This window comes from Eulemur rufifrons, chromosome 2 (genome assembly GCF_041146395.1).
Source record: "Eulemur rufifrons isolate Redbay chromosome 2, OSU_ERuf_1, whole genome shotgun sequence".
NCBI classification, from domain to species: Eukaryota; Metazoa; Chordata; class Mammalia; order Primates; family Lemuridae; genus Eulemur; species Eulemur rufifrons.
Window position 1 is genome coordinate 11584084 of NC_090984.1, and position 133423 is coordinate 11717506.

General features: G+C 52.0%; 2 protein-coding genes across 12 annotated transcripts; both read left to right on the plus strand.

Annotated features, from left to right (window-relative positions):
- The first annotated feature begins 4800 nt into the window (after positions 1-4800).
- SMARCA4 (SWI/SNF related BAF chromatin remodeling complex subunit ATPase 4) lies at positions 4801-86767 on the plus strand. 7 transcript variants are annotated; one of them, XM_069478488.1, is made up of 35 exons: positions 5171-5561; positions 20289-20538; positions 21480-21612; positions 22364-22768; positions 23016-23114; positions 23823-24081; positions 25832-25958; positions 26507-26680; positions 28729-28902; positions 30152-30319; positions 30421-30471; positions 35317-35447; positions 35595-35652; positions 42433-42554; positions 44076-44226; positions 45299-45462; positions 50194-50260; positions 51565-51675; positions 53410-53652; positions 55243-55356; positions 56028-56135; positions 57137-57223; positions 57929-57975; positions 59762-59928; positions 62073-62236; positions 64307-64534; positions 64784-64882; positions 65140-65217; positions 65937-66155; positions 70891-71144; positions 83453-83561; positions 83953-84054; positions 84691-84823; positions 84966-85108; positions 85989-86767. In XM_069478488.1, the coding sequence occupies exons 2-35, from the start codon at positions 20317-20319 to the stop codon at positions 86019-86021; spliced, it is 4944 nt and encodes a 1647-aa protein (XP_069334589.1). In that variant the 5' UTR covers positions 5171-5561; positions 20289-20316; the 3' UTR covers positions 86022-86767. The 7 variants fall into 7 exon arrangements, with proteins under 7 accessions (XP_069334614.1, XP_069334589.1, XP_069334573.1 ...); XM_069478472.1 differs by having other exon boundaries at positions 65937-66154; positions 70881-71144; XM_069478480.1 differs by having other exon boundaries at positions 65937-66154; positions 70881-71144; positions 83456-83561.
- A 10637-nt stretch (positions 86768-97404) lies between these two features.
- Positions 97405-124609, plus strand: LDLR (low density lipoprotein receptor). Of its 5 annotated transcripts, none has more exons than XM_069478531.1 (18): positions 97405-97592; positions 104907-105029; positions 105642-105764; positions 106372-106758; positions 108067-108189; positions 110494-110616; positions 112361-112480; positions 112903-113028; positions 114297-114468; positions 114557-114784; positions 116442-116560; positions 116870-117009; positions 118472-118613; positions 118749-118901; positions 119673-119831; positions 122138-122209; positions 123660-123817; positions 124497-124609. In XM_069478531.1, exons 1-18 carry the CDS (start codon positions 97490-97492, stop codon positions 124530-124532), a joined length of 2607 nt encoding a protein of 868 aa, XP_069334632.1. In that variant the 5' UTR covers positions 97405-97489; the 3' UTR covers positions 124533-124609. The 5 variants fall into 5 exon arrangements, with proteins under 5 accessions (XP_069334632.1, XP_069334639.1, XP_069334646.1 ...); XM_069478538.1 differs by having other exon boundaries at positions 124503-124609; XM_069478545.1 differs by lacking the exon at positions 105642-105764.
- The last annotated feature ends 8814 nt before the right edge of the window (positions 124610-133423 follow it).

Genomic DNA, 133423 nt, shown 5'->3' on the forward strand with positions numbered 1-133423 from the left:
TTTTTTTTTTGAGACAGAGTCTCACTCTGTTGCCCAGGCTAGAGTGAGTGCCGTGGCGTCAGCCTAGCTCACAGCAACCTCAAACTCCTGGGGTTAAGTGATCCTACTGCCTCAGACTCCCAAGTAGCTGGGACTACAGGCATGCGCCACCATGCCCGGCTAATTTTTTGTATATATATGTTTAGTTGGCCAGATCATTTCTTTCTATTTTTAGTAGAGACGAGGTCTCGCTCTTGCTCAGGCTGGTCTCGAACTCCTGACCTCAAGCGATCCACCCGCCTCGGCCTCCCAGAGTGCTAGGATTACAGGCGTGAGCCACCGCGCCCGGCCCGCAATTTTTTTCAAATTTTTCAATCTGTGGTTGGTTGGCTCTCCAGATGTGTAACCCATGAGTATAGATGGCCAACTGTACATATAAAACCCACTGTTGGCTGGGCTTGGCGACTCATGCCTGTAATCCCAGCATTTTGGGAGGCAGAGGCAGAAGGATTGCTGGAAGCCAGGAGTTTGAGACCAGCCTGAGCAACAGCAAGACCCTGTCTCTACAAAAAATAGAAAAATTAGCTGGGCGTGGTGGCACACGCCTATAGTCCCAGCTACTCAGGAGGCTGAGGCAGGAGGATCACTTCAGCCCAGAAGTTTGATGCTGCAGTGAGCTGTGATGATGCCACTGCACTCCAGCCCAGGTGACATAGTGAGACCCTGTCTCAAAACAAACAAACAGAAACCCCAAAACCCAAGAAACAACCCATTTTTGATTACTCTTGATGGAGGCCCAATGTGTCATAATTCACACCTAGTACCTTAGAAGACCTTAATAAATTCAACTTAAAATAAAACATACTGTAGTTAGCGTAAAACACCTACAAAATTTCTGACAAGCGTGGGCAGTTAGGTTTCCATCTGTAGTTGGTGGAAGTGGCATCCTTTGGTATAAACATAACGTGACATGCTGGTTATTTTCTGAGTCGTGTTATGAATAAAACCACAGCTGCCTGCTAAAAGATATCTATCACCCTGGGTTTCTGACTTGGAAGGAATACTTCATGTTTTCTGCATCGTACATCCCACTGCTAGGTTTGGGGAAATCACTATCTTGTGAGGAACGTGTTTGAGGGCAATAGTTCATGTGTGATGAATAAATGCATGTTTGGTTAATAAATGATTTTTTTTTTTTTTTTTTTGAGACCGAGTCTTGCTCTCTTGCATGGGCTAGAGTGCCATGGTGTCAGCCTAGCTCACAGCAACCTCAAACTCCTGGGTTCAAGCAATCCTTCTGCCTCAGCCTCCCAAGTAGCTGGGATTACAGGCACATGCCACCACGCTCAGCAATTTTTTCCACTTTTAGTAGAGATGAGGTTGCACTCTTGCTCAGGCTGCTCTCCAGCTCCTGACCTCAAGTGATTCTCTTGCCTCAGCCTCCCAGAGTGCTAAGATTACAGGTGTGAGCCACCATGCTCGGCCATAATTGATTTCATGTTCCAAAGATCGGAAGATATTACTGAAAAAGTATCCACCTTACATTAGCAACTGAATGGGATGCAGTTTACATGTTCAATATAGTGAACTTGGGTGAGCATTTTATTTCAAGCTTTAATGTTGAGTCATAGAACGGAATCCATTTTCTGTGATGGTTTGTTTTATGTGTCAACTTGACTAGGTTACAGTGCCCAGTTGTTTGGTCAAGCATCAGCCTAAATATTGCTGTTGTGCAGGTATTTTTTCAGATGTGATTAACATTTAAATCAGTTGATGCTGAGTAAGGCAGATGAGCTTGCACGATGTGGGTGGGCTCTGCCCATTCAGTTCAAGGTCCTAAGAGCAAAGACTCAGTTTCCCAAAGAAGAATTTCTTAAGACTGCAACATAGAAATCCTGCCTGATTTTCTAGCTTACTGCCCTGTGGAATTCAGACTCAAGGCAGCAATATCAAGTCTTACCTGAATTTCCAGCCTGCTGGCTTGCCCTACAGATGAGGTTTTGAACTTGGCAGCCCCTGCAATCACATCAGTCAATTCCTTAAAATAAACCTCTAGGGCCAGGCACGGTGGCTGACGCCTGTAATCCTAGCACTTTGGGAGGCTGAGGGGGGAGGATTGCTTGAGCCCAGGAGTTCAAAGTTGCAGTGAGCTATGATTGTGTCACTGCACTCCAGCCTGGGCGACAGAGACTGTATCTCAAAAATAAATAAATAAGCCTCTATAACTATTTACCTATGTCCTGTTGATTCTGTTTGTCTAGCGAACCCTGGCTAACATATCCTTTGACTTAATGACATCACTAAAGAAGGCCACCATTCTCCAATATGAAAAATACAAGAAACTCCCTTATAATGTGGTGTCAGGTATACATACCACAATTTGTTTATGTGTTTATTTGTTAATGGCCATTAAGGCTGTTTCCACCTTTTGGCTATTGTGAATAGTGCAGCATCAATGAACATTTATTTACAAATATTTGCTTGAGTACCTGTTTTAAATTCATTTGGGTACACACCTAGGATGTGGATGGTTTTTTAAAGTCACAAGACTGGGAGCCAAAGGGATGCATGTAGATAGAGGATCAAGGTTCTGGGGAGATTCATTATTAAGAGGTCAGCATGCAGAAAAAGGAGGAAGCCACAAAGGAGACTAGGAAAGAGCAGTGAAGGGGATGGGAACAAATCAAGGAGAGTGGTGCCCTGGAAGCCTGAAGTGAGGAGATTGTTCTAAGGAGGGAAGTCAAGGAAAGTGAAGATGAGATCTGTTCACTGGGTTCAGCAGTAAGGAGCTCACTGTGACTTCAACAACAGTCATTTCAGTTGAGTAGGAAAGGCCTCAAAGGAGAAAGTTTAATGGAAATTAGAAAAGACCTAAATAAATGGAGAGATATACCATGTTCATGGACTGGAAGATTTCATATTATTAAGATGGTGATTTTGCTCAAGTTGATCTACTGATTCAGTGCAATCCCAATCAAAATCCCATCTTGTTTTTTGGTAGAAAATGACAAGCTGAGTCTAAAATTTACATAGAAATGCAAAGGACCTAGAGTAGACAAAACAATTTGAAAAAAGAACAAAGTTGGAGGACTACTTGATTTGAAGACTTATTATAAAATGACAGTAATCAAGGCAGTGTAGTCTTGGCATAAGGGCAGACGTATAGATTGATGAGCAGAATGGAGTCCAAAAACAGACCCACACTTAAACAGCCAATTGATTTTTGACAAAAGTTTCAAGGGAATTCAATGAGGAAGAGAACAGTCTAGAACAACTGGTGCTGGAACAACTGGATATCCCTGTGGAAAACAATGAACTTAATCCTTAGCTCATACCATATACAAAAATTAACTCCAAATGTATCACAGACCTAAATATAAGTGCTAAAAGGCATCAGGTCTGTTTAAACAGGGATTCCAATGCACAGACAACAATCACTGGTCTACAGGATTGTTCTCCACAGGCATCCTCTGTTTAAAACCAAAATAGGACGTTTGTTTTTAGAGATGGGGTCTTGCTGTGTTGCCCAGGCTGGACTTTAGCTCCTGGGCTCAAGTGATCCTCCTGCCTCAGCCTCTCCAGTAGCTGGCACTACAGGGTAGCCTCCCAAAGTCCTGGGGTTACAGACATGCGCCACCATGCCAGGCTCAGTCTATTTCTATAGTCTTAAAAAATATCTAGTACCTGGCGGAGGGAGGGGGTGCAGGGGAGTCCATGCTACATGCTGTGTATTCACTAGTGACTAAAATTGGCATTATCTTTGCCATTTAACTGAGGTGAGGAAGACAGATGATAGAGAGGCTACTCCAGAAATGTGCAGGAAGGGGAAAGGAAGCCGTGATCAAACAGGAGGCAAGGCTGAGGTTGTGAGTCAGCTGAGCCCTGGAAAATGAGGAAGAGCACGCATGAGAAGCAGGGGTGGGAACAGTTCAGGCTGAGAAACCACACGTGGTAGGACCTGACTTTGGGGAGCGCTTGTCCGGTTGGGGGAACGAAATATTTTAAAAACACAGAGAAGAGGCCAAGAGGCTCAGGGCCGTCACACTTAGAGCAAGGCTGTCCCGGAGACTGCTTTCCTGTCTGTACTCAAACATCGTCTTCGCAGCGAGGTTCCCTACGTGCTAAATTTAAAATTTTCCCAACCCTCTCCCCCCACCCCGCCAGGTCTCCTTCTCAGACACTGATTTTACTTATTAATCTTGCTTCTAGTCCCCCTCCCTCACTAGATCATGGGCTCCACGGCGGCTAGGCCACAGTAGCAGGTCAGTAAATACTGGCTAAGCGAATGAATGACACTCGGTAGGTTTTGGAGAAAAGGCGGCCAGGATCGGGCGCTGGACTGGCCCCGCCGACCCAGGGCAAAGATCAAAGCGGTTCCCAGGTCAGCCCCTGGCCCGCGGGCAAACTTTACCCAGTCCAGGCATAGCCTGCCCGTCTCCTGCCCCTACGCACGGCCCCGGGTATCCACTGCCGAGCCTTGAAGCCCTTTGGCCATCCCTTCCCCACAAACCCCACAGCCACCCCAATCCCATCCCCCAATTCCCCCGCCGCCGCCGCCGCCTCTGCAGTGGCGCCCGCTCTGCGCATGCTCGACGGCGTGAGGACGCATGGCGTGCAGGACGAAGATGCCCGTGCGCAGGCGCAAGGCCGTCGCAGACACATTGGGGAGGAGCGACGGCCGCGCGTGCTTAGCCTGGACCACGCCCACCGCGCCGGCGCCAGCGCGCGGGCAGCGGAAGGGCGGGCGGGTGCGCGCTCGAGGCCGGGCGGGCGACGGAAGCTGGAGAGACTGTCCGCGGGTAGGGGAGCGGCGAGTGCGCGCGCAGCGGGGGCGCGGGCGGCGTGTGTTGGGGGGGGCCCTAGCCTAGGAGGGCGGGAGCGCGCACGAGGCTTCCCCTAGCTCGGCGGCGGCGGCGGCTTCTTTGTTTCGTGAGGAGAGGCGAGACGCCCATTCTGCCCCCGGCCCCGCGCGGAGGGGCAGGAGCGGCGCCGGGAAGGCGACGGCGCCGGCGGCTCCCGGTAAGGAACGCGGGCCGCGGGGGGAGCGCGGCGCGGGGCTCGGGAGGACGGTTTGAATGGAGCCGTGGCGCCGAGGGGGGAGGGGGCCGCCGGCGCCTGGAGCGGGGCCGGGGTACGGTGGCGCCGGAGGGTCAAGAAGCTCGGCCGGCAGCCGCGCGCGCGCGCGCGCGGGCAAGGCCGTAGTGTAGCGAGGCCGCGGCGGCCACAGTGTCAGTGGGTCGGCGGGGTCTGGGCCCGGGCCGCGTGGAGGCCGCGCGTCCCCCGCGCACGCTCTCGCCGGGGTCGCCGGACAAAGCTCGGCCCCCCACCTCCCGAGGCGAGCCAGAGGTCCGGCCCCCAGTCGTCGGCCGAGTGGCCGGGGCTGCAACAATAGGCAGGCGTCGGGGCTTTTCTGGCTACGTTGTAACGGGTCCTCGCCTTTTTGGCGAGGCTGCAGTCGGGACTCAGTAGCAAAAACCCCAGCTATGTCCAGCGTCGCCCGGACACGAGCATTAGCAGCCCCCTTGGGTTAGCAGACCTAAAATTTTATTAAAAGTCGCCTCATTCCAGATTGTCAAGGAAAGGTAAATGATTCCCCCAATATCTTGCATTTAGTGACTTGAAATGTTTGACCCTAAGTGACGGGGGTGGGGGGGAAAGGGGGTCGGCGTCTAGTGGGGGAGGACGGAGGAAACTGCTATTGAAAGCATTGTTTTTCTTTTGCATCCTTTTCCCTGCTTCCCCAATCAATTGGTTTTCAGATTAAGGCTTTTATTTAAAACGCGGACATTTTAGGCGAGTGTTTTGTGCTGATCTTGAAGACCCCTATCTTTTTTTTTTCTTTTTGGTCAGTAACTCCTTGGGGAAAGTAGAATTGGAATAAGCAGGAGCGCCACTTTCCAGGAATTTGAAACAAGTTTTCAGTTTAGATTGACAGGCCGGATTCAAGTTTGATTCTTGGCGCTGTGAACCCCTTAGCTGTGTGACCTTAGGCAAGTAACTTAATCTCTCTGACTTTCATAATTTTCCTCGTTTGTGAAAGGGGTAATCTCACAAATGGAGATTGTGAGAGCCTGTAAAATGGTTCCTGGCTAATGGGAAGGACTATTGTTATTGTCTGGTCTAGTGTCCTTCTCTCTTCAGCAAATATTTGTTGCGTCCCTACTGGGTGTTGGATGGTTGGGGATTGGATGCCTCAGGTACCTCTCCAGTCCTGTGGGGGAACTGGTGGTAGATGTGGGGACAGACCCCTTTGGCCTGTCATTGAATCCTTACAACCTGCACTGTGAGGAGGACACAGTGCATGGGCAGGGGATCCATGGGAGGCAGAGATCAGGGAGGCTTAGGAAGAGAGGATGTGCAGGCTTTATTTTGACTTTGCCTGGCCTCCTTGGACCAGTCATTATTTCTGTCTGCCACACTTGCACATCGCCTTGGTCCTTTCCTGTGTAGCTTTCACACCCTAGTGCCATCAGAGCAGGGGCTATGTCTGCCTGCCTGGTTTGTTCCAGCATACTTTGGGCCTGGCACATAATAGGTGCTTAGTGAACATTTGTGGGATGAATGAGGAGGGTCCTTGGAAGGATCGTCTGTGTAAAGTGCTTGGTACAGGACTGGGAGTGGGTTGTAAGCCATACGTGTTAGTTGCTATTGTTGGGTTTTTTTGCTGTTGTTTTTGGGATGGAGTCTTGCTTTGTCGCCCAGGCTAGAGTGCAGTAGTATCATCATAGCTCACTGCAGCCTCGAGCTCCTGGGCTGAGGTGATCCTCCTGCCTCAGCCTGGATAATTTTTCTATTTTTGGTAGAGATGGGGTCTCACTCTTGCTCAGGCTGGTCTTGAACTCCTGGCCTCAAGTGATCTTCCTGCCTCAATCCTCCTGCCTCTGCCTCCCAAAGTGCTAGGATTACAGGTGTGAGCACCCGGCCTGTTGTTGGTTTTTGAACTTTCTAGGTCATTGTTTCCCCAAACCTCAGTTGCCCTCCCCCACCCCTTTGCCTCCATGGAGGGTGGCTTGGTGGTTAGTATGGGGTGATGGTGAGGAGTCCTCCCTTCTGGAATCAGAACCTCTAGATTCACACTCAGCTCTCTAAATTCTAGCTTGACCTCAAGCAAAGCACTTCCTAGGAGGGCTCCCCACTTGTGAAACAGGTAGGACAAGGATGCCACCTCAAATGGTTCTTGTGAGGGTTGAATGAGGTAACATGGGAAGTACTTAACACAGTGCTGCACCTGGCACCTAGTGCACTCTTGATTTGTTAGAGTTAAAATTGTTTATTTTATTCATTTGTATTTTTTGTAAATCAACTGTTTAAAAAACTAAAAACTTTATTTAGAGTCATCCTATATTCCAGGAACCCCAGGTTTGATGTGCTGGTTATATATATTTTTCTAATTTCCACTGAAATCAATGCATGGGTAATTAGGAAAGTATTAAGTGTCCCTGCATGTGCCATGTGAAATCATTTTGTGTCCAGCCCTTTAGATTTTTTTTTTTTTTTTTTTGAGACAGAGTCTCACTCTGTTGCCCTGGCTAGAGTGCCGTGGTGTCAGCCTACTCACAGCAACCTCAAACTCCTGGGCTTAAGCAATCCTACTGCCTCAGTCTCCTGAGTAGCTGGGACTACAGGCATGTGCCACCATGCCCGACTAATTTTTTTCTATATATATCTTTAGCTGTCCAAATCATTTCTTTCTATTTTTAGTAGAGACGGGGGTCTCGCTATTCTCAGGCTGGTCTTGAACTCCTGACCTCGAGCGATCCTCCCTCCTTGGCCTCCCAGAGTTTTAGGATTACAGGTGTGAGCCACCTCACCCGGCCCCTTTAGGAGATTTTTCATCTTGTAGGTTTTTGAACCGAGGTGGTGATGTCATCAGAGATGTGGTCCAGGGCAGTGCGGTGGTCTCCGAACTTTTTCTGTCAGTGAAGCACCCCAGCACATATGTGTATTTATTTACAAATTATTTGCGTACCATTGGCACTCCTTGTGGACTCTCAAAACATTGGGCAGTAACCCTGAACCAATTCCATGTCTTAGCCATTTATTAGACGTGGGAGAGGAGTAGGGACTAGTGGTTGGGGTGAAGGTCTGATGAGAACTTTGTACCAGTAAAGAAGCTGAGGTCCAGGGATATTTTTTTCCCCCCTGTGGCTCACAAGTCAACCGCCTGGTTTTGGCTTCTGGCTTTGTCACTTTACCTTCCCTTAATCATCAGGGGTGCCATGGCACAGAGGGGCCCATTCACATTGACTATAGGCAAAGCACAAGGTGAATGGCGCCCCCTGGAGTTGTGCAAGAAGTGACCCAGCCACTCATTCCCTATTTATATTGTGAACAGGCGTGCATTGAGTGCCTGCCATGAGCTGGGCACTGCTCGGGGAGCTGGGCATTCACTGGGGACCTGACAGACAAGGGCTCTGTTCTCATTAGCTCACATCCGGCTCCTGTCTGCAAAGGGCACAGTAATAGTACCCAGCTTGTGGGATTGTTACGAGAATGAAACAACCACCAAATGACAAAGGTGAAGTGCTTAGAACAGTGCTGGGCATGTGGTGCTAAACAATTAGCAGCTATTGTCATGTATTAAGATTGTTACAACATCCTGGGGGGGGGGTGACACAGATAATATATTTTTTCCTCCTGTAATGGTTCTATGTGTTTCCAAAGTGGGAGCAAAGGAATCAGTGTCTCCATTTTGTCTTCAATAGAGTCACGTGATGCTTAATGACTGGGATGTGTTCTGAGAAATTTGTCATTAGGTTATTTCATTGTTGCGTGAACTCCCACAGTGTACTTACACAAACCTAGGTGATGTAGCCTGCTGCACACCTGGGCTACAGTGTGTGGCCTTTTGTTCACAGACCACAAACCTGTCCAGCATGTTATTGTACTGAGTACCGTAGGCAGTTGTAACGCAATGGAATTTGTATATCCAGTCTTAGAGATGGTACAGTGAAAATACATGGGAACACTGTCCTGTATGCGGTCCATCGTTGACCAAAACACTATTATGGAAAATGATGTTTTGTAATTTCACCAGAAGACATTGTAAAGGGGAGGGTGTGTTTGGTGGCATGGCTTTTCAGAAATAGCAAATGTTCGTTTTCCTTGTCACACAGTTGCTCATAACTTATAGTATTGGAACACTCATGAGAGAGTTGAAGTTTTAAAAAAACAATCAGAGTGAAAGGGATGTGCTACACCTATGGAAGGGAACTACCACAGCTGCCGCCATACTGGGGGGACGTCTGAGAGGGAATGGGTCAGAATCCAGTCTGAGGCCAAGTTGAGCTGCAGTTGCCGCTGACCTCATAGGTGTCACCCCTAAGGAGAAGTGTTGGGTTCGTTAGTGTGACCAGTGATTTCTTGCACGGAGTGTTCTGTTAACTGCATGCTGATGTTTTGATTTTTCAGGATTTGATGGCATGTGCATCATGGCCTTGATCTTCTTCTTATATGGGAAAGGGCCATGAGGGAAGCACCAGGTGTAGCTGGGTTGCTGGGAGATCGTGATTTCCCTCCAGTTCCCTCAGGGAAGGGGGCTGTCTTTAGAAAACAGGTAAATGCTAGCAAGGTGTAAACCAGTCCTGGCCACTTCCTGTCTTTTAAGCACCAGACTAGTTTCTTTTTGTCTTTTGTTTTTGTTTTTGTTTTTTGTTTTTTTTTTTTTTTTGAGACAGGGTCTCGCTCTGTTGCCTGGGCTAGAGTGCAGTGGCATCATCACAGCTCACTGTAACCTTGAACCCCTGGGCTCCAGTGATCCTCCTGCCTCAGCCTCCCAAGCAGCTGGGACTACAGGAGTATGCCACCACACCCGGCTAAGTTTTTTATTATTTGTAGAGATAGGTTCTGGCTATTTTGCCCAGCCTGGTCTCGAACTCCTGGCTTCAAGTGATCCTCCCACCTTGGCCTTCCAAAGTGTTGGGATTACAGGCGTGAACTACCTGCCGGCTTCTCAGACTGGTTTCTAGAACTTCGATTTGGAACTTGGTTACCTTGCTAAAGGGGCATGTTTTCATTTTTGTGTGTGGACAATTGTCACTGGGAACAGTGTAAGTTTTGCTCTGTGTGAAATTCGCCAGCCGGGACTGTGGCAAAGCAGGTTGGGCCTTGGTTTTTTTTTTTTGTTGTTTGTTTGTTTGTTTGGAGACAGTCTTGCTCTGTTGCCTGGGCTAGAGTGCCATGGCGTCAGCCTAGCTCACAGCAACCTCAAACTCCTGGGCTTAAGCGATCCTCCTGCCTCAGCCTCCTGAGTAACTGGGACTATAGGCATGTGCCACCATTCTCAGCTAATTTTTTTCTATATATATTTTTAGCTGTCCAGATCATTTCTTTCTATTTTTAATAGAGATGGGGTCTCGCTCTTGCTCAGGCTGGTCTCGAACTCCTGACCTCGAGCGATCCTCCTGCCTCGGCCTCTCAGATGGGCCCTGTTTTTAATAGTGATGGATTTTAAAATGGCTCTTTGAGGTGGTTATTTTATATTTTGTTTTTGTAGAGACGGGGACTCACTGTGTTGCCTGGGCTGGCCTCGAACTCCTGGGCTCAAGCGATCCTCTCGCCTCAGCCTCCTGAGTAGCTGGGACTACAGGCGTGCACCACTGTGCCCGGCTTTTTGTAGTGTTTTAAGTTCTCCTTTCACTGGCAGGTCACGCCCCACTGGCTCAGGAAGCAGGTGGCTGGCATGACAGTTGCCTCCTGACTTGTTTCAGTGGGAAACTTGAGTGGGAGGCTCTGATGTGTGCCACCCAGTAAAGCGGCACAGTGGCTGGTCTCATTGTGCCCAGGGAGCTGTTGCTGGCCCTCATGATGGTCCCAATGGAGTTCCTGCACAGACAGATTGCAGGGGCACCGACGGGCCTTGCCCGCCTCCCTAGAACGTCTGGACATTCCTGCCTGTTGGAATAGTTCTCTTCCTTTCCCCCTGCTGCCTTTCCTTGACCTTCAAGGCTCCTGTCCTATACTGTTTTTTCTTCCTAATAGAGGTAGGATCTCACTCTGTCGCCCAGGCTAGAGTGCGGTGGTGTCATCATAGCTCTGCAGTCCGAAACTCCTGGGCTTAGATGATCCTCCTGCCTTAGCTTCCTCAAGGCCTGTGACCCGCCCCCATCTGCTGCCACTCCCCCGCCCTCTGAGGTATGATATGAAATATATTTGGTCTTTGCGTGTCTCTGTCTACACACATAAGAGTGATAGGACTGTCGTTGGTCACACCTGAGTTTATGCTTATGAGGTGAGTTAGGGTGGGGCTCCTAGATCGCTCAGGACGCGGCTGGTCACCAGGAAGACCAAGTGATTAGAGAGTGGCCTGCTCAGACAGGGCAGGGGAGCTCTGCGTGCCACCTCCCCCCAGACCTTCTGCTGTGTGTCTCTTCGACCCGGTGGTCCCTGAGTTGTATCCTTTGTAATACACCAGTAATAGTAAATAAAGTGCCTTCCTTAGTTCTGTGAACTGCTTTAGCACATTGGTCAAAACTGATGAGGGGTTGTGGGAACCCCTGTTTTGTATAGCTGGTTGGTCAGAAGTACCAGACGTTGGGCCATGCAGTTGGCTTCTGAAGGGGCAGCAGTTTTGTGGGACAGAGCTCTTAACTTGTAGGCTCTGGCGCCAACTCAGACTGGAGTTTGGAGAGTTGGGGAATTGCTTGGTGTGGGAAAAACCCACACATCTGGTCTGGGAAGTGTTCCGTGTTGTGAGAGTCTCGTAGGAGAAAACTTTGTTTTCCTGTGAGTTGGTGTCAGAGGTGACGTGTGAGTGCAGAGAAACAAAGTGTGTTCCCCACTCTTTGTTCCACCCACACTGGCTGACTTGCTGTGCCTGGGAATATGCCACACATACGTAGTTGCACCCCAGGGCCTTTGCACTTGCTGTTCTATTGCCCGGAGACCACCCAGGCCACACCACTCGGAGTGCCTCCCATCTGTTAACTCTGTGAACTCTGATGATTTTTTTATAGCACTTCACCCCCTGTGTCACATTGTGTCATGTTTATTTGCATGCTTGTGTCTGTTAACTCGGTTGTCTGCTCCACCAGGCAAGAACTTTGTTGTTCTCTGCTAGACACATGGCTTGGCACAGTCAGCTCTAGGCTGGTATTTGGGGAGTGGTCGTTAGTAAGTCCTCTGCTGGAGTGGCTGGAGGGCCTATCACGAGTGACACTGGGCAGGTATGGGTTCTGTGTCTCCGTGCCCACACTTGGCCTTTGTGAGCTCCTGTCATGGGGATTTCCCTCCTGCCTTTTCCACATGACGTCACTCATTGTGCTCAGGGTTGAGCATGCAGCAGGCAACACAACAGACCCAGCCTGGGTCATGACATCCATCCAGTGGGCCTTGATCAACCTTTTTTTTTTTTTTTCCCGTTATTTTGTATTTTTATTATTTAGAGACAAGGTCTTGCTGTGTTGCAAGCCTGCTGGAGTGCAGTGGTGTGATCATAGTTCACTGCTGCCTCGAACTCTTGGCCTTAAGCAATCCTCCCACCTCAGCCTTCTGAGTAGCTGGGACTACAGGCATGTACCACCGCACCCTTCTAATTTTTTTTTTTTTCTATTTTTGGTAGAGATAGGGTCTCGTTCTTGTTCAGGCTGGTCTTGAACTCCTGACCTCAAGCAATCCTCCCACCTTGGCCTTCCAGAATGCTAGGATTACAGGTATGAGCCACGGTGCCCGGCCCCAGCTAGGTTTTTATTTTTTAGCCTTTTCTTTTTGTAGAGATGGAGTCTTGCTATATTGCCCAGGATGGTCTCAAACTCTGACCTCAAGTGATCCTCCTGCATTTTGGCCTCCCAAAGTGCTGGGATTACAGGCATGAGCACAGCCCTTGGTCAGCCTTACGAAAAAGAAATATATATATATTATATATGTGTGTGTGTATGTATATACACACACACAGAGATATATATAGGCCATGATGTTTCACAGGGAGCATGGGTGAGGATGGATTTGTGAAACCTATTGCAGTTACTTGATGTGTTTGTGCTGGGTTACATTGTCACAGTGGATCATGGTCAAAAGTTTGAAAAATACTCATCTAATATGGTAGCGTTTTGGATCTTGCGCTGTAGATACCACATCTTCCTGCCAGATTGCAGAGAGCTCCCTTGGGGCAGGGAGCATCCTGGTTGTCTGTAGGTCCTTTGGTACCTTGTAGATGGATGGGTAGGTGCTCTTAAGTGGTTTTCAAGTGACTGTAAAAGGGAGGCAATCCCAGTAAAATGATGTTGTAATTCCTGGTGCTGAAAATACTACTTGGTAACAATTTGGCATGTCTACCTTGTATGTAGAACTGAGAAAACATTGTAATTTATCATCAGCCCCTGACTTTTTGGTTTCTGAAACATATTCCCTTTTGAATGTAGGGCAAGGTTTTGCTACTTAATTATATCGCAAGGAAAATGCCATAGAACCGTTAGCACTGGGGAGCACGGTCACTCTCAGGAATATGCCATTTCCACATCATCCCTAAGACCACAGATGCCTCACCTCGTTTGTAATTTCGGGGTTCATAAACAAGAGAGTCCCGGATCTGATGGGGAAGGTTTGCTTACAGACTGTTGGGGGGAAAGAAATCTCGTGTTGCAGTTCACATGTGATAAATGGGCTGGTTTTGCTGAAGCCGTCCTGCCTGAGCACCCTGTCATTACTTGACTCTGGAGTCGTATCTGCTAATCACATGTGTCTGGGGACAAATTTTCCCAAGCTCAGAGAACAAATCAGCAGATATCCTGGGGCCAAACTTAAATATCGTGCTGGATCTCAGGCAAGGTGGAAACTCCCCACCCCCCCATAATCCCAGCAAGCAGGTTTCTCTGGGGTCCCATCTGCCCTGCCTGGGGCTGGTCACCACAGCCCTTTTTTATTCCGAAGACAAAAGCTAAGAGTGGCTTGAAAGAAGAGACCAGACCTCTGATCTTCGAGTAGTCTGGCTCCACATTTGAACATCAACACATGTTTCTATTTTAGATGACAATTTTGGTGAAGCTGAAAGTAATGAAAATAATGCAGCCCTCGAGTCCTTTCATCTTTCTTTTTTATCGCCACAAAGGCACTTCCTGGGCATCTTTTCTGGGTATTTTGTTTCATGGGTATTTTTCTGACCTAGGTTATTTTTGCATAAAATTTTTTTTTTTTAAAGAATCTGAATAGAAAAGTAATAGATAGTTATTGTAAAGAAAATAAGCAAAAACAAAAAACGCCCGGCATCTGTGATACGTGAAGTGTAAATTCGCCATCACAGGGCTGTGCTGACAGCAGTTTGGTGCCTGTTTTCTTTGCCCTGGCGTCTGTGTGTGGAGTAACGTGTGTGTGTTGTTCTTCTTAGCAAAGTGGGGCTTGGGCCAAGCCCACCTTACTTTGTCACTACCTTGATTTGTTTTGGACCATCCTGCGTGTCCATGTGCACGCAGCTACCTCTTTTTTTTTTTTCCAACGGTGCCGAGACTTCGCCGCATGGATTGTGTGGGGGTTCTGATCACTGGGCAGTTGGGGTGCTTCTCAGAAAAATTGAGGCATTGTGGCCAAGTCATTTCCAGACCCTTTGGCCCTGGGCACCTGGGGGCCTGTTTTCATCTCGTGGCCTCCTAGGCAGGGACTGAATGTCTTAGCTTTCAGCCTTTAGGTTCTTGCCCAGAGTAAGTATTTTGACTTCCCATCATTCCTTCTGGATTCCCAGGCTGTATTCCCTCCTTGTGGCCCCAGAAGGACCTGTTCTATCCCAAGGGCCACACACGTCTGGATTTGGTTCCCTGACACATGCTGGCTGTTCTCAGCCCTGGGTCCCCTTGTCCTTCACTTTTCTTATCTGCTTCCCTGTGACCTGGTTTGCAATGGATTCCAGTGCTGCCTGAAGTTGCCCTTTTAGTGACTTGTCATAGAGGGCCTCATGCACAAATCCAGGTGGCACTGTGTAAGCCACCTGAAACCCTAGGGGCCTTAGAGATGACCTTGAGCACCTGAGGCATTTGGTGAAAGTGTCAGATTAGTTTCCTGTATGCATAGGGCAGGGATGTTTGGTGATGGGGAAGAAGGGTGGGTGGGGGGCGTTCCCTGCCCTCAGACCCCACCTTTCTTCTGAAATTCCTGGGCGAGCTTGTTGGGCCCTCCTGTGTCAGCATCTCACTGGAGCAAGGTAGCACCCGGCCCCACACCCTCTCCAGCTCCCAGCGAGGCCCGTGCCACCCCAGCCCCTCAGGAGGAACAGCTGGCCAGGAGCAGTTAGATGAGGGCTAGGAACACCACATTTGTGACAGTGGAGCCAGGAGGGAAAAGAAACGTTTGCAGCGGCCAGTTCTGTACGCATTGATTGCCTGGCTGTGCGTGTCACTGTGGACAGTGTGTCCTTGTTTGTACCTGGGGGCTGGGCTGCGCTTTAGCCAGGTGCTTCTGCCTCGTGCAGCCTCTGCTTCCCGAAAGGGGAAGCTAGTGTGTTGCCGACCACTGCTGGGCAGGGGCTTTCCTCGAGGCTCATGCTGGGGGTGGGGGGGTGGGGGTGGTGGCTACATTTAGGAAGCAAGCTCTCCAGAGTGGTCACTTGCTGCGTGACTCAGTTTACTCATCTCTGTGCAGGGAAAGGAGCCCTCCTTCCTGGCTTTGATGGGAGGATTTTGTGACCCTCCTAGTACAGTACCTGAGAAGCACTAAGCAACTGTTCAGTAAACCTGGTGGAGGAGAGAGGTTCCTTGAGGGAGGCATCAGGTAGCTTATTCAGTGCTGCCTGTAACCTCTGAGGGAGACACTGGTCTCTGCTCCGGCCCACAGAGGAGGAAACAGAGTCCCAGGGAGTTTATCCAGCAAAGCCACAGAGTCCATGCCGCTTTCTTCAGTATTAAACTGAGGACCACAGAGCCGCTCCCCTCTTCTCTCTCCACTGTGATGACGTAGGTCGGCCAGTGCTTGTTCAAGCACGGCAGTGCTCAGGATGGTTTTGCATAGTACCTGCACCATAACTCCGTGCATGTGTGAGCTTTCAGTCCAGAAGTGAGCTTGCTGACTGTGGCCCTGCGTACTTTCCCTTGTGACCATAGCCTTACACTTCAGAGGTGGCAGCTGTGGGAGGAGATACCATTTTTAAAGGCCTCTTGTGGCCGGGCATGGTGGCTCACACCTGTAATAATCCTAGCACTCTGGGAGGCTGAGGCAAGAGGCTCGCTTGAGCCCAGGAGTTCGAGACTAACCTGAGCAAGAGTGAGATCTACAAAAAATAGAAAAATTAGCTGAGTGTGATGATGCACGCCTGTAGTCCCAGCTATTCCAGAGCCTGAGGCAGGAGAACTTGAGCCCAGGAGCTGGAGGTTACAGTGAGGTATGATGACATCACTGCACTCCAGCCCAGGTAACAGAGTGAGACTCTGTCTCAAAAAAAAAAAAAACGTCTCGTGAAACCCTGTGCTTCTCAAAAGCAGACTTGCCACATTTGGGCATAAAATCTTTTTCGAGGCAGCGTTTTCAATGAACCTGTGTGTGTCATTGATGAAGTTGGCACTGCAGTGAGTCAAGGCCATTCCTGGAGGCCGTGACAGCATCCCCTGATCTGATGGGAAGAAGTTCTGACGTTAAGTGTAGCATATGATGAGCAGAGCTGTAATTTCAGTCACCTCCCAGTGTGTGCTCATTGGCCTGTCCGCCTTAGAGAGGGAGAAGATGATTTGCCCGAGATGGCCTGCGTTCTGTTTGCTGTCAGTTTTGGTTTGCTGGACTTAGAATGAAGACCCACATGTGAGGAAGAAGGTATCGGCCAGCAAATGACACAGTGTCTGTGAAGTATGTGGATTTCTTGTCCTTTTTCCTACCTCACTGCAGCTCTGTGGGCCTCAGAGAAGGACCGTGGGGGGAATGAAGGGCCCAGGGGGGAGTGCCAAGGAGCCAGCATCCTCTGCCCTGCCCTGGCCATCTCCCTCGTGCTCGGCTTCCCGTGTGTAGCGTGTGACTGCAGGTGCATCCTCCGCGCAGACAAACCCCCAGGCCAGAGGCTACAGACTCCAGGATCAGCATCTTAGTAAAGTTATCAAGGGGCACAGACTGCTGTCACGAGGCAGAGGCTGGGAGGCATCTCAGAATCCACCAGGATCCTGTTTCTGTTGCAGAATGTGCAACTATTCACATAGAGCAGAATCAGGCCACTTTTGCTTCTCCATGAATTTATCTCCTATTTATTTATTTAGAGACAGGGTCTCACTGTGTCGCCCAGGCTGGAGTACGGTAGCGTTGTCATAGCTCACTGCAGCCTCAAATTCTTGGGATCAAGTGATCCTCCTGCCTCAGCCTCCTGAGTAGCTGGGACTACAGGTACGCACCACCACACCGGGCTAATTTTTTAATTTTTTTGTAGAGTCTAGGTCTCGCCATGTTGCTCAGGCTGGTCTCAAACTCCTGGCCTCAAGCGATCCTCCTGTCTTGGGCTCCCAGAGTGCTGGGATTACAGGTGTGAGCCACCCTACCTGGCTGTTCAAATTTATTTTTTTTTTTAAAGTTTGGTTTTTCCTGAGCTCATTGGGTTTTGGATTTGTGGGGAAGGGATTGGTGAGCTGGAGACATGAGACACGACTTGTCCAGCACCCTTATCAGGTTTACCTGAGGTCTGGCACCAAGGCTCTTGAGCTTTAGGGGTAATCAGGGACACCCAGAGGTCAGAGAGACGTTTTCTCAATGTAGCACGTTCAGGGCCGGGCGCGGTGGCTCACGCCTGTAATCCTAGCACTCTGGGAGGCCGAGGTGGGCGGATCGTTTGAGCTCAGGAGTTCGAGACCAGCCTGAGCAAGAGCGAGACCCCATCTCTACTAAAAAAAAAAAAAAAAAAAAATGTAGCACGTTCAGGTTTGTTCACGCCAGGGCCTGTCATTTCAGGATGGGTGGAGTGCCAGCTCTGGCCCTGCCCTGCCGAGGGATCTGGTCCTCTGATTAGCCAGAAGCCTGGAATGAAGTAGTAGTTTTGAGTTTTTGATCTAATATCTGAGAAAATACCCCTATCTTCCAAATTTAAAAAGAAAAATTTTTTTTCTCAGGGATTAAAGATGTTCCTGTCCTTCCTACAGATTTATCCTCAGAACCAGAAGTACACAGGAGAGTTGAGGGGTAAAGAGATTCATTCCAAAAGGCCACAGAAACAAATCCTAAATTTGTGACATGCCCAACAAGAGAGGGGCTATTAGAAAACACAGAGGGCATCAGGACAAGGATGTGCAGTGGAGCCATTAGAATTTGTGTGTCAGAGACTGATAAAAATGGTCATAGGTGAGATTATGTGAAGGAACGCTTACCTAGGGTGTGCTGAGAAATTCCATGGAGAGAGAAAGGGGGTGGGGGGTGGAATAGCCTAGAACGGAGGTGGGGTCCCAGCGGCTGCGCGAGAGCAGCTCTGCACCCTGCGTGGCTGGGTACCTGGCCAGGCCTGCTCCATCCTCCAGGCCCTGCGGACCCTCAGGAGCCTCCCATCCTTCTCTCCTGCAGACATCCCACCCTGCTGGGAGGGGGCAGGAGACCAGGGTTTCTTCTTGCCCTCTGCAGGAGCAGCAAGTGCTTAGCCTCTGTGTCGGCTGGGATTTGGGTGATTTTAAGGTTCTGTATTCTTTTTGTGTTTCCCAGATATCAGCCATGAGATTCTATCACTCCATCATCAGGACAGAGGTTATTACATTAAAGAGAATGTTATCTAAGGCCCTGTCCTAGTCCATTTGGGCTGCTGTAACAGATTAGCTTAGACTGGTGGTTTGTAAACAACACACATTTATTCCTCACAGTTCTGGAGGCTGCGGAGTCCCAAGATCAAGGTGCCAGTAGATTCGGTGTGTGGTGTCTGGTGTGGGCCTGCTTCCTATAGACAGAGTCTTTTCACTGTGTCCTCATGTAGAGGAAGGGTGAGGGTCTCTCTTGGGTCTTTTTAATAAGTACACTAATTCCATTCATGAGGGCTCCGCCCAGTTGCCTACCAAAGACCCCACCTCCTAAATCCATGGCATTGGGAATTAGATTTTTAACATGAATTTTTTCTTTTTTTTTTTTCCTTTTTTGAGATAGTCTTGCTCTGTCACCTCAGCTAGAATGTAGTGGCATCATCATAGCTCACTGCAACCTCAAACTCCTGGGCTCAAGCGATCCTCCTGCCTCAGCCTCTCAAGTAGCTGGGACTACAGGTGCTCACCACCACGCCCAGCTAACTTTTTCTATTTTTTTGTAGAGACGGGGTCTCACTCTTGCTGAGGCTGGTCTCGAACTCCTGACCTCAAGCGATCCTCCTGCCTTGGCCTCCCAGAGTGCTAGGTTACAGACGTGAGCCACTGCGCCTGGCCTTAACATATGAATTTTAGTGGGGGACACAAACATTCAGACCGTAGGAGACCATATAACTATACAACAGAGTAAGGGTTACCTGAAATTTGAACACTTACTCTAGAAAGCATTTATAAAATTCATCAGTCCATGGACCTATTACAGCAGGCATAATTTACTAACATAATTGCATGTATTTTCTTAGATGAGTTTTGGATATTGTAGAGGCCCTGGGTCATAGTTCTGGGTATCAGTTTTTTTGCTTTGCAGCAATATTTGTCAAACTTGAGACATTTGAATATCCCTCTCGAAGTATTTGAGATATCAGAGTGCCATTATTTGTGTGATATTTCTCTTTAAATGACCCTACGTTTTAAACTTAAATTCCTTTATTTTATTTTGTTTTATTTTGTTTTTACATTTTTGTAGAGATAGGGTCTGACTATATTGCTCAGACTGGCCTGAAACTCCTGGGCTCAAGTGATCCTCCTGTCTCGGCCTCTCAAGGTGCTGGGATTACAGGTGTGAGCCACCGCGCCCTGCCTAATTCATTTATTTTAAAGGAAACTTGGTTTTACTGCCTTCAATGGAAAACCAGTGTCACTTGCCATAAGTGTTTGTTTTTATTGACTTTATGAAGTTCCAGTCTGAGGCTGAGAAGTCGTGGTGTCCTCTCTCTTTTTGTTAAATGAGAAGATCACGTATTGGAGCGGTGTGAAGGGTAGACTTGCACCTACCTTAGATGTTCTCTTTGCTGTGATTAGAAAGATGGCAAGAAAAGCTGAAGGCCCTGGCGAGGGAGTGTGACCCGTGTTTTTCCCTTGTCCCCACCTTCCTGAGTGGACTGTGATCTCGTTTGTGTGCCTGAGATTGATTACTTTTTCTGAGAGCAATTACAGAGAAAAGATTTCGGTGGCAGGGGTCAAAGGCATTGGCACCCCATTGCTGGGTGATTCTGATGTGACTGTGTGGTCTACTTTTACCGCCCCCGAGGTGCCTAGCCATTGGCCACAATCCCCAGACTGACCAGGACTTCCTTCCGGCAGGAGACCACTGTCCACAGCTCCTGTGAAGATGTCCACTCCAGACCCGCCCCTGGGCGGAACTCCTCGGCCAGGACCCTCCCCGGGCCCAGGCCCCTCGCCTGGAGCTATGCTGGGTCCTAGCCCGGGTCCCTCACCGGGCTCTGCCCACAGCATGATGGGGCCCAGCCCGGGGCCACCCTCAGCAGGACACCCCATCCAGACTCAGGGGCCTGGAGGGTACCCTCAGGACAACATGCACCAGATGCACAAGGTAGGGAGCCCCGTGCCCCGCGCCTGTGTCCCTTGCCACCCTCACTTCTGCCCTGTGGCCGCAGACAGCCTCTGGATGGAGAGCCAGAGGGGAAAGCCCTCTAGTCAAAGGTGACCTGGCTTGGCTCAGACATCACCCTGGAGCCCACCACTGTGAACACGGGGATCAGGCATGGAGGACCCCCAGCCTGCCCTGATCACACGGCCCAGCCCCCTGCCAGCCAGCAGCCGCACCACCATCTCCCACTCCCTTGCTCCGCATGGGGCATTGGGAACATCGATCTGAGGTTTTCTTTCATTAATAAAGAAAAGCCTCCAGACCCCTAAAGAAGGCTTAAGGCACATGGGCTCCTATATGTCCAGCTCACCTGTGTAGCTCGTGGAGCCGAGCAGTGGCCACCCTTTCTCCCCACTCAATGGGGTGCTCCAGGGCCTCCGTGACTGGTCTGGAGGCCAGGTGACAACTGAACTAGGAGCTGGGACAGGGTACTCTGATTTACAGTTCCTGAGAAGAGGGTCCTGCGATCTTCAGATTTGTGGTCAGTCTCCTGGTGGAGGTCAGCAGGGAGTCTGGGTCTCGGCGACACCTGCTCCCTGACCAGGGGCTGTCACGTTGTGTTCTTTCCCTGTGGGATTTTGGGTGTCTTGTGACATGGCCTCCCCCCACCTAGGTCCCTGGTCCAGTTGTCCCTCTGCCTCCAGACCACAGTCTCCTGGGTGGTCACCCTCCAGTGGGTGGCATTTATTTTGTGTGTTTGCCTTGATGCTGAAGGTGTTAGGACCAAGCCTTGGAGCCAAGCCATGTGGTTGTGTTGGCGTTTCAGTAGATGATGTGGTGGCATTTGGTGGCCGTTCTCAGTGACATTGAAGTTATCTTGGTGGTGCCGTCCCCTCCTCCTGTTCCCGCTTCCTGACCTGCCTTGTCCTTGCCCCCTGTCCTAGCCAATGGAGTCCATGCACGAGAAGGGCATGCCGGATGACCCTCGCTACAACCAGATGAAAGGCATGGGCATGCGGTCGGGGGGCCACGCGGGCATGGGGCCCCCACCCAGCCCCATGGACCAGCACTCCCAAGGTACAGTTCTGCGTCCCTTCTTGTCTTCTTTCTGCCGCACCCTGGGAGGTCCTGGGACCATTTTCCTTCTCAGGGCTCCCACAGATGGATTCAGGGGGGACCTAGACAGTTGAGCCAGGTGGGCAGCCCTGTCTCTGGTGGGCTTGGCTGCTGCTCCATTCTGGCCCTGTCATCTCAAGCAGCCCCAGGAGAGCAAGCGCTGGTGGGATGGCCCGGGGTTGGCAGGGTGGGTCCACTGGGGAGCAGCCGGTGCCACCCAGGAGCTTACTAGAAATGCACATTCTTAGGGCGAGGACTCTGCCTTCACAAGCCCTGCAGGTGGCCCTTCTATAGAGGGACAGTTGAGAAGTGAAGTGGTAGATGACTTGCCAGGCCCTTTGTGTCAGCAGGAGTGGGAAGCTCGGGCGCCACAGGGAATGGAAATGAGTGGAGGGGGCTTGGCCGCCCTGGGGATGTGCGCCCTGCCCATGCGCAGGCAGGGGGGCTGGCCCAGGGGGACCCAGATTTCGTGTAGTGGCTCTTGGCATCCACTAGCGGCACCATACTGAAACGTGGGCGACAGCAGGGGGACCATGGAGCCGCTGGGCCGAGGTGACTCAAGTGTGTGCCTACCGGGTGCTTCTTGTTTGATTCTCAAGAGTGAAGTCAGGGAAGGAGCTGGTGTAGGTGCATCAGAAAAGGTCACCGCCTCTGTCTTAAAAGTCACAGATGTGTGCTGTTGAGTGACCAAAGGGCTGGCCTTTCTCCACAGGTTACCCCTCACCCCTGGGTGGCTCCGAGCATGCCTCCAGTCCGGTTCCAGCCAGCGGCCCATCCTCGGGTCCCCAGATGTCGTCTGGGCCAGGAGGGGCCCCACTGGATGGCGCCGACCCCCAGGCATTGGGGCAGCAGAACCGGGGGCCGACCCCTTTTAACCAGAACCAGCTGCACCAGCTGAGAGCTCAGATCATGGCCTACAAGATGCTGGCCAGGGGGCAGCCCCTCCCCGACCACCTGCAGATGGCCGTGCAGGGAAAGCGGCCGATGCCTGGGATGCAGCAGCAGATGCCAACACTACCTCCACCCTCGGTGTCCGCAACTGGACCCGGTCCTGGCCCTGGCCCTGGCCCTGGCCCAGGTCCAGGACCAGCACCTCCAAATTACAGCAGGCCTCACGGTAAGGTCTGCCCGCCCACGTCCCCTCTTTGGGATTGCATGGGGCCTGCCCTGCACTTCTGGATACTCAGGCAGGCGGGTGGCTGTCCTGATAGATGCTATTTCTCCATCTCCCTTCCTCCCAGGCCCACACCCAGGGGCCCATTGATGAGTGTATCCCCTGGAGCCAGGGCTGCCTGTGGGCATAGGTGCAAGTGTGAACACAGGATGCATTTTAATCTCTCCTGTTGGTTTCTCACTGTGTGTAGGTATGGGAGGGCCCAACATGCCCCCACCAGGACCCTCAGGCGTGCCCCCAGGGATGCCAGGCCAGCCCCCCGGAGGGCCTCCCAAGCCCTGGCCTGAAGGTAAGTTCCCTTCTCTCTTGGTCATGCTCCTGACTCCCCATCATGAGCTTGGGCTGTGCAGGCCTCGAGAAGGGCCGAGTCAGAGAGAAAGAGACAGTCAGCCCGACCCAAAGCCAGTACTTTTCCTGTGGTCTTCTCTGGGTCTCCTCTGTCCCGGGTTAGTTTGCAAAGGCTTGGTTTTAGTTCCATCTCCTCTGATGGTGCGTGGCTTTCGCCCAGTCCCTGGCTCTCTGTGCACGTAGTTACTCAGGAAGAACCTCAGGCTCTCTGTATGTGAGGCGAGGCAGTGCATGGAAGGGGCTCGTTTGTGGCCTTGGAGCCTGAGATGTAGCGCTGGGCATTGAACAGTGAATCGCTTCACTTGGATTCAGTTGGAGCTGTAGGAGAGGGAAGATAGGAAAATGCTGCCCTGTGAGCCCCAGCACGGGACAAAGCCCAGGGCCGCCATGTGGCTGAGCGTCCCTTTCAGGCGGGCGACTTGGCTCAGTGGAGGGCGTGTGGGATGGGGCTGAGGCTGAGGTCTCCAGGAGGTTCCAGCCCTGAGGCAGGAGACCCCTGAGTGAGAGGCAGTGTGGCAGCTGCCTGAGAGGTGGGAGAGGGGAGAGGTTTTGCTGTCCCCAGGGCTGGAGGGACCCTGCGGGGTTTTCATTTCCACCCTGGAACAGGCCCAAGAGCTCAACACAGGCCCCACTGCTTGCCTCCCACCAGGGCCCATGGCGAATGCTGCTGCCCCCACCAGCACCCCTCAGAAGCTGATCCCCCCTCAGCCAACGGGCCGCCCTTCACCTGCGCCCCCCGCCGTCCCGCCCGCCGCCTCACCCGTGATGCCGCCCCAGACACAGTCCCCGGGGCAGCCAGCCCAGCCCGCCCCCATGGTGCCGCTGCACCAGAAGCAGAGCCGCATCACCCCCATCCAGAAGCCGAGGGGCCTTGACCCCGTGGAGATCCTGCAGGAGCGGGAGTACAGGTGAGCGGGCCGCCTTCCCGCCCCTGCCCCGCCTCCCCTCCTGGGTTTGCTGTGCGCCTCTCGGGGAAATTCTGTGTGTGCGCGTGCAGACCGGCACGGGAGCTCTGTTTCCCCAGCCGTACACGCCGTGCACACTGTTCCACTATAGCCACGGGTCTTAGAGATGGCCGCCTCTCTGGCCACAAAGCCCCTTCCTGTTCATTTCCCAGATGGCACAGTATTCTGTCTGGTGGCTTTCTGGTCAGCTGGGCCTCTGGCTCCATGACGTTGGGTCGTTTCTGATCTCTCCATTGAGATGATTCCATAGTAAATACACCTGCAGAGCTCTCAGGTTATACCTGTGTATGTGTGTTAGAATCAGACCCTGAAAGAGGCATTGTTGGGGTCCAAGGGATGTGCACTGGGAAATTTCATAGATTCTGCAAAACTGCCTTCCACAGAGATTGTAGGGACACATGCAAGAACAAAAGTGCCTATTTTTATGAAGAAACATAGGGTGTTCTCCAACTTTGGTTTTATCAGCACTCAAAAAAACAACCCGGCAAGCTTTGTGGTGGATCCTTGTCAAACATTGGTGGTCTGTTTCCCACACAGCAGTGTGAAATCTCTTTACAACTAACTTACATCTGTTCCTGGCTTAAAACATGCCTTTGGTTTCCCGTTATCTGCCCAGTAAATGTTCCTTTTCGTCTAGCCCTGCCCAACACTTGGTGCTCACCTACCTCACTCTCCTTGTTTCTGTTTATTTAACTAGTTAGGCTCACTCCTGCCCCAGGACCTTTGCACAAGCTGTGCGTGGCTTCTTCTGGTCATTCTGGCCTCATTGCCGAGGTTACCTTTCCCTGTCACCTCCAGCCCCTTCCTCAAAGCACTTACCACTCCTTGGAATTGCAGTAGATATTTAATTTTTTTTTGAGACAGTCTCACTCTGTTTCTTCTGCCAGAGTGCAGTAGGATCATCATAGCTCACTGCAACCTGAAACTCCTGGGCTCAAACTATTCTCCTGCCTCAGCCTCCTGAGTAGCTGGGACCATAGGCTCGTGCCATAATGCCTGGCTAATTTTTATATTTTTTGTACAGACATGGTCTCACTCTTGCTCAGGCTGGTCTGAACTCCTGGCCTCAAGCGATCCTCCCACCTCGGCCTCCCAGAGTGCTGGGATTATAGGCGTGAGCCACTGTGCCCTGCCTGGTATTTAATTTTTTACCTTCTTTCTGGGCTGTCTTCCTAGTGAGGCTGAGAGCAGATGGCCTTGTTAGTCTTGTTCAGTGCTGAGGCCCCACACCTGAAATGGTCCCTGGCACACAGTAGGTGGCCAGGAAGTACATGTGGAAAGACTGAGTAGGGGGTTGTCCCATGCAACCTTCAGACCGAGCCTGGGGGATTGCTCTGAGGTACACGGGCTAAGCAGATTCCCATACCGCGTGTCCCACCCATGCCAGCGCTGGGACGGATGAAGTGCTCACGCTACTGAAGTGTCATGAGCCAGCCACGGCCCATCAGGAATCTTGTGTGCTGTGTCCCTGAGGCCCGGTCCTAAGGAGCGTGATCCTCTGAGCTGCCTCCCTTGGCTCTGCGTTGCTGCCGGTGTCCTTTGAGGCATCACCTGTCTGGTGAACAGCGTCACCGTCCCTCGAGGGATGGCTTCATTCTTCTGCATTCCCAGCTTTAGAGCACAGGACCAGGTGGGCTCTGCACACAGACGACCCCTCTCACCCCCGGCCCTTCTACGTGTCTTTGCTCCCCAGGCTGCAGGCTCGCATCGCGCACCGAATTCAGGAACTTGAAAACCTTCCCGGGTCCCTGGCCGGGGATTTGCGAACCAAAGCGACCATTGAGCTCAAGGCCCTCAGGCTGCTGAACTTCCAGAGGCAGGTGGGCTCAGGCGCACGGCCATTGCTTTGGGAGAAGGGCCTTCTCGCAGTGCTGGGGCTTAGATTCCAAGAACTGCCTTGCCGGGCTGTTACTAAATGCAGATGGTGAAAAAGCGCCCATCCCAGGCCTTCACTCACTGCCCTGTCCTTCCTCTCTTGTCCTGCACAGGGGTGGGGACGTGGTGGGCTATTCACATGTTGAATAGTGTGGCCTTCCTTCCCTAAGGTGGCAGAAGCAGGAGTCACATGGGTTCATTTCTGAAGGTGCGATGCTTTTGAATGACCTGTAAGAAATTGTGAGGTTGAAGTGAGGCAGGCTGGAGGCCTGGGGTGTGAGAGGACCCAGCTTCTGGGTGTCCAGGAGCTGTCACCTTCTGCCGTGTGCTCACCTGGCCCATGAGCACCTCCCAGACACGTGGACTCGATGCTTAAGGCACTTACACAAAGGCTCCTTAGGAAGCAGGAAGCAGCAGTGCTCTGTGCAGCGTGCGATATGTCACTGCGGACGCCACAAAGCTGCACAGCACCAGCCTGTCTTCTTCCCTCCAGCTGCGCCAGGAGGTGGTGGTGTGCATGCGCAGGGACACAGCCCTGGAGACGGCCCTCAACGCCAAGGCCTACAAGCGCAGCAAGCGGCAGTCGCTGCGCGAGGCCCGCATCACCGAGAAGCTCGAGAAGCAGCAGAAGATCGAGCAGGAGCGCAAGCGCCGGCAGAAGCACCAGGTGCGTCCCCGCCGCCTGCCCCTCTCGCCGCCCGCCAAGTCCCGGCTCCCTCGCCACCATGGCGCTGTGTCTGTGTTGTTTCTAAACAGGCCGCTTGTCTCTCTTTTTTGTTGATTCTAGCAGTATTCTAGACACTGAGTATATGCCGGTGTCCAAAACCAAACAGTGGAGGAAACCCCACATGTGACACGTTGGGAAGGTGCTAGGTGTAAAGAAACTCAAGCTGGGATAGAGAATATGGAGCTGTTGTAGGCACGTGGCGGGGGGGGGGGGGGGGGTGGGGAGTTTTCTCTGGGGTGGTGACATCTGAGCAGAGGCCCAAGAGACTGGCCATGTGGGTATGTGGGCAAAGTGGGCAAACAGCTTTCCAGGCAGAGGGCACTGGAGTGTGCCTGTGTCTTCCATGGAAAGCAAGGATCTCGCTGCAGCCAGAGTGGCGGGGAGAGCTGGAGGTGACAGCAGGGCAGTGACAGGACCGGTCCTGCAGGGCCCTGTGGGCTGTGGGGAGGATTGGGCTTTTGCTCTGAGGCAGGTGGGAGCCATGGAGGGTTCCATGCAGAGAAGGGACAGAGGGAACTCAGACTTTTACAGGATAAATCAAGGAGACCAAAATCTCTAAATCTAAAGTCAAATAGGATTTGGGGATAATTCTGTTTCTTTTTTGGTCATTTATATTTTCCAAGCCTTTTCTACAATTTACATCTTTTTAAAATAATGTAGGAAAAAGTCAACACTCAGTGTTAACATTTTGGTATGTATCATTGCAGACTTTTTTCTTGTGTATATATATTAATGAAAAGTTAAATAAATAGCCTTTTTTTTTAAAACACATTGATCTGTTTGTAAATATTGTTGAAATATGATTTTTAAAAAATTTATTTTGATACATTTTTCCTTTTTTCAATACCTTCACTTGCCTTTTTGAGACAGCCTCACTTTGTCACCCAGGGTGGAGTGCAGTGGTGTGATCATATCTCAAACTCCTGGACTCAAGCGATCCTTCTGCCTCAGCCTCCTGAGTAGCTGGGACTAGAGGCATGTGCCACCACACGTGGCTTATTTTTCTATTTTCAGTAGAGACAGGGTCTTTTTTTTTTTTTTTTTTTTTTTTTTTTTTGAGACAGAGTCTTACTCTGTTGCCCAGGCTAGAGTGCCGTGGCATCAGCCTAGCTCACAGCAACCTCAAACTCCTGGGCTCAAGCGATCCTCCTGCCTCAGCCTCCCAAGTAGCTGGGACTACAGGCATGCGCCACCATGCCCGGCTAATTCTTTCTATATATATTTTTAGCTGTCCAACTAATTTCTTTCTATTTTTTTAGTAGAGACGGGGTCTCGCTCTTGCTCAGGCTGGTCTTGAACTCCTGAACTCAAGCGATCCGCCCGCCTTGGCCTCCCAGAGTGCTAGGATTATAGGCGTGAGCCACCGCGCCCGGCCTGAGACAGGGTCTTGCTGTTGCTCAGACTGGTCTTGAACTCCTGTGCTCAAGGAATCCTCCCCCCTCCGCCTCTCAGAGTGCTAGGATTACAGGCGTGAGACCATGCCCGGCCAGAGACATGATTTTTAATGTCTACATTGGATTCCATCTCATATGTCCAGTATCCAGAAATTTATGTCACTATTACCCTGTTTGGAGACATATAGTGTATTTTCTACTTTTCAAAATTAAAAATGACGCTGGGACGGGCTTTGTTAGCTTGGATTTTTTGGGTCCCATCTTGAATATTTCCTTAAAATAAATTCCTAGCAATGAACTAACTCGGTTGGAAGGAGTGTTTTTGAAATGTTTCATGTCTAGTGCGAGGCTGCGCCTGGCAAGGTCAGCTGCCCTGCACACTCACCTGGGTGCACAAGGGCCTTCCTCACCCCCAGGTTGCCAGCACTGAGTTTTCTCAACATGCAGAGAAAGCCGGAGCAGCATCCTTTTAGTACTTTGATTATATTCTCTTGTTTTTGAACAGGCTGCCTTTAAATCTTGCCTTGGGGGTGGGGGATGTTACAGTGACTTGTGCCGCATAGCCAGCCCTCTCTTTTGCGTGTGTCGCTGCAGGAATACCTCAATAGCATTCTTCAGCATGCCAAGGATTTCAAAGAATACCACAGATCGGTCACAGGCAAAATCCAGAAGCTCACCAAGGCGGTGGCCACGTACCACGCCAACACGGAGCGGGAACAGAAGAAAGAAAATGAAAGGATTGAGAAGGAGAGAATGCGGAGGCTCATGGTAAGGTTCTCACTGCTTGATTTCGGCCCTTTCCTGTGCGCACCGGATGTGGCACCAGGTGTTGGTCACCCAGGGTTATGCTAAGGCCTTGTGCGACTCGGAGTTGGAGGTGAGGTTGGGGAAGGAACAGGCTGGGATTTGGGAGTCAGAGTCCTAGGCTCAGACCTTTGGTCCATCTGACCATCAGAGTGACCCTGTGACCCCATACAGCTAGCTGGCCACTCTGTCTTCTCTGGGAAGTGGAAATGGTGTCCCCTCCCTGGGCTCCTGGGAGAGCCACAGATGGTACAATGCAGACTGCTCACCTCCCACACCAGAATAAATGTTTCTGATCCTTTATTCATGAATGAGTTGCTGATTGGACAGATAGTGACAGCCTGCTCTGTGCCAGGCACTGCTGTGTGTACAGGGGACATAGCCGGGAACTGGACACAATCCCTGCCCTTATGGGGCTGGTGCTTGCACTTGCGGGACAGGTACTCAAGTGAAACAAACAAGCTAGTTTGGGATGGTGACAAGTACAGTGAAGAGAAGAACACCTAGGCTGTGGGGGGAGGACGGGGTGCTCTGAAAAGGCCTTGGAACAGAGGCCCAAAGGGAGGGCATGACCAATGAATACAGAGATGGGGTAGCCCCAGGGAGAGAAGAACCTGGCAGACAGCCAAGTGCAAGGTACAGCAAGTGGCCTCGGGTGCCTGGGACACTGTGGTGCAAGGCAGGAGGTGAGGCCAGAAAGCTGGCCCAAGGGCAGATCATATGAGACCTTGCGGGCCATCGCAAGATTGGCTTTAATTCTGAGCGTGAGGGGCCATCCCAGGAGGGTTTCAGCTGCAGGGTGACGTGATCTCATTTATTCGTGGAGAGGTGGGAGGGGATTCCTACAGGAGTTTGTCAGAGTGATGTGGCTCAGACCAGGTCTAGAGAAGTGTTTGGATTTGGGGTGTGTTTGGTGGAGAGAGAGGATGGGACACACTCATGGCCTCTGGAAGTGGCTCCTGGCAGGACTATGTCTGCCTAGCGGGTGCTCTTGGAGTCTAGTATTCAGTGATAGTTACCAAGGGAGGAGTCATTGCTGTTCGAAAGGGTGATAGCACAGTGCGGGTGTGAGCTAAGCGCTCCCTAAATGTGCCTCTGGTCGTGGGTTAACAACAACCCGCTGTGGGACCGTGCTCCTGGGCTTGCCTGCGTCGGGGTGCTGACAGACGTGCATGTCTCGTGAACAAGTGCCATAACCCCCACGCTCTCGTAGGCTGAAGACGAGGAGGGCTACCGCAAGCTCATCGACCAGAAGAAGGATAAGCGCCTGGCCTACCTCTTGCAGCAGACGGACGAATACGTGGCTAACCTCACGGAGCTGGTGCGGCAACACAAGGCTGCCCAGGTCGCCAAGGAGAAGAAGAAGAAAAAGAAAAAGAAGGTGGGCTGGGGCCTGGCCGGGCTCGGTGGGAGCACCTGTCTTTGCATGGGTGGCCTCGGCCTGCCAGGGCAGGGCCTGACCGTGCCTCTCTTTCCTTCCAGAAGGCAGAAAACGCAGAGGGACAGACGCCTGCAATCGGGCCGGATGGTGAGGTGAGGAAGCAGGGGGTTCTTGTGGAAATGCAGGCCCAGCCCTGTGGCTCGGGTCTATACCATACTTTAAGCTTCTTTTCAAATTCCAAGCGCTCTGCATGATGAGGGTGAGAATCCCAGCGTGTCCCCTGACCCCCATCCTACCCCCTCCATCCCACACATCGAGTGTGTCTGCTTCCAGACCTTTCTCTGTGCATGTGCTGCATTATGTTTAAGTTTTTACTTTATCATAATTCCAGACGTACAGGGGAGATGCAAGAACAGTCTAGAGGCTTCCTGTGTAGCTTCACCCCAGATTCCCCATTTTCATGTGTATGTTTTTCCTGAACCCTTAGCAAGATGCAGACAAGACAGCCCTTACCTGCATGGATTTCAGCGTGCACTACCCAAGGACAAGGTCGTTGTCTTCTGTGCTGTACCACGATGATTGGTGCAGGAAGTGAACATAGATGCGATACTGTTGTCCAGTCTCCAGGCCTTTCTATTAAGGTTGTGCCAGTTGTCCCTCTGTGTCCATCACAGCAACAGAAACCCCCAGGTCACACCTAGTGGAGGTCCCTTTGGTCTGCTTTGATCTTCAACAGCTTCTCATTTTTCTTTGCCCTTTAAGACCTTGAACATTCTCTGAAGAGCATGGGCCAGATCTTTTGTCCAGTGGCCCTCAGTGTGGGTTTGTCTGATGTTTCCCTATGATTAGATTCAGGCTACGTGTTTTAGGCAGGAAGACCCCAGTGTGACCCTGTGTCCTCCATGTGTCACATTGGGAGTGTGTGGCGTAGGTTTGTGAAGTCACCAGTGACATTGACCTTGATCCCTTGGTGACTGCCAAGGGCACTCCACTGTAAAGTTACTGTTTTTCCGTTTTTTGTTTTTTGTTTTTTTTTTTTTGAGACAGAGTCTCACTCTGTTCCCTGGGCTAGAATGCCGTGGCGTCAGCCTAGCTCACAGCTACCTCAAACTCTTGGGCTCAAGCAATCCTGCTGCCTCAGCCTCCCGAGTAGCTGGGACTACAGGCGTGCGCCACCATGCCCGGTTAATCTTTTCTATATATTTTTAGTTATCCGGTTAATTTCTTTCTATTTTTTAGTAGAGACAGGGTCTCACTCTTGCTCAGGCATGTCTCAAACTCCTGACCTCGAGTGATCCTAGCCCCTCGGCCTCCCAGAGTGCTGGGATTACAGGCATGAGCCACTGTGCTCGGCCTGTTTTTCCTTTTGTAATCATTAAATACTTTGTGGGGAGAGACTCGAGACTATGTGGCTGTATTGTAACTCCTCAAAATTCCAGTGGTTTAGCATCCATTGGTTCTGTTTGCCTGTATCAGTTTTGGCTGTGATGGTTAGAAAATGGTGATTTTTAGTCCAATGTTCCTTCTGTATTGATTTAGTTGGCTTCCTATATTAGGAAAAGTTTTCTTTTCTTTCCTGTTTGGCCTGGTGTAGACTCACGGCTTCTTAATGTGCTTGAATGCATCATAATCCTTTACTGTTACTAATATTTGTTCTGGTTATTTAGTTTTGGCCAGTGGAAGCCCCTTCACATTGGCTCCTGTGTCCTTTTGATGTGTGCCTGCCATCCTTGGAGCACTTCCTTCCTTACCAGGCTCCTCTGTTTTTCCTGCCAAGCCCTAGAATGAGCCATTTCACCAAGGAGTCCTGGTTCTTTTTATTAGAGAGGATATTTAGAAACCAAGATCTGATACTGGGTGTGTTCATTGCTACTGGGCTGTCACTACTTCTAGGTGCTTGCAGCAGCCAGATGTAGGAAATAGATGTACGCACACATACACATTTGCATTGCTGTTTATATGTATTCAAAATCTTGAGGTCACACTGATGCCTCCCATTCTAATCCAACACTAGAGGGTTATTTCTATCCCTACCTGTTACATAATTCTAAAATCAGGATTAGCCACAATTTGTTTACTTATTTGTACGTTCTAGAATGCACAGAAGGTACATTCCAAATTGTTACCGTATACCCCTGTGAATACCCTCCTAGCCACAGTTTGGTGTCTGTACTAACCAGCCCCCTTGGAGAAGGCTTACTGTCCTGTGTGCCTGTCCCTTCCTCCTGTCACTGCGATTTGATACACTCATGTGGTAGAAAAATGTATAAAAAGATGGGGAAATAAAAAGCATTTTCAGTTGGGCGTGGTGGCTCATACCTATGTTCCTAGCACTCTGGGAGGCCGAGGCGGGAGGATCGTTTGAGCTCAGAAGTTCAAGACCAGCCTGAGGAAGAACAGACCCCATTTCTGCTAAAAATAGAAAAATTAGCCAGGTGTTGTGGCTCGTACCTGTAGTCCCAGCTACTCGGGAGGCTGAGGCAGGAGGATCGCTTGAGTCCAGGAGTTTGAGGCTGCAGTGAGCTATCATGATGCCACTGCACTGTAGCAGGGGCGACAGAGCGAGGCTCTGTCTCAATAAAACAAAGATAAAAATAAAAAGCATTTTCTATACCACTTCTTCTCAACCCTCTTGAGTCCTTCCAAGAGAGAAGCCGCAAGAACTGTTGCGGTGTTTGCTCTAGGACTATGTGTGTGTCACTGGATGTTTTGCTTTTCCTGCCTAGTGTCGTATCTCAGACGTCTTTCCAAGTTAGCTTTGATCCACTTACCTTGTTCTTTCTAAAGTCACCACAGTACAGATGGCCATTGCTTGCTTATTTGAATTTCTGTATTACTGAATTCTTGTAGAAAAAGTTTAGATGGGTACGTGAACCATGCTGTCTCCCAGGCATGCACATTGATCCTGGGTGTCTTCTCTCTACCCTTCTGGAAATCTTTATGGAACTGTTTGGTTCAGTCAATATATAGCTAGATGTTTTTCATTTAGTGGGTGGTTGGGCAACTTTCCATGTTAAGCCAATTCATTTTTTCATGTTGTGTATTCAAATTTAGTTCTCAGTCAAATTGGTAGCTATTTAGGTTGCTTCCAGAGATACCGCAGAGAGCAGCTCCTATGTGTCATGCCTGTTTAGCTCTTCCCCTATTGTTGGGTAGCTCAGTTGTTTCCTTGTGTCCTGCTGTGCGTGTTGTTGTGGTGAGCATCCTTGTACATCGTGTATTGGGCTGCCATTCCAAAATACTATCAACTGGGTGGCTTAAAAATTTCTTACAGTTTGGGGGCTGAGAGTCCAAGATCAAGGTGCCAGCTGGGCTGGTTCCTGGTGAGGACTGTCTTCCTGGCTTATTAATGGCTGCCATGATCACATGGTAGAGAGAGAGAGAGAGACTAGTGTCTTGTCTTTTGTTGTTGTTGTTGTTGTTTGAGACAGGGTCTCATATTGCCTAGGTTGGCCCCGAGCTCCTGGGCTCAGATGATCCTCTTGCCTCAGCCTCCCGAGTAGCTGGGATTCCCACTACAGGCATGAGCCGGTGCCACCACACCCAGCTTGGTGTCTCCTCTCATCAGGACACTAATTCCATTACGAGAGCCCCGCCCACGTGACCTCATCTATCCTTAATTACTGCCCAAAGGCCCTATCTCCAAATACTGACATTGTGGGTTAGGGTGTCAACATACAAATTTTGTAGGTACAAAATTCAGTGTATAGCAGATGCACGCTTTTTCCTATAGGCTGGATTCCCAGAAGTAAATGACTCTGGTAATTAACTCAAATACTTATTTCAAGTGATTTTATTTAAAATGGGATATTGAATTCTTTTTAGAATGTGTGCTGGCATTTTACTATAGTACAAAGCCTTCTGCCTAATGCCATTTGGAAGACTGAAGAAAAAATTCATATAGTGGAAGGATTGCTTGAGCCTGGGAGTTGGAGGCTGCTGTGAGCTATGATCGTGCCTGTGAATAGCCATTGCACTCCAGCCTGGACAACGTAGTGAGACCCTGTCTCCCAAAAAGGAAAAAAAGAGTAGGGGTGCCCAAGCCTTACCCCAGAACAGTTCGATCACAATACCTCTGCCCTGGTGGATCTCAGGGACGATGCAGGGTGGAAAGTCTCCGGTTGAGGCATCCTGCAGAGCCCATTCTTGGGGCAAGGGGTTGCTGCCACACTCCACAGCGCGCTACTCTGAGAGTGAGATTTTAGCCTGTGGAGTCTAAGATTGCAGCACTGTGTGGACAGCACAGCATTTTTGGAAGTAGGTATCCTAAGTTCCTGGGAGATGGAAACCAAGGTTTAAACCAAGAACTTCATCTTCTTCCCAGAGGTTTTCTCTAGGAAATGTGAAAGCACCAATTGAGGGGAGAGAGGGAATGTTCAACCAAATTTTATATCTCAGTAGGAGGAATTCCATATTTGTTGCTAAGAGGAAGTTATTTTATTTTTTAAATATTCCAGTTAACTATTTAACAAGAAAGAATGAGGACTCTCAATGAGGTCTGCAAATACAGTAGACGAGGGGAAAAAATCAACCGCCAGAAGAATGTGACCGGTAGAGCTGTCTGGGTAGAAAAGAGGGAAGGAACAGAAGTGACGAAGTCCTTGTTACTTCTGCATGGAATTGATCTGGAAGGATGTACGAGGGACCTAACGCCAGTGGATGCCTGGGAAGGGACAAACTGCCAGGCTGGGCGCAGGGGTAGGGAGAGAGCCCACACGTTGCTCTGTACAGCCTATTTGAAAATTAAAACGGATATGTCAGTTACCTCAAAGAAACAACTGTCATGTAGCCAGGACTGATGGATTTTATCTTTTTCGTGAATTACTGAATATACAGTTAACCCATTTTCACTACCACTGGCCATGCTTGTGTGCCGTTTTCTGGGCGTGTAGTTGGGCGGGCACTTCCCAAGTTGGCCGTGGTTAGCCCTGTTCTACCCTGGGTGCTTGGGTTGTGGAGACCCCAGAAGCTCAAGTCATGCGGGTAACTTTTTGCAGCCTCTGGACGAAACCAGCCAGATGAGTGACCTCCCTGTGAAAGTGATCCACGTGGAGAGTGGCAAGATCCTCACGGGTACAGACGCCCCCAAAGCAGGGCAGCTGGAGGCCTGGCTGGAGATGAACCCGGGGTGAGTTGGGCCTCGCGTTGCAGGTGCAGCTGGGATCTGGAGTAGCAGCTGGGGGTGATGTGGCTTGCATTTGGATACAGGCTGGCTTGCTAGGGACAGTGAGTCCTGCTGTTCTGAGCAGACTTAAGACCCTAACATTTCTTCTAGGTACGAGGTAGCTCCGAGATCTGATAGTGAAGAAAGTGGCTCAGAAGAGGAGGAAGAGGTAAGAGTCCGTTTCCTGCTTTTTCAAGGCTCTCAGTGCTCAGTAGCGGTGACTTCCCCCCCTGTGCATCCATCATGCTGGGCGCTGTGACCTTTTCCTGCTCTGGCTGAATGTCACGCAGAGCAGGGGGCAGCCCAGGTCCCAGGCCTCACTGGATTCGAAGCTTTAGAGCTGCGTTGTCCAGTGGGGCTGCTTCTAGCCGCACTTGACTATTTCCACTTTAAATTAAATCAATCAAATCAAATAAAGTTTAAAATCATTTCCTTGGTCACGTTAGCTGCACTTCCAAAGCTCAGCATCCCTCCTCCATGAATGGTCTGCTTCGTTTGTCCACTTCTGAACAGTTGTGTTTGTTGACTATGAGAATTTATTCACTTTCAATGTATTTATCCCTAGCCTCAAACCAGCTCCCTGTTCACTGACTTCTTTCTTTTGCTTTGTCTTGCTTTTACCCCTTCCAACTTGAGATTTGCCATTTTCCTCTTTGGGTTATCTGGAACCTACTTGGCGTAGTGCGTGAGGGGAAGCTCTAACTTTTTTTCTCCTCCCGGCAGCACTACATGATTGGCATCCTATTTCATCCATCCCCTTCCCATAGACTTGGGGTATTTGCAAAAGATAATTTTTCTGTCCACTGGAGTCTTTGAGTGCCCCTCCCTCATTCAGTTTATTTCTAACAGTCTAATGATATGTTGGCTGATAACATTTTGTTATTTTTTAACAGCTTTGTTTTGAGGTATAAGTCACATACCATCATATGCACGCATTGGAAGTACATAATTCAGTATTTTTTATATAGAGTTCTGTGATCATCACACACCAGCTTTGTCACCCCCCAATACTCCCTCCTGCCGATTTACGGTTGGTGCCTACACCCACCCCAGCCCCAGGGAACTCCTGATCTGCTTCCCATCTGTAGCTTTGCCATCTGTGGACATTTCCTAGCAATGGAGTCATAACATGTGGCCTTTTGCATGAGGTTTCTTTTTGTTTAGCACGTTTTTGAGGTTCTTCCCTGTTGTATGTTCCTTTTTTTTAGCTGAGTATTGTTACATTGCGTGGGTAGGACGCATTTTGTTTATCCATTCACCAATTGATGGACACTTGTGTTTCCATTTTTTGCTATTATCTATTATGAATAATGTTGCTGTGAACATTTGCAAACACGTCTGTGTGTGGACATGTGTTTGCACTTCTGTTAGGTGTGGCATTGCTAGGTCATACGGTAAGTTTATGTTTCTCTTTTTAAGTCACTGCCAAACGGTTTTCCAAAGTAGCTGTACCATTTCACAGGTTCTAGTTTCCCCATATTCTCACCAACACTGGGTATTGTCTGTCCTTTTGATGCAGCTGTTCTAGTGGGTGTGTAGTGGTATCTCATTGGGATTTTAACTTGCATTTTCCTAGTAACTCATGCTGTTGAACAGCTTTTCATGTACACATACATAGCGTGTGTGTATCTTTGGGGAAAATCTATTCACCTGTGTTGCCTATTTTTTAATTGAGTTGTCATTGAGTTGTTAACGTCCTTTATATATTTTAGATACACATCTTTGATCCAATGTATAATTTGGAAACATTCTCTTCCAGTGTGATAACCTTTTCATTTTCTTGATGGTTTCTTCTGAAATGTAAAAATGATTTAAAAAAATTATCATTTTTTTTGCTTTTATGGATTGTGATTTCAATGTTTTATTTAAGAGTTATTTGCCTAACCCAGGATCACAAAGCCTTTCTCCTATGTTTTCTTCTAGAAGTTTTATAGTGTAAACTCTTACATTGAGGGTCATATTTGAGTTGATTTTTGAGTGTAGTCTGAGGTAAGGGTTTAAGTTTATGTTTTGTGTATGAACATCCGATTTACCCAGCACCATTTGATAAAAGACAGTTTTCCCCTATTGATTATATTAGTGTTGATATCTTTGTGGAAGATGAATTGACTATAAATGAAAGGGTTTATTTCCGACTCAGTTTTGTTCTGTTGATCTGTATGTCTCCCGTTTGCTAGCAGCACGCTGTCTTTTTTGTAGTAAGTGTTGACAGCAGGTAGTGTTAGTTCTCTATGTTCTTTTGCAAACTTATTTTGGCTATTCTAGATCCTTTGCATTTTCATAAACATTTTAGGATCAGCTCATCAATTACTACAAAAAGGCGAGCTGGGATTTTGATTGGGATTGCATTGAATCTATAGATCAAATTGAGAAGACTTGCTATCTTAACTACATTGAGTCTTCTAACCCATGGATAGGGACTATCTTTCCATTTGTTTGGATCATCTTTAATTTCTTTTGGCAATGCTTTTTATTTTTCGTTGTACAGTTTTTGTACTTTTGTTAAATTTATGATTTTTCTATGCTATTGTGAATAGAATGGTCTTAGTTTTTGGATTGTTCGTTGCTATTACATAGAAATACAGTTGATGTTTGCATATTGATCTTGTGTCCTGCAAACTAGCTAAATTCATTTATTACTACTGATAGGTCTGCTAGGTGTTTTTGGTAAATTCGTAAGGATTTTCACACGCAGGATGATGTCATCTGTAAATAAAGAGTTTTACTTCTTTCTTTTCTATCTGTATGTCTTTCATTTCTTCTTCTGACCTTATTGCTCTAACTAGATCTTCCCGTACAATGTTGAATAAAAGTGGTGAGAGCCGGCTGGGTGCGGTGGCTCACGCCTATAATCCTAGCACTCCAGGAGGCAGAGGCGGGAGGCAGGTGTTTATGAAGTCTTTGTCTCTTGTGATATTTCTTGTTTTAAAGTCTGTTGTGTCTCACATTACTGTAGTCACTCCAGCTCTCTTATGGTTATTGTTGGCCTGGTGTATCTTCTTCCTATCTTTGCTTTAAACATATCTATTTCTTTGAATCTAAAAACAGCATAGCTGGATTTTGCTTTTTTATCTAGTATGACAGTGACTGGTCTTTGACTGACTTTCTGAAGACCATTCACATTTAATGTAATTTCTGATATGATTGGGTCTACATTTGCCATTTTTTTCTGTATGTCTCCTGCTTTTGTTCCTGTGTCTCTCCTTTACTGCCGCCTTTGTGTTAAAAAAAATTGTAGTGTGCTGTTGTATTTCTTCTGTAGATTTTTTAATTTTTACTATACTTTTTAAATTTCTTTGTAGCTGCTGTTGGGATTACAGTATGTGTTTTAATTTATCACAGTGTACATAGATTAATGCTAACCAAACTCTGGTAAAGTATAGAAATTTTCCTTGAATGTAGCTCCATTCCCTCCCGCTTTGTCTATACTGTTATTATTGTCACCTGTATTACCTCAATGTATGTTATAAGCCCTACAGTACAGTCTCATAATGCCTTATATATTCTTAGGACTTTTAAAGATGTTAGTAGAGAAAAATTAAGGGTAAAGATTTAGGTTATTAAGTACAAAATGTCCAATTTCCTTAAATACTAAATTTGGCAGTTGATATCTCTGATGTTTAACTTTGACACTTGTTTTATTTTAATTGTGAAGATACATCCTCAGTCTTCCAAACACACGTTTTGGCTTGTGATTATCTTTCAAATTTTTCTTTAAAGCAATTTTTGTGAAACCATGAGTAAGTCAAAAATTCATGTTATTTTCTAATATGAGTTCCATCATGTAACCAATACAGTGCAGACAGTTCAAAATATCAACAAAGCATTTGGGAAGGATGTGGCTAATGGACGCACAGGACGTCAAAGATTTGAGAAGTTCCGTTCTGGTGATTGTAATCTTGAAAATGAGCCACGTGGGCAACCTGAGACCAAGGTGGATAATGATGAGCTGAAAGCAGTAGTGGAAGTGAATCCATTTCGACCTATTACAACAATATTGGACCATTTGAAAGAAATGGGCAAGGTAAAGAAGCTGGATAGATGGGTACCACATGAATTAAACAAGTGTCAGATATCGCCTCACAACTTGCCTTTCTTTGCTGTCACGATATAAAGGCGAACCCTTTCTGTAGCATATTGTTACGTGTGATGAAAAACGGATTCTTTTTCACAATCGCAAGCATTTGGCACAATGGCTGGATAAAGATGAAGTGCTGAAACACAGTCCAAAACCAAATATTCATCAAAAAAAGCTAATGGTGTGTGTTTGGTGGTCCAGCGCTGGTATTATCCACTATAGCCTCATGAAACCTGGTCAATTGATGACAGTGGATGTCTCTTGCAACCAGTTGGACAAAATGAAGAGGATGCTTGGGATTAAGCAGCTGAGATTGATTAATAGAGACAGGCCAGTCCTCTTGGAAGACAGCGCTTGACCACAAGTCGCACAAACAATGCTGCTCAAACTACAGAGGCTGCACTTGGAAACTCTTTGTCATCCACTGTATTCACCAGACTTTGTACCAACTGACCACCACTTCTTCCAGGCTTTGGACCACTTCTTGCAAGGAATAATATTCAATTCTCAACAAGCTGTGGAAGATGTCTTTCATGACTTCATCACTACCTGCTCTCCAGGCTTCTTCGCTGTTGGCATAAATGAGCTACCATTAAGATGGCAAAACTGTGTCGATAGTTTAGGCGCACACTTTGATTAATTGTACTGCTTCTTGTTTGAGATATAATAAACTATACTTTTGATTCAAAATTGGACATTTCATATTTAATGACCTAAAATATATTTGTAGAGTCTCTACTACTGATCTACGTAGTTCCCATTTCCAGTGTTCTTTATTTTTTCCTGGGGACTCGAGAGATTTTCTGCTATCGTGTGTCCTTTTTCAGCTTGAAAGACTTAGTGTTTTTTCATGAGGTATGTCTGCTAGCAGCAAATTGTCTCAGTCTTTACATCCGGGAGTATATTTCTTTAGCCTTCATTTTGGAAGGATGGTTTAATTGGACATAGAATTTTTAGTTGACAGTGTTTTTTTCTTTCAGCGCTTTGAACTACTTGCCGATCTCATTTCAGATGAGAATTTAGCCACTAATCTTCTTGCTCACCTTTACTTGATGAGTCAGTTTTCTTCTGGCATCTCCCGTGCACATGTGCACCCTCAGCCTCAGCTAATGTGCCTTCCCCTCCCACGGCTGAGATCCTAACCTCCAACAGCAGCGTCGCCATGCGTGGGCGCTGCTCACTGCTACAGGTGACTAAGTAACCTCCTCCCACGTCCCTGCCAGGCCTTATGGCCTGCCCGCTCTGGCAGGACCTTCTTGTTGAGCAAGCTAGGAGGCAGGAGAGGCGGAAGTGCCCCCAAGGAAAAATGCTATGGACTCCCACTCTTCTTACCTGAAGTTCAGCAGTTTTTCAACATGTAACACTTCTCAGACTGTAGTATACCTTTGGTCAACTCTCAGATCTGTGAAATGGTCACTTTTGCAAATTTTGTTGAGTTTTAAAGTAGCTTTTTGGGGAGAGAATTTGCCGACCACTTGAATTTAGCCAGAAGTCCCACACTATTTTAATTCCAGGGTAAATCTGTACCAGCTGTGATTTTTTTTTTTTTTTTTTTTTGCCTAAAATGTTGGTGATATTATCACCTGTTTATTCCAAGTGATCTGTAAAATCATTTTTCGTGATCCAAGGGAAATTTCACTGGATTTTGATTGGAATTACCTAACAGATTTATTACAGATAATTTTTTAAAGCTTTGTACCAGTTCTGTTATAGATGTGGAAAATAATCCACTGTGGCATGTTGCATGATTTATACAGAAGTACAAAAATGGCTTAATATTGGGAAATGTACTCATGCGTATTTTATTAATATGTCCTGCAGAATCCCATTATCATCATCTCAGTAAATGCTGAAAGCTGTTTCACAAAACAACACTTAATTCACAACTTTATAGAAAACTCTCAGTAAACAAAAATGCCCGTTACCACAAGTATTAGACATATTTTAGATGTTCTAGCCATGTCATTAAAGCTGGAAGTAAATTAGCAGCAATGAATATCAAAAGTTGGCTGTAAAATGTTTTATACCTAGGAAATCCAAGAGAGTCAATTGAAAAATGGCTTTGGTAGGTTACACGAGGAATAGATGTGTAAGGATAGGAGGGATGTGGGGCCTATTTCTAATAGCAACAAAAGTACAAAATACCCTGAGATAAACTTAAAAAGAAGTGTCTGGAATCTGTGCTAGACAAACTAAAGATAACATACTCAGCAATTAAGAAGAAAATGTAGCTGGGTGCAGTAGCACGCGCCTGTAGCCCCAGCTACTTGGGATGCTGAAGTGGGAGGATTGCTTGAGCTCAGGAGTTCAGGCCTAGCCTGGGCAATATAGCAAGACCCTGTCTCTTAAAAAAATTTTTTTTTAATTTAAAAAAATGTGTAGGCCGGGCGTGGTGGCTCACGCCTGTAATCCTAGCACTCTGGGAGGCCGAGGTAGGCGGATCGTTTGAGCTCAGGAGTTCGAGACCAGCCTGAGCAAGAGCGAGACCCCATCTCTACTAAAAATAGAAAGAAATTATATGGACAGCTAAATATATATATAGAAAAAATTAGCCGGGCATGGTGGCGCATACCTGTAGTCCCAGCTACTCGGGAGGTTGAGGCAGGAGGATTGCTTAAGCCCAGGAGTTTGAGGTTGCTGTGAGCTAGGCTGACGCCACGGCACTCACGCTAGCCTGGGCAACAGAGTGAGACTCTGTCTCAAAAAAAAAAAAAACGTGTAAATACAAGGCATCACACATTTCGAGATAGGAAGAGGGGAGTGAGGGTTGTAAGAATATCACTTGCTTCTGAAATTATGTTCTCCCCTTGGGAGCCCGGTGCCCCATCTCTGTGGTAAGAACTCAGGTAACACGAGCTTGTCTCTCGGTAGGAGGAGGAGGAGGAGCAGCCTCAGCCAGCGCAGCCTCCCACCCTGCCAGTGGAGGAGAAGAAGAAGATTCCAGATCCAGACAGTGATGATGTCTCTGAGGTGGACGCGAGGCACATCATTGAGTAAGGGGTCCCGACACGCCCTGCTCCTCTGTCAGCCTCCTGTGAGGAGGGACTGGGGGAGTGTGGCTGGAAGCCCAGCCTGCCCCTAGATGGCATTCACCACTGTCCAGCCAGCAGCCACTGTGAGACCACAAACTGACCAGATTTGTTTGCTTCAAATTTTATTTATTTTTTATAGGCGTTTAGTATAGGCAATGCATTCACACGGTTCCTCACATGCTTACGAGGTACACTTGAGTGCACGACCTGAGTGTACGACAAGCTCCCTCCCTGTCCTGTTTCCCCCCTGGAGGAAACTTTCCAGCATCGTGTGTCATCTTTCAGAGACACTCTCTGCGCCAACAAGTAAAACTTGTACATTTTTTCTTGTCGTTTGCACATGTATATCTGGGGCATAATGTTGTGCACCTAGTTATTTTCACCGAACCTCCTCTCTCAGAGGCGACCCAATCCCGTGTCCATGCACAGGGAGCATCTGGTCCACAGCTGGCAGCGTTGCCTTGCGTTGCATTTTATTTTCTCATTTACAGAGTCTGTCCCTTGTTGGCAGACATTTAGGTTATTTCTCATCTTCATCTTGTAAACACATTACAGTTAACACATGAACTACATCATTGCTTCTGGTGAGGAATTAATGGATACTGTTTAAAAGAAAGGATTGAGGGTATTATATGCTGTGTAGATATGAAAGCATAGGATAGGATAAAATAGGGTACGTTGAAATTGACAGAAGAAACATACTAGGAAAAAACTCCACTAAGCTAAGAAAACACAGAGCCCACTGTGAATGACATATAAGGACATACAAAAAGCAGCTGCACACCTTCAGTCCCAGCACTTTGGGAGGCAGAGGAAGGAGGATCCCTTGAGGCCAGGAAGTAGAGACCAGCCTGGACAGCATAGCAAGACCCCAACTCAAAATTTTTTTGAAAAATTACCCAACATGATATGCACTTAAAGTCCCAGCTACTGAAAGAGGCTGAGGCAGGAGGATCGCTTGAGCCCAGGAGTTCAAGGTTGCCCATGAGCTCTGATGACACCACTGTACTCCAGCCTGGAGCACAGACACAGAGAAACCCAGTCTCTTTTAAGAAAACCAACAGCAAGCACCACATAAAATAAAATGAAAGCAGTTAGATTGCACATTAAATTCCCTCTTTAAAGGAAAGAGTTCAGATTAGATCACAAATCACCAAAGTGTAAGTGATTCTGGTTTGTGTGAAGGTGCTTGGTGTGTACTTATTTTCCCTTTAGGCTCATGAGCTCTCAGTAAAAGGGTGGGTTATATGATCAGCCTCTGGCTAGAAGCAGTCTCTTTATATGCTGTGAGAAGTGACAGCATTCCTCTTCCGTGACGGTGCCTGGCCTGGCCTCAGACTGTCCAGCTGCACTTCTGGGTGTCTTGCAGCTCTGGCCACAGGTCTCTGGGCAGAAAAAGTTACTCCACAGAGCTTGTGTCAGGAGTACATTGTCACAAATAGGAACATGTGTCCTCACCTGGCATTTCCATCTCACTCCCAGGAATGCCAAACAAGATGTTGATGACGAGTACGGTGTGTCCCAGGCCCTCGCGCGTGGCCTGCAGTCCTACTACGCTGTGGCCCATGCCGTCACCGAGAGAGTGGACAAGCAGTCGGCGCTTATGGTCAACGGTGTCCTCAAACAGTACCAGGTGAGGCAAGAGGGGGCAGGGAGGCCACCGCCACGTAGCAGCCTTGATAGAGTTGTTCGGGGAGGGGGAGTGCTGCACTTTGGCAGACCTGCGTTCTCCTTCCACTCTTTGTCTTTGAGCAACCTGCTCTTCACCTCTGAGCCTCAGTTTCCCCATCTCTAAAGCAGGGATGTGGTCTGGCAGGTTGGCTGCCAGAGGAAATGTAACTGCAGTTGTGTGCTGTGAGACAGTGAGTCTGGAAACGAGGTAGCAGGCTCTTTATGAGGGTGAAAAGACGATGGCTTTGAAGCTCTTCACAGAGCCTGGCTTGGCATAGTCATGACATGCAGCTGCTTGTGAGAGAAGTTCCCACTTCTGTGGCCCCACATCCTCAGTTCCTCTGAAAGGTCCCAGAAGGTCGCCAGTATGACTCCAGCCAAGAACGTGGCTCCCTGATTTCTGTATGGTCAAGAATCGAACTGTCAAACCTTCTGTGCCAATATCAGTTTCCAAAGAGGCAAATCCTGTGGGCCAGTGGAGCCTCCCAAGGCCAGTGTAATCAAAAGAATTAGAACTTGGCCCTTACTTACTTCCTCAATGTGTTATGAAAGTTACCAAATTTTCCTGAATAACATGGTTTATTCCATTTGAGAGCAGTCTTGTCTGTAGTGCCTGCATTTCAGAAAGTACCCACACTTTGGAAAGCCTTCCCTTCATTGTGAAGTGATGTTTAGGCCGAGGGTTCATCACTAAGTAGCCCAAGTGGTTTCCCAAATCCAAGTGTCACATGGTGTGGGCAGGTTTCTCCAGGTGTGCTACATGGGTGGTGTCAGGCAGTGACGGATAGACAAGGTAGCAGTTAGGAATTAACTCTTCAAATGTCCAGCAGACATAGAAATGTCATATACACGAGACTACGTCAAAAAGGATCAGGTTGGTTCAGAGCAAAATTCTCAGTGGTAACAGTGGCCTCGTGTGGGACGTGGCTCAGGCAGAACTCGTGCCTGGAGGTGACTGCGTCTCTGAAGCGCCAGGCACGCTCTCAAGTCCAGCCTGGGCTCCAGTCCTGCCATGGCCGCCTCTGTCCTTGCAGATCAAAGGCCTGGAGTGGCTGGTGTCCCTGTACAACAACAACCTGAACGGCATCCTGGCGGACGAGATGGGCCTGGGGAAGACCATCCAGACCATCGCGCTCATCACGTACCTCATGGAGCACAAGCGCATCAACGGCCCTTTCCTCATCATCGTACCTCTCTCGTGAGTGTGCCCGCCTCCTGTGTTAGTTTGCCGCAGTTCAGTACTACATTTTGGTGGCTTAAACGACAGAAATTTATTTTCCTGGAGGCCAGAAGTCTGAGAGCAAGGTGTGGGCAGGGTTGGTTCCCTCGGGGGTTTCTCTCGTTAGCTTGCAGACAGTCGCCTTCTCCCTGTGTCGTCACGTGGGACATCCCTCTGTGTGTTTCTGTGTCCTAATCTCTTCTCATGACAGTGCCACTCAACTTGGATTAGGCCCCATATGAATGACTTCGTTTTAACTTCATTACCTCTGCAAAGGCCTTGTCCCCAAAGACAGTCGTGTTCTGAGGAACTGGGTGTCAGGAAGGCACCCTGAGCCTTGGGCAGGCTAGAAGGGGCACGCAGTTGGCCTGTGCCAGTCTGCCTGTGGTCTCAATCCGTCATCCCAGTCAGGGCTGTTTTCCCAGGATGCCCTCCGTGTCCTCTTCCAGCCCCACAACCAGCAGAGTGCACACCTGGGAGTCGCAGGAGACGAAAGCCTCCCTCTAGAAGGGTAGGGAGGGGCTGTTTGAGGCTCCTTTGAATAAACACTGTTTCCACTCCCTCATCGAGCAGTGCCCTGCCAGGCCGGAGCCCTCGGCCACGTGCACAGGTGCTCAGGTGTGGCAGGGTCTGGGCTCCCCAGTGGCATCTGAGGAGGCTCTCTCACTCGCCACCTCTTGGCTCCACTGGCCTCTTCCAGCAGGCGGAGAGCCGGCGAGCCGCTCTGGGCACCCCTCTTCCAGCGCTGCACCTGCCCCAGGGTTTGAGCAGAAGCCCCATGGGCCGGTTCTCATTGGCCCCGCTCGGGTCACATGTCCAGCACCCAGCCAGTGACTGGCCCGGCCCTGGAGCACAGCCCCTGACCTCACCCAGGCGCTCTCGGGGACCTCCCAGGTCAGCAGTTCAGGTCAGGCTGGCCAGGAAAACGCTCCTGCACGCCAGATGGCTGGGCCCCTGGGCTCCACACCCCACAGGGTGGAGGCTGGCGTCAAAACTCTCCCGAATTTACCTTGGAGCCATTCCTGGTGTCCCCCTTGCTTTCCTCATGGCAGGGTGAAGTAGGCTGCCTTGGAGGAGCAGGTCCTCTGTTTCCTCAGTGCCACAGGCAGCCTCATCCGCCCCTCGGGGTCAGACCCAAGCTGCTCCCCTCATTCCCGCTGCGCCCGCCTGAGCTCCTGCTCCCGGCGTAGCCCCTGCCCTCCCCCCCTCCGGCCCCCCCAGGGTCAGTGGCTGCCACGCACAGCCCTCTCCAGTTCTCAGTCTCTCCTTTCATTTCGAACTTTCCAAACCTCCGTCACTACCAGAGCAGTGCTCCCCCAGGTGCTGTTCTGCAGCCTCGTGTGGTGGTTTTGTTTGGTTGGTTTTGGTTTTTAAATATTTATTTAATATTTTTCATTTTGAAATGATTTCAAACTTATAAAAGTTATAGAATTAGTGTAAAGAATTGCCTTGTACCCTTCACTGTCCTCCCAAATCTCATAACCAGTTATGGAAACCAGAAAAATAATATTGATTGAATGCAATTTCGCACTGACAGCCTTGTTCTGGTCCAGCATCCCAGATCCCACACTGCCTGTGGTAGCCGTGTCTGTGTGGCATGTGTGGGACAGTTCCCCAGTCCATCTTTGTCCTTCGCAAGTGTGCCCATGCCTGCCCCTGGTTCAAACAAGGTTGGTACCCATGGGAACCCTGGGAGGTGCTGCGACCACCTTGTTCAAGGTGCAAACAGCTGGGCACCGCCCACTTGAGACCCAGCTGGAGTGCAGTGGTGTCATTATTGCTCATTGCAACCTCAAACTCTTGGGCTCAAGAGATCCTCCTGCCACAGCCTCCCGAGTAACTGGGACTACAGGCATGCGCCACCATGCCCGGCTAATTTTTTCTATTTTTTTTTTAGTAGAGACGAAGTCTGGCTCTTGCTCAGGCTGGTCTCGAACTCCTGAGCTCAAACGATGCACCTGCCTCAGCCTCCCAGAGTGCTAGGATTACAGGCGTGAGCCACCGTGCCCGGCCTCAGCTAATTTTTCTATTTTTTGTAGAGACAGGGTCTTGCTCAGGCTTATCTTGAACTGGTGACCTCAAGCCATCCTCCCTTCCCACCTCCGCCTCCCAGAGCGCTAGGATTATAGGTGTGAGCCACCGCACCCAGCCTATGAGCTTGATACTTCTGAATCCTGTTGGGACATTTGGTAGACTGCCCCTCAGTGTGGGTTTGTCTGATGTGATCTCAGGAGTGGTGCTTGTAGTGTTCCGCAGCGGGATCTAGGAGACACTGAGATGCCTGGTCCCCAGGGAGGTTAACTTTTAACTTTGCTCTCTCAGTTAACGAGGTCCCTGCTGGGTTTCCCCGCTGCAAACCTAAGAGTTTTCCTGTGTAATTAATAAGTAGTAGCTCATGGGAAAGTACTTACACGCTACGTGAATATCCCATTTCTCTTCCTACTTTCCCGGATAGTTTTAGCATCGGTCTTCGTCCTTTTTCTGTTGCTATAAAGAAACACCTGAGGCGGAAAGGTTTATTTGGCTCACGCTTCCGCTGGCTGGAAGACCGGGCATCTGGTGAGGGCCTCAGGCTCCTTCCACCCAAGGGGGAAGGTGAAGGGGTACAGGCGTGTGCAGTGACCGCATGGCAAGAGGAGAAGCAAGGGAGGGGGGTGGGCCAGGCTCTTTTCAATGACAACTCTGAGGGGAATTAATAGAGCGAGAACTCATTCACTAAATGGGGACAGCACCAAGCCATTCATGAGGGATCCGCCGCATGACCCAAACACCTCCCACTAGGCCTCACCTCCAACACTGGGGATCACATTTCACCATGAAGGTTGGAGAGGACAAATACCCAAACTGTAGCGCCATCCATCCAAGGGGTCTTGCCTGCAAAGATCATTACACGGCAGTGGCCAAATACGTGGCCTTCTGCTTCCATCGTTACTTCCCTGGTGTCGGTTGGAATGCCACTGCCCGGAAGGGCGGTCTCCTCTTCCCCTTTGTTTGTGTAATTATTTATGTCAGGGTGGGCTCACAGATACCATCATTACTTATTTTGTTGCTTAAATTGTCCCAAGTATGACTTGAGGCCCTTCTAGATGGTTACTGTGTCCTTTCGACACGTCCCCGTTATTTTGTTGTGGTGGTGGTTCACTTTAGGATAGTTGTAGATTCATAGAAAGGTTGGGAAGCTAGTGCAGAGAACACCCGTGTGCCTCTCACCCAGTGTCCCCATAGTGTATTTGTCATGACTAAGAACCCCACATTGGCACATTACTGTTAACTAAATTCCCGACTTCACTCACTAGTTTTCCCCTAATGTCCGTTTTCTGTTCATGATCCCACGTTATATTTAGTTGTCACATCTCCTTTTAACCTCCTCTGGTCTGCGACAGTTTCCCAGACTCTCCGTAGTTTTGGTGACCTTGAGGTTTTGACTGGTGAGGCATTTTATAGGGCGCACCTCAAGTCTGGGTCTGATGTTTTTCTCATGGTTAGGCCGTGGAGATGGGTTTGGGGCAGGAAGACCACGTAGGTGCAGTGCCCTTCTCGTCACGCCACATCAAGGGCACATACCGTCAGCATGCCTTATCGCTGCTGATACTAACCGTGGCCACCTGGCTGAGGTCGTGTTTGTCACATGTCTGGGCTGGGCAGGTGCTCTTTAATTCCCTTTCGTGCTGCAGTCTTTGGGGAAAAGTCACTACGCTCAGCCCACACATAGGGTGGGGAGTTAAGCTTCACCTCCCTAAAGGGGAGTAGCTGCAGAAATTATCTGGAATTCTCCTTGGAAGATTTGTGTCTTTTCCCCCATTTATGAATGTATTCAGTCATTTATTTATATCAGTATGGACTCGTGGCTGTTTATTTTATACTTTGGGCCATTTGCCAACACCAGTTTATTGCTTTTGTTGCCTGACCATTCCGGCTTTGGCCACGGGGAGCCCTTTCAGTGGGTTCCTCTGGTCCTTTGACCCCCTGTCATTGTGGGGGTTTTTGAGGACGTCCTTGCTTTAGGCACCAAGAGATGCTCCTGGCTCATCTTGTCCATTTCCTGCCCCGCCCTGGAACCAGCGTTTCTCCAAGCAGCCCTGGCTTCCCTATGGCAGTGCTTTTGGAAACCAGACCAGGGTGCTGGACGTGCTTGTTTCTGGGGTGTCATTGTTTCTAGGTCCTCTCCGGGGGCAGCATTAGGAAATACATGTTCCCGTGCTAACCCTGCGTACACATACATCTGAGATGATTTCTGTGTCCCGTTATCTGTCCCTGTGTTAAGCCAAACGTTGTTCAAACTGCTCTGAACCTGGAGACCCGGCGCTGTGAGACTGTGTGTTTTCCCGGCAGCAAGCCACAGTGCACAGCGTGTTCTCACAGGGGCCCGTGACCCCATAGAGGTGGCAGAAGACTGGTCGTTGCAGTGCAGCTGCGAGGCACTGGCTGGGGTCCGTCCAGGCTCCTTCCCAGGCAGCAGCTCTCCTTGCGCCCACCGGCGCACCTGTGTGCCTGCTGCTCCACCTGGAGTTCCTTTCCCTCTTCGCCCAGAAGCCTGCTTGGGCCCTCTGAGGCAGGGCTCCCCCAGTCTTCACCAGCCTTCCCTTCCCCGCCCGGCTGCCCTTGGACACAGGTCCTCTGCCAGGTCCGAGGGCAGCCGGTGGCTGTCGGTTCCAGCAGTGGGCTCCCGATGGGAAGCTGGAGCTGACCCTCTCTTCTTTGTCCCGGCAGAACCCTGTCCAACTGGGCGTATGAATTCGACAAGTGGGCCCCGTCCGTGGTGAAGGTGTCCTACAAGGTAAGTCACGGCCCAAGGTGGTTTCCTCTAATTCGAAACAGGGCGTGGCATGGAGATACAGGTCGTAAAGAAAGAGAGGTCCCCTGCATTCGTGACCTGATGCCCTTGCGTGTGTTCATATCATGCACACAGGAGCACAGTATTACTGCAGGTTCAGGGTCACTTATTTGTATAGGGTGGTGAATGCTTGTTTTCAAAAATTAAGATACGGACTCGTTTGTGGAATATGGGGCATTAACACATTTATCAGAAGAATTCATTGTTCTCCCCTGAGCTTTGGTTAAACACCAATTCCTGGGCCAGGTGCAGTGGCTCATGCTTGTAATCCCATCACTCTGGGAGGCCGAGGTGAGAGGATCACTTGAGGCCAGGAGTTCAAGACCAGCCTGAGCAAGTGCAAAACGCTGTCTCAACAAAAAATAGAAAAATTAACCAGGCGTGGTGGCGTGCACGTGTAGTCAGGAGGTTGAGGCAGGAAGATCACTTGAGCCCAGGAGTTGGAGGCTGTAGTGAGCTATGATGACGCCACTGCACTCTAGCCTGGGTGACAGAGCAATACCCTGTCTCAAACAAACAAATTAATAAGCAAAAACTAAACACAGTATGTGGGGACTGTAACTGGGTCTCTTATCCTGGTGGGGAAACTGAGGAAGAGAGGGCCCACACAACCTATGAGTGTCCAAGCCAGGCTGCATCCCCAGCTGCGGACCGTCCTGGTCCCGGCTCTTCGCCCTCAGCCCTGTGGCGGAGAGTGGGGTCTAGGCAGAGAGGACAGCCTATCTGGGGGCCTGGACAGAAAGGGTGCTTAGCTGGTTAGAGGGGCTACTCATAGGTGATCCTGGAGAGAGTGCCGGTTTGCAGCCTGGGGCATAGAGTTGGAACTTGGGAGGTGCAGGGTAGATTTGCTAATTGGGGAGGAGGCAGGAGTGATCGTGGTGTCCATCACTCAACTGGTACCATCTTGGGAGGGGCCCTGGTTTCCAGTTTGGGAGTCTGAGATGGGGACCCAGGAAGAGGTGAGCCCGGTCGGCCACCAGGACTGCAGCAGATGGCGGTACAGGCAGCACTGTTCCCTAAGGGCCCAGGCTGCTGCTGGCCCGCACTCCTTTCTCCTCTCCCTGCTGATGGTGCTCTGTGTGACAAGGTTGGGGGACAGACCGTCAGCCTTACCCAGTGTCTTTCCATGTCATCTGTGGCAAGGGTGAGCCCTCTTCCCTTGTCACTGGGCAGCTGCGAGGGGTACCAGTGCCACTTGGCCACCCAGCCCCAGAGGCTGAGCTGTATGTGTCCTGTTTCCCTTGCAGGGCTCCCCGGCAGCAAGGCGGGCTTTCGTCCCCCAGCTCCGGAGCGGGAAGTTCAACGTCTTGCTGACAACATACGAGTACATCATTAAAGACAAGCACATCCTCGCCAAGGTATTGTGTCTTTATGCAAAACATACCAAGTCAGGGGTCATGGGCTATCGGGGACTGTCACTCCCTTATCAGAGTTGTCATGAGTGTCATACTGCCTGTCTTCTGCAGTGCTCCCTGCAAATAATTTCCCAGTGGTCAGCCGCACATGCGTAAAAAGACAGCTGCCCTGTGTGCGTGGAAAAGGCCCAGGTCAGAGTAACCTTGGACTCCCTCACTGCCTCCAGGCTGGCCTTGGGTCATGTCCAGAGGCTGGGGCTGTCCACACAGCTTGTGCACTAGCTCCTCTTGGGGCTTTTGCCCAAAGAGCCTCGCCACCCACGATGTCTTCTGACCCGCTGCAGTGTCCTTGTAGAGCCATGGCCAGGCCATCCAGGGTCATCCTGTCTCTAGACACCACTGCCTTTCCTCCCTGGGGGCCGTGCCTCCCGTACACCGATGAGGGGATGAGATTGAGCGTTTTGGGGAGCGACAGAGGGCAGAGCACTCTGACTGAGGTGCTTTGTGGCCTGTTGGCCTTGGGCTGCTGGGTTGGAGGCTTGGGATCCTCTTCAGGGCCATAACTGTGAAGGCAACTCCAGCTTGGCCTGCAGTGATTGCTGAGAATGTACTGTGACCCAGATATAAACCAGGCAGGGTCCCTTGCCTGCAGAACCTTAGTTTCGTGGTTTGAGGAGGGCTGGAGGCTACTCTATGTCCAGTGGGATGAATGGTGAATGGTGCGAGTTTGGGCCCAGGAATGGAAGAGAAATTTTCTAGGCGCCACACCTCTCAGTGCATGGTCACAGTGACAGTATTAGGGCTTTGTGTTGGGTACCTGCTGTGCTTCCCTGAGCCAACAGGTGAGGGAGTGAGTCCAGCCTGCAGACTCCTGCTCCAGGCCTGCACCTGGGTGCCCCTCTGCAGGCTCATCCCTCTGGCTTGACACAAAGCCAGGCCCACCCCATGCCCGAGTACGAGCCTCTGAAAACCCTGTGCTTACCTGGCGGTGACCTGATCAATATAAATGCTGTGCGATGCGGGGTGTTCCTTGTTCGAGGGGCCACTGTGCCCCTTCCCAACCAGCACAACTGTGTATGTACCAGGCGCATGGTGTGCTGCCTCCCTCAGACCTCACTGTGTCCCCACAAGGCCCATGGTCCCTGTCATGGTCATATGGAGACTCAAACTGAAATTTTAACCTGGGGCTCCTACCTATAGATGCACTAAGTGACTAGCTGTGTTCATCTGACATGTAGCCTCAAACCAGCAGGCTCTGGGGTGTGGCTGGGCCCCTGCTCCACACTCTGAACCCACCCACTCATCTGCCCTTAGATGCACAGCCTGCTCATTGGAAATGTCACCAACTCGGTCCCCTTGACACCCCCCAGTCCAAGGGGATGAATGCTCTTGTCAGCAAGATACATGTTCTGCCAAAACGTACTGGGAGTTTTTCTGTGCTTTACATTAGCGTATGGGAGTTTTACGGAAATCCAACATACTTTTCTGCAACTTGCTCTGTTCACCTGACAGACCTCATGGGCATGTCTCCCTGTGTGCGTGTCTATGTTGATCTCATGCTTGGTAGAGGCTGCTTTGTGTGGCTGTAACGCTGAGTCGGCCCCTTTTGGGGACTATGTCAGGCTGCACTCTCCACCTGGAGCCTTCCTGGCTGATGGGTGCGCAGTGGGAGATTCTCCCTCCACGCCAGGGCCGCCCCACTGCCTCCCCTCCCTCACCACCCACTCGGGCCCACAGATCCGTTGGAAGTACATGATCGTGGACGAAGGCCACCGCATGAAGAACCACCACTGCAAGCTGACGCAGGTGCTCAACACGCACTACGTGGCCCCCCGCCGCCTGCTGCTGACGGGCACGCCGCTGCAGAACAAGCTCCCCGAGCTCTGGGCGCTGCTCAACTTCCTGCTGCCCACCATCTTCAAGAGCTGCAGCACCTTTGAGCAGTGGTTCAACGCGCCCTTCGCCATGACCGGTGAGAAGGTGAGCGAGCCCGCCTGGCCCTGTGGCAGCAGCAGGGCCAGAGGCAGTGGACCTGAGTGACACCGTGCTGTCCACAGAGGAGCTGTGCCTGTGTTGACAGTTCTGGGCTCAGCTGGCGCTCTCTGGTCAGTGTGCACTGAGTGCCCACCATGGTGGGCAGGGCCTGTGCCACGTGCCAGGCGACAGTCCATGTCTGCACGGTGCCGGGCAGACATGGTAGTGTGACCTCCCAGGCACACTCGGGCTTCCCTAACTCTGCACTCCGGCATGGAGGGGACAGTTAGGAATAGGGTCCTGAGGCGGACACAGGACTAGGAGGGTGTGGAGAGTGCAGCTAGAGGTCCCCCGTGTCCTCTAATTCCCTTTAGGGGGTTCAGATTTCCCGCTAAGGGCATCTGGAAGCTTGGAAGTTTCCAGTTAAGGAAGCCATAGGGTCACGTTCTGTTTTACATTGTTTTCAGAGTGTTGTGGCCAGTGTGTCTTGATGGCCGTTGGGTGGCTCTGTCCGCCTGAGAGCCACACTGTGGCACAGCGGCTGTCAGGGGCCAGGTCTTCATTGTTGATGAGTGTCACTAAGCACCGAGCCTGAAGTCTGTCATGCTGTTGGAGTTTGAGACATGCTTATGGGGTGGGCTGTGTTTTCTGCTAAAGGGGGTTATGCAGGCAGAACTGCAGAGGTTCCCTGGGAGCGCCCCTGCCCCGGGCAGCCAGGCCGCCCCTCATTCCCACCTGCGAGGTTTTCCTTAGACACGTCCAGGGCAGTGGGGCCTCCACCATGTGTATGGAGGGGCCTCCGCTGGATTCATCCATAAGGTCCCCGCCCTTCCTGGCACCGGTCAAGGCACAGGCCCTTCTGAAGGAGAAACCGAAGCTTTGCCTGGAGTGTCATGGTAGAGGAGCCCCCCGTTCTCAGACCCCCAGGATCCCCATGCCAAGAGCCAGGAGCACATGCTGCAGTTCCGTCACTTTTGAGTCAAGCAGAAGTTCTGTTAAGAAACTCCCGGGGAAGTGGAAGAAAAGAAGTTCAGGCGTGCTCTTACTTTCCTCTGCTTTTTTAAAGAAATTTTAAAAACATGTTTTTTTAGCGGAGGAGCATGTACCATGGGAGAAACAGGTTCCTTTCACTCGGTCCCACCCGGGCTGAACGAGAAAGGTTTGGGGTTCCCAGTGCAGAGCTCTGCGGTGCAAACCCCGGCATGAGCCATGCATTTGTCATCCTGGCCCCTCCAGTGCCCTCCGGCTGCAGTGTGGCCCTGGTGGCGGTTCTGCGGACACACAGTTGGTGTGACTCTTGGAGAAGCTGCACAGTGTGCCGCCACCTTTCTCCCGGTGAGGTGCACAGAGCAGGGTGCCTCGGCGGCTGCGGTTCCGTGGCCCAGGAACTCCACGGAGGGAACAGATCCCAGAGTTTTCCTGAGGAAGAGGGTTCCCTGCTAGGCCCCAGAAAGCACAAAGCAGCCTGAAAACCCAGGCGTGCAGCACAAGGCGGCTCTAAGGGACCCTGTCTGCCCCCTTGCCACTTCCTGGCAAGACCCCTGCCTCCTTCTTTTGGAGGTAACGCTTGCTTTTCATGGCTTGGGGGCGTTGCAGGTGGACCTGAACGAGGAGGAGACCATCCTCATCATCCGGCGTCTCCACAAAGTGCTGCGGCCCTTCCTGCTCCGGCGGCTCAAGAAGGAGGTGGAGGCCCAGTTGCCCGAAAAGGTAATGGAGTTTTGTGCAGAGGCAGCCACGGTGCGGCCTCGTACCCATGGCTTTCCCCAGTGGTGGGTACACTCAAGTGACTCTCCCCAGGGTCCCCAACCTGGCCCTGCTCTATCCAGCTTGGGAGCTGGTGTCTGAGACCCACTGGGTCTCTAAAGCCAAGGGTGGGTTTATCAGGTTAGAGCATAAAACCCCACATCCTGTCGGTGGCCAGGCGCCTGGGCAGGTCCTCCCGGCCATGTCAGGAAGGGCCGTGGAGGCCGTGGCTGGGGTTGGGCCGCTTCCCACGCGGGATGGCCCTGGGTTCTCGTGGCTGCTGTGGCCTCGCCCTGGGGCCCAGCTGCAGTAGGGTCCATGGGACTCGGGGTCCCTGGGCACAGCTGCCCCTCTAATCACACTTGCCGTTTTCTTCCCGGGCGACCGTGGAAAGGCCTCTGGAAGGTGCCAAGTTGCCCTTCCTGGCCCAAGATCTGCCCTGGAGCTTCTCTCTTAGCCCACGTCTCCCCTCCATTCCCACCTGTGTGGCCTCCTCACCGTCACCCCCCTAATCAGAACTCACATCCTGGCCAGCAAGCCTCCTCCGGGGCTCAGGGATGAGGGTGCGTCGGGGTGAGGGGTGGTCAGGGCTTGGGCTGCCTGGGGCCCTGGTGAGCATTGCCCGTGCCCTGCAGGTGGAGTACGTCATCAAGTGTGACATGTCTGCGCTGCAGCGAGTGCTGTACCGGCACATGCAGGCCAAGGGCGTGCTGCTGACCGACGGCTCAGAGAAGGACAAGAAGGTGGGCCCCGGAGTCCCCTGTTCCCCACCCGAGTGTCAGGTGGGCGGGTCGGGGCCAGCCTGCACCAGGGCAGAGCACACACTCTCCAGCGGGCCGGGGCCTTTGCCTTCTTGGTGCTTATTGTTCTGGTTGAGGCCCAAGATGGTTGCGATCCCAAGGGCATCTGACTGGCCCTGGTGATGACAGCTAGTGGCCTATGTCAGGCTCACTTAACTCAGCTGCCGTCTGGCATCACCTTTGCCTGTGACGCGCTGGTTCTATCTCCGGTTGGTGGCAGGTGGCTCGCTGCTCAGCCCAGCAGGGCAAGAGCCTTCTAGCAAGCCCCACACTCCCTGCCAGGAAAGGGCCGCCTGCCAGCCGAGGCCACTGAGCCCCTTTCCCATGTTGGGTGAAAGCTGAGGGTCCCTGGCTTCACTGGGACTGACATCGTCTTCCCAGGGAATGCACCGGGTCCCTGATTCTGCCCAAATGCCTCGACCTTGGCCCAGCCTCCACGTTCCCCCCTCTGGACTTGTTTGGGCCCTTCTTTGTCTGACCTATTGCAGCAGCGTGTGTCCTGGGTTACTACCCAGCCCAAAGCACCCAACCACCCATCCCTGTCCCCTTCCTTCACCCTGTAGCTGGCGGGAGTGTCATAAGTCATCATACTCCTCCTGGCTGACACCCACTGGGGACTCCCCACAATGCCTGGGACGCAGCTGGCGTCACTCATATCTTCGCCAGTCTAATTTCTAGTCTGTCCCGCTGGGCCCTCCCCACCCCCACTGCCTGTCCTCTAGTGTACCTGGTGGTCTCTGCGTCCCCTGAGGCTCGATTTGTACCTCTGCGCCTCCAAACGTTGCCTTCTCCTCACTTCTGATTGCTGTGCTGCAGGCCACATACACCCCAAACCCAAGCTTCCCCATGTCCCCCCTTCAGCCACCTGCCCCATCCACCAGCCCGACCTCCACCCTGCCCCAGGGACAAGATCCCATTTGGGACCCTCTGATCTGCCCCTGCAGGGCAAAGGTGGCACCAAGACCCTGATGAACACCATCATGCAGCTGAGGAAGATCTGTAACCACCCCTACATGTTCCAGCACATCGAGGTGAGGGACGGCCCGGAGCCACCTGTCTGTGCTGAGCTCCCAGGCAGAGCTCGGTTGGATCTCCCTGACGAGTTTTTCCGAAATAATTTATCACATTTTGAATAGGCAGTGCCTGTGCATGTGTTTTCTGATTGGTTTTCCGTTTTCCGGTGCTTACTATAAAAAATCCCAACGGTATAAGGCAATATTTGAGAGAAACGAAAGTCCCTGAATGCCACCCTCAACAATCACCAGGCAAACATTTGGAGGGTCCTCTTTGGGGGCATGTCCCCACCAACCCCTCCCCAGTGGATCGTGCTGTGTTTGCCATTCGGCAAACTTTCCCGCAAGGAAGCGTGGGGTCAGCACCCTTTTGGGCCACAGTACGCTTTGAGAATCCGGATTCTTGCCTCTGTAGTTCCTGGCATGAAGGGTCCGGATCCTTCCAGACCCCCTTACACCCAAGAGACCCCTGGGGCTCCGTGACGGCACACTGAGAATGGTTGCAGCCCCGCGCTGTCCTCGTGTGCTCACGTAGGTGGTGAAGAACGTTACATAGCGACTTCCTTTCCTTCGTTGGAGGCGCACGAGGGAAGGGACGTCAGGGGACTAGAAATGTTGTGTGTGGCATCCGTGTCTGCCTCCAGCCCCCATGGGAGGGCTCTGTGCTCTGAACAGCCGAGGTCCAGTCCCGTCTGGCACCGACCGTCTCTCCTTCCGTTGCAGGAGTCCTTTTCCGAGCACTTGGGCTTCACCGGTGGCATCGTCCAAGGGTGAGTGGCTTCCTTGCTGGATGGGGAGGGCAGGCAGTTCACGTGGAGGTGGGTTTTTCTCTTTTTTGGGTGGCTTTATTGCTATTGTTACATTTGTTCAAAATTTCAAAGGCACAAAATTTAGAAAATGTAGAGGAATCCAGAGAAGAGAGTAAAAGTCCTCCGTGCTTGGAGACCTGGCCACCATTAACCCTGAGAAGCGGGATTCCTGAGGGAGGCCTGGTGTCCAAAGCCCTCTCTGCCGCCACCAGAATCTGTGACCCTTGACAACTTTCTCAACCTCTCTGAGCCTAAATTCTGTCCACTGATATAGAGATACTCTTTATACCACGTGGATGTGTTTTCTACAGCATTCTTTGTAAAGTGCAGCCCAGACTGCTATAAGCCCCTAATATTGGACATAGATTTTCACCATCGCAGAGATCCTTGCTAAAAACATTCCTAGAGCTAAAGCTGCCATTATTCCCCTGGGGTATTAAGCCGTTCGAAAGAGCAGGGGCAACTAATGAAAGGGCAAAAAGATCTTGGTGGGTCCCTCTTAGTTGGCTGGGCGAAGTGGCTCATGCCTGTAATCTCAACACTTCGGGAGGCTGAGGTGGGAGGATCATTTGAGGCCAGTAGTTCAAGACCAGCCAGGACAACATAGTGAGACCCTGTCTCTACACTAAATAAGAAAAAATCAGCCAGGCTTGGTGGTACACACAGGAGGATCACCTGAGCCCAGGAGTTCAAGGCTGCAGTGAGCTATGATCGTGTCACTGCACTCCAGCCTGGGTGACAGTGAGACCCTATCTCTAAACAAAATAATAATAATGAATAAAATAATTTTTTAAAAAAGAAAGGACAGGCCGGGCGCAGTGGCTCACGCCTGTAATCCTAGCACTCTGGGAGGCCGAGGCGGGAGGATTGCTCGAGGTCAGGAGTTCGAGACCAGCCTGAGCAAGAGGGAGACCCCGTCTCTACTAAAAATAGAAAGAAATGAGCTGGACAACTAAAAATATATGTAGGAGAAAAAAAAATTAGCTGGGCATGGTGGTGCATGCCTATAGTCCCAGCTACTTGGGAGGCTGAGGCAGGAGGATCGCTTGAGCCCAGGAGTCTGAGGTTCCTGTGAGCTAAGCTGATGCTGACGCCACGGCACTCTAGCCCAGGCAGCAGAGTGAGACTCTGTCTCAAAAACAAAAAAGAAAAAGAAAAGAAAACAAAGGACAAAAAGTTATTTTGATCACATTTTTTATACCAAGGCGCATAATGGGGTCCCACACCCCTGGGTTTGAGGCCTGGCTCTGGCATGTCACTAGCCATATCCCACTGTCCCTGCCAGCCTCAGTTTCCATATCTGTACACCAGGGGATGTTAGCTGGAGTGAATGAGAGAAGCTGGGGTGGCCCTTAGTCCCGAGTCTGGCAGGGCATAGGCACTCTCCACTGTGGCATTTGTTTCTGGAGCTTCATTATTGGGCAGGGGGACACGCCTGGCTTTTTGGGAGCTGCCCCCATGCAAGTGCTTTTAGTAGTCCCAGGGTAACTACTAATCACGCCTCTTTTGATACCCACAAGCGTCTGGGTTAGACGATAAGTGCGAGTCCACCCTGGTGATGTGCCCTTATTTTAGCTGAGCTGAAATGGCTTTGCTGAAACCTGGGAAGGGGTCTGCTTATGGAGCTACCTCTGTGCTTGAGCCTGACGCCCAGCCGGAGATGGGAGATGCACTTCCTCCTTTACCTTCCCGTAAGGTGCCAATTTTCACATTCTCTGCATTCTTCCCTCTCTCCTCCGCACGCCAGACTGGATCTGTACCGAGCCTCGGGTAAATTTGAGCTTCTCGACAGAATTCTTCCCAAACTCCGTGCAACCAACCATAAAGTGCTGCTGTTCTGCCAGATGACCTCTCTCATGACCATCATGGAAGATTATTTTGCATATCGTGGCTTTAAATACCTCAGGCTCGACGGTGAGTAGGAACCAGGGAGACGTTTGTTAAGGGACTTCTGGGGCTGCCACAGCTGCTCGCCGGTGTGCCCTCTCACGTGGGGCCAGGTGGGGCTGTGCACTCCAGTTCCAGTGGCCAGCGTGGGCCCAGTTGCACACTGAGCACCTCAGCTGTGGACATGTCATGTTTGGTTCAGAGGCTGGGTCTCCTGACCACCAAGCTGGTCTTTCCGCTGCAGTGCTGGGTCCCGTGGGGAAGAGGTGCCCTGCAGTGCTGTTTCAGTTGGAAGTGACAGAGACCAGTATCCCGTGGGCATAAGGAAAAAAGCTTTGATAGACTCACATAGCTGAAACCCCAGGTGTTGATCTTGCTTTAGGCACAGCTGGGTCCAGGTGCACAGATGGTGTTGGAGGCACTGGCCTCCCTCTTGGCTTCATCCTCAGGGTTCCCCTTCCCTGCTCAGTGTCCCGAGCAGAGATGTCACCTGTCCTGCCCCACAGAGGTCCCGGGCTGGCTCTCAGTTAGTTGTTGTGCACCACGTGTCACGAGTCAGGCCTGGAGCCAGAGTCAGACTCGGTGTCAGGCACTGAGCATGTGAAGCCGGCACTGCAGGTGCAGAGCAGCAGCTGCCTGGAGAGTGCTCAGTCCGACCCTGTATCCTCTGGTCCCTCATGGAAAAGTCGCCATGTGTGTTTCTACTTTCCCCCCAACCCCTCTGCTCAAGGGAGCCCAGGCAGGTAGATGCTGGGATAGCATGCAGTACATGTGGTCCCACACTTGCAATGGGTCAGGAAGGCCCCTAGCCCGAGAACGGGGTTCCCCTCCCTCTGTCAGCCTGAGGGCGTGCACAGGGCTTACTAGAAACATGAGCGTGGCAGCCACTGGGACAAACGAGACTCAGCAGGTTTCTCTTCCCCTACACGACTTCTCAGAGCCTTTGTCTGAGCTCTTGTGCAAGGTCTGTCTCGTGACAGGATGCCGCAGACTGCTGCACCCCTCGTTCCCGCAGTTTCTCAGACCGCGTACCTACGGCTGCTGGGCTGATGAGCCCCAGGGGAGAGCCCAGCTCCCACCCTCTCCAGCACCCAACTGGCTGCTCCATTGTTTCCTTCTCTCCATAATGCTCCACAGGGACGAGGACTTTGGTCACCTTGGCCAGAGCTGGCCCCCAGCACTAGGCATGGTCATGGCCGCAGGGCAGAAAATCTATTAAGGGAGGGAGGAAGGGAAGGAGCTCCATGGAATGTTCTGAGACTGGATCTGCCACTGTCAAAATGGCGAGTGTAGGGGCATAGGCTGGCATCTGGGGAGTCACGGCAGCCGGGGACATGTCTGGAGCCCAAGGGAGGGAAGGCGGGGGTGGATGCCCGGGCTGCAGCGGGCATCAGGCTTCGGCACTGTGCCGGGGCACATGTAGACCAGTGGCAAGAAGCGAACCACTTTTATTTAATCACCAAATGACTCTCCATTGCAAAGGGCACCTTTCATCTGAGCTGCCAGCAACCCAGGGAGCTCAGCTGCCTTTGACATTGTCAGTGCTGAGGGTCAGTGTCATGGGCTGTCCATGAAAGCCCCTCACCAGCTCCTCTGCTGGGGCCTTCTGGGGCGCAGGGGGCACTGATTTTGCTGGAAGGGAATCAGTCCCCAGTAGAAGTTTCCATGTTCTGCCGATAGAGGGTTGTCCTTGTGAACCACCAGAACCCACTGCAGTGGTGCTGGGGGCTGGTGTCAGCCCTCCAGCCAGAGGCTCGTTCCCTGTGACTCTCCCCGTCCTGAGCTCCCCTGCGTGTTTGGGGTGGAGGGGTTGGCAGCACCGGCTGCTATGTCTGTCACCCTGCCCCAGTGGAGCAGTGCGGGAAGAGAAGGGCAGTGCCAGGAGCGGTGGTCACAGCCAAGATGACAGTGTGAGTTACATGCTGGGCCCTGTGCTGGGCCCACTTTTATCCTGGGACAGGAGGAGTGGCATTCAGTAGTGACACACTAAATCCCAGTCACATGCTAATCATAGTCATGGCCTCAAGTTGAGCGTGCAGAGCTTTGGCTCATGTGACCCCTGGGGACACTGGTGGGCACTGGTCCTGCCATCAGAAGCAAGCGTTCCTCAGTGTCTCCTCCCCACCCCCCCGAGGTCACCCTGCTGACCCCGTGCTCCCCTGTGCCGTCAGGAACCACGAAGGCCGAGGACCGGGGCATGCTGCTGAAAACCTTCAACGAGCCCGGCTCCGAGTACTTCATCTTCCTGCTCAGCACGCGCGCCGGGGGACTCGGCCTGAACCTCCAGTCGGCCGACACTGTGATCATCTTCGACAGCGACTGGAATCCTCACCAGGTAAGAGCAGGCTGGTGCCCCAGGTGCGTGGAAGGGAGGGGGTGCCCACGAGGTGTCCTGAGTGTTTTCTGGCCTCCCTGACAGTCTGCTGCACCCCTGGAGCACACAGGAGCTGCACCCACACCTCAGGTCCCCAGGGAGGAGGACAGAGAGGCTGGATCCTCCTCTGTTTCTCCAGATTTAAAAAGAGCCTTCCCCTCTGACTGGGAAAGCAATGTATTCCACTGTTGCTTCTTGGAAGAAAATCCTGGAATTGGGTAAATGAGAAGAAAGTGGCAAAAGCCCTAGTCCTGCACACCACCGTGGTCAGCCCGTACGTGTGGTTCTGCCAGTGCACACACACCTGCGCTTTTGAAAACAAAATGTGGGGCGAACTCTATGTGCTTTGTTTCCTGCCTCTCCCTGGTACTTGACCACGTACCCCGTGTGCACCGTTGTGCCCATGGATACCGGGACATACTATTTCGTAGATAAACAACAGTTTTAAAACGAGCAGAACCTTTCCCAGTGTTTCATCATGCAAGTAATAAATTTTTATTATTTCTTAAACGTAAATACCAATGACACAAAGTCAAGAGTCCCCTTTTCCCTTCCATTCCAACCCCAGTGTCTTCCGTGCCTCTGCCTGTAGTAGTCTGTGTGCGGGCACGTGCCTGCTGAGATCGCCACGGATGCCGCGTGGCCTGGCACGCGCCTCTTTGTTTAGTCGTCGGTGTTGACCGCCTCTCCTCGAGAGTGCGCGTGTGAAGCTGCCCAGCCGTCTGATCGGCTGCCAGCTGTCCTGGCAGATGGCTGCCCCAGGATGTCCGCATTCAAGCCGCACTTGGCAGGCATCTGGCCTTTCTGTTTGTCAGCCTGCTTCCCAGCCCCTCGGGCACCTTCTTGGCCGTCTCTCGGAGCACTTGTGTGAGGCCCGGTCAGAAGTAGGGCTCCCTGGCCCACACGAGTGTCTGTCCCCTTCACGTTTTGGTGTTTTCTGCCAAAGTGGTTTCATTCCTGTTGATGGGTTCTGAACGTGCCCTCGCCAGCAGCCAGGGGGCACTGGCATTCGTTGATTACCTCTCAGTGCAGCCCGTCCAGTGGGTGAATGGCCTGGTGGTCACTAGTGTCCCTATGATCAGTCTGGGGTGTAGTTCCTACCCAGAACCCGACCCCAATGGCTAGCCAGTTTCTCAGGGTGGCTGGGCGTGTCTCCCCAGTCAGCGGGCAGGGCCCCTGTGGACCCTATTGTCCACCATGCTGTGAGGCCTCTGAGGCCACCACAGGGCCTGAGGGAGGTCACTGAGTGCTGGTCTTGCCAGGAACTGTGCTCACAGTGGATCTCAGTGGTAGACACAAGGCACCCAGGTATCTTACCAGGTATGGCCTCAGTTGACCCCCTTGGGTGCCAGTCTTGAGTTTAGGAGCATTGCTGGTCCCCAGCCTGTCCCGCAGCTCCTGGGCCTGCAGACGGGACTTCCGGGAAGTCTCCCAGGTTCTGCCTTAGAGATAACGATAAAAATACTCCCAGCACAGCCACAGGCTCCCGCTTTATTGGGAGCTGATTGCGCCAGTCACGCCCATGCTGCCGACATTTATTCACCCGTGTAATCCACACGATAGCCACGAGAGGCGCCCATGTCAGCAGAGTGAGTTCTGAGGCTCAGAGAGCTGAGGCTGGGCCTGGGTGCACAGCGAGGAACCGGCACGGCCTGCACCCAACCCAGGCGTCACCACGGCGCTGCCAGGTTTCCACCCTGGGCTGTCAATGGTGCTCGGCCGGGTATGGCCACGCTGAGGATGTGCAGCTGCCACAGCGGGCCTTGGAATAGAACCCCCTAGGGGTTTGGCACTTCCTTCCGGAACATCTGTCAGATCCCAGGAGGTAGAAAGTGCTGCTTCTGGCGGAAGGCAGTGAGCGCCTCTCAGTCCTCCAGGGACACGAGGCAGGCCAGGCTTCTGGCCTGTGCAGTGGCAGGTTGGGATGAGCACAATCTCCAGGGCTTGGTTGGCACACGCATCAGAAGGCCGCCTTCCCCCTTAAAGATCCACCGGGCTTGCATGGGACTGACCGGCCGTCTCTCCCCGCAGGACTTGCAAGCGCAGGACCGAGCCCACCGCATCGGGCAGCAGAATGAGGTGCGCGTGCTCCGCCTCTGCACAGTCAACAGCGTGGAGGAGAAGATCCTGGCCGCGGCCAAGTACAAGCTCAACGTGGACCAGAAGGTGATCCAGGCTGGCATGTTCGACCAGAAGTCGTCCAGCCACGAGCGGCGCGCCTTCCTGCAGGCCATCCTGGAGCACGAGGAGCAGGACGAGGTGAGCCCAGCGCCGGCCCCGACCCCTCCCCAGCGTGAGTGGTGGACGCATGAGCGGCTTTCATTTTTATTTTTTTACCTTTTTGCACTCTTATTTTTTTTGCATCCCTTTGGAGTAAAGGGAGTGTGGGCTGAAAGGAAAGAGGATGAGTACTTGCTTTTTCTTTGAAGTGGTTTTTTTTTTCTAAACTGCTGGTGAAAGACGCCGGATTGACAGCCCTGGAGACTGAAGTCCTCTATTTATCCACAGAGCAGACACTGCAGCACGGGCAGCGGCAGTGCCAGCTTCGCCCACACTGCCCCTCCGCCAGCGGGCGTCAACCCCGACTTGGAGGAGCCACCTCTAAAGGTGAGAGGGGTAGTTCAGTCTCCATGCCCATTCAATCCTCGGCTTCTCGGCTGACACGGCCAGCAAGGGCCCTGGTCCCACGGAGCGTGCGTGTGCGTGTGCGTGTGTGTGCCTCTCGCTGCTGTGTGGGTCCCCATCCACCGCAGCCGTGCCGGGACCGCCAGCTCATTCCCACGGACGCCGCCGCTCGCCTCCGAGCACGGCCACCGCCCACCCCAGCCCCTCCGCAGCGGAACTGACGGTTTGCAATCTTGTAGGAGGAAGACGAGGTGCCCGACGACGAGACCGTCAACCAGATGATCGCCCGGCACGAGGAGGAGTTCGATCTGTTCATGGTAAGCACATGTGGGCTCAGGCGCCCTCCATGCTGGTTCCACATGCAGAGCAGAAGGTCTCGGTGACCATGGTGGTGTCTGCAGCAGGTCATGGGGCTGGAGTCAGCTCTGGTGTGCCCCACCCTTTCATATCCAACCGACCCATCTTTAAGATCTGGCCTCGTAAGTGTGTCATAGGGAGGGGGGTGGCACACACACCCACACCATACTGTGTGTGTGCCTCAGACCCACATGTCCTATTGAGTCTGTGCTCATGGGCCTTGAGGGCTCTGCTCGCTTTCAGAAGGAGTTGACACTGCCCAAGGCCAGGGGGCTGCCAAGGGCCTCGGGCACAGACCCCCTTTTCCCCTGAGTGTGAATGCCATGATGACACAAAATTGGAAGGGGTCTCTCCTCCTGCAGGCACTGTGCCTCTACCACAGCTATGCCGTGGAGCTGCCACCCTTTCCAGCCTTCTGCCGGGCTCTGCGGCCCCTCTTCTGCATCTTCCCGTCGTTTACTGTTTTCTCTACCCTGCACCCCCACCCCCTGCCAGTCTGGGTCTTACCTAGCAGCCAGGCCTGGTCAGACACCCAAAAACCGAGGACTGCTATTTAACTCCCATGGCAGCACCAGTCCACACGGCCAGAGCCAGAGCCCTCCTGAGCCCCGGGTGTCCCCTGCTGCCCTGCCCTGTGCTGACACCTCTCTCCCTCTGTCCGCCTGCCCGGGCCCACCAGCGCATGGACCTGGACCGCAGGCGCGAGGAGGCCCGCAACCCCAAGCGGAAGCCGCGCCTGATGGAGGAGGACGAGCTCCCCTCGTGGATCATCAAGGATGACGCTGAGGTCGAGCGGCTGACCTGCGAGGAGGAGGAGGAGAAGATGTTCGGCCGTGGTTCCCGCCACCGCAAGGAGGTGGACTACAGCGACTCGCTGACCGAGAAGCAGTGGCTCAAGGTACATGCCAGAGAGGGCCGCCAGCTTCCGCACGCCGGCCGCAGGCGGGGCTGGGGAGCGCAGGGGCCGAGCCGCCAGGATGCGGGCTTCAGGCCACATCCTGAGAGCTTCCTTTCAGCTGTGCTGGGTTGGGCTTCGTCAACATTCGAGAGGCTTCTGACATGGGCCAGGGACGCTCAGGTCCTCCTGACTCCACTGCTGACCCCACGCAGTCCCCAAGCAGCTCAGAGCCCGCTGCTGGACATAGCCGGTCTTCCCAGTCAAGGGTTTACCTCTTCCTGAGGTTGGAAATCGTGTTGCCGATCTCAGCAAGGTGCTGGCTTCACAGTGCCTGTGAAGGGGGAAGCCACAATGACAAATTAGTGACTGACAGTTCCCCTTGCTAGGTAGCTGGGAGAGGGGCAGGCAGCCTCACTTTGGGCACGTCACCCCTGTGAGTGTTACCCTCCTTGCTCAGTTAGGTGGAAAGAAGCTGTGAGCTCCCCGCCCACCCCCTCGGGCCTCTGAGCCCAGCTGGCACTGCACAGGGCTCGCAGCTGCTTGTGGAGCTGACGTGAAGGCTCGTTCTCAGCAGGTGGCACCTGGCCCTGCAGCAGCAGCCGCTACAGATACTGAGTCAAAGCTGTGCGGTGCCCTGCGGGCCTCTGACTCAGCCTCCTCCCCCACCACAGCCCAGAGTGCACCGTGCCTGGTGCCCAGCACTGCAGCTATGGTGACAAATCAGACCTTGTCCTACCCCGGGGCTCTGAGTGCCGAGGTAATGATTCAGAATCCACCCCTAAAGTTGTGTCATAAAATTGTCCCCAGGCAACAATTCCGAGAAGGCAGGTGGCAGCTTTCGGCTGTACTGTGCTGAGTGCCACACCCAGGAATACACGATATGACCTTGCCCTTGCCCTTGCCCTTGCCCTTGCCAGTATGGCAGGCAACCCCGATCCCCTCTTGGGAGCTCAGAACACATCAGACATGTGAGCTTGCCCGCCGGGCTGTGCGTGAAAGGGGGCTGTTGAAACAAGCAGGAAACTGGTGGACGCTGCCGACAGGCCACCCCACCCCTGCCATCGGCCCCTTAGTACACAGAGTGCTCCAGGGCCAAGTAGATCTGTGCAGAGAGGGAATGTGGGCCCCTGCGGGAGTGTCACCAGGTCTGCATTTTTGAGGCAGTGGGAGCCTTTTAAACTTAAAATCAGCCCATATGCTGATGCTTTTTGCACATTTTTTTGAGAGACAATTTACATGCCATACAATTCGCCCCTTTAAGGTGTAGAACTCAGTAGTTTCTAGTGTATCCACGGAGTTGTGCAACCGTCACCACAGTCACCTTTAGAACATTTTCGTCACCCCCTGAAGAAGCCCTGCCCCATTTCCCCTCAGTTTGTTTATTCTTCCCCAGCCCCAGGCAGCTGCTCGTCTACTTTCCGTGTCTGTAGCTTTCCCTGTTCCAGACATTTCCCACCAGTGGAGTCATAATGTGTAATTCTTTAGCGTTGAGCTTTTGTCACGTAGCATAATCTTTTGGAGGATTGTCCGTATCATAGCACGTGTCAGTGCTTCATTCTTTTATCACATTGTGTGGATGTGACACACTAATGTCTTTCCATTGATTAGTTGGTGGACATTTGGGTTGTTTCCACTTATGGACTATCGTGAATGATGTTGCCATGAACATTTGTGTACATGGCTTTGTGTGGACACGTGTTCTGGTTTCTCTTGAGTGTGTACCTAGGAGTGGAATTGCTGAAACAAATGGTAGTTCTCTATTTAACCTTGTGAGGAACTGCCAGACCATTTCCCATAGTGGCGGCACCACTGGACGTTCCCACCAGCAGTGTGTAAGCGTTCCATGTTCTCCACGTCCTCCCGGGCACTTGCTGTTCTCTCAGCTGCCATCCAAGCAGGCACAGAGTGGGTCTCATTTTGGTTTTATTTGCATTTCCCTGATGGCTAATGGTGTTGAGTGTCTTCTCGTGTGCTTCTCGGCCATTTGTATACCTCCTGTAGAGAAATGTCCATTCATGTGGTAAGTCCATTATCAGACACATTAGTTGTAAATATCTCGTCCCGTTCTGTGGGTTCTCTTCACTTCCTTGGTGTCATCCTTTGAAACACGAAAAGTTTTTAATTGTACTTTATCTGTCTTTCTTTTTTACTTATGCTTTGGTTTCTTATCTAAGAAACCATTACCAAGCCAAATGTCACGAAGCTTTACCCCATGTTTTTTTCTAGGAGTTTTATGGTTTTAGCTCTTACATATAGATCCATGTAAGGTCCATTTTGAGTTGAGTTTTAAATGTGGTGTGAGGTAGGGCTCCAACCTCATTCCAGTTGTCCCAGCACCGTGTATGAAAGAGACTGCCCTTTATCCCACTGAGCACATCTTGCGTGTTATATTCAAATCTGGTTTTGAAAAATACAAAATAGGCACTGTGTGCAATACTGGTTGGCGTGTGATTGGAACCACTTTCTAAGCAACCACTCTGGTACCTTCCAAATGCTGCTGGCCCTTGGCCTGCTGGGCTGACCCCCTGTATTCTTTACGTGGGGCTGCCATAATGAATTACCATGACCTTGGCAGCTTCAGACAGCAGAAATATATTTTCTTACTGTTCCAGAAGCAGGAGTCTGAAATCGAGGTGCTGGCAGGGCTGTGTTCCCTCCGAAGGCCCAGGGGGAGGCTCCTTCTTTGGCTTTTCCAGCTTCTGGTGACCTAGGCGTCTCTTGGCTTCTGTCAGCATCACTCCAGTCTCTGCCGCCATCTTCACGTGGCCCTGTCCTCTGTGTCTCTCTGTGCTTCCCTTCCTGTCACCTGTGAACACACACTCGTTGGATTTAGGGCCCACCCTAATATAGGGTGATCTTATCTCAATCCTTGTCTAAGTACATCTGCAAAGACCCCGTTTCCAAGTCAGGTCGCATGAACTTGGTGGACACTGCTAAACCCACTCCTCTCCCGGGTTTGCAGTGGGGCTTTCTCTCGGTCCCTTCTGTTTGCTGCACACCCTCCGTGCTGTGCCTTTGGCCCAGATGCCTCACCCCTCTCATCTCCCAGCTCCCCACTGCCTCTGGGAAGCTCTCCCTGGCCCCTGACCAGGACAGGTCGGCTCCACCAGCCTCAGCCCCGCTCTCCCTCCTTGCTGACACACGACATGTTTTTCGCCATATCTATGGCTTGCTGCTGCCTGATTACTGTCTCCCTTCCACGGGGAGAAGGGACCTTGTCTGTTTCCAGTCACTGATGTGTCCTCAGCACTAGGCCCAGTGCCCAGCTCACTGGCACAGCCATAAGTGGGAAACGAATGACCAGCCTGTCCCTTTGGGTCCAGGCCCAACTCCTTGTTCTGATCCCAAGATCCCTTGGGAACCTGGCTTCCCTTTACTATGTTTTAGGGGTAAAATATGCAAGTGACTTATTGGCAATGAAAATTAATAAGTAGGGCTGCTCAGGAGGTTGAGGCAGGAGGATCACTTGAGCCCAGGTGTTTGAGACCAACCTGGACAACATAGCGAGACCCCATCTCAAAAAACAACAAGAAGAAAATTAATAAGTAGAGATTCTCTTAAAATTAACGGTGTTCATGTTCATGTCCTATACCTCAGCAGGTTTACCACAAGGAATCTATATCAAAGAAAGGCAGTTGTCAATAGTAGCATTACTTAGAATAGAAAGAAAAAAAGGAAATGACCTAAATGACCAAGAACAGGGGAGTTTAAATTAGGACACTTTGTGCCCTGAATCACTAAACAGACATAAAACAATTGTGTTGTAGAAAACAGCAGGAAAAAATATCCCTGGCCCAGTAAGCAGTGTGGTACGTGGGCTACAGTTCCAGCGTTGTTTGCAAATGTGCACGTGTGCGTCAAGGATGGGGAGAGTTCTGGAGGTGGATGGTGGCAATGGGTGCACAACACAGTGGCGCATAATGCCACCGAACTATACATTTAAAATTGGCTAACATGGCAAATCTTATATTATGTGCAACTTATCACAATTAAAAAAAAAAAACCCACCTATTTGAGAGGCTGACGTAAGAGGATCACTTAAGCTCAGGCGTTCAAGCCCAGCCTGGGCAACTTAGAGAGACCCTGTCTCTAAAAAAATAAATAATTTTTTTTAAATCTGAAAAAATATATTTGTGGGGAGTCTGGAGCAGAAGTATAATATCACCTCTGGGTGGCTGTCTGCACAGTGAGGTTTTTTTTTTTTTTTTTTTTTTTAGAGATAGGGTCTCCCTCTGTTGCCCAGGGCTAGAGTGCAGTGGCATGATCATAGCTCACTACAACCTCATATTCCTGGGCTCAAGCGATCCTCCTGCCTCAGCTACCCAAATAGCTGGGACTACAGGTGCACGTCACCATGCCCAGCTAATTTTTCTATTTTTTGTAGAGGTGGGGTCTTGCTCTTGCCCAGGCTGGTCTCGAACTCCTCACCTGAAGTGATCCCCCTGCCTTGGCCTTCCAAAGAGCTAGGATTACAGGTGTGAGCCACTGTGTCCCCCACAAGGGCATCATATTTTAAGGGCAGCCTTGGGTGGGTGGGGTGCCCACTGGGGACAGCGCTGGCCTGTCACTGTAGCTCAGCCCTCGTGTGTGTGGGGCCCCAAGTCAGCCACATTGAAAGGACACCAAGTGCTAGGGCCCTTCTCCCTGCCCCAGCCGGGCCCCTGGGTTTGCGTCGTGGCCTCTGCTTGTCGACCTGGGTTCTGGCTGTCCTATTTTACTACTATTGACCCTGAAGGCCATCGAGGAGGGCACGCTGGAGGAGATCGAAGAGGAGGTCCGGCAGAAGAAATCATCGAGGAAGCGCAAGCGGGACAGCGACGCCGGCTCCTCCACGCCGACCACCAGCACTCGCAGCCGCGACAAGGACGATGAGAGCAAGAAGCAGAAGAAGCGCGGGCGGCCGCCTGCCGAGAAGCTCTCCCCGAACCCGCCCAACCTCACCAAGAAGATGAAGAAGATCGTGGACGCCGTGATCAAGTACAAGGACAGGTAAGCGGAGGAGGTAGGCAGGTGCATCTGCGAGGGGCCTCCCCCGCTTCTGGGCTCAGGCCTGGGGGCTGGCGCTCGTTCAGTCCTTCACACACATGACTGAATTCTGTGTGTCCCTGCCCTGACCTCGCAGAACACACAGTCTGGAACAGGGAGGCACACGAGTGCTGTCAGCGGTGTTGAAAGGGAAAATAGCGCGTGGCAGGGAGGAGAGACGGGTGCAGGTCTCAGGGAAGGTGATGTTTGAGTGGAGCCCTGAGGAAGCCCTGAGGATGCTCCAGCACTGTGCCCTGGCGGGGTCTGGGACAGTGGAGCCTGAGGTGGACAGAGAAAGGCCGTACAGTTAGGAGCACTGATCACATGGCCAGGGGGATGGGGGCAGGGAGGTGGAGTGGCTAGAGCAGAGCAAGTGGCAATCTACTTCCGACCCCACGCCCTCCCAGTCTTCCTGTGCCATCACGGGTCACCCATGTGTTGAGAAGGACATAGTTTGCACTGCTGGGCTCACTGCAGGTTCTGGGGTCCCTGCCTTCTTGGACACGTGGCAAATACAAGCCAGCACATGGTTTCAGCTGTGGCTAGAGCCCAGCAGGGCATCACGTCCGTCTGTGGACCATGACTCACACTGAAATAAGAAGCAGCAAGTAGTGGTTCTTGGTGGCTCTCCCAGGAGATGTGTGCAGGTTCCGCCAGCCCAGGGCAGGTGTGCAGAGCCAAGCGGGAGGCGGCAGGGGGTGCGAGGCCTGCACCTGGCGGGGACTTGCTTCTGCTCCTCGGTGTCTCTTTCCACGTTCTGGTACCCACTGGCCAATATGACCTTCCCCATAACGAGCAGGTGGGTTGTGCAGTTGGTCATAAAGCAAAGCGTGGGAGAATTGTATCTGTCGGAGGGAAAAGTGCGGTGTGAGTCCTCGTGCATCAGTTGCGAAGAATCTTTACCAACAACACGAAGTTGTAGGGGGTGGTGATGGTTGTAGTGTGTAGATTAATGGGTTCAAATTGCCATTTAAAAAGGCTCTTTTATTATTGGAAAGAAACACATGTTGAAGTGAAAGGAGACATACTCAAGTTCAACTGCTAGATCTGAAAACGTAATGTGTGTCAGTTGAGAAAAGAACATTGACCCTGATTTGCAAACTTTACCTTCATAGCAAAGTCCACAAGGAGGAAAGTAAATGGATGACTTAAAATACAGAATAAAGTAGGGAACTTGGCTGGGCATAGTGGCTTACACCCATAATTTCAGCACTTAGTAAGGCTGAGGCATGAAGATCACTTGGGCCCAGGAGTTGGAGGCTGCAGTGAGCTACGATGATGCCACTGCACTCCAGCCTGGGTGACAGAGCAAGACCCAATCTCTAAAACCAAAATTACATTAAAGAAGGAATTTTTAAAAATCTAATGACAATGACAGACCCCCATGTTTTATTTCTAATAATATGCTTGCAAGGGAAACTGAAAATTACCAAAAGGAATAAGACCCCTCAAGGCCAGTGGGGAAGGGATGGGCTTGTCGGTAAGTCCTGCTGACCTTGTGGATACCCATGTGGAGACAGTGGGCCTTGACCCCACTTCACACCATGCTCATCTGTTCATTTTAAATGGATTATCGATATAAACACGTGAAACATGAAACCGTGCTTTAGAAGAAAGCGTGGGAGAAAGTTTTCGTGGCCTTGGAGTAGGCATAAATTTCTTCAGTAGGACCCCAAAACCACTGACCAGTAACGATTGCTGAATTAGACTTCAGTGAAATTATGCACATCTGGTCATCTGTCACAGTACACCCTCTGGAAGACGCTGGCAACTGCTATCAGAGATTGGGAAAAGACAGCCCAGTTTAAAGATGCACAAAAGGCAGGGACAGACACCTCCCTAGAGAGGACATCTGATGACCAAACAGCATGGGGAAAGGTGCTCATGGTCATTGCGTTGCCATCTAACATCAAGGAAATGCACATGAAAATGGGAGTGAGATGCCCCACACTCTCACCAAGATGGCCAAGATGCCTTTACGTGTCGCTGAGGACGTGGAGCAGGCAGACCTTACTCCCCGCTTGCATGAGGGCACAGCTCTCTGGCAGTATCTTCGAAAGCTCAGCCTACGCATACCCTCTGACTTAGTGACCGCGGCCCTTGTTGTGTCACCAGGAGAGCTGAGTGCGTGTGTCCACATGTACAAACACGCCTATAGCAATTTTGGTCCTAATCTCCCAAAACAGCAGTCAGCCCAGTGTCCGTCTGCAGGGGAATGGATTAACAGTGGCCCAGTCACACAAGGGGAATTCTGATCGCCGTGGAAACAGACGTACCACTGCTACCTGGAAGAATCCTAGGTTTTGCTGAGTGAAGGAAGCCCGACGCTAAAGGGCGCCTGCTTTGAGTTACATGAGGGTCAGAAGCTGACCCACAGTGGGGGGTGTCCAACAGTCGTTACCTCAGATGGGGAATTAACAGGAAAGCTGTGTGAGGGGCCTTCTGGAAAACTGGGAGTATTCTCTCTGCAGATCTGGGTGTGTGCATGAAAACATCACCAAGGTGTACACACTTGATATATGTGTGCTTTCCTATATTGCATTATACCTCAGTTTAAAAAAAGAAAAAGGCTGGATACAGTGGCTCATGCCTGTAATCCCAGCACTTTGGGAGGCTGAGGCAGGAGGGTCACTTGAGGCCAAGAGTTTGAGGTTACAGGGAGCTAGGATCACGCCACTGCATTCCAGTCTGAGCAACAGAGTGAGACTCTGTCTCTAAAAAACAAACCAAACAACCTCACGTCATGTTCTTCTGGTGGATGAGTTCACAGACCTGGGAGCTGTCCGTTAGACTGAACAAACGTTCACAGTTGAGGCAGCTGCATCTACTCACTCACTGCAGCATGGTTGGCTGGTGGTCGCACAAGAGACCAAGCAGGACACATCAGCTCAGGAATGATAGTCACGTTTCTCTGATCGGAAAGCTGCCTCATTTGCCAAATCATTTCGTAGTTGATGTTTGGATACAAGATTGGCATATGAGATGGATATTTCTGACATTCTTCGCTGAATGGGAAACTAAGGAAAACAACACGATACAACCTGGTATAAGGTTCGGGAACAGTCCACAAGACACACCCTCCGCTTCAGTAATTCTCTAGGATTCTGGAACTCACTGGAAGCCATCACTCTCTTGGTTCCAGTTTATTACAGTGAAGGACTAAAGATTAAACTCAGCCGAGGGACGACATGGCCAGGGCAGCGCCCAGCACATTTCTGGGGCACAGCTTCCGTTTGTTCCCTCCCCGTGGAGTTGCAGACAGAGCCGACTTTCCCTGACAACTTTGAGACCGTACACAGCACCGCCAGCATAGAAGCCCTGGTGTCCAGTTTTTACTGGAACTTGGTCACTGTGTCTCCAGCCCCTCTGCAGGCCTAGATGAAACTGCATGACACAAAGCCCCCATCTCTGCCCCGAATCACCTCCTTAGACTCTCTGGCCCCAAGGTCTCCAGGTAAACAAAGATACCTTGTCAGATACGACATTTCAGGGGTTTAGAGATCACCTCCCTGGAGCCCAAGGCCAGACTGCATTTGGGACAGAGTTACATTCTTTACACCTGTGTCAGATACCTGGAAAGTTCCAAACGACCGACTGCCACGGCAGGTGGCGCTCACGAGTCATGCCCGGCCCCTCAGCCTGGCTCAGCCGCGCCACACCAGAAGGAGCTTGAATGTAATAAAATGACACATAGCATAATGGTTCACTTTTTATCTCAGCTTTAAATAGTTCTTTCCAGAAGAGAAAGTGAAACGTAAAAAAAAAAAATCTTTTTTTTTAGATTTTCTTTTAAATTTGCTTTCTAGAGCCCTAGAATTCATTGAGCTCTGTAATTGAGTCAAACACAGAGCCCAAAGAGAAGATGAATTGTTAATAACCAAGTTCTTCATGGACGCCAAAGAATGATTAGGAGATGTTGCTGACATTTGGATCAAGGGTCAGAGGCCTGCCTCGCCAAGCAGGACCGTGTGCTGCTACTCCTGTCCCCAGGGACCCTAAGTGGGAGCCAGATTGTCCCTCGATGGGGGACACCAGAAGAGAGAAGTGGTTCTGCCAGGCACCTGCTGCCGTGTCGGGGCCAGACGCTTGTGGAGAAGCAGGGTCACCCTTCCCATCACTGGAATCTCTTTCAGATGGTTTATTTTGAGATTTTTCTGCCTTCCCCCACCTCCAGCTTTTTTGGGTTTTGGTTTTATTTTTGAGACAGGGTCTTGCTCTGTCACCCAGGCTGGAGTGCTGTGGTGCAATCATAGCTCATTGCAGCCTCGAACTCCTGGGCTCAAGCAATCCTCCTGCCTCAACCTCCTGAGTAACTGGTACTACAGGCTCACTCCACTACGCCTAGCTAATTTTTAAATTTTTTGTGGCGATATGGGGGTCTCACTGTGTTGCCCAGGCTGGTCTCGAACTGCTGGCCTTAAGTGATCCTCCCGCCTTGGCCTCCCAAAGTGCTGGGATTACAGGCGTGAGCCACCTCGCCTACCCACAGGTTATGTTATTATCAGTGGACATGTGTTTGATATTACCTTTGTGTTTGTGTCATCGTATGTATACAGTTGTCTTGTTTGGAAAGCCCTTGCTTTGCATTCAGATTCACAGCCGCTGTACCCATCCTCCCAAGGCCTGTTGTTGCTGTGTGGGTGACATTCCCTGGAGTGTCATAGTGCCCACCCGTTGTAGCCTGAGCCCTTTCCATTGTATGCACGGGGCCCAGTGAGAAGTACTTCCTGCTGTGGGGCCACCATGGAAAAGCTGGGAGCATGGTCTGGGCCCATGTGAGCGGCGCCGACCTGGGTGGTGCAGGGGCAGCGGGTGGCTGGGCAGGAAGTGCCGTATAAGCAGAGCAGGAAGAACGAGCAGGGCCCGCCAGGACAGGAGGAAGAACGAGTGTCTCCGGCAGAGAGGCGGCATGTGCAGAGGCCTGGAGACCAGGGGGCGTTGTTATCCCAGGACCTGAGGAGGCCGGGGGACTTGGAGGGGCCATGCCAGCTCCAAGGGCCTTCCAGGGGCCCCAGACCACAAACCTGCCCGTGGCCCGGAAATCTCAAACCACATTGAGGAACCTGTCCAGAATTGAAACCAGAGTGAAGAAATTAATTTGCATGTAGGAGTTTTAGGTCGGGTTGGAACTTGTCCCGGGGCCGTGTGTGCTGCCAGTTGGTGCCTTTGTCCCTGGGAAGAAATCAGCAGCTGGTGGCCGAGGCACTCGGGCCCGGTTGAGTTTGTGGAGGGTTCAGAGAAGCACAGCTGCTAGACGGCACTGCCTGTGCAGACAGGCGGCAGAAGAAGCCCCATGGAAGCCCCGCTGGCCGCTGGCTCACCCGCCACAGCCACAGGCCAGAGCTGCTGCTGCAGTAAAGACCATGCGTTCATGGGTCAGTGGTGTTGAACCTGAACTTGATGATTGTGCTGAGGCCGTATTAGCATCCCTGTTGTTAGGAGACACATGGTGATAGTTTCAGGGCTGCAGGGCAGGATGTCTGCAGTTTACACTCAGACAGCTCAGAAAGATGATGTCGTCTCCACACTGCCCAGGCTGAGCCTCGCCAGGGCTCTGGGCCCCACTGGGTGGGCCCTATAGGGGCTTGAGTGTCATAGAGATCAGAGTTCCACACCTGGAAACTGTGCCTCAGTTTCCAAGCTTGCAACACAGCAGTGGAAGTCCTGTGGTGGAGACATTCACACAGCAAAAAGAACTCAGGCAGCTGGGTTAGAATAGTCGGACCGTTGAAATTAGAAGTCCATGTTTAACGTAAAAGCTTAGGCCAGGACAGGTACAGACTGAAGCACGAGTGTCTGGAGTCAGGAGCAGGAGGCCTGGGGTGAGCATCTGGCTCCTCACCCCCTGCCCCGGTGCCCCTGCAGGCCTTTGGTTTCCAGAGGGTCCCTGTACCCCCTTGTGTCCTGGTGTCAGGATCCTGCCACTTCTGGGGGGACTTGAGGCAGCCTCTGACTCAGAGCCCCTCAGTACTCCAGGAGCTGCCATAGTGACAACAGGGACACTAACCCTGATTCAGAAGAGCACGCCGCACGCTTCCCAAGCCGCCCTTCACGACTCCTGCAGAAGGTGGCCTTGACCTTGTGACTGACTCCACTTGCCTCTGGCCTCGGTGACCTGGGGGAGCCTGGGCTCGCTTTGCCTTTCATCGGCATCTCCTCCCCGGTGCTGAGAAATGTCCTTGTCATTGCCGCATACCTTTGGTTTCGGCGCTCTGTTTTTGTTGTGTGGAAGCACAGTCGATGCCACACCCAGATTGTAATCCAGCTCGAGCGTTACGCCCTGCTCGGTGTCCCACCTCTAGAGCAAGGGCAAAATCAAACTAAGTGGGTTCCGAACTTGGGATACACGGACAGGCATCAGGGTTTCTTAAAACTTGAATTTGGATTTTATTGTTTAAGTATATTAAACCTATAAGAAGAAAAGATGCCCCCAGATGTGGTGTTTGTCTCCTTAGAATCCATCAGCTTATTAGAAATATTGGCACTTTGGAAACTTCCAGCATCATAGCCTGCAGCACAGCCCCGCCCGCCGCCTGTGTCTTTACTGGAAGCCTGTGCTGAGCTCAGAGGGAGGCGGCTTCAGACCATCTTCGTTGCCCAGTTCACTAGTGAGTTTCATTTCGTCGTCCTCGTGCATGAGTCAGAGTGTTTCCTACATCACACAGATACAGATCCAATCCACTCTCCCGTAGGGGTAGACACTCGGCAGGTGGAGGCTTGTTTTTCTCTCATGATAATACTTGACTTTGTACTGTGTGAAAAAATTGAACCTAGAAAATAAGTTTGGGCCAGGTGTGGTGGCTCACACCTATTATCCTAGCACTCTGGGAGGCCGAGGCGGGAGGATTGCTTGAGGTCAGGAGTTCAAGACCAGCCTGAGCAATAGCGAGACCCTGTCTCTACTAACAATAGAAGAATTAGCCAGGTGTGATGGTGTGTGGTGGTGCATGCCTGTAGTCCCAGCTACTTGGGAGGCTGAGGCAGGAGGATCATTTGAGCCCAGGAGTTAGAGACTGCAGTGAGCTATGGTGACACCACTGCACTTTAGCCAGGGCAACAGAGTGAGACTTCATCTCTTCAAAAAAATTTGTTTTAAAAGGAAGGCAAGACCAGGTGCACTGGCTCACGCCTGTAATCCTAGCACTCTGGGAGGCCGAGGCGGGAGGATCGCTTGAGGTCAGGAGTTGGAGACCAGCCTGAGCAATAGCGAGACCCCGTCTCTACTAAAAATAGAAAGAAATGATTTAGACGTGCTCGAGTCCTGCCTGCCACAACTTCCTGTGTGTCCTCAGGCAGCTCTCATAACCTATCTGGTTCCTCAGTCTGTTAAGAAGATACGGGTGAATATCTCTTGGGGGCTGATGGCTCCTGTCCTTTTCAAGGGGCTGTTGGTCTCTTACAGTTCTCTTTGTTCCTTCTCCTCATGTCATTTTGTTTTAAGGACAAACCCAATTATATACTTGAAGGGACAGGTCAGTTGGGACTTTTCAGCTCTGTACTTCACACCCACTCAGGCAGAAGGGAGGAGGGATTATTTTGGCTTGGAGGCTGTGGAGGGATTGTCAGCAGCCCCTGGCAGACTCACTCTTTGGAACCAGAGCCTTCCTGCCACCTCTCCCCTTCCCCCATACAGTTTTGTCCGGCCATGGCTACCATGGCCCTGGGCTTCATCCTCAAGGCCTCACAGTCCGAGAGGACAGAGGACTCTGCTTTGCCCACTCCTGGTAGAAAGTCCAGGGGAAGGGCTCTGATTGGCTGACTTGGTCCCGCCTGAGTCACTGGCCTTGCCCTGGGGGCGGGAATTAGGGTTTGATGACAGGCAGTCCCCACCAGAACCCCCGAGTTACTATGGAACTGGGCACGTGCCACAGGGAGGCAGTCACTGTGTGGGCAGGTTAAATGTTAAAGGTCCCCGCCAAGGCTGCTTGGGCACCAAGGAGAAGGTCCCCCACCCACATGGGCAAACTTGTCGCCACCAAAGTTCAGTGAGAAACTCTCAGTGGGGTAGACTCGGGAGGGAGAGGGGGCTCCTGGCAGGGCCTTGGTCGGGCTGATCCCCTGCTGTAGATCATGTCCCTTTCCAGTGACGGGGACAGGGTTGCCAGTGAGGTAGAGGGGATCCCTGCTCCAGGCATTGACGTGTAGAGGCAGCGTAGTAGCAGCGGTGACGTTGTTGTCATAGTCGTGTTGTTTCCAAACCAAGCCGGGAGGCATTAGGGCCGCGGGGGTCGCTTCCTCCCTTTGTGTGTGAGTTGGCTTCACGGGCCGGTCAGCACGGCCTCGGATTCTTCTGGGACCCTTCACCTTTGCTCCTGTTGCCGCCATCGGCAGCCCTCCGAGATGGATTTCCGGGCAGGTCTGTGCCTGCGGCGCGCGTCTCCCAGAGGCAGGAGGCTGACGTGAGCCCCTGGCGTGCGCTCCGTGCGGGGCCCCTGGGCATTGCTGCTGGATCTTTGCTGGGACGGGTGGTGTGTAAAGGACTGCTCAGAGTGGTCCAGTGAGGTCCCTCAGGCTGCCGTGGTGACACCCGGTGTGAACTCCTGCTCTGTGACCCTGAAACTTCCAGCCTAAGCCACCGTCATCCATCTCCTCCTTCATTTGGCAAATGTTGATCTTACGCCTGCTGTGCACCGGCTTTGTCCTGGATGCCACTGGTGGGGCAGCGAGTGACCAGGCCCCTGGAGGACGGCTCCTCGGGCAAGCAGCCTCACTGCTGATAATGGAAAAGGGGGAAACAGCGAAGCTTCTGGAAGGAGACAGAGTCCCTCCTAAGAGACCTGAGGGTAGGCAAGGGTTTCTTTAACAGGACAGAAGCACCAGGTGTAAAAGGAGATATTGGTACATTGGACTAAGGGAAAACTAAAGATCCGTTCATCAGAGGACACCGTTAAGGACACACAGACAAGCTGTGGACAGGGGAGGTGTTTGCAATAAATGACAAGGGACTCCCCGGGGGAAGTGAACAAAGGATGGGAACAGGCACTGCGTGGAGGAGGCCAGTGAACCCCCAACAGGCTTGAAACAGTGGTCGGTCTCGTTGCTCAGCAGGAAGTGAGAGTTACAGCCGTGGAGACTCGGGCGGTGAGGCAGAGGACAGCTCGTCTGCGGGAGCGCAGGCCACTCGGTGTCTCCCACAGCCGAGCACTGCCCCTCCCGGACCAGTTCCCCAAAGAACTGCATACCAAACACTTGGGCACGAGCGTCCACAGACTGCAGCTTCCTAACATCCAGCGCGGACACAGCCCCGGCGCGGCAGCAGGAGCTGGACACATTGGCTGGCACGTGCCCACCACGGAGCACCTACTGCACTCGGCGGCAGGGACAGCGATGAGGGAGGGGGCCGGCCAGGCAGGGGGCTCCCCTGTGTGATTCCGTGACACCACGTTCAAGAACCGGCCAAGCTCAGCCAGGGCCGGAGCCCAGGATGGCCTTGGGGGGTTAGAACTGAGTGGAGAGCGTAGGAGCCTGTCATCGTCTCTGCGGATTTATGCCTTGGCGTTAGAGTGTGGCCCTGAGGGTCAGAGAACTGGAGGAGGTGGTGGCCTTTGCACTGAGGTGAGGGCGGTGCCAGCTTTCCCTGGGGGAGCAGGCCTTTCTCGGGCCTTGAGGTGGCCGTGGGAGGAAGAGCTAGGGGTGCCCATCTCAGGGAGGACCCTGGGTTTTATTCCTCATGAGGGGGTGGCTGTGATATGTCCCCCTGTAGTTCAGAGCTGTGGCAGGCCGGCGAACGACCAGGGAGGCTTTTGGCACCTCACCTGCAACACCCCCGGGGGCGGGCACTGGGGCCTCTCCAGGGACTCCCCAGGGTTCAGGAGGGCATCTCAGCACTACGGCCACTAAAGGCGTATGGCAGCAGCTCCCCAAGAGGTCCCTTTTGGTCCTGGTACCCCGTCCCTCCCCGACGTGTGTCCACACTCACGTCTCTGCACCAGGGAAGGGTCCTCAGACCACTGACTGAGGGCCTTTATTCCTCAAGGACATAATTCTCCCAGAGGTCTGCACCGTTAGTGGGCCACACAGTGAACTGAGTGGATCACAGCTGGCATTTCTAAAAAGTGAAACAGAATCGAAAATCGCAAAGCATGTCGCAGTTCGTAAGAGAGACTTTTGCATCGGGGAACTTCTGCTGCTTGTGCCTGTGTCTGTGTGTCCTGGATCAGAGAGTAAAATGTAGCCTTTGCTGTGCGTTAGGGTCAGCTGTAAGGTGACGTTGCCATCAGAGGAGGGTGCTCTTTGCTTAGAGAAATGTCATAGAGGGGAGAACAGGACATGCGGGCTTAGGACAGGGAGGGACGCAGGCCTCAGCTCTGTCTGAGCCGCAGGACTGACGTTTCCAGAGCAAAGGAGAGTCACGTCTTTCTCCCAGGCTCCAGGTCTTACCCAACGCAGGACAGTAAGCGTTTGCTGTGTGTTGTCACTTTTCTGCACTGTAAACTGGGTTTACCAATTCCGATTGCCTGTGGCCAAACCAGCCCCCAGCCTGCTCCCCACGAGAGAAGGGCAGCCTGTGTGCCTGGGACCAGGGGACCCACACACGGGGCCACAAACATCCTGGCAGGAGAGCAGGAGGTGGCACTTCTGGGCATAACACCAAGGCACCCATGTACCCCAGGCAGGGACAGAAAGGCCGGGAAGGCAGAGGCAGAGCCTGTCCTGGCCGGGCAGGGTGTGCTGGGACTTCCATCTGGCTCCCTTCCTCGGAACAACTGGCGTAACACTGGCACTCGCTTCAGAGTTTGTGGCGGGGAAAGTGTGCCTGGCCGTTGCCTGGCCCAGCTCGAGGGTAGGATGAACCAGATGATGGCTGCCAGGGGGAGGATTCTGTGGGTCTGCATCTTGGGAGGCTCCGGTGTTGGGGGCCGGGTCAGGGCCTTCATGAGACACAGAAACACCCAAATGAGGAAAAGGCCCCCAGAATCCCAGCTGTGCATGGCCTTGAGGAGGACATCAGGGAACCAGGAACCTCCAGTGAGAGCTGGGAAACCACCTTGTCGTCACTGCCATCTTTGAGGACAGTAAACAGAGATGAGAATGGGGTGTGCTCAGGACCCCCAGACGGACGGCAGACAGCGGGATGGGGTAGGTGGGTTGCTCTCCCCTCTGGAATTTTCTTGAGAGAAGGCTGTCGGGACCTGAGCAGGCTCGGCTCAGCGGCAGCACCAAGAAAACCAATGGACCATCTCTGAGAAGTGAGGCTGTGTGTGCCAGTGAGTACAAAAGACGACGTGGGGACAGCACTGTGGTCAGCGTGTGGCGCTGCTGGCTGTCCCCAGGTTCTGACACTGGAAAGCTCAATTGTGGAGCAGCCAAAAGGAGCCAGGCCCACGTGGCAGCTTTTCGGCAGAAGGACCCGGATGACCATAACCAGGGTGTGGCCAAGCCCACATTGGACTTGACTCCCCTGTTACAGCAGGGCCCCTGGACCGGCCAGCCGGGGACACTGGTTCTTCAGGCCAGAATGAGGGTGACCAAGACAGAAAGAGAAGCTACAAGTGAAATTTATTTTCTCCCTTCGTCCCCGTTGGTTCCCGTTGGCCGTTCGGTGATTCAGGCACCTCCTCTCTCCCTCCTTCCCTCCCTCCTTGGGACTGTTCCCCTGGCTGGGCCCTTCCTCTGGGGCTTCCAGGGCCGCCAGCCCCAGAAGCAAGGTCAGCTCCTGTCCTGCCCACCCCTTCCCCCACACGACCTGATAGCAGCCAAGAGACAGGTGCTCGAGGCCCAGTCGCATCTCATGGCCACTGGCTCTTCCTGTCTCTGCTCCTGTGGGGGAACAAGTGCTTCTCAGTGGAAAGGCCTAGAAGACAACTGTCACCTGCCTTTAGCCTCCTGCGAGGAGGCATCTGTCCTCGGGGTCTCATCAAATTCTCTGAAGGTCACAGGACACACAGCACACTTGTGGGAAGTGGGATCTCTCCCTGGAAACATCTGTGTGAATGTTCCAGCTGCCAGCAGGCTCACTTTCGCATCTTGTTTAATAACCACAGTCTGTGGGGCGCTCGAGCATGTTCGACACTGTGCCAAGGACACACCGCATTTCCTCCAGGGCAGGGGGAGTTTAGATAAGTCACCGCTAAGCACACCCAGGCGTGTGGTTGCCTCTTGGGGACGTCCCAGAAGCCACAAGAGAGCACTTGGGCGAGAAATAACTTCAAACTTCTTTTCCTCTGTGTCCTCAAACAGTAGGGGTCCTGCCAGGCTGCTGGGCAGGGGCGGGGCTCCCCGGGGCGGGCAGCCGGGCCTGGGGGTGACGCTGGCTGTGTCCTGCCCTGCAGCAGCAGTGGACGGCAGCTCAGCGAGGTGTTCATCCAGCTGCCCTCACGCAAGGAGCTGCCCGAGTACTACGAGCTCATCCGCAAGCCTGTGGACTTCAAGAAGATAAAGGTAACCCCACGTCGTGTGCGGGTACCCCCATCCGAGAGTCGTGGTGTGAGGAGGGGAGGATGGGGACTGCCTGGGTGGGACCTCAGGCCACTGGTTAGGGTCCCAGTCGTGGGCTTTTGGGGCTCTTTGTGTCTGTAGGGGTCCCAGCAGCCCAGATGGGGGAGAGTGCCGTGAGGGTGGCAGCAGGCAGCTGGTACCGGGGGCTCTTTGAGGGTGCTCACAGCCCTGGGCCTCAGATGAGCGATTGTCATTCCCAGCGAGCTGGGCTTTGAGCTTATACAGAGGAGGCCAGGGGTGTGGCCGCGTCCTCACAGGCAGCAGCAGGGTCCCGGGGCACCTGGGGCAGGTAGGGCGGGGCCCTGAGTAAGGCCCGCTCCTCCCGCCCCCTCAGGAGCGCATCCGCAACCACAAGTACCGCAGCCTCGGCGACCTGGAGAAGGACGTCATGTTGCTGTGCCAGAACGCGCAGACCTTCAACCTCGAGGGCTCCCTGGTAAGACGCCCACCGGGGCTGGGCCCGGGGACCCCACAGCCGGGCGGACCCGCACGCCCGTGGGTCCCTTCTGATGAGTTGACAAAACGTTCCCGCCGCTTGGAACGTGTTACTGATTACAGAAGCAATGCACATTTATTGCACCAAGTAAAGACGACACAGTAGAGGAAGTGGCCTCAGACCCCTCGGTCGAGTGGCCCTGGAAGCATCCGGGTGTGTGTTCTGGAATTGTATTTTAAATGCCCCAGGCAGGGTGCGATTTTTAAAGCAGTCCTGTGGTTGTGTCCTTTCCTGTGATGAAATTGACACACGCACATCTTTGACTTGAGGGAGTTTTCCTCAGTGTGTTCGGGGACAATTGCCTTCCAGAAAGGGGATTTTGCTCTGACAAGTTTAGGGGAAATGCTATGGGTGTTCTCTGGGATTCCGAAAAGGTAGGGAGGTACCTGCAGCCAGTCCCAACCCAGCGGTCCAGAGCATTCCAGAAGCCTGGTGCTCTCCATGCAGCCCTGGGAGAGGGCCCTCCGCCCCGGGTGGGCTGAAGCCCAGGTCTCAGGAGGCTGTGCCGGGCGGGACGGGCGGGTGAGCAGCCCTGCGGTCGGGCCACCGCCTCGAGCCCCTCGTGTCTCCACCCAGATCTATGAAGACTCCATCGTGCTGCAGTCGGTCTTCACCAGCGTGAGGCAGAAGATAGAGAAGGAGGATGACAGTGAAGGCGAGGAGAGCGAGGAGGAGGAGGAGGGCGAGGAGGAAGGCTCCGAGTCTGAGTGTGAGTCCTGGGGAGGGTGAGTGGGCAGGGTGAGGGTTGGGAGTTGGGGTTCATGCCCACCCGAGGGACTCCTAGGCCCCCAACGTGGGGGCGCTGTGGTTCCAGAGCTCACGTTTCTGTCCCCCTCGTCCCGGCCCTCCAGCGCGCTCCGTCAAAGTGAAGATCAAGCTGGGCCGGAAGGAGAAGGCACAGGACCGGCTGAAGGGGGGCCGGCGGCGGCCGAGCCGAGGGTCCCGGGCTAAGCCGGTCGTGAGCGATGATGACAGCGAGGAGGAGCAGGAAGAGGTGAGGCCCCTGTGAGTGGCAGCGGGGGAAACTGAGGCTTGGCCTCATGTGGCTTGCCCTGGCTCACACAGCCAGTACCTCACAGAGCTGCCACTCGAGCCCAAGTCTGTGTGACCCTGGAGCTGGCACCCTTAGAGCCAGTGGGCGTCTGGGTGCTGGACGGGGACATGCAAGGCCTCTGGCCACAGCCAGCAGGGCAGCCCTGTCCCTGCCACCACCCAGGACACCAGGACTCCTGTGCCCAGGCAGGAGGGCCGGGTCTTTGTAGAGGGCAGGGGGTGGGAGACATGCCAGACAGTCCCCATCCCCTTGCTGGTGTCCTCGCACCCAGATGACACACACCGTGCCCTAGGCCACTGCTCTCCTGCACAGGCCACATTGGAGGGACCACATCCAGACAGCACCAGGGGGTTCAAAACAAAAATGAAAACAAGCCGGGTGTGCTGGTATGCGCCTGTCGTCCCAGCTACTTGGGAGACTGAGGCAGGAGGATCACGTGAGTTGGAGGCTACAGTAAGGTGTGATCGGACCACTGCACTCCAGCCTGGGTGACAGAGCAAAACTCTGTCTTTAAAAAAAAAAAAATTTAAATGGAAGAGCAAAGATCTTTCATGGCCAGAAAGAGCCAAGGTGGTGTTGAAGCCACAGGTCAGGGGCCCAGGGCGGGCACACAGCATGGGACAGCAGGAGGCCCAGGGCAACCCCCAGGTCCCAGAAGAGCCACGTGTGGGCGCAGGCGCCAGTCCTCAGGAGGAAAATGAAGTCGGTGGGGCGCAGCCACGGCAAGAGGGCTCCTGTCGCCTGTGTTGGGGCTTCATTAAACAAGTGTGGCCCCTGGCAAGGGACTCTGACTCACATCTCTCCTCTTGTCCCCTCTCAGGACCGCTCAGGAAGTGGCAGCGAGGAAGACTGAGCCCCGACATTCCAGTCTCGACCCCGAGCCCTCGTTCCAGAGCCGAGACGGTGTAGCTCTTAGCAGTAACGGGTAGCAGCAGGTGTAGTTTCAGACTTGGGGTAAAACTGTATAAACAAACAAGAATCTTCCATATTTATACGGCAGAGAAGATGTAGGACTGTCTGTCTGGCCCTGTCCCGGCCTCAGTAGCGTCTGTAACAGCATTAACTGTTTTAAAGAGAGAGCGAGAGAATTCTGAGTTGGGGAACACACGATACCTGTTTTTCTTTTCCTTTCCTGGCAGTCCTTTTGCAGCCGCAGTTTGGAATCACTGTAGTTGAAGCCGTGGATGCATGTGTGTAGCCGTCCACTCCTCGTACTGTATTTTATCGGACAGGTCAGACTCGCCGGGGGCCCGGCGGGGCTATGTCAGTGTCACTGGATGTCAAACAGTAATAAATTAAACCAACAACAAAACTCCATCTGCCGGCGGACTCATTCCTGCCTTCCGGGGCTCCCCCCACCTGCACCAGGTCTCGGGGGCCCATTTCACAGAGTGGGATGCCGAGGCCCCAGCAGAGGGAAAGACCGTGTGCTGCGGCAGGTCTCCGGCATTTGCTCAGCCAGGCTCTGTCGTGCAGGGACCGGGTGGTCGGTCCCTTCCCTGCCCCAGCCAAGACTAGGTCAGGGGAGACTGTCATGTAAATGGGCAGGTGCCACACGAGCACCTGGGGCCGTGTGCAGAGAGCACTGGGCATGGTGGGCACTCGGGGGCCACGGGGGGCTGCCATGTCCAGAAATCACCTTGGGTTCTTCCCTGTCATTTTTGTCTCTCATAAAGATCTGTTATTATTGAGTTATTGTCATCATGTTTGACCTTAATTCTTCAAATGTGGTTTCTTTAGTCCTTTGAGCCTATTTATTTGTTTTTATTTGTTTATTTCTTTTTTGAGAGATGGGGTCTCGCTCTGTCGCCCAGGCTGGAGTGCAGTGGCGCAATCATAGCTAACTACAGCCTCGAACTCCTGGGCTCAAGTGATCCTCCTCCCTCAGCCTCCCAAAGTGCTGGGATTACAGGCATGAGCCACCGCACCCAGCCTTGAATAAACGCTTCTTGATTTGACGAATACCTTTGATCCATCCTAGAGTGCTGAAATGGTTGCTTTAGACAACTCTGTTAGCTTTAATGTTGCTTTTAGGGAGAGGAGTTGCCAAGATTCCCTGCTCCATCATTTTGGAAGGCCGCGTTAATGATCAGCTCACCAAACCCATAATGTCATCGTATTCAGGATGCAGCCAATTTAAAAACAAGTCCCTCAAGGGCAGAAGAAAAGTACACGTGGAACTTGAGTACGGCAAAAGTATGTGTATGATGGTATAATTTGTTCACAAATGGCAGCAAAACCCAAGATACTGTTGACTTAAATTAGATGTGAGATATTATTACTTCATGTCTCTCATGTCAGAGTCTGGAGTTGGTGCCTCACAGGATCAGAAACCAGCTCTGTCGTGGTTTCACTGTGCACCACCACTATGTCCAATTGCCTCATGGCCTGAGGTGGCTGCAGTGGCTCCATCTATCCAGTCCACATTCCAGCTGTCAGTAAGGAGATAAAGGGGCAGGAGAAAGGGAGGGAACTGACAATCACTCTCTCATGTGCCTGTTAACCAGAATTTAGTCAAATGACCACACCTAGCTGCAAGAGAAGCCTGTGCCCGTGGCCCCAGCCGAAGTCGTGGGTTCTGTTGGGGAAGGAGGGAGCCCTGTGGTAGGAGGCACACTGAGAAAGGGGGCTCATGGAGTCAGCAGGTGGGGTAAGTGGTTGTGAGCTCACTGCCTCCCGAAAGGGTTATCGCTAGTTCCCAGATGAGCAGACTGAGTCACAGAGAAAGGAAGCATTTGCCACCCAACCAGCCCTGGCCCTCCGTCCCTGCTCACCTTCCTGCCACATCGGTGGTGGGGGGTTTGAATCCTGGCCTTGCCCCTTCCAGGCTGTGTGACCTTAGGCCACTGTCTGCACCTCCCGGAGCCCACTAGGAGGTGTCTGCTTTCGTCAGGCATTTCTATATTTCCCACCGTAACAGGTAAAACAAAAATAATTTTTAACAGAAAATGAAGGGACCCAACAAAGCGTTTTCAGCTGAGTGTCTGTATGTGCAAAGCCAGCTGTCAGGGGGACACAGGGACACATGGGCTGTGGTTGGGGGAGTGGGTGGAGCTCCAGGCCCATCTGGCCCACTTCTCCCACATTGACCTTGGCCTCAGGGCCTGGAACCAGGTTGATCCTCATGTGGACAGTGGCTTCGAACCAGGGCCCTCCAGCAGACAGGATTCCTGGTGACACTGCTGGCCACCACCCCTCCTGACCTTGGCTCTCCACCTGGCCATCTGGGTGGTCCTGCAGTCTGTCTCTGCACTGCTGCTCAGCGTCCTTCCCCCTAGTTTCTCCCACAAGGCTGAGGGCTGGGGGACTTCAATCCCATTTCCGATGACACAGTGGGGCTCAGAGAGGTCAGGCCACTTGCCTAGAGCCACACAGATCTGAACCCAGGCCTGGGAAACACAAGAGTCCTCAGGGGTAGCGCCTGCTCTGGGGTCTAGAGCAGGAGCCCTGGGTCTGAAAGGTCGAAATGGCCCCCTGGAAAGGGTGGTGGGGCGAGGAGTGGGGGGCAGGTCTCTGTGTCCTCGGGAAGGCATGGAAGTTCTCTGGAAGACGGGTGAGCAGGACATTAAGACAGGAATGCCAGGTGGTCAGGGCATGATGGGAGGCCATGGAGTCCCCCTGACACAGCCTGGACTGGGAGAAGACATCATATGTGGCAGAGGGCCACATTATCTCCCATCCCTCATGCTCTCCTAGAGTCTGGCCACTCCCCCACCAAGTCATGGAATCTACTCTTCCTTCCCTTGTGTTTCACTGGGCTTGGGCTCACTGGTAACCAACAGAGTGCAATGGAACTGGCACTGTGTGACTGCTAAGGGTGGGTCACAAAGCTCCATAGCTTCCGCCTTGCCTGCTGGAACACCCTTGAATCACCAGCGGCCTGTAGGCTGCCATTTTGTGAGGAAGCCCAACCAAGCCCATGCTGTAACACCACGTGAGGTGAAAGAGATGGCTGGGTGGCCCCCACCTGCTCCAGCCCTAGCCCTCAGCTGTCACCACCGCTTCAGAGACCCTTAGCCCAAACCGCCCAGCGGAGCCCTCCCCACATTCCTGACCCACAGACACCATGAGAGGTAATAAACCTATTGTGGTTTTAAGTCACTAAGCTGTCAGGGTGATTTATTATGCAGTGACAGTAACTGGAATATCACAAAGTTTCTCAAGTGACACAGATCTAACTAAACAAACATGGAACAATCTTTAGAACATTGTGGAGGATAAAATATTAATAGCAAGCCACCCACTGAAATGTCCAGCAAGATGACATTTTGGGTACACACATGGGATCCCGGATATTTGCTCTGAATGGAATCAGTTCTACATCAACATTTAGAAAACTGTGTGTCAAGACATACCCTAAACACATGACACCCAGCACTGCTGTTACCCCTGGCAGTAGGGGAGGGGAGGTTGGCATTGTGCGCTTCCCCAAACTGGTGAAGTCCTCATCACCTGTCCCTTTGTCCCTTTTAAGAACCACTTCTTGATTCCTCACCAGTGTTTAAATCAATGGAATAGTTAGTTTCTAGTTTCTGGCACGGATTTCTACTGCAATAAGAAAGTTATGTTCTGGAGCATCAGTATGAATGAGCCCAACCCCTCAGGATCCAGCCACATCTGATCCTGCTTCTGGGTCAGGTGGCCACTGGCTCCCAAGCACTGCAAGTCAGCTGCCATCGGTTTCTCATGTCACACTGGTTGCAGTGGCATGTGCCTGTAGTCCCAGCTACTTGGGAGGCTGGGGCAGGAAGATCGCTCCAGCCCAGGAGTTTAAGGCCAGCCTGGGCAACAGAGTGAGACCCTATCTTATCTACAAAAGAAAAAAAAAAAGACTTAAAAATATTTATGCCCAACTGGGCATGGTGGCATGTGCCTATAATCCCAGCTACTTGAGAAGCCAAAGTGGGAGTAGCTCTTGAACCCTGGAATTCGAGTCCAGCCTGGGCAACATAGCCAGACCCCATCTCTTAATGAAAAATTTTTTATCTTAGGAATTTCTCTCAAAGAAATCATTAGAGGGTGGGGGTGGGTGGGAAAAAAATCATTAGAGATACAAAGATATGTAACTGGGATGTTCATTTCACTGTTCTGGGTGGGAATGACAGCGCCCAACAATAAGAAGTTGCCTGCTAAGTTTCATCCATAAATAATTAGCAGCCATTAATCGTCACATTGTGAGCATGAGAAAAGGCTTATATATGACAAAAAGGGGCAAAACAGGCCACTAAATGGTGTCAGTCAATAAAATCCCAGTAAAATCTGTAGTTCATTGTATTCTACTACTGTTGGTTTCCTAGTTTTAATAACATGCTATATTCATGTAAGATGTGATCTACCATTGGGGGAAGCTGGGGGAAGGGTACACAGGACCTCTCTGTACTACTTTTGCAACTTCTTGTGAGCTATAATTATTTCAAAATGAGAAGTAAAAAGTGATATCAGTCAGAACAGGCTGGTTATATGCTGCTATAACAAACATCCCCATCATCTGAGTCATTCAGAGGACAAAGATTGATTTTTTTTCACACGTGACCAGTGTGCATAATGTAGTCATTCAAGCATTTGGAAATACGGACATTCTACCTTGAAATGTGCCTTTACGGTGGCCAGTGTAGGAAAAGTAGTTGATGCACCATTCAGTAGTACTCAGAGCTTCTCCCTGGAGAACATCTGCCTAATGTTCTTGGCCTGGTCAAATCATATGACAACCACGACTAACTTCACTTGGGAGCAGAGAAGTGCAGTCCTTTTGTGCTTAGAAGGACAGGTTTAGTGACCACCACACTGTGTATACAAAATCATCCCAATTCATAAAAATCTGCATATTATCCATACATATGCATAGAAATCTGTAAGGAATAAAATATAAAGTGATGATCTTAAGTTGACTGCAGGTATCTTGCTTTCTTCTCAGTAAGTTTTCTACTTGCTAAGCTTTTTTTACCTGAAACTGCATGCTATAATCAAAAATAATGACAAAAATAGACAATATGTAGACCAACCTCAGAAAAATGTTCCAAATAGGAGATTGGGAGGCTGAGAATACTGAGGAAGTGGCTCCAGTGGCCTGTCTAGGCCTAAACCTAGATGATTGGTCACCTCGGTTCAGTTTAGTCTAATAGACATTTTACCAAGCAGGATTCTTGTTGCTAAACAGCACAAAGCAGGTTGGGTGGTTTCAGAATCAAAAAGACAACAGGTGCCTGATCCACAGCCTGGTTCTAGAGTCAGTCTTGGCTGTGAGGCTACAACTGGCCAAGAGCAGGTCACGTCCCCGTGCCCGTGATCTGGTGCAAGGGATTCTGGGAAAGTGAGTATCTGGCCCTTTGTCTGTCTAACATGGGAGGCTGTGGATTCCTACACTGAACAGACAAGAAATACATACAGTTAAGAAGTGGGAGGGGCCGGGTGGCTCACGCCTGTAATCCTAGCACTCTGGGAGGCTGAGGCGGGAGGATTGCTTTTAAGGTCAGGAGTTCAAGACCAGCCTGAGCAAGAGTGAGACCCCGTCTCTACTAAAAATAGAAAGAAATTAGCCAGATAACTAAAAATATACATAGAAAAAATTAGCCGGGCATGGTGGCGCATGCCTGTAGTCTCAGCTACTTAGGAGGCTGAGGCAGGAGGATCGCTTGAGCCCAGAAGTTTGAGGTTGCTGTGAGCTAGGCTGATGCCACTGCACTCTAGCCTGGGCAACAGAACGAGACTCTGCCTCAAAAAAAAAAATAAAATAAATGAAAAAATGAAAAAAAAAAAGTGGGTGGAACAGAGCTTCAGGAAGATCTTACAGCTAGGTCTGAGCCCCAAATGGGGCTAAACCACAGGGAGATGCCACCTCACACTCATTAGGGTGGCCGCCATTCAAAACAAGGCAAAACAAAGTAACAAACAGAAATAACAAGTGTTGGGGAGGATGCGGGAGATCGGGAGCCTCCTGCTGTGTTGGTGGGACTGTGCAGTGGTGCAGCCACTATGGAAAACAGTATGGCAATCCCTTGAAGAAAAAATTAATCCCTGAGATTTACGCATCTCGGCTAAAAAAATAGTAAAAAATAAAACAGTAAATAAACATAGAATTACCATATGATCCAGCAATTTCACTTCTGAGGATATGCTCAAAAGAACTGAAAGCAGAGACTCAAAGAGGTATTTGCACACCCGTGTTCATAACAGCAGAATTCACAACAGCCAAGAGGTGAAAAAACAACTCAAATGTCCACGGATGGGTGGATGGATAAACAGAAGGGGGTTCATCCATTCAATGGAATATGATTCAGCCTTAGAGAGGAAGGAAATTCTGACAGATGCTCCGACATGGATGGACCTTGAGGACGTGATGCTAAGCGAGCTAAGCCAGTCACAAAATGATATATACATGATTCCACTTACGTGAGGTCCTTAGAGTCGTCACATGCACAGAGACGGAAAGTAGAATGGTGGGTGCCAGGGGCTAGAGAGGGGACGGGGAGTGAGTGTTTCATGGGGACAGAGCTACATTTGGGAAGATGAGAAAGTTCTGGAGATGGAGGCCCGTGATGGTTGCACAACAGTGTGAATATACTTAGTGCGAATGAACTATAGGCGTAAAAAGGATTAAGATGCTAAATTTTATGTTATGGGTATTTTACCACAATTAAAAATAAGTAAACAGATTTTTTTTTATTAAAAACAAAAAGAGGGGGGAAGGTGGTGGGAAAAAAAAAAAAAAAAAAAAACATAAAAAGAAAGAGGCCAGGCGCGGTGGCTCACGCCTGTAATCCTACCACTCTGGGAGGCCAAGGTGGGAGGACCGCTCGAGGTCAGGAGTTTGAGACCAGCCTGAGCCAGAGCGAGACCCCATCTCTATTTAAAAATGAAGAAGGAGGAGGAGGAGGAGGAGGAGGAGGAGGAGGAGGAGGAAGAGGAGGAAGAGGAGGAGGAGAAGGAAGAAGAAGAAAGGAAAAAGGAGAGTGCTCTAATTGCAGGCACCTAGCCGTGTCCAGAGCACCCTGAGACAAGAGGTGATGTCTCTTCCCCAACCTAAGACCGCGAGTTCCAGTCAATTCGAGAGGACAGAGCCCGGGTTCCAGGCAGGTCTGCACCAGCCCTATGGGGCAGAGAGAACAGGCAGGAGGTTTGGGGGCCCCTGCAGGGATTTCTGACTGGCTTGTTCTTCTTGGATTTCGCAGGGTTCCTGGCAGCAGGGTAAGGTCAGGCAGCCTGAAAGGGAGATGAGTGAGGCTGTGTCACCCTTGACACTGAGCCCCGGGGGTTGAGGCTCTCCACTGCTGACGCAGAGAAACCCCGGAAGCCAAGGTCAGCCAGGTGGCTTGGGCGAGCATGCTTTCTTCTCTTTCCTTTCCTTTTTCCTTCCTTCCTTCCTTCCCTTCCTCCCTTCCTTCCTTCTTTGTTTCATTTTGTCCTTTCTAATTGCGAAATACACATAATATAAAATGTACCATCTTAACCATCTCTCAGGGCACAGCTCAGCGGCATCAAGCACATCCACAGCGCTGTGCGGCCACCACCACCCTCCACCTCAGAGCTCTCTCATCTTCCCAAACTGAAACGCCGTCCCCTTTAAACACTAACTCACCGTCCCCTTCCCCAGCCCCTGGTGCCCTCCATTCTACTTTCTGTCTCTACGAATGTGAGGACTCTAGGGACCTTGAGTAAGTAGAATCACGCTGTGTTTGTCCTCTTGTGACTGGCTTGGTTCACTGCTTAATCACACTAGGAATACATGACCATGACATCCTTGTAAAGAAGTCTAATGTCACAGGAGGCGGACCAGACCAGGACCCAAGGCTGCATAAATCCCAAGGTTGTCACCACTTGCGACCTGGATAAGTCTTGACTGGGCTGGAGTCCTGGACTGTGACACATCTTCCCTCTTGCTGACGTCTTTCTCTCAACCTTGGTTCTTCCAGCCACACCAATGCCAGATAATGTAGATACAGTCCGTTCCCGGCTGATGTGCAGCCGATGTGCCCATCACTGGGAGATAAGCCTGGCTCTGCTGTTCCTGGAAGGCCCCACGGCTCGGGCCTTTGTAGACCAAGAGTAGACGCTTGGTCAGTGGGAGCCCCATGGAGTCTCAGCCAAACTAGAAATAGCAGCTGACCATTCCTCCTGCCTCCTGCCTCGGCCTCCCAAAGAGCTGGGATTACAGGCCTGAGCCACTGCACCCAGCCGCTTCTTACTCATTTAACCCTAACTACCGCTGTACTTTATTTGTAGGTACTGGGGGAGCTACAAGCTGTGGTGTCTGCCCTCACCCAGGTATGAGCATTTTGTGGAGTATATTAGTGACCACTGAGCCAAGGCAGTTTCCTCTTTTCTTTTTGTTCCTTTTTTTTTTTTTTTGAGACAGAGTCTCGCTCTGTTGCCCAGGCTAGAGTGCAGTAGCGTCAGCCTAGCTCACAGCAACCTCAAACTCCTGGGCTCAAGCGATCCTCCTGCCTCAGCCTCCCGAGTAGCTGGGACTACAGGCATGCGCCACCATGCCTGGCTAATTTTTTCTATATGTTTTTAGTTGTCTGGCTAATTTCTTTCTATTTTTAGTAGAGACGGGGTCTCGCTCTTGCTCAGGCTGGTCTCAAACTCCTGACCTGGAGCGATCCTCCCACCTCGGCCTCCCAGAGTGCTAGGATTACAGGCGTGAGCCACTGCGCCGGTCCGCAGGTTCTTAATTGTACCCAGTGGAAAGCATGAGGCCTCTGTGGTTCCTCACCCTTTCTCTGCTGACTGCTGAGTGAAAAGCCAGCCCACAGCTGGGTTGGCTCACCTCTGCGGAAAGGCCGAGCTGGTTTGGGTGGGGACCTATTCTGCTCTGAACGTCCTGGTGCATTAGAGAGGTGGAAACCAGGAGAAGGTGGACAGGCCTGCTGTCCATTAGAATGAAGAAGAAAAACCAGCCAGGTGCAGTGGCCCACGCCTGTAGTCCCAGCTACTCGGGAGGCCGAAGCAGGAGGATGGCTTGAGCCTGGGAGTTCAAGGCTGCAGTGAGCTATGATGATGCCACTGCAGGGACTTTCCAATAAAGCAGTTGCACTCAGCGGAGGATTATTTACTGAGAGCCTACCAGGAAGGAGGCAGGAATAGACAGGTCTTCCCTAAAGGGATTAAAAAAGCCAGGATGCCATTGTAACACAAAAGCAGCCAAAGACAAAAGCAAACCCATATATGGCATTTATTATGCACCGAGTGTGACTCTAATCATTTTTTTCTTTCTTTATTTCTTTTTTTTTTTGAGACAGAGTCTCACTCTGTAGCCCAGCTAGAGTGCGTGGCGTCAGCCTAGCTCACAGCAACCTCAGACTCCTGGGCTCAAGCGATCTTCCTGCCTCGGCCTCCCAGAGTGCTAGGATTACAGGCGTGAGCCATGGCACCCAGCCTCTAATTATTTTATATATATTAACTTACTTAATCTTCCCGAGAATCTTATGAGCTAGAAAATAGAAGCTCCAAGAAATAGAAATAGAAAACTTAAACATTGTGGCTCTGTCCTCAGGGCCATATGTGACCTTGGCCATGCGTGGCAGGGAGAGAGGAGGCCTTGAGATTTCCACAGGGAGGTCACAGGCTTGGGCAAAGCTGTCCTGGAACCTTGGCCGGGTCTCAGCAGGAATGCACTTTTCAGAGCTTTTGTGGCATTTTTCCAGGGCAGCTCTGGGGACAATTTAAACCAAGTCCCCTCTGGGAAGAGTCCCTTCCTGGTAACTCTTTCTAGCCCTGTTGGGGAGCAAGTGTTACCACCAGGTGGGTAAGAAGAGAGCTGTTCACATAATACAAACTGAGCTTTTTACAGTCTGTAATTTTTCTAAGGCAAAATCAAACTCAGTGATGCTGATTTATTTTTTTCTCTGTAGCAGGTGATTGCTAATTATATTTGACCTTGACACTGAACCTTTTCTGCCTTTTCTCCTGGGTTTGCCTATAGACCTGCTGAGACATTAGCAGTCCCTCCCAAATTCAGTTTGCAAAACCCCAGAGAACTCCAGCTCGTTTCTGGGGGAACCCTCTAAGGCTACAGATCTTTTGTGGGGTTCAGGCAAGTCTCTCACATGTACCTTTTTGGCAAGGGGCCTCTGACTACCCCATGAACCCCAAAAGAGACTCCTTGACTCTAAAAGTCTGTCTCCAACAGCTCTCTGCGGTTTAGGCATTCAAGTTCAACTGTGAAAGCCCTGTTTTGTTTTGATTCTTTGCTTGGAGAAGAGAAAGCCACCGTTCTGTTTGTTCAACTGTTCCTAAAAGGATAAATCAATATTTATGACCCAATACTCTAGGTATAGGGTCAATTGATTTTTGAGATGTTTTTGCTTATAATTCATCCAACTGCTGGATCCCACAAAACAAAATAATTTTTTTATGGCTGTACTTTTCGTGACAATTTTATTTAAATTCCTCAGTCACCACTGTTTATAAGGCAATTTAGAATAACCATGTAAAAACAATATACAACTAAAAACGAAGCTAAAAATCTATATACGATTCCTAGAAAGGAATAAGGCAATCTAGGGCCGGGCGCGGTGGCTCACGCCTGTAATCCTAGCACTCTGGGAGGCCGAGGCGGGTGGATTGCTCAAGGTCAGGAGTTCGAGACCAGCCTGAGCGAGACCCCGTCTCTACTAAAAATAGAAAGACATTATATGGACAACTAAAAATCTATATAGAAAAAATTAGCCGGGCATAGTGGCGCATGCCTGTAGTCCCAGCTACTTGGGAGGCTGAGGCAGTAGGATCGCTTAAGCCCAGGAGTCTGAGGTTGCTGTGAGCTAAGCTGACGCCACGGCACTCACTCTAGCCTGGGCAACAAAGTGAGACTCTGTCTCAACAAAAAAAAAAAAAAAAAAAAAGGCAATCTAGAAGGGAGGGGGGAGGAAGTTTCCAATATTTCTATTTTTTCTTTTGAGGCAGAAAGGAGATTGTCATTAGGCGATGTGAAAGGACAGTTGGTACCCTTCGGGAACCTAACAGAAACATAGCAGTTAAATGTTGAGAAATTTCACGGGGATCTTTCAGGAGACTCACTTCCAATTTTTAGGGGGAGGTCAGCTCCTCACCTCAAGACCCAAGTACAACAAATTAAGTCCACTGCCTATGGAGCCGCTTTGGAAGGACTGGAATCCGAGCCAGGACTTCACGGGTTAAAAAGCAGATGTCACATCGGCCGTTCGAAACTCCTCCTCTCCCAGTGAGGTGAAGACATTTGAAAATCACCCCACTGCAAACTCCTCCCCTCGCTGGAAACCTCACATTGAAATGCTGCAAATGACTAGGGCGCCCCGTGCAGTCGCGGGAAGCCTGAGTTTCCAGCGCAGACACTAAGGGGTCGTGATGTGGCTCGGGACGTTGCGAGCGGAGGCTGCCACCATGGGGTCCGGGGGCTGGAGGCTGCGCTGGACCGTCGCCCTGCTCCTCGCCGCGGCGGGGGCTGCAGGTAAGGCTTGCTCCAGGCTCCCGCGCGCGCCCCTTGGGAATTTAGATTGCCGGCCGGGGGAGCGGAAAGGTCAAATTAATCTCTCCCTCCTTGGGAGACTTGTAGGAAAATGGCACGAGGTCTTTCCCAAATAGCTAGAGGGAGCGTGGGGGTTGGAAGGAGTAGGAAACGGGGCGCCGCTGTCCCCCCAAGTCTCCGCGGGTTAAAGGACTCCCTTCTTTTTCCTCAGAGCGGGGTACCGGGACCTCCAGTCCTAAAAAGAGGGACCCCCCTTCAAATCTGTCATTCTAGAAGCAAGAGCGACTCGAGGCCCGGTTTCCCAGCTTGGAGGGCGGGTCCCCACGGGCAAGGGTTACCGCGGCGGCCGGATCAACTTTGTGCACTTCGGAGGGCGCCGCTGCCACTCTAGGCCGGGCGCAGCGTCGCGTCTGCCTGGCGGGCGCCGCGCCTGGGACCACCTCCTCCCGCCACGCCCCCGCCCTGCGGCCACGCCCCCCAGCTCCCATTGTGCGCCGGGCGAACAGGCGAGTCTCGGGCCACTCCCCTCGTCCAATGGCAGGCGGCGGAAGCGGAGGCGCGCGCGGGGCGAGGCGGGGCCTGCGCCGGGCGGGGCGGGGCCAGCTCCGGGAGGGGCGGGGCCTGCGCGGAAGTCGCGGCACTCAGCGATCTGGGCGAGGCGGCCGCGGGGGAGCTCTGGTGCCCCTCGGGGGTTCCTGTCACAAGGGCGGCGACACGTCCGGGACCCTGCGTCAGCTTCCACGAACGTAGACGAGGCGCCCACCGGGTGCCCGGGTCTCCTCGGCAAAGGCCCCGGTTTCCGCCGCGCTCTGTGTAGAGACCTCTGTCCCCCCTGGTCCTCGGAGCCACCCCTCGCGCCGCCCGCCCTTGTCAAGTTCACCGACGTGCCCAGGCCGTCCTCAAGGCCTCGGTGCTTCCCGAGGCTGAAACGTCGCTTTGGCATCTCTCCTGGTCCCTCCTTGGTCGAGACCCTCAGCCAGGGTGGGGCAGGGACCCAAAGACAGGAGGGATGGGCCCTCAGATGGCCTTGTTTGTTCAGAGACTCTAAATGGGTTCGGTTGAGCTGCCCACGTGGCTAGTTTTTGTTTTGGAGAGGTGGGTTCGGATTTAGATGTCTACAAGAGGCCAGTTGGCGCATGATCCTGGGTTACTGCTTTCTTAGATGGCTTTAAATTAGCTGGGGAGTGGCAGCCAGCTCTGCCCTGGACAAGAGTTAAAAAGCCCCTTTCGTCCTCAGAACCAGCTCAGCCCTTAAAAGGATTTGGATTGCCTATTGCACAGAATTGCAGGAAGTTTTTGTTTTTGTTTTTAATTCATTTATTGGCAGGAGATTGGCTTTGAGTGGAGGGAGAACTTTGAACTCTCTTGGAATCTGTAACATGTCAGTTTCCTCTGGGAGGCCAGGAAGGGAGGGTGCAGAGAAATAGAACCATTATTATTGCAATAATGCGGTCACCCAGTTGTATAAACCCCAGAGGGCATGGCTTGGTTGAGAAGTACTACATTAACTTGTATTTCACTCACTCATCAACTCCTTCCCTAAGAGAAGGTGTTGCAAGTGAAGTCTTGAGCAAGACGTTGTTAGTTTAGTATCTTCTCACTGAATGGCTGGAAAGCTGATGTTTTCTTCTGTTCTCAAAGATACTCCGAGCCCTGATGTCTTCCCCAGACTTCTGAGAGCTCCTTGATGAATGTTTACAGCAGCTTTAGCTGCACCAGCTTGCTTTGGAGCCGGCTTCAAGGCATTTATCCTGGGGAATTTCTTGTCTGTTTCCTCTAGGAAGTCCTAGTTGGAATCTGAAACTGCACACGCCTTCACCCCCTAGCCAGATAAAAATCAGTAAACAGTGGTATGTGGATTGTCAAACATGTCACGGGCTCACCCACATTTAGAAAAAGTAGATCAGTTGGGTTGCGAGTTGTGGGAAAAAAAAGATAGCGAGAGCTTTGTTGAGACCAAAAATCTGTAAGGTTATGTTCTTCATTCCTGCTCTTATCTGTAGAATTCTTCCCTTGATAGGACCCAATTCTAGGTGCTTCTCTTGCTCTGTGCTTTGATGTCCCCTTTGCATTCCACATCAAGTACACTAATAGCATCTACATTCTGCCCTGCTGTCAAGGAAATGGCCTTTTGTTGCTAAGAGACTGCAGAAGTATTAATATTAATAACTAACCAGCAGCAATGGCATCTTGCTACCCCTCCCAAAAGGAACAGGCAACATAATCTACCACTGAGTTCACCCTGGGGAAACTATATGCCCAGTTTCGAAAGGGGCAATGATCCATTGATTTCTAATTCATTTTCGGCTGAGTCCATTTTCTCCAGTCAGGGGATTTTCTTTTTTTAAGGAAATGATTCTAGCTACAATGTTGATTTCCCAATGTAGCAATTCCCATCAGTAGCATGGGAAAGAAAACATAGAAAGCATCTACCACCTCATTTGTGTGTTGGGGAAAAAGCAGAAATGTGTGTTCTCCTTTTCTGTTTCGATAACCTTGTTCCTGACCTGTCATTCGTGACACGAGAGAAATCGGAGGGTTTGGAGTTGATAGCGGGTTTTTTTTGTTTGTTTGTTTGTTTGTTTTTTGAGAGGGGCACAATGTGTATGTAATTTTAAGCAACTGCAGCACAAGGGGACATGAGGATCGAGGGGACATGAGGATCGAGGGGACATGAGGATCGCCGCCCTGATTTGCTTTGGCCGAAATGCAAATGATCTAATGTGAAAAACCCAAGCCTTGCTCGAAAGAACAAGAAAAATGTGTGGTTTCTTTGGGCTGTGGTGTTTGCGAGAGGACTAGTTCTGACCCCTTGCTCAGGTTGTGCTGTGGGGACACCCCTGAGCTGCTGTCACTTGGCATACTTTGTCCCCACTTGCCCAGCTGTGGGGGCTTCTTTTGCAGGCGAATGCTGTCTGGCTACGCTTGTAACAATAAAATCTACTTTTTAAATACCGTCTGGAGGGTTGGTCGGCTGTGAGATCGCCTGTCCTAACAGAAATAGGTAATGGTGGGGTCTTGCTGTTGGTGTGGTCTTGAACATATTTCTATAGATTCCCCGAGAGGCAGTGTAGAAAGGTGGCTTTAAGTGGCTCTCCAAGTCTTTTAACTAGAATGACTTGGGGGAACTGACTTAACCCTTCTAGGCCTCAGTTTCTTGATCTGTAAAATGGGGCAAAATAGCATTCTCCACTTCCCAGAAAGAGTGTTGTGAGAATTAAAGAACAGAACCAAAAAAAGGGGCCCCGCCCAGATCCTCACATAATAAATAAACATCAGCTTACAAACAGACACTCAGGTGACATATCCATCCAGTGGAATCCCACTCAGCAATAAGAAGGGACAAACAGTTGATACACGCGTTGCTACCTCTGGCTGGCACATGCCTGGAGAATTATAGCCAAGGAAGGCTCAGCGCTGGGGAGGGGTTTTTAAATTCTTTGTCCTTGTTTAAAGGGTCTTCAGCTGTTATTAACATTTCTAGACTTTCCAGTGGTGAATTTCCTTGGTAAGACAGGCCCTTGTGCAAACAAAGGTTGGGAGAAAAGAGCAATGGATTAGTGGTCACCAAAATTGTGGTCACCCAGTGGGGTGATAGAAGCTCCTCCCTCGAGATATTTATTGCCAACACCACCCCTTGCCTGGACTTCCCTTTTATTTATTCTGAGTTGCCTGGAATCCCAATTGCTTTGTATCCGCCCCCTGTGTCAGCAGCGAGAAGTGAGTCATTTCCTCCTTTGAGCAAGATCCCAATTCAGGGATGAGTCAGTGGGGTGTGGGGGATATTGCTGGAGCACCTCCGAGGGGGACATCCTGTCCTGTACAGATCAGTAGCTGGGCAATAGAATCACCAGGGTCTGTGACCACAGCACATCCCAAAGCTCAAGTCAGTTGCTTCTCTCTTCCCTTTCTGTCTTTGACCCATTCTCCTTGTCACCTGGGTTCCCAACTGTGTGGCCACCTCTGGGACATGGCCTCCTTGTAATTCACAGTTACCAAGTTGTTGATTGTTCTAAATCTTCTCTATATTTCTCCATGTTTACCGTCTCCATCCTTGTTTGCCCCTCCACCAACCGCCCCCCTGCCTTTCCTAGCCGGTCCCTACCCTCTGGCAGGGGCATTGGACTTGAACTTGGAAGACCCAAACTTTCTTTCCTTTTTTTTTTTCTTATCTATTTTTTAGAGATGGAGTCTCAATTTGTCTCCCAGATGCAGTGGTAGGATTATAGCTCAAATTCCTGGGCTCAAGTGATCCTTATGCCTCAGACTCCTGAGTAGCTGGGACTACAGACGCATGTGCCACCATGCCCGGCTAATTTTTCTATTTTTTGTAGAGACAAGGTCTCACTCTTGCTCAGGGTGGTCTTGAACTCCTGACCTTAAGCAATCCTCCCACCTCGGCCTCCCAAAGTGCTCGAATTACAGGCAGGAGCCACCGCGCTCTGCCCTTAGTCTATATCCTAACGAGGGGTAGTTCCATGGGTGTAGACATTTACCAAAACTTACCTAACTATTCACTTTCTATCTGTTCATTTTATAGTATGTCAGTTACATCCCAATTTAAAAAGAAAAGAGGTGGGAGGATTGCTAGAGGCCAGGAGTCTGAGACCAGCCTGGACTACACAGCAAGACCCCATCTCTCAAAAAAAAGTTTATTTTAAAAATTGGGCCGGGGCCGGGCGCGGTGGCTCACGCCTGTAATCCTAGCACTCTGGGAGGCCGAGGCGGGTGGATTGCTCAAGGTCAGGAGTTCGAGACCAGCCTGAGCGAGACCCCGTCTCTACTAAAAATGGAAAGACATTATATGGACAACTAAAAATCTATATAGAAAAAATTAGCCGGGCATAGTGGCGCATGCCTGTAGTCCCAGCTACTCGGGAGGCTGAGGCAGTAGGATCGCTTAAGCCGAGGAGTCTGAGGTTGCTGTGAGCTAAGCTGACGCCAAGGCACTCACTCTAGCCTGGGCAACAAAGTGAGACTCTGTCTCAACAAAAAAAAAAAAATAAAAAAAAAAATAAATAAATAAAAAAAAAAATAAATAAATAAAATAAAAATTGGGCCGGGCGAGGTGGCTCACGCCTGTAATCCTAGCACTCTGGGAGGCCGAGGCGGGTGGATTGCTCAAGGTCAGGAGTTCGAGACCAGCCTGAGCAAGAGCGAGACCCCATCTCTACTAAAAATAGAAAGAAATTATATGGACAACTAAAATATATATAGAAAAAAATTAGCCGGGCATGGTGGTGCATGCCTGTAGTCCCAACTACTTGGGAGGCTGAGACAGGAGGATCCCTTGAGCCCAGGAGTTTGAGGTTGCTGTGAGCTAGGCTGACGCCACGGCACTCACTCTAGCCAGGGCAACAAAGTGAGACTCTGTCTCAAAAAAAAAAAAAAAAAAAAAATTGGCTGGGTGTGGTGGCCCACGCCTGCCTGTAATCAGAAGGCGCAGGCAGGAAGGTCGTTTGAGCCCACGAGTTCAAGGTTACAGTGAGCTACTGCTCTGTAACCCAGGTGACAGAGACAAAACAAAACAAAAAAGGATATAGAATAGTTCTAACCCCCTAGAAGGTTTCTTTGTGCCCCTTTCCTGTTTAATCACACCCCCCCACACACATACACCAGGGACATCTACTAGTCTGATTTCTGTCATTTTACATTAGTTTTGCCTGTACTAGAACTTCACATAAATGCCACTGTAGTATGTACAAACTACAATATATGTGGCAATAGAAGCCAGAAACAATATGTTTCAGAGATTCGCCTGTGGCAGTGTATATGAACTGCTTGTCCCTTCTGGTTGCTGAGTAGTATTCCGTGGAATGGATATGTCACCTGTGTGCCCACTTGCAAGCTGATATTTATTTATTATCTCAGGATCTGGGCTGTTCTTTAATTCTCACAACACTCTCTAGGAAGTAGAGACTGCTATTCTGCCGCAGTTTACAGATCAGGAAAATGGGTTCCAGAAGGATTAATTCAGTTGCCCATGTCATTCTAGTTAAATGGCGTGGAAAGCCACTGAAAGCCAGGACTGTCGGTCTAACCCCCTTTCCACACTGCCGCTCAGGGAGTCTACACAGACGTGCTTTGTGAACCATCAAAATAGAAACGGATGAAGGGCCAGACGTTTTGTCCATGGATCCCTGTAGCAGAAATGTCAAGTCCAAGGGCTCCCTCTGGCCATGCATATTTGAAAGTTCAGATAAATACGCAGATACTCTTAAGTACAGCCTCCAAAGCATAAAAACATACACAGACACACACATACATATATACAAATAAATAAACAAACAGAACGATCTTGGCCCAGCACAGTAGCTCATGACTATAATCCTAGCACTTTGAGAGGCCGAGGTGGGAGTATTGCTTGGGGCCAGGAGTTCGAGACCAGCCTGAGCAAGAGTGAGACCCGGTCTCTACAAAAAGTAGAAGAATTAGCTGGGTGTGCTGGTGAGCACCTGTAGTCCCAGCTACTCTGGAGGCTGAGGCAGGAGGATCGCTTGAACCCAGGAGTTTGAGGTTGCTGTGACCTATGATGACACCATTGCACTCTCGCCCCGGCACAGTGAACCCCTGTCCAAAAACAAACAAATAAATATCTAAAATGCAATATAGTCAATAGCATTTTGATCTCTTTTCCAAGATGTGAAAATTATACATTTTAGGAAATTTTCCAAACACTTACTTTGTTCTCATTTTTACCGCATAATCCAAGTCTTTGTTTTCCTAGAAGAAGTTTTCTCTTATTATATCTTTTGTTAATGTTTCTGTCCCGTTTCTTTTCATCTGATATATTCAGATACACAGTTACCTTCACTGCCGGATCTGTGTTCCCCAGCTTCTATATTTACAATTTCTTACAATTCTTTATCTCTTTCTACCTATTGGAGAAAAATCCTCAAGTTTTCTTCCACCTTAATGATTTCGCTGTGTCAATTTTCCTCACGACTGTTTTCAGTACAGGTTTTTAATACACCAAGTAATTTTCATTTCTCTGTTCATGTGCATGGAAATTCTAATATTTTGTTCCCCAGTGGGTCCATACTTTGGAACCAACAGCATCATGTCAAAGTCTTTGTTGCTAATTCCCTCTTTTGGGTTTATTCTTTGCACCCTCCATTATACTTTAGGGTTCATGAATATTCATTTGCCGTGCGTGTTTAATTTCCCGGGATTCCGGCTGTTCTTGGTAGAATCACATTTCCGGTTTGTTCTTCAGTGGGCAGGAGAGCGACACGAGGCATGGCCGGTGTCTGATCTGCCACTCAGGAGTCCCCTTCCCTTTTCCCTCTGTCTCAGTGGAAGACACATGTGAGAGGAACGAGTTCCGGTGTCAAGACGGGAAATGCATCTCCTACAAGTGGGTGTGTGACGGCAGCGCGGAGTGCGCAGATGGCTCTGATGAGTTCCAAGAGACCTGCAGTGAGTCCCCTGTGGGCCCAAAGCACCTCCTAACATTATTATTATTGTCATTATTATTTTAATCCTAACCCTTTTTGATGATGGTGGCTGGAATGAATTGGGATGTGGGGAGAGGCGACATTATTGGAATTTTCCTTAAAGCCATTAAATGGCTCTTTTTTTTTTCAATTGAGGTGAAGCTCACCTAATATGAAATCAACCAGCTCAGTGGCATTAATGCGTTTACTCACAGTGCTATGTGGCCACCACCTCTCTCTCGTTCCAAAACCTTTGCTTCACCTGACATCTCATTTTTAACACGCTTCATTAAGTTTCCTTTGTTTTGACCCATAAAGGGTGGCGTTGGCTGAGTGTGGTGGCTCAAACCTATAATCCCAGCCACTAGGGAGTGTGAGGAGGGAGGATCACCTGAGCCCAGAAGATCGAGACCAGCCTGGGCAACATAGCAAGACCCCTTCTCTTTAAAAAAAATACATAATAATTAATTTTCTATTTTAAAGGGTGGGATTGAGATTCTCTTACATGTTCTGGGGTTTTCCTTGGCAACGATGGGACTAGCGAGACCAGCTACTCTTCCGTTTCAGTGAAGCCTCAATCTTGTTTCTCCCATAGTGTCGGTCACCTGCAAATCGGTGGACTTCAGCTGCGGGGGCCGTGTCAACCGCTGCATCCCTCAGTCGTGGAGGTGCGACGGCCAAGCAGACTGTGAGAACGGCTCGGATGAGCAGGACTGCCGTGAGTATCGCCTGGGAGCCGCACCCCCCGGGGCCGCATCTGTGTGGCCTGGCCCAGCCTGTGCCAATGAGCCCGCTGGGGTTTGGGGGGTGGTCAGAGGAGCGGCGTGTTGGCCACTGCTCAGAAGACGGGCTCCATCTCTTGGCAGCTTGGTACGAGCACCAATGTGATGCTCAAAGGAAATGTTCATTGGAGCATCCCGGATTCGGGATGTTCAACCAGGGAGGATAACGCAAATGTCCCCAAATCCTGAAGGCTTCTGGTCCAAGCATTTCGGGTGAGGGGTGCTCGACCTGTAATAATGACAGCAATGTTGTAGGTGGCGCTGCCGTCTCAAGGGACCCAGTTCCAGGGCTTCCCACCTAGTAATTCGCCAGTCCTCGCAGCCACGCCGGGAGGTGTGTGCAGATGAGGACACCGGGCCGCAGAGAGGGCAGCGGCTCAGAGTCCAGGCCCTGAAAGCCCCCCGGCCTGTGCCTGCAAGGGTCTGCCACACTGGGGCCCGGCCTCGCTGGGCACAGCGTCCCTGCGTGTAGAGTGGGCCGGTATCCGGGGGCAGGAGGAGATCTAAGGTGACAGGGCGGTGTCTTCCCTTCTGTCCCCACAGCCCCCAAGACGTGCTCTCATGACGAGTTCCACTGTCACGATGGCAAGTGCATCGCCCAGCAGTTCGTCTGCGACTCGGACCGGGACTGCCTGGACGGCTCGGACGAGGCCTCGTGCCCCGTGACCACCTGCAGCCCCGCGAACTTCCGGTGCAACGACTCCACCTGCATCCCTGAGCTGTGGGCCTGTGACGGCGACCCTGACTGCAAGGATGGCTCCGATGAGTGGCCGCAGCGCTGCGGGGGCCGCGACACATCCGCCCCCCAAGGCGGCAACGGCCCCTGCTCTGCCCACGAATTCCACTGTCGCAGCGGCGAGTGCATCCACAGCAGCTGGCGCTGTGACGGCGGCCCCGACTGCAAGGACAAGTCCGACGAGGAGAACTGCGGTACGGGCAGGGAGTGGGGTCTCCTCATCTGTCCCCAGGTTCCCCCAGGTGTGGGACAGGCGGCACCTTTGGATGGCTAAACAATTTCAAATCACTTGCCAAGACGGTTGGTCCCACATTGTGTTTCCTTCAATCTGAGGATCACACGGAGGAGAATGCAAAGTCCCCAAAGCACCTTTTAATGACCAGTCTCATTTTGATAATGGAAAGGAGGTATGAGCTGCAGTATATTTTTGTTTTTGTTTTTTGAGGCTGGGGTCTTGCTATGTTGCCCAGCCTGCTCTCTAAATCCTACGATGAAACGATCCTCAAACCATCCTCCCACTTCAGCTTCCCAAGTGGCTGGGACTACAGGCGTGAGCCACCACACCTGGCCAGCCTACAGTATTATTGGCCCAGAAAGGACCCTGGGCCTGCCTGGTGACGTCCGAGGTCCCCCTGCTGTAGAAAGAAGCAACGGCACTGACCTTTGCAGGCTCTGATTAGAGTCTGGTGCCACCCGGTAGAGCTTTCTGCGGAAGTGGGTATGTCCCACTGCTGCCACTGTGCGGAACAGGAGCCGCCGGCCCATGTGGCCATCAAGTTGTTAAAGTGTGGCACTTGAGGTCAGGAGTTTGAGACCAGCCTGAGTAAGAGCGAGACCCCGTCTCTACTAAAAATAGAAAAATTAGCCAGGCGTCATGGCACCTGCCTGTAGTCACAGCTACTCGGGAGGCTGAGGCAGGAGGATCACTGGAGCCAGGAGTTTGAGGTCGCTGTGCGCTACGATGACGCCACTGCCCTCTAGCCAGAGCGACAGACCAAAAGAAATCTAAGAAAACCTTCATGGTCGTGTTAGGGTCTTTGCATTTGGGGGTGCTTTATTTTTTTTCTTCCTTCCCATTTTTAACACTTTGAGCTGCGATTTTAATAATAATTTCCCTAGGCTCGAAAGTACACTGGAAAAGAAAAATCTTCTAAAACCTATATTTGAAATGCATGTTAATCTGTGTTACAGTGGAGAATACAAAGAACGGTGGATCTGGGAGCTTCCCCCATAGGGGGAGGAAGGTCGCCACTTTCCTTCTCACCCGCTGCAAGAAGCAGCACGTACTTCTTCAAGCTCGGAGGATGAGCCATTGTCTTCTACTTTTCTGGTGGCTGGGGAGTGCGTTTCATCTGTAAATGTCCCTGGTCCACAAGGCAGCCCCTGAGGCATGAGGCAGCCCGCTCCTCTTCCCATACTGGGAAATCACTGCTGCACAAGTGCAAGGTCTATTTCTGTGGTCGCCTGTCCTTGAGAAAATGACCACACTCTGTCTTTTCCAGCTGTGGCCACCTGTCGCCCTGACGAATTCCAGTGCTCGGACGGGACCTGTATACACGGCAGCCGGCAGTGTGACCGGGAGTACGACTGCAAGGACATGAGCGATGAACTTGGCTGTATCAACGGTGAGCTCTGGCCGCCTGGTTTCCCCCCTGCCATTGTCAGCGCCTTGCTGTTCGCAAATGTTCCGCAGAGTCAGAGGGTGCTTCCCAGGGCAGCTCCGCTCCAGCTGGGGGGTCCTTGGGCAATTTACAAAAACCCCTCTGAGCCTCACTTCTGCTTATCTGAAAAATTGCATAACGATAGCTCCACTTTCAGGACTGTGAGGTTCCTTAAGGTCGCTGTGTGCAGAGCTGGTGTCTTTGAGCTCATAGCTGTACACGCGATGCACTTCCACGCAAAGCACGGAATTCCCAATGTAGCAGCGACACTCCTGGGCATGTACTCAGGAGACAGTTGTACCCACGCAGCGGAGACTGGCTTTGAGCCAGTTGCTGTCAGCTAGGCTGATGCCACAGCACGCTAGCCCAGGAAACAGAGCAAGACTCTGCTCAAAAAAAAAAAAAAACTCCTGGGCTCAAGTGATCCTCCTACCTCAACCTCCCTAGTAGCTGGGACTACAGGCACGAGCCTGAAGTTGATGTCTAGGTTGATTTTTCTGCCGAGCAAGGCCTATTGGATCTGTCAGCTTTTTAATGAATTTCATGTTTTAAGAAATGTGTATGTCCCACCTACACTCAAGCATCAATCAAAAACACAAAATTAAAAAAAAAAAAAGGTAAATAGGCCGGCTGCGGTGGCTCACGCCTGTAATCCTAGCACTCTGGGAGGCCGAGGTGGGAGGATCACTTGAGGACAGGAGTTTCAGACCAGCCTGAGCAAGAGCAAGACTCCATCTCTACTGAAAATAGAAAAATTAGCCAGGCATCATGGCACGTGCCTGTGGTCCCAGGTAGTCTGGAGGCTGAGGCAGGAGGATCACTGGAGCTCAGGAGTTTGAGGTTGCAGTGAGCTAGGGTGATGCCAGGCACTCTAGCCTGAGCAACACAGCGAGACTCTTGTCTCAAAAAATAAAAAGCCTTGGCCGGGCGCGGTGGCTCACGCCTGTAATCCTAGCACTCTGGGAGGCCGAGGTGGGCGGATCCTTTGAGCTCAGGAGTTCGAGACCAGCCTGAGCAAGAGCGAGACCCCACCTCTACTAAAAATAGAAAGAAATTATATGGACAGCTAAAAATATATATAGAAAAAATTAGCCGGGCATGGTGGCGCATGCCTGTAGTCCCAGCTACTCGGGAGGCTGAGACAGGAGGATCGCTTGAGCTCAGGAGTTTGAGGTTGCTGTGAGCTAGGCTGACGCCACGGCACTCACTCTAGCCTGGGCAACAGAGTGAGACTCTGTCTCAAAAAAAAAAAAAAAAAAAAAAAAAAAAAAAATAAAAAAAAATAAAAAGCCTTAAATAATTACTTAAATAATATTTAATAATAAATTAATAGAAATTAATACAAATTTAAATAATATTCCATTGCATGGATGGATCGCATTTTGTTTATATGGACACTTGGGCCGTTTCCACCTCTTCACTATTGTGAACCATGCTGCTATGAACATAGGAGTAAGTTGTGGTGTAGTGACATCATGGAATATTGTACGGCCAGGAAATGAAGTGACAGCCACCAGCAGCAACAAAGGCAAACCTCATAACCTTAGTACTGAGAGCCAGAAGCCAAGCTGTATGAGATTACCAGAAAAATGAGCAAAATTAAACAATATATTGTTCATTAACACGTTTGATAAAACTATTGATTAAAAAAATAAAAGAGCTGGACATGGTGGCATGTGTCTATAGTCCCAGCTACTCTGGAAGCCAAGGAGGGAGGATCACTTGAGGCCAGGAGTTCAAGACCAGCCTGGACAACATAGCAAGACCCCGTCTCTAAACACAATTGAAAAGAAAAAACTGAAGAAAAAAAAGAAAGAAAATGGTAAACCTAGAATTCAAGATTATGGTTACCTCTGTGGGTAGCAGAATTTGTTAGGAAAAGTCCCCTCTAATAGTCAAGGTTAGGAGTCTGCAGTGTTTTACCATAAAGGGCCAGATAGGAAATAGTCTCGGCTTTTGGTGGTGTAACAGCAGCCACAGACCCCATGTAAATGAATGGCTGTGGCTGTGTGCCAATAAAACTTTATTGAAATAAACAAATAGTGCCCTGCTGTGGCTCTGGAAGGCAGGGCGCAGTTTCCCAACCCCTGCTCCAGATGACATTCGAATTCTTAAGCTGATTGGCGGGTTCTCGGGTGTTAAATACTCATTATACTTTAGTAATGAGTCCATTTGCACGTATTCCTGTGTGAATGGACTCTCACATTAGAGTGCTAAGCACACTGCTGCGGCTCAGGCAAACCTGACCCTCCTGTGTGGCTCTCACAGTGACGCTTTGCGAAGGGCCCAACAAGTTCAAGTGCCACAGCGGCGAATGCATCACTCTGGACAAAGTGTGCAACTCGATCAGGGACTGCCGGGACTGGTCGGACGAGCCCATCAAGGAGTGCGGTGAGCCTCAGGGGGTAGCAGCTTGCAGACAGGAGGGGAGCGAGGCGTGATTGCAGTGGGGCTTTGTGGACGCTACCTGCCCACGCCCCCGAGCAGAGGACATTTTGGCTCTGGTACAAGACAGATGTGCGGAGCGGTGGGGGTTGGGGATAAGTGGCTTCATTTCTGACCCTCGGTTTTCACATCCATCAAATGGGCTGGTGTTTGCGCACACATCCTAGAGCTGTGGGGAATTGACCAAGGAATGTGAGGCTTATAAAGTGTCCGGCTGCAGTCTGACCCACAGTGGTGACTGTTCAAGAGGTATTTTGTTCGGAGACTTCCTCCTAAAAAAATAAATTCTAAAATATGTGAATTCTTTTCCGTGGGTTCCTGTTTCTATCCTGAGAGGTTTTTCATTTTACCCATCCCTCCAGGTGGTGGGTAAAGAAAGACCCTATTAGGATTAGCTGTATAGTGTAGAGTTGGGGGCTCAAATTTTCTCTGTCAAGAACCAGAGAGAGGCCGGGCGCGGTGGCTCACGCCTGTAATCCTAGCACTCTGGGAGGCCGAGGCGGGTGGATCGCTCGAGGTCAGGAGTTCGAGACCAGCCTGAGCAAGAGCGAGACCCCGTCTCTACTAAAAATAGAAAGACAGTATATGGACAACTAAAAATCTATATAGAAAAAAAAAATTAGCCGGGCATAGTAGCGCATGCCTGTAGTCCCCCAGCTACTCGGGAGGCTGAGGCAGTAGGATCGCTTAAGCCGAGGAGTCTGAGGTTGCTGTGAGCTAAGCTGACGCCACGGCACTCACTCTAGCCTGGGCAACAAAGTGAGACTCTGTCTCAACAAAAAAAAAAAAAAGAACCAGAGAGAGCTGGGCACAGTGACTCACACCTGTAATAGTAGCACTTTGGGAGGCCGAGGCAGGAGGATCATTTGAGGTGAGAAGTTTGAGACCAGCCTGGGCAACATAGCGAGACCCTAATCTCTATAAAAAAAAATTTTTTTTAATTAACCTGGCATGGTGGCCGTGCCTGTAGTCCCAGCTATTCCAGAGGCTGAGGTACGGGGATCGCTTAAATTCAGGAGTTCAAAGCTGCCAACAGAGCCAGACCTCATTTGTTAATACAAATAATAAAATAAAACAAAGAACCAAAGACAAAATATTTTGGACTCTGGGCCATAAGCTGTCTGGTGAACTACAGACAGAACGCAAACCCATGCAGGTGGCGGTGCTCCCAGAAAGTTTTGTTTATGGACACTGACACTGGAATTTCATACAACTTTTCCGAGTCCTGGGATATGATTCTTCTTTGGATTTTAATTTTTCTTGTCACCTATTTAAAACTGGCAAAATCATTCTCAGCTTGGAGGCTGTAACACAACAGTTGTCAGCCTGGTGTTGGCCCAGGGGTAGCAACAGCGAGAGGGTAGATTCCAGAGCCAAACGCCCTGGGTTCAAGTTCTAAGGGTGTGATCTTGGGCAAGTCATTGAACTTGGCCAGGCCTCAGTTCCCCAGCTGCATAGCAGCTACTTTTAGGGTTTTGGGGAGGATTTCACGTGTTAATATTAATGTATATAATATATCTGTAGTAAGTGGCAGGTGGTTGGTTTTTGTCATTGTCGTTATAAACTTTATTTTATATATATATATTTTTAAATTGTGGTTGGGAAAAAGATGGTGAAATTGCACAGGGTGGCGGGGAAGGGGCACCTGGGAGCCTGAGGGTGACCCGTCTGCGTCCCCTGCCCGGCACAGGCACCAACGAGTGCTTGGACAGCAACGGAGGCTGCTCCCACATCTGCAACGACCTCAAGATCGGCTACGAGTGTCTGTGTCCCGCCGGCTACCGGCTGGTGGACCCGCGGCGATGCGAAGGTGACTCCCTAGCAGGGCCAAGCCTCCGGCCCCTCCCGCTGCCCTTCCTGCCATGGCGCCCAAACTCCCCGTGCCTCGATTTCCCCATCTGTTCAGTGGGCATGAAAACATTGCCCCCTCTACAGGGGGCGGTTCACGAGACGTCACAGAACATGTAGCCCAGGCCTGATCTCCAAAGAGCACTTGGCCCGTCGGAGATTCTTGCCTTTGGGATTAATAATGAAGAAATCTCGGCTGATGCAGCTTCGCTCTCTTAGCTGGGCGACTGAGGTGTATGGGGAGGGCAGGGCCATTGTTGAGGATGACGCCTGGCCGTTCCCTTGACTATGTCCCCTGATGCTGTGGGAGGCGTTGGCTTTGGCCTGGGTCCATTAGCTCCGCCCTGGGTAAAGTCCACCCCAAGCGTCTTTCTCTGTCTCCAGATATTGACGAGTGTCAGGACCCCGACACCTGCAGCCAGCTCTGCGTGAACCTGGAGGGGGGCTACAAATGCGAGTGTCAGGACGGCTTCCAGCTAGACCCCCGCACCAAGGCCTGCAAGGCGGCAGGTGAGTGCCGGGAGGTGACGGGAGGTGCTGGCCTTGCCCCTCGCCAGCCAGCAAGGTGGGGAATTTCGTCACCTGAACTTTCTCCCGAGGAGTTCCCAGCCCTAGGAGTTCCCAGCCCTGCCGTGGGGCGGAGACAGGGAGCAGCCTTCCTGTCTGGGACAATCTAGCCAGTGACGTCAGGCAGCAAAAGCTGGAAAGCCATTGCCCCAGCCGTCCACACCCCGCCTAGCTGGAACGTAACACCAAGGGAAGCAAATCTACTCAAAACAGAGACCAAAATAGAACAATAGCTCAGCATGAAACAAAATTGTGGAAATAGTTGAATTTCTTTTCCACCGTGAAGGTTGGGTCACAACTGCAACCATGTACTGATTTTTAGACTCCCCTAGGTCAGGGGGTCCTGTGTTTCCAGAGGCGTGACTGTCACCGTGGAGTTGTGAGGAGGTGGGAGGATCGCTTGAAGTCAGGAGTTCGAGACCAGCTTGAGCAAGAGTGAGACCCCGTCTCTACAAAATATAGAAAAATTAGCCGGGCATGGTGGCACGTGTCTGTAGTCCCAGCTACTCAGGAGGCTGAGGCAGGAGGATCGCTTGAGCCCAGGAGTTTGAGGCTGCAGTGAGCTGCGATGATGCCATTGCATTCTACCCAAGCGACAGAGCAAGACTCTGTCTCAAAAAACAAAAACAAGATTGTTACTTATAGATCCAAGAGGAAGGGCTGTGCCAGGCCTTGGGGGCCCCTCGGCGAAACACCTGGGTTGACCTGGAGGCGAAGAGAAGGGGAGTGTAGACAGGAGCCTTTACTGTGCTTGCCTCAGGAAGGGTTGGGTGACACAGGGAAGCAGGCTTAGCATCGGCCGGCATGAATCATTCTAGCAGGCTGTGGGGACATGGGGCTGTCCCTGGTCATCTGGTACCTGGCCCTGGGGTGATCAGGGTAGAAGGATAAGTGGCCTGGAGTCTGACGGCCCAATAGAGGAGGTGACAGGGATGTGGGCTGATCACATTGCAGATGAGGCGAGACTTTACTATCTCTACGCATTGGCCAGCCCTGGCAGGGACTGTCCCTCCAGGATCAGCAAGTCCCCAGGTATCAAAGCCTCCGAATCACACGGCTAATATACCAGCAAGTGTTCGGCCCACCCTCCCCGTTCTCCTGGGAGTCTCCTCGGGCTCAGCCACCGCCCACTGCAGGGCAGGGAGATAGGTGAGCTCGGCCCCACCAAGGGGTCCCTTCCGCTGCCCTGACTGCCCTTCCTGCGTCCCCAGGATCCATTGCCTACCTCTTCTTCACCAACCGCCACGAGGTGCGCAAGATGACGCTGGACAGGAGTGAGTACACCAGCCTCATCCCCAACCTGAAGAACGTGGTGGCTCTGGACACGGAGGTGGCCAGCAACAGAATCTACTGGTCCGACCTGTCCCAGAGGAAGATCTACAGGTGAGCAGCAGCCCCGCACGCGGCCCCGGCACCCAGGTGACACGATGGCCACCGGCCCGAATCTCACACTCTCCCGCCCCTGCCCTAGCACCCAGATTGACGGCGCCCACGGCTTCTCCTCCCACGACACCGTCATCAGCGGAGACCTCCAGGCCCCCGACGGGCTGGCTGTGGACTGGATCCACGGCAACATCTACTGGACCGACTCCGTCCCGGGCACCGTCTCTGTGGCTGACACCAAGGGCGTGAAGAGGAAAACGCTATTCAAGGAGATGGGCTCCAAGCCCAGGGCCATCGTGGTGGACCCTGTTCACGGGTGCGTGTTTGCGACGAGGAGGGGTGGAGAAGGCACGGGGGGCGCAGGGACGGGGCTAAGAGCCTATTAGGACTTGGGGGGATGTCTGGGCCTCAGGCAGACTGAGCGAGGTGCGGCTGTCCTGAGCTGCAGGGAAGAGCTGGCGTCAGACGCACTGTGTCAGGGCAGGAGTGGCAGCCTGGAGCGGAGGCTCTGGGGGCCGGATCCTCCCAGTGCCTGTGATGGCCCCTCGGACGGAAGCGGACCTTGTGGGAAAACTTCAAAACTAGGCCACGCATGGCGGTGCCTGTCTGTAATCCCAGCACTTTGGGAGACTGAGGCAGGAGGATCGCTTGAGGCCAAGAATTTGAGACCCCATCTCTACAAAAAACCTTAAAAGGCCAAGCAGAGTGGCACGCACCTGTAGTCCCAGCTACTCGGGAGGCTGAGGCAGGAGGATCACTTGAGCCCAGGAGTTGGAGGCTGCAGTGAGCTATGATCACACCACTGCACTCCAGCCTGGGCAACAGAGCGAGACCTTGTCTCTTAAAAAAAAAAAAAGAAAGAAAATTAGAATACTAATTTCAGTGAGTATCAGAATTTAATGTGAATCATACGTTACACTTTTTTTTTTTTTGAGTTAGGGTCTCACTCTGTCGGCCTGGGCAGAGTGCCGTAGCGTCATTGTAGCTCACTTCAACCTCGAACTCCTGGGCTCAAGTGATCCTCCTGCCCCAGCCTCCCGAGTCCCTGGGACTATAGGTGTGCGCCACCATGCGCTGCTAAGTTTTAGTAGAGTCGGGGTGTCATTCTTGCTCAGGCTGGTCTCGAAGTCCTGACCTCAAGTGATCCTCCCGCCTCGGCCTCCCAGAGTGTTAGGATTACAGGCGTGAACCGCCGCGCCCGGCCATACGTTACAAATTGAATGAGAAATGAAAATACAAATGTAATTAGTATTTTGCGGCAGGGTCCCCAGGCCACAGACAGGATAGGATTGGAGAGAGATAAAAATACCAAGGTCCTCCATTGAGTTAGTCTAGTTTTGGGGGAGCCTTCGTGTGTGAACCTTGGGGACAGGACGGGGAGAGAAGGTGTCACCCAGCTGGAGCCCAGGCGGGCATCGTGGCTGATTCAGCAGCTCTGGGCTGGCGACACCACCGCCCGCGTCCGCTGGCAGGAACATCAGCCCCGCACCTGCCCTGTGTACTCTGTACCTGTTGGGCCACGTCTGCCACGCTGGAGACGTGAAAGGTGGAATTGCACAAGTTCACGGGGCCACGGGCAGCCTGGGACGCCGTCTGTGCTGGCAACAGCAGTCTGGGGGGGTCTGGTGTCGGGGAGAGAACGCTGGAGAAGGCGCAGGGGGCCGCCTTCTCGTGGTGTCCGGCAGTTCCGAGAAGGCTGCGTAGGGAGGAGAGGCTCATTTCGATGGAACAGAACCCGTGAGGGGACCTGGGCCCCGGGCAGGGCCCCCCTGAGTAAGACAAACGCTTGCTGGTGTCAGGGAGCATCGGATGGGGTGACACGTGGCACACAACTGCCAGCTCAGAGTGCCCAAGCAGGGGCTGTTTTCCTGCGTCTGGGCCTGGCTGTTGTAGGCCGAATTCACTCCCCCTCGCTGGTGGCCGAATCCCCCCTCGACGGCCAGCTCATGTCTGCTCTGCCTGTCCCCCTCCAGCTTCATGTACTGGACCGACTGGGGAAGCCCTGCTAAGATCAAGAAAGGGGGCCTGAACGGCGTGGATGTGTACTCGCTGGTGACAGAAGGCATCCAGTGGCCCAACGGCATCACCCTGGGTATGTCCGAGGGACGGCCGTCCCCGCCGGGGTTGGCCACGCTCTGCAGGACAAGGGGCTCCTGAACAAGCCCTGGGGTCGTTCTAACCTGCAACTCCCCCCCTGCCCCGCAGAGAGGGCGTCACAGGGGAGGAGTGAGAGGGTGGGGCAGGTGCCACACGCCACGCCGTGCGGTGCAGGCTCACACGTGACCACAGCTGATTTTCTGGATGCTTCTCTGCTGGGGAAACAGAGCAGCCAGCCCTAAAAGGCCCCTCTGGCAATCTGGCATCAGCACGTGACCTCTTGTCATCCACCTGTGGATTCTAGATCTTTCCAGCGGCCGCCTCTACTGGGTCGACTCCAAACTGCACTCCATCTCCAGCGTCGATGTCAACGGTGGCAACCGGAAGACGGTCTTGGAGGACGAGAAGAGACTGGCCCATCCCTTCTCCCTGGCCATTTTTGAGGTGAGACTTGGGCGCTTGAGTGAATTCGACACTGACTGTTGTGCATTAAGAGCAACTTACGTACGAGGCACTAGCGCTCGGGTGGCAGTTGACACACCTTGTCCCCTTCATTCAAGGCACGATGAGCGCAGAGAACTGCTCCTGTCTAGGAAGAGGTCTTAGACCTGGAATTATTCGTGTTTTCTTTCTTTTCCCCAAAAGAATTTTGAAAGGCCTAAAATAGGGGTTCTCAACTGGAGGCAATCTTGCCACATGGGGGACGTTGGGCAATTTTGGTTATCAAAGCTTGGTGGCGGATACTATTGGCATCTAGGGGGTAGAGGCCAGAGATGCTGCTAAACACCCTCGACAATCCCAGCACTCTGGGAGGCCGAGGTGGCAGGATCGCTTGAGGTCAGGAGTTCGAGACCAGCCTGAGCAAGAGCGAGACCCTGTCACTACTAAAAAGATAAAAATTAGCCGGGCGTCGTGGTGTGCACCTGTAGTCCCAGCTACTCCAGGAAGCTGAGGCAGGAGGATCGCTTGAGCCCAGGAGTTGGAGGTTGCTGTGAGCTAGGCTGATGCCACTGCACTCTAGTCCAGGTGACAGAGCAAGACTATCTCAAAAAAGAAAAAACCCAAAATACCCTCAACAAAACATTAGCAGCCCAAACAGAGCCACAGCGGGGAAACCTCACGCTAAGGAAACGGTGCAGTATTTACACACCCATGTTCACAGCAGCATTAGTTACATCAGCCAAAAGGTAGGAGCAACCTAAGTGTCCATCCACGGGTGGGTAAACACACTGCGGTCCATCCACACAATGGAATATTATTTAAATTTATGTTAATTTGTCATTTAAGTAATATTCCGTAGAACGGAACATTATTCAGCCTTAAAAAGGAAGGAAATTCTGACACTGGCTACAACATGGATGAAACTTGAGGACATTATACTCTGTGCCACAAGCCAGACACCAAAGGACAAACAATGTGTGATTCCACCCATAGGAGGTCCCTAGAGTTGTCACATTCACAGAGACAGAGAGTAGCATGGTGGGTGCCAGGGGCTGGAGGAAGGGACGGGGAGTGAGTGTTTCATGGGGACAGAGTGTCCGTTTGGGAAGATGAGAAAGTTCTGGAGACGGGGGTTGGTGAGGGCTGCACAACAGTGTGAATGTGCTTAACGCCGCTGACGTGTGCACCTAAAAACAGTTTTGATGTCTGGGCGCGGTGGCTCACGCCTGTCATCCCAGCACTTTGGGAGGCTGAAGCAGGAGGATCACTTGAGGCCAAGAGTTCAAGACCAGCCTGGGCAACATAGCAACATTCTCCATCTCTACAGAAAAGAAGGGCGGGGTTACGACTACATTTGACGTCACGTGTATTTCACCACAGTGAAACACTAATAGTGGCAGAGACCATGGTCTGTGTCTTTCCTCAGTAGCTAATGCGATCTGTCATCTTTCTCAACGCCCCGTAGGACAAAGTGTTTTGGACGGACATCATCAATGAAGCTATTTTCAGTGCCAACCGCCTCACAGGCTCGGACATTAATTTGGTGGCCGAGAACCTGTTGTCCCCAGAGGACATGGTCCTCTTTCACAACCTCACGCAGCCGAGAGGTAAGGATGGGTTGGCCCTCTCCCCCACTCCCTACCTTGAGACTGCCTCATGGGTACTCTGGAATTTTCCAGAATGTTCTGGAATTTTCTGGGCTATCTCATTCTAATCCTGACTCCTTGCTCTTTCCACCCCAGGGGTGAACTGGTGTGAGAGGTCCACACTCCACAATGGTGGCTGCCAGTACCTGTGTCTCCCGGCCCCACAGATCAACCCACGCTCACCCAAGTTCACCTGCGCCTGCCCCGACGGCATGCTGCTAGCCAAGGACATGAGGAGCTGCCTCACAGGTGGGGCACAGACCTTGCTTCTGCCCCTGCCAAGCCTCTCTTTGCTCATCCGTGAAATGTGTCCCTCGAGGTCATGAGGACTTCGCCTTGCTCGAATGCCGGGCGCATCAGCACAGTGCTGGACGTTTAGACCCAGGATCCTGCTCCCCACCCCACCCCGAGGAGGCGGTCTCCTTCCTGACAGGGGCAGAGACAGAGGAAATAGACCCCATTCTTGAGGATTCTTCTTAACCTCTCAGAAAGTCTCAAATTGAGGCCAACAGGTCTGGAACATCTTTTTTTTTTTTTTTTTCTCCCTTTCTTTTTTTCTGTTTTTAAGACAAAGTCCTGCTCTGTCACCCAGGCTGCAGTGCAGTGGTGTGATCACAGCCCACTGCAGCCTCCAACTCCTGGGCTCAGGTGATCCTCCTGCCTCAGCCTCCTGAGTGGCTAGGACTATAGGCACACACCACCACACCTGGCTAATTTTTGTATTTTTTGTAGAGACGGGTCTTGTTATGTTGTCCAGGCTGGACTCGAGCTCCTGGCCTCAAGTGATCCTCCTGCCTCAGCCTCCCAAAGTGCTGGGATGACAGGCTAGAGCCACCACGCCCAGCCAAGAACACCTTCTTAACACTTGCAAATCTCTCTTTTGAACAACAAATGACAACAGGATCATAGCGTGGATATCCGTGGACATTGATTTTCAGTTATTTCTTGGCAGCCGACAGACAGCCCTTGCTTCGGACTTGTCTTTGGGGGCACTCAGAAAACATTTGTTTATTCTTTCAGAGGCTCAGCCCATACTGACCACCCAGGGGACCTCCAGGGTCAGCTCTCCAGCCGTGGGGCCAAAGCACACGGCCACCCGGCCTGCTCCTGGCACCTCCCAGACACCCGTGGCCGTTTCTGGGCTCACCACTGCAGAGACGGTGACGATGTCATTCCAAGGTAAAGGTTGGGCCCTCCCTGGCTGGGCCCTTCAGGGGCTACGAGACGGAGCGTGGATGGAGGTCCGGCCCCCTTGCTGACTGTCCGACCTGGGCTGTGTGTTTCTCAATCCCGTTTCCCTGCCTATGCAATGGGCCGAATGACAGTGTTCCACCTCCTGGGGACCAAGGCTGCTAAATCGTGCGAAGGGCCTGAACCCTCGAGGCCGCTGGTCCTCGGTGTTGGCCAGGCGCAGGTTCCCAGGTGCCTGAAATTGTATCAAAGCCCATTCTCTGCCTCATTTTTAGGACTAGGGTGAGGTGAGAGAGGCATTCTTTAAGCCACATCATTTGACAGGGGCCCCCCAAGACTCAGGAAGCCTATACAATTTTTTTAATTTTATTTTTTAGAGACAGGGTCTCACTCTGTCACCCAGGCTGGAGTGCAGCGGTATCATCAGAGCTCACTGCAGCCTCGAACTCCTGGGCTCAAGCGATCCTCACGCCTCAGCCTCCCAATGTGGTGGGATTAGAGGCATGAGCCATTGCACCCAGCCTCCGGGAAAATTCTAATGCAATATTTTTATTAAAAAAATCAAATCCGACAGGCACTGTGGCTGGAGCCTGTAGTCCCAGCTACTCAGGAAGTGGAGGCAGGAGGATCCCTTGAGCCCAAGAGTATGAAATTATAGTGAACAATGATGGCGCCACTTTAGGTGAGCCCAGGTGACAGATCAGGACCCTGTCTCTTAAAAATAAATAAATAAAATCATCAGGTACTGCCCAGGGGCTGGCCAAGCGTGTTTTGCAAAGAAAGTTTTACCAGATCCAGGGTTCCAAAGAGGCTGGATCATTGCAAGTGTAGGCTCAGATACTATCTTTCTTGGAAAATTTTGATATTTTTGTTCACTGTAGGATTTTTGCATTCACTTTGATTTTTAAAGATAGTGCCTTAAAATATTTCTGGAATCTTGAGATCAGTTCCTCAGTTTGTCCACCAGAGGGCACCAAACTCAGCATTTGCCGCCAGGAAGTGAAGCCCTCCTGGAGGTTTCTAGCAAGGGGAAAAAAGAACGCATCAGCAAATTTCAGACAATTTTTTTTTTTTTTTTTCAGAGTAGCTGCAGCTTTTGTTCAGCCCTGAGCGAGATAAAACAGGAATTGATGTAGATGAGGGAGGCGAGAAAGCGTTTTGCTTAGGGGCGAGGGGTTTACTGCTGGGAAAACCATGTCACAGATGGGCCACCCGGGGGCTTCTCAAGTTTGGCAAAGGAGCCCTCTGAACCGGGAAAGGTTCCGAAGGGTCCCTCTGTTGCCCTAAGTTGTTTTTATCTCAAGATTTCTTAAATATGCACAAATGTGCAACGGGTCTACACGCATTATGTGCATGTACGGCAGTCAAATGAAAACCCAGCTGGATTGGAATGTCACGAAGGATGGTAAATCACCCCTCACTGCAGGGACATGTGACCCCGATGTGGCTCATTCAGTCTTCCACCCTTTGATCCGTTTGGAGCACTGAAAATGTTGGCTCAGCTGGGGACCCTCTGTTGTACGGCCCGGGTGCAACTGCACGGTTCTGTACTGAGGTCACCGCCATCCCATAATGTCTCTCCTCATCCTGGGACAGTTGACACAGGACAATCAGGCTTTGGTGCCATCCCATCCCAGCACTGAGATTGCTGGATGTTGTGGGGTCAGAAGGTGGCTCCCTGGCCACGTCGGGAATGTGCTCATTTCAGTAAAATGTACAACCGGGTTGAAACATCCCACCCTCGACTTCATCGACCACACAGGCGAATGTGCAGTCTGCAGGCCTCTTTGGGTTTTTTTTTAAGAGACAGGTCTCGTTCTGTCACCCAGGCTGGAGTGCAGTGGCATCATCGTAGCTCACTGCAGCCTCCAACTCCTGGGCTCAAGGGATCCTCCTGCCTCAGCTTCCTGAGCAGCTGGGACTATAGGTGTGCACCGCCACACCTGGCTAATCTTTAAAATTTTTTGTAGAGATGGGGTCTTGCTATGCTGCCCAGGCTGTACTCAAACTCCTGGGCTCAAATGATTTTCCCACCTCGGCCTTCCAAAGTGCTGCGGGTTCAGGCGTGAGCCACCACGTCCAGCTTAAAAGAGCCTCCTTAAATCCCAGTTGAATCCCACTACCCCAGTGACTCCTGGGTAAGCCAGACTGGCCTCTCTCGGACTTGGGAGGTTCTCCAAGTGCCCTTGAACTCTCCAGGACAGGGAGATGTGTCGGGCGTTTTCCTGCGCGTGACTGTGTCGTACACCTGCTGTGATTTCTGTGGACCTCACTTCTTCCCTTCTCTCCCACAGCCCTGGGTGATGAACGAGGGAACGAGGAGAAGCCCGGGGGCGTGGGGGCCCTGTCCATCGTCCTCCCCATTGGTAAGCGCGTGCCGGTCCCCCAGCCTCGCCCAGGTCACAGCCTCCCGCAACATGACCTCATGCCCAGCCTGCTGGACCTGTTCACCTGTTCTCCCCACTGAGTGTCCTCTTCATGGCTGGGGACACAGCTGCCTGGGGGCTGACGGGGAACAAAGTCAGGCAGCGAAGGTGTCAGATCGGGGACCTAGGGCCGGCATGTGTGCTCCAGGGAGAGCCCCGGCCAGACGGGAGGGATTCGTGGGCACCTTGTGACCAATCGGTTCTCTTGCAGGGGACAGGGGGGAGGGCGGGTAGGGGAGCTCCACTCTCCCTCCTCGCCCCTGCTCACTGTGGCTCAGCGAGCACCACGTCCCTTTTCCTGTCCTCGAGGCATCCTTTGGAGGTGTCCCCTAGATGACTGCAGTTATCTGCCTATGGGGTGACAAACACGGCAGTGGGACTCGTCTCCCTCAGGTCTTCAGGGTGACACCCACCCGGGGTCTTTCTAGTGGAGCCCGAGTCTCTGCCCACTTCCGGGCACTGGCCGGAATCTGTTACAAACCCCTCTGAGCGTGCCCGTGCCTGCCCCTGGGGCAATCGAGGTTGGCGCTCCTAGGAACCCTGGAAGGTGCTGGGCCACCTTGTTCAGGGTGCAAGGAGTGGGTAAAGTGCAGTGGCCTCATCACAGCTCACTGCAGCGTCAAACTCCGGGGCTCAAGCGATCCTCCTGCCTCAGCCTCCCGAGCAGCTGGGACTACAGGTGCAGCCAACACACCTGGTTAATTTTTCTATTTTTAGTAGAGACAGGGTCTCGCTCTTGCTCAGGCTGGTCTCGAACCCCTGAACTCAAGCGATCCTCCTGCCTCTGCCTCCCAGAGTGCCAGGATTACACGTGTGAGCCACCATGCCCGGCTAAGTCTCACTATTATTGATGCAGAGAACAACCTGACCCCACTGGAGTTAAAACAGAAGAGTGAATTATGATCCCATGTAGAAAAAAAAAATCCCATTTCTAAAAAAGTCGCAGCCCCATGCATGGTTAATCCTAGATGGAAACCTGGAAGAATGAACAATCAGCTCCTTCTGGAGAGAGGCTGGCCCTGGGGGCTTCAAGTGAGAGATTTAGTGTCTGTATAGATAGATTTCTTTTTTACAATGAACGAGCACTGCTTTAAACCAGAACATAAACATTATCCAGTGAAAAGGGACCAGGCACAGTGGCTCACATCTGTAATCCCAGCACTCTGAGAAGCCAAGGCAGGAGGATCACTTAGAGCCACGAGTTCGAGACCAGCCTGGGCAACATAGCAAGACCCCTCTCTCTGCAGAAAATTGAAAAAAAAAATTTTTTTTAAGGTATAAAGGCTGGGGGTCCCAGGCATCGGATGATGCTGGTGGCCTCACTCCAGCTGTGGACTGGGGTCTCCTGTTCTGGGGGCAGCTGTGTGACTGGGTGTGCCTCTTCCCGCAGCGTTCCTTGTCCTGTTCTGCTTTGGGGGCTTCTTCCTCTGGAAGAACTGGCGGCTCAGGAACATTAATAGCATCAACTTTGACAACCCCGTGTACCAGAAGACCACGGAGGACGAGGTGCAGATCTGCCGCAGTCAGGACGGCTACACCTACCCCTCGGTGAGTGCTCCCCCCGGGGAGGCCGGAGCCGGGGCGGCCGCCACCTGGCGCAAGGCCTGCGTCGAATCCTCAAGGGCCGAGTCCGAGGCGTCCCCCGTCCGCTGGGTGGAAGCTTCTGGGTGCTCTCCCAGAATGGTAGCGGACATTCTCCTGGTGGGGGAAGAGGGACATCGGATAAGCAAATAGATCAAATCAGACGGGAGGGAACAAAAAAAGTCAGGAGTTCAGAGAAGGATTCGTGCGGGCAGGAAGGAACAGGGTGTGATTTTAGACAAGGGGGTCGGGGCAGGCTTCTCAGAGCAGAGAGTGTGGTTTTCAAAGAAAACAGCCTGTGCAAAGGTCCTGAGGCTCGACCTTGCCTGGCATATTTGAGGAGGCCAGTGTGGCTGGAGCAGAGAGATAAGAGAGAAAAGGGGAGAGAGGGAGGAGGTGACCAGGCAGGGCCTTGTGAGCCACTGCTGAAGACTTTGGCTTTAACCCTGAGTGAGGTGGGAGCCATGGAGGGTTCTTGAGCCTAGGAGGGAAGCGACTGGCTTGGGTGCTCACAGGTGCCCTCTGGTGGCCACAGCTGGGGAGAGGAACAGACGGTCATGGTTCAGGACGTGACAAATAGACGTCCCCGGCCGTGTTTCCTGAATGTGGTTCTGATCGTTTCCGGCGTTTACCATTTTGTTGACAGAGACAGATGGTCAGCCTGGAAGATGACGTGGCGTGAACATTGGCTTCGAGTCCTGTCCCTCCCCGGAACCTGCTGCCACTTACTTGGTGGCAGGAAGAACACTTTCTCCCGGGACCCTGCACCGACTGCCCACCTCCCTGCCTAGAGCCCTTCCTGAGGCCTCCTTGATGTTCAAGTTCAAGTTCAAGTTCATGGCCTCCTGCTTCATTCAAAGAAAGGAAAAACCAAAGGTGCCCCCTGGCAGCCGAAGCCCAGAGGCCTGTCCGCCAGCCAGAGTTTTGTTTTATATATTTATTCCTCTGGGAGGCCCCGCAGGCTTCTGAGGGTACCCACGAAATGGGTTTCGGTTGGGATTTTTGGTTTCTTTCTTTCTGTATAAAGGGGAAGGGGGAGAGGCCCGGGGAGCTGGGACGGCATCTCCGTTTCTCTCCGGGGAAGACTGGAGCTTCTCTGGGCCGCCACTCGCCCCTCCCGTGGAGGACGAAAGGACAGGGCTCTGAAGGTGCGGCAGCCGGGCCCCAGGCGCTGCTGCTGCGCCAGTTTGTAGGCAGAGCCCCCAACTCAGGAGTCAATATGTTTACCTCGACCTTGCAAGCCTCGCCGGACAGCCCAAGTTAACTCCGCCCCGTCACCCCCAAATGAGGGGCCACTCAGTGTCTTTCAAGCCGGGTGTGTGCCTTCCTTAAGCCAGGAAAGGGACTCATGGCGCAGTCGGTACTGATCTGGTTGAAGCCACAGTGCCCGGGGTGGCACCAGCCCAGACCAATTCATTCGCCAAAACTGTTCCAGTTCCCGGAGGGAAAGCCTGAGTCACTGGTCACCCTTGATATTTATTAAGTGCCTGAGACACCAGTTACCTTGCGCATGAGGACACATGGCCTGCGCCCTCCCAGAGCGTCCTCCAGCCCAGGTGTGGCCGTCTGGACCCCAGCCCCACGTCCACTCCCACCCCAGACCCTTCTGTTCCCTTCGTCTCCTTGCACTTTCTCAGTTCAGGGTTGAACTCGTGTCATTGTGACAGTTTCGCATTTGTGTTATTATGTTGCACTGTTCCTGTCGTGTGCGTTGGGATGGGATCCTAGGCTAGAGAAAGCCCACGAGTCGATACTTGTGGAGGAAAGAAATCAGGTCAAAGTCACGGTCATGATTATCTAGAAATGCCATTTTCTTTATTTCTTTATGTCTGTCTGCCCGGCTGGCATTTCTACTTCTATGCAAATGCCACCTAGCCACTCATGTCCCCAGATCTGTAGCCCTCCCTGTAGCCAATCTCGGTCATTGGATGGCACTTCTAAAACAAGACTTCTTTCTGAAATTGCCACAAATGCTATGGTCACATAGATGATCCAAGAGACAGTGGCAGCCGCCCTGAGATTCCCGCATGGAAATGTCGCAGGGAACTGGTGAATTGTTCACCACCGGAGGACAAAACACTGTGCCCCACCCTGTAGCAAACCGTGAGAAGCCTTTCTCTTTCTGAAGCATGTACATAGGTCCCTGTACAGATAGCGGGGCTTTCTGTTTTGTTTGCACTTTGAAACCCTTGTCACTTATGTATGTATATATATATAAAATCTATTTATTTTTGCAAACCCTGGTTGCTGCATTTGTTCAGTGACTGCATTGGGGGCAACTGTCTCTGAGATGCCTTTGTCTTTACGTACAAAGATCGTTTGCACGGACCGGACTGTGTGCCACGCTTTGCAGGGGAATGATGTCCGTGTCGTATGGATGGGTTGCATTTTGGGAGGGGAATCACTTTTTAAACCACTGTATAGAAGGTTTTTATAGCCTGAATGTCTTACTGTGATCAATTAAATTTCTTAAAGGAACCATTTGGCTGGATCTGGTGCACTTTCTTCCTAAACTTTCTCATCTCCTCACTCTGTCCACGGGTTGGACTCCCTGGGAGAAGGAAGGGGACATGTCCCCAGGCTGCAGTCTCCGAGCAGGTGCTGTAATTTCTGGCGGGTGATATGCTGAGTGGTGGTTTTGTGCATCAAATTCATTGCTATGCTAAGATATAAAACTCAAAGCCGGCACAGTGGATTGCTGTGTAGTAGTCCCAGCTACTCGGGAGCTTGAGGCAGTAGTATCTCGAGGCCAGGAGTGCAAGACCAGCCTGGACAACATAGCAAGACCCCATCTCTACAAAATAAATAAATAAAAAGAATTTAATACAGGGAACTCAGTAAGTATAAAAGACCAAATATGCCAGGTGTGGCGGTGTACCCCTATAGTTCCATTACTCAGGAGGCTGAGGCGGGAAGATCACTTAAGCCTGGGAGTTCGAGGCTGCAGTGAGCTCGAACGGCACTCCAGCCTGGGCGACAGAGCAGGATCTCATCTCTAAAAATAAATAAATAGCAAAAGACCAACTAGGCCCGGCGCGATGACACACACCTGCAATCCCACCGACTCGGAAGGACCGCTTGAGGCCAGGAGTTGGAGATGCGCTTGGGCGACCTAGGGAGCCCCTGTCTGTAAAAAAAGAAAAGAAAAAATAACCCAAATGTGGCAAAACTACAGTGAGATGCCACCTTGCACTCACTAGGGTGGCCGTGATTCAAAACAAAACAAAGCGTTGGGGAGGATGTGGGAAATTGGAACATGAAGTGGAAAACGATCTGGCGAGTCCTCAGAAAAAAACACCCAAAACACAATTGCCATATGATCCCGCAATTCCCCCTCTGGGTACAGTCCCCAAAATAATTGAAAGCGAGAACTTAAATGGATACTTGTACACTCATGTTCATAGGAATATTATCCACAATAGTCAAAAGGTCCAAACAACCCATGAATGGATAAGCAAGATGTGTTGCATCCACATTGGGGGATATTATGTAAATTTATGTTAATTTATTCAATATTGTTTCAGTAATATTCCATACAATGGAATATTATTCAGCCTTAAAGAAGGAGAAAACCCTGACACATGCTACAAAATGGGTGAGCCTGGGGACATCAGGCTGGGTGACATAAGCCAGTCACACAAGGACAAATCCTGTGTGATTCCACTCATAACAGGCCCCTAGAGTCGTCAGACCCACAGAGACGGGAAGTAGAATGGTGGGTGCCGGGGGCTGGGGAGGGGGGTGGGGAGCGAGTGTTTCATGGGGACAGAGTGTCAGTTTGGGAAGATGAGAAAGTTCTGGAGACGGAGGGTGGTGATGGTTGCACAACAGTGTGAATGTGCTTAACGCCACTTAAGTGAGCACTTAAAAAGGGTCACGGCCCCGTGCAGTGGCTCATGCTTGTAATCCTAGCACTATGGGAGGCCGAAGCAGAAAAATCACTTGAGGTGAGGAATTTGAGACCAGCCTGAGCAAAGTAGCAAGACCCCATCTCTACAAAAAATAAGGAAAAAAATAGCTGGGTGTGGTGGTCCCAGCTACTCGGGAGGCTGAGGCAGGAGGATCGCCTGAGCCCAGGAGTTGGTGGCTGCAGTGAGCTGAGATCGTGCCACTGTATCACGCCAGCCTGTGGGACACAGAGAGACCATGTCTCAAAAAAATAAATTATAGAGCACAGACTGGCCAGGCCGTCTGGGTTCATACCCTGGCTGTGCCACTGATTCGCTCGGTGACTTGGGCACCTTAGAGCCTCAGTTTCCCCATCTGACACTGATGCTAATCTCCGCCTCCTGGGCTGTGTGAGAGGGGTGGGCTGGGGGCTCTACACAGGCCTGGAGACAAAGGCAGGGACTGTCATCTTTCCGGCGTCCACAGGGTGGCACTTCCTTCCTGCCTTCCGCCTTTTGTGTTTGGGAAGCTTCCAAAAACGCCTCTGGGAGTGAAACCGAAGAGCCCACACAGGAAGCGCTGGGGCCTGCACACGGCGCTCGATAATCGCTTGCTGGAATAAATCAGCGCTCAACCGAGTGGCAAATGGGATAAATGATCTCGGGTGGCCTGGAACACGGCAGTGCCGAGGAGGTGGCTCCAGGGTCTCCTGATGGGAGAGTGTGCAGAACTGGGTGTCCCCAGGCAGAGGGAAGTGGGGGGCCTGGGAGCACAGCTGGGGTGGGACATGGCCCGTGGGAGAGGCCAGACGTGGTGGAAATTTCTGGTCTCTGGCCTGGGCTGTTTTCTGTGAAAGGAGGTGTTCCCAAAACGCTGCACAGACATGCAGGTGTTTAGAGCTTCCTGACAAACCGTCCTCACCATGGTGCCCCGAGGGAGGGGCGGTGACAGCTGCCCACTTTACAGACAGACGGGAAGGGGGCCACTGTGGCTGGTTTCTGATCTCTGCGGCTGCAGGTCTATGGTTTCAGAATGGGGCCCCGACTGAAAGGGGTCGCCCCGGGGAGACACGCTGCCGACTCCCTGGTCTAGGGGCTCAGCGCCCACCCACCCACCCAGACGTGCTTGCTCTGCAGGAGGGGGCACGGCCTGCAGCTTGGGCACTGCCACCCTTGCGGACAGGGTGAGGGCTGGGGGTCCTGTCCTCCCCAGCTCCGGGGGCTCAACAGCTCTAGCGAGGACAGGGTGGGTGGCGAAACGAAGCTGCCCCCCAAGCCTGACATCCCCAACTGGTAGCCTCTGCTGCACATCCCACCCCCCGCCCCCTCCCCGGCTAGCCCCAGGCCGGGTGTCCCTTCCAGCCGCCCGGCAGCATCCCGCAGCACAGCTGTCTGCAGTGAGTCAGCCTTCAGCCCACGGAAGGGAGGGGAGAGGCGGGGAGAGGGGATGGGCTGCCCCGCCCTGCAGCTGGCCTGGCCTTGGCCCCCAACCAGGGGTCAGCACTGCCCCCCACTTGCAGGCAGTGATTTTCCATGATGATGAGGGGATAAGAAAGCGCTGAGGGCTGAGTGTGAGTTCTCAACACCCACTGAGCAGGCCGGGCAGCTCCATGTCCAGCCCTCCCCCCTGCACCCCACCTAGGCTCCCAGGATGCACCTGGGATTGGGTGGGGGTAACTTGGGGCCTGTGAGATCAGCCACTTCGGCGGGGCCACTGGGCTGCAACCTGTGTCGAGAGGCCGATGTCAGGTTTATATTTCCTAGCACTGGGGCCCTTCTTGGAATCTGGAAAAAAAAATAAATAAATAAATCCCACTGTGGACTACAGGTCTGGCTTGATCAAGGCACCCTGCCCTCCAGCCATCTCTGCTGTCATTTGCACTTGCTGTGTCCCCTGCCTAGATCACTGTCTCCACACGTGTGTCCCCTGTGGGCCCAGGTCTGGGCTCAAATGACACCTCCTTTCTGTGGCCTCCCATAATGCCCTCCCCCTCCATAGTGTTTTTATTTTCTTTAGCTCATTTATCACTCGCTGAAATGATCTCGTTCTCAGGTTGGGATTAAGAGCACAAGCTCTGGGTCCACACAGCTCAGGTAAAACGCTGTGAAACCAGCTGTAATACCAGCTGTGAAACCTGAGACTAGTAGCTTGACTCCCCACCCCACCCCCATGCCTCAGTTTCCTCGTCTGTAAGATAACGCAGAGCTAGGCATGCAGCCTCGCTTGGCCTTGTCACGGCCTCCTCGGAGGGGTGGCTCCCTGAAGGAGGGTGGCCTGGCAGGTCACAGATGTGCAGTCCACACTTCTGCGTAAGGAAGGGAGGCCATGGGAGGGCCTGGGGCCACGTGCCCAGGCGAGCCAACCGCAGGCTGCAGTCCCAGACTGCAGAGGGGCCCCGGGAACCCAGCGCTGTCAGGTCAGCGACTGAGAACCTCTTCCTGGCACCCCCCAGCCTGTCCGGCCCAGAGGGGAAACCGAGGCTTCAGATCTGACAACCCGGGGTTCAAATCTGGCCTCGGGCACGCACTTCCTGTGCACAGGTGAGCTATGTCTGGATCCGGGAACTGGAAACCAGTCTTCCTCCAGAAGTGTGGGAGGGAACCAGGAGGACTGGACAAAAGGGCTTGGCCGCCCCCAGCTGCCCCTCGCTGCTGTCCTGAGGACACGCCTCCTCCCGGCAAGGCTACTAGGGGACGACGCCTGAGCCTGGTCCCCAGGGGAAAGCCATTCAGCCAGTGGGAGGCCAGTGCGAGGGGTCCGGCCTCTAGACTCCGTGTGACCTGGGCTCTTCTCTCCAGAAACACCAGCCGTGAGCCAGGCCGGGTGGCGTGTGAACACGCGACCTGTCCGCCACCTGCCAATAATGCCTTCAAGTGTCATGGCTTCAGCCTGCTCCGTCCCCGTCGGGGCTCGAGCAAGTGCAGGCGCAGGCGCCAGTCCTGGCCTGGCCTCTTCCCGCCTGGGTGGCTCAGGACTCGGGGCCGACTCCTCAGAGGAGGCTGCTTCTTGTCGGGGAAGCCAAGATGACCCCCTAGGGGCTGCTATAGAAATGTCCCAGCCCCATCCTAGATGTGACCACCCTGCACCCAGAGAGGGCTCAGGGACAGCTGTGTGTGGGGTCCAGACTCCAGGGTTGTCCATGTCCTGCCGAGCCTCAGTTTCCCCATCTGTAAAACAGATACTCCTCATGGGCTTGGGCCGGTGCTGGACTGAGACTCGGTTCGACAGGCGCCAGGCCGGTGACCTGGTTCTTGGAACCTCGTCCCCACCTCGCCAGGCTGGGGCTGGGCGCTCGGCGAGCGTCTGTGACTTAGGAAAGGGCAGTCGCTGCGGGGGCAGCTCTCGGAGGGAGGAAGATGGGGCGGGGGCGGAGCAGGGGTTCAGCTGGAGGCTGCGGGCCTCAGGCTGTCCCAGGCGCGGGGCCAGGCCGGGCAGTGAGTCAGGGCCCAGGCATGCGAGAGCCGGGCCATTCAGGCACCTCCCAGCCTGCCTGCCGGGCCGCGATCCTCACCCTCCCACTCGCCCCAACATGAGTTCCCGGGCCTGCCTGGGGGGACAGCGGTGGTGGGCACACTCCTCTGAGCCTGGGATGGCACTGTCTTCTCCTTGGGGAAACTGAGGCCCAGGCTGCTGGGGGTGGGGGACAAAGCGAGGCCGTCCCTTCAGGGCGGGAGAGCTGACTCCCTGTGGGCTAAGGGCCCCGGGGCCAGGGGCGCGGGTCAGACTGGGCTTCCAGAGCCCTTATCTTAGGGGCACCCCCCGCCCGCACAGCTGCTCCCCCTCCCAGCCACCACGCTGCTTGCACGAGCAGACGGAAACACGCCTGCTCTCCCGCCCCGGACTCTCGGCCTGGGCTGGGTGTGCTCTAGCCCCGGCAGCTTCAGGCACCTGGGGGTACCCTGTCCCCTGTGAAGGTGACAGCAGCTACTCAGCCAGCCCTGGGGTCAACGCTTGACTGGCACACTGGCTCCCAGCTGAGGCAGGTGATCAGCCTTGTGTGTGCCCCTCACCCCACAGGGGCACCGGGCAACAGCTGGAGACATTTCCTGTTGTGACAGCTGAGTAGGTGCTACTGGCGTTTGGCGGATGGAGGGCAGGATGCTGCTAAATGTCCCAGGACATCCAGGACAGACCCCACCAGGCAGGAGTACGTGGCTCAATGTCCCCGGGCCGAGGTGAGGAAACCCTGCTCTGGTTCCAGCCTTCTGCTCCTTGGAGGCTGCCGGCGAGGCGACGGCTCTGCTTCCATCTCATGTCACATAAAAGCCACCAATCTTGAAAATGAAGACAGCCCCACAGGGCTTCTATGAACACTTAACTGCACGCCTAAAACCAGGCCCTCAGACCAGAAGCAGGGCCTCTGAAGTCCTCCTGACATTTCAGGGAGAGACGAATGACCCCTTTTCTGGGCTAACTTCCCTGGAGGCCGGCCTCGCCCCAAGAGCTCTGAGGGTCAGTTTCAGTGCCCGCTTGATGTGCTCAGACGCCTCTAAGGCATATTGTTCTGCCGGGCGCGGTGGCTCACACCTGTGATCCCAGCACTCTGGGAGGCCGAGGTGGGAGGATCGCTCAAGGTCAGGAGTTCGAGACCAGCCTGAGCAAGACCCTGTCTCTAAAAATAGAAAACTTAGCTGGGCATGGTGGTGCGTGCCTGTAGTCCCAGCTACTCGGGAGGCTGAGGCAGGAGGATCGCTTGAGCCCAGGAGTTTGAGGTTGCTGTGAGCTAGGCTGACGCCACGGCACTCTAGTTAGAGAGACAGAGTGAGACTCTGTCTCAAAAAAAAAAAAAAAAAGAAAAAGATGTATTGTTCTGTCTGCCTAGAATGCCCCTGGGCGATTAAAAAAATAATCGCACTCACTGTAAAGGATTCAGTTGTAGAAGGGACACGATGAAACCCAAGTCCAAGCTTGTGTAATGCATGTCTGCTGGTTTCGGGCAAAGCCGTTACCCAGGGGGCACCTGGTGTCAGTGGGACCCTGTCACCTTTCTCCACCCTCGGGCAGGCGGGCAGGCTGCAAGCTAACCTTGCTTAGCAGTACCCTGAGCACCAAGGACCGGGGAGTGGTGAACACAATACACCGGCCACCCCGGTCATGGGCTGCGTGCTGAATAACTGAGTATTTATTTTGGCTATTTGTATCAGAAAACCCACAATAACAATAGCTTGCACAAGGTAGAAGTTTAGGTTTGTTCCCCTCATCCCCCCATTTAAATAAGTTTGTGCTGATCTCTGGCTCCACTGTCACCAGGGAACCCAGGTCTGTCATCCCTAGAGAATGGCACCCTTCCTTGCTTGTGGCAATGTGGCTGCTAAGGCTCCAGCCATCACCCCCAAATTCTAGGAAACAGGGAGGGGGAAGAAAAGGTATACTTGCTTTCTAAGGATCTTTCTAGAACTTTCATAAAACATTTGTAAGTACATTTCAGTGGCCAGAACTTAACTACAAGGAGGCTGGGAAATGTGTTTTCACGGGAGGCAACCAGTGGCCTCCAACGTACTCCACCCCGGAGTCAGGCTCGGAGAGCGGATGGGAGGGCGGTGGGTCCCCAAAGGGAAACCAGCTTCTGGACGGGTTGTATACTCCACGTGCCCTACAAAAATGTCCACGATTGGTCTACTGTCCTTTTAATTAGGTCACACTCGACACACAGCTCTGTCCCACGCTTAACTCACCGCCCCTAAC

Excerpts from the sequence above, each read along its gene's own strand:
- LDLR (XM_069478531.1), top strand. The coding sequence starts at position 97,490 with ATGTGGCTCGGGACGTTGCGAGCGGAGGCTGCCACCATGGGGTCCGGG. Across the intron at positions 116,561-116,869 it reads GCCCAACGGCATCACCCTGG|ATCTTTCCAGCGGCCGCCTC; the intron begins GTATGTCCGAGG and ends TGTGGATTCTAG. Across the intron at positions 122,210-123,659 it reads GTCCATCGTCCTCCCCATTG|CGTTCCTTGTCCTGTTCTGC; the intron begins GTAAGCGCGTGC and ends CTCTTCCCGCAG.
- SMARCA4 (XM_069478472.1), top strand. The coding sequence starts at position 20,317 with ATGTCCACTCCAGACCCGCCCCTGGGCGGAACTCCTCGGCCAGGACCC. Across the intron at positions 35,653-42,432 it reads GCTCAGAAGAGGAGGAAGAG|GAGGAGGAGGAGGAGCAGCC; the intron begins GTAAGAGTCCGT and ends GTCTCTCGGTAG. Across the intron at positions 51,676-53,409 it reads ACAAGCACATCCTCGCCAAG|ATCCGTTGGAAGTACATGAT; the intron begins GTATTGTGTCTT and ends TCGGGCCCACAG.